Here is a 144,179-nt window from a genome sequence, read left to right as displayed (position 1 = left end):
TTGATGTGATCCTGGATTCATCACTGAGCCTGGAGCCCCAGGTCTTGACAGTGACCAGGGGAGCATTTGCATAGTTAAAACTTGTGTGCCATCTGCGCCCATACCTTGGGAAGCCTGACTTGGCCACAGTAGTCCACACTTTAGCTACATCCCATATAGAGTACTGCAACACACTCTACTTGGGGTTGCCTTCGAAGACTATTCGGAAGCTGCAAATGGTCCAACGAGGAGTAGCCAGGTTGATAACAGGAGCGGCGCTCAGGGAGCAGACAACTCCACTAGCTGCCTGTTTGCTTCCGGGCACAGTTACTGGCTTTAGCCTATAAAGCCCTACACGGTTTCAGTCCGACTTACCTAACTGAACGTATCTCTCTTTATGAACCATCTAGGATGTTAAGATCTTCTGGGGAGGCCCTGCTTTCATTCCTGCCTTCTTCACAGATGAGTCTGACAGGGACGAGAGACAGGGCCTTCTCGGCAGTGGTCCCTTGACTGGGGAATGCCCTGCCTAGAGATATAAGATTGGCTCCCCCCCCCCCCCCGGACTTTTTGAAAAAAGGTGAAAACCTGGCTTTTTGAACAGGCCTTCCCAAATATGGCATAACTAAATGGAATTATGGAACTACTTGATAACACAATGGAATAACGATTTGACATGGAGATGCTCACGATATTGTTTTAAGGGTTGTTGTAGGTTTTTTCGGGCTATATGGCCATGGTCTAGAGGCATTCTCTCCTGACGTTTCGCCTGCATCTATGGCAAGCATCCTCAGAGGTAGTGAGATCTGTTGGAACTAGGAAAAAGGGTTTATATATCTGTGGAATGACCAGGGTGAGACAAAGGAATCTTGTCTGCTGGAGCTAGGTGTGAATGTTTCAACTGACCACCTTGATTAGCGTATAATGGCTTGACAGTGCCTAGAGCAAACTTTTGTTGAGAGATGATTAGATGTCCTTGTTTGTTTCCTCTTTGTTGTTGTGCTGTTGTAATTTTAGAGTTTTTTTTAATACTGGTAGCCAGATTTTGTTCATTTTCATGGTTTCATCCTTTCTGTTGAAATTCTCCACATGCTTGTGTATTTCAATGGCTTCTCTGTGTAGTCTGACATGGTTGTTGTGAGAGTGGTCCAGCATTTCTGTGTTCTCAAATAAAATACTGTGTCCAGGTTGGTTCATCAGTTTGCTCTAGGCACTGTCAAGCCATTATATGCTAATCAAGGTGGTCAGTTGAAACATTCACACCTAGCTCCAGCAGACAAGATTCCTTTGTCTCACCCTGGTCATTCCACAGATATATAAACCCTTTTTCCTAGTTCCAACAGACCTCACTAGCTCTGAGGATGCTTGCCATAGATGCTGGCGAAACGTCAGGAGAGAATGCCTCTAGTCCAGGGGTCCACAAACATTTTAAACAGAGGGCCAGGTCACAGTCCCCCAAATTGTTAGAGGGCCGGATTATAATTTGAAAAAAATGAATGAATTCCTATGCACACTGTACATACTTTATTTGTAGTGCAAAAACACTTTAAAAATACAATAATTAAAATGAAGAACATTTTTAACAAATATAAACTTATTAGTATTTCAATGGGAAGTGTGGGCCTGCTTTTGGCTGATGAGATAGGATTGTTGCTGTGTGCTTTCAAGTTGTTTAAGACTTAGGTTAACCCTGAGCGAGGGCCGGGTAAATGACCTTGGAGGGTCGTATCTGGCCCCCGGGCCTTAGTTTGAGGACCCCTGCTCTAGACCATGGCCATATAGCCCGAAAAAACCTACAACAACCCAGTGATTCTGGCCATGAAAGCCTTCGACAATACAACGTTTTAAGGCTTTGTACGGCTTTTATATTTTTTATATCATATTCTATTGTTTTTAGCAGAATTTCTTGATTGTTTTTACTTGTTATAATTGTTGAGGCATTGAATTGTTGCCAATTTGTGAACTGCTCTGAGTCACCTCTGGGCTGAGAGAGGCGTTATATAAATATAGTAAAATATAGTAAATATAGTAAATATTTATATAACGGGAGCTAGACAGGGGGAGTGTGTCCCTGTTGGTGCTCCTGGACCTCTCAGCGGCCTTCGATACCGTCGACCACGGTATTCTTCTGGGGCGCCTTGCGGAAATGGGTCTTGGGGGCACTGCCTTGCAGTGGCTCCAGTCATTTCTGGAGGGCCGTACCCAGAAGGTGTTATTGGGGGACTCCTGTTCAACACCACAGCCTTTGACCTGTGGGGTTCCTCAGGGCTCTATATTGTCCCCCATGCTGTTTAACATCTACATGAAGCCGCTGGGTGAGATCATCCAGAGTTTCGGGGTGCGGTGTCATCTGTACGCAGATGATGTCCAACTCTGTCACTCCTTCCCACCTGCTACTAAGGAGGCTGTTGAGGTCCTGAACCGGTGCCTGGCCGCTGTAATGGTCTGGATGAGGGCGAACAAACTGAAACTAAATCCAGACAAGACAGAGGTACTCCTGGTCAGTCGCAAGGCCGAGCAGGGTATAGGGTTACAGCCTGTGCTGGATGGGGTCGCACTCCCCTTGAAGGCGCAGGTTCGCAGCTTGGGTGTGATCCTGGATTCATCGTTGAGCCTGGATCCCCAGGTTTCAGCGGTGACCAGGGGAGCATTTGCACAGCTTAGGCTCGTGCGCCAGCTGCGCCCGTACCTTGGGAAGTCTGACTTGGCCACGGTGGTACACGCTCTGGTCACATCCCGCCTCGACTACTGCAACGCTCTCTACGTGGGGCTGCCCTTGAAGACGGCCCGGAAGCTTCAGCTAGTCCAGCGCGCGGCAGCCATGTTACTAACAGGAGCAGGACGCAGGGAACATACAACGCCCTTGTTGTTCCAGCTCCACTGGCTGCCGATTTGCTACCGGGCCCAATTTAAGATGCTGGTGTTATCCTACAAAGCCCTAAACGGTTCCGGCCCAAAATACCTTTCGGACCGCATCTCGGCCTATGAGCCCACGAGGACCTTGAGATCGTCTGGGGAGGCCCTTCTCTCGATCCCGCCTGCCTCACAGGCACGCCTGGCGGGGACGAGGGAGAGGGCCTTCTCAGTGGTGGCCCCCCGGCTGTGGAACACCCTCCCTGTTGACATCAGACAGGCGCCCTCCCTTATGTCCTTCCGGAAGAGCCTAAAAACATGGCTATTCGAGAAGGCATTTAACTAAATGCTACAGTAACTGGAAATGACAACTGGAACGGAATGTAGACTACGAGATTGGTTATGATTCTATGATAAGACGAAGTGGATTAATTTAGTGTAATTAGATGATAATGTATTAGGGATATGTTGTTTTTGTAGTTGTAGTTTATTGTGAAATGTGTTTTTATATGTTGTACACCGCCGCGAGTCGCCCTAGGGCTGAGAGTGGCGGTTAACAAATGCAGCAAATAAATAAATAAATAAATAAATAAAAATAAGAATCCAACTCTTCCCAGATCAAGTCTCATTGCTAATATCTTCCTGTCCTCCACCCTTCCCACCTACCTAAACACATCCACACTCTCCCACACACACTGACCACTTCCTTTGTTACAGATAACAACAAGAAACTGTTTTCCCGTCCTCTTTCATTAATTCCTGCTAAGATCAGCATCATTTCAAAGTCTACCACTTGGTTCTCATCCACTGAGTTCCCAGGGTTTATTATATGCTTCTCCAGCATGAATGAAATCACCATCTCAGTTAAAGCATCCTTCTAAATCTTACTGCTCATCAAGGAAAAATCCAGGCCTATTGAATAGGGTAGCAGTTATATTGTATGTTTGTGTATGTGTGTGTGTATCCTAAAGAATGCAAAGAAAGACAAATAGACTTGATACTTTGCTTCACTGTCAGTAGCACTCTGGGGTTATTAGAAACACTTCTTTATGTGTCGTAAGCAGAACAATAGTGTAGAAGGAATGATTAAATACCAGCTCTCTGAGAAATAGACATCTCATTGTGGCAGACCCAGGCTCACTACTGGGTGGTTTTGATAAAGGCAATATGAGTTGATAACTGATACAGTTTGCCAGGGAAGTCATCTGGGGATGCTGTCAGCCACCATGGTTTAATAAAATCATTAGAATGTAAATGTTTTTATTGCAAAATAAAGAGCCTCCAGCAAAGTTGACACTATCGAAGCTCCCTCCGCTGAATGAAAGCGCAGATTAGCATTCAAATGATATAATGATAGTCTGGTTATCTTTATTAAAATTTTTCAAATCGAGTCTTCATTTTGCATGATTGAGTTTTAAACAAATACAATATCCAGTAGTATGGTAAGCTGGTCGGCACACTCTTGAAATAATTAAAGCATGCCTTTTATTTTATTTTATTTTATTTAAAAAAAAGCATGCATTTCATAAGCCGTGGATTGGATTTGCTATTTTTAATATGACAATATCTTGTTAGCTTTGCATAAAAACAGAGATGTCAGAGTGTAATTATTGAAAGTTTACAACTATTCGACATATGTTTCACAGTGCTGAATTCAATTTTCTGAAATGTGACGATATGAGTCAGTTAGTGAAATATAATCAAAGGATGGCTTGATAGCTGTTCTTAATTTCCCAGTCAACTCTCTCACCCATAATTGATGGTAAAAAATAATGTCTTTGCTTCTAAGACACATGATGCAGCTTTAATGTTTTGCCAGCACTCAGAGGTTCAAAATTCTCCACTAACAATACAAAGGGGAAATGCAGAAAATCCTTTGGTTAAGGTTGTCAGATAATTTGAAACCAAGACTTCAGGTTCAGTAGCTCTACCTGGAAGTGAGCCCAGACCATCATTAAAGTCAGTTATTAAATATCTACATGTCCACCCAGGCCTGTAGCGAGGGGGTGGTTTTAGGGGTTCAACCCCCCCCCCCCGAAATGTTTCAGATTTTTTTTAAAAACCTGGTTTACTCATGAATTTTAACTGGTTAACCAAATTCCTATGCTTAGTCTATGACATGCAAAAAATTAAGTCCTTCCAGAACTGCAAGCACTATCTCAAGCAAATATTGACAATTTATTCACACTGTCATTACTTGCAGCAATAGCCGATGTACTGAAGCAACCAAGTTGGGTGTGTGTGTTGAATGCTCTCATTAAGGAGGCCAGACTTGGTGGAGGTGGTTGACAGGGGCGGAGCTGCAGGCTATTGAAGGCTGCTCTGCCCCCTGCTGTGCTCTTTGCTTCAGCGTGAGCTAGGAGGCAGGTTTCAGACCCCCCCCCCCACAAAATTTGCAACCCCCCCAGCAAAATTTTCAACCCCCCCCCCCCGGCAAAATTTTCAACCCCTCCCGAAATTTTTTTCTGGCTACGGCCCTGTGTCCACCAGTGTGACTTTATATTCAACTTCCTCCAGCCATGCTGAAAAACCTAGAAATTTCTAGAGAGAATCCCTCTGTAAAAATCTCTAGGTCCTCCAATGTAATTTTATAGTCAGTGTCCAGTGGTTGTTGAAATACCTGGAAGACCTAGAAATTCTTCAAGCAGCATTCTCTCCAATAAAAATATAGCCATTTTTAATTCACAATTTTTCATTTTCATAGTGGTCTTGTGTCCTTAAACCCAAGAAATATGAGTGACTTACTATAATGGGAATATGCAGTTTTTGTGATGGACAGTATAAAAGCTCTCAATTGTCATAGATTTTAACTTATTTTCACAAGGCACTGAAGGGGAATCCAGATATTTATTTATTTATTTACTTACTTTATTTATATACCGCTTTTCTCAGCCCTCAGGTGACTCAAAGCGGTGAACAACATCAATACAAAACATCACGAGACAAGTATAGGGCAATTAAAAACAATTGTAACATAAATCATTAAACATCCGTATAACAATCATTAGCGCCTCAACAGTAAAATCAGAATCCAGTCTCATCATCCATTATTCCGTATTCCTATGTTCAATTACACTGTTTAGTCAAATGCTTGTTCAAACAGCAAGATCTTCACTTTCCTCCGAAACGCCAGCGGGGAGGGGGCCGATCTGATATCTGCAGCCAAGGGGCCACCACTGAGAAGGCTCTGTCTCTCGTCCCCGCCAAACATGCCTGTGATGCAGGCGGGACAGAGAGCAGGGCCTCCCCAGATGATCTTAGTGTCCTAGCCAGTTCATAGGATGAGATCCGTTCGGAGAAGTAAGTAGGGCCAGAACCGTTTAGGGCTTTAGAGGCTAATGCCAGCACTTTGAATTGTGCCCGGTAGCAAACTGGTAGTCAGTGGAGCTGGCGCAACAGAGGAGTAGTATGCTCCCTGACTGCCGCTCCTGTTAGCAACCTAATAGCTTTCTGTGAAGGAGTATTCTACAGCCAGAGAGCAGCAACTGAGAAGGCTTTCTTTTGTATCTTCACTATATAAGTCTTGGGCTAAAAGAATGTAACCCCCCACTCTCAAGGTTCGTATAGAAAGATATAGTCACAAATCCTCCAACACTTCATTGATGAGCACTTTGACATATGTTGCTAAACACAACTACACATGATGGTCATGATGGCAATGAGGAAGAATACACAATCTAAGAGAAGTGGCAGCTATTTGCTTTTGCCACAGCCTTCCATAAAGTGGCTGTTGAGGCCACTGCAATGTAGGGAACCAGCTCTTGAAACTTGAAACATGAAACTTGAAACATGAAACTTGAAACATGAAACTAGAAATCCAATTGGAAACAAGACCATCATGACAGGCATGTAGCCGGGGGGGGGGGGGGGGGCTTGAGGGGCTTCAGCCCCCCCCCCCCCCAATTCTCATGGTGGTTTGCGAAAAGGCCTTACTGGTGCATTATTTAAACTGTTATGTTTATTCATATCATGATCTGATCACCATACTTAATATATTCCACATGCATGGGGGTATTGGGGTAATGATACGAAAGGTTTGCTAGGCTAGACCCTCTTTCACTCAGACTCAGCCCCCCCCCGAAACCCCCCCCCCCCCGAAAAAAGATTAACCCCCCCCCCCAAACGAAATCCTGGCTACGGGCCTGCATCATGAAACTCCAACATTGATGAGACTGAGCTAAACTCCTTTCCTCGTATCATATAAAGGTTTTCCTCTCCCATGAACCGAAAGGAAAGCATTTCGCTTGCCCTTACACCAGGTAAGAATTTCTTATCTCTCTTTTCTAGCAGATGGATTGACCTTCACCAGTCTTGAGAACATTGTCTTAGTTTACAAAAGTATTGTTTTCTATCTTCAAACTCATTAAATTCTGCACCTGACAAATCATTCTCAGAAGACAGTTTCTCCGAGAAAGATTGCTGTGGGCCTATCCCAGGAATTTGATCTTGGGAATCTAGAGGAGAAGCACTCCATTCATGAGAGACCTCAGGCCTCTCAGCAAGGCCTGGGCTTGACTCAGGCTCAGAAAATCCCTCATCCCCATCGACATCAGGAACAGGACCAGGAAAACCATCATCCCCGTTGACATCACACACAATCACACGCTAAATTACAACACATGTATCCATACATTTTTGGAAAATTTCCAAAGTTTTTATAAACAATATTTTTTAAAAAAAAAACTATAAGAGTTATCTCCTTAAATTTTGGACACAATAAGACAAGATAACAGGGGATAATTTCCCTAAACTTTCGGAAATATTCATACAACTAGTGATTTTAGGGAATTTTCTAAAATTTTGACAAAAATGTTTTTAAAAGCCACAAGAGCTATCTCATTGCATGTCTGTCTTAAAGCAATAGAACTTCCATTTAGGGATTTCTTCCCAGCCCAGCACAGAGATTTACTTACTACAAGTATCAGTCAGTCCTCCTCTTTGCAGGTTCAACAATGTATTGGAACTCTGGCTGGCTGCTGCTACAGAGGGAAACATCTCTCATCTATCCTGATTGGGGCCAGGGGCGGCTCAACCCATTACGCAAAGTAAGCATTGGCAGTATAGTTGGTTTTGCCCAGGGGCGCTCTTGAGGTGCTCTTGGGAGACAATAGACCTTGACATATGCAAGTTCTAGTTACTGGGATGTATAGTTCACCTACAATCTAAGAGCATTCTGAACTTCACCAATGATGGAATTGAACACACAGAACTCCCACGACGAACAGAAAATATATATCAGTGATTGATTGGGGGGGGGGGGGCAAAATACTGTTTGCTTACCATTGAAAAATACCTAGGGCCGCCTCTGATTGGGGCTTTATGATGCTGAGCAGCATTCTGGGAAATGTAGCTTAGAGAAGAGCCTTTTGAATTCTCTGGCATAGGGCTCTGGGCCTACATTTCCCAGAATTCTGAGCTTTCTCAGTTTATTTCCCAATGAACCCTGCTGCTTCTCTCTCCTAATGGTGAGAGGCCATTAATTTAAAGAGGAAAGGCAGCCTTTTTGGCTTTGCTTTGCTTCCTTGCGCTGAAAATGAAACTGATTTGGGAGGCTTCCAAGATTTACAAATTGCAAATGAAAAAGTATTGGGTAAGTTTTGAAGTTTCATCAGAGTCCAACCACTAGTTTTCACAAGGAACAACAAATGCAAACAGAATTTTGCCCCAGAACGTCCTATTTGGTGCTCAGATTTGGACAACAGTTCGTACGATTGATTTTGAGCAAATTACAGGAAGGCTGCAGGTTCTGTTTGGCAGGACTGTCAGTTGAGAAACCATTTATGATGCAGAACAGGGTCTGCCGGAATCCCCCTCCCCCCTTTAAAAATCCATTGATATGGCACATACTGAAAAATGCTTCTGCAAGTATAAAGCAGATGACTGGTCCTGTCACTGAAGCAAGGGAAACAGAAGATCAGGCTTTGAAGATGGTACATTGCTTTTTAGTTCTTTCATAACTGTCTTTCCCCCCCTGAATCACAACAGTAGAACAATAGAGGCGACACAAAGAGAGTGCATAGAAGTAGGTTCAAGAAAAGCACAAATGCATACAGTTTTTGTTATGTTTTTGGGTTTGGGTATTTTTCAAGTTTTTGTTTTTTTTGCAGAACAAACTGGAATGACTTGGATTGGTCAAATCTACTGAGGAAAATGTATTCTCAGTTATAGTTAACTGAATTAAAGCCTCCATTTTCAGAAGCACTACCTCTCTGGTTATTATATGCTGGGACCAAAGGAGAACATTCCTCATTACCATGTTTAAGCTTCTAGAGGGCATCTGGTTGACAACAAAATGCTTGATTTAAATATACGCCAATCTCATTTTATTTTTTTTATAAGTTTTATGTTCTTATACATAAGATTATGTTCATGGCAATAACATAAATGCTTTCAATGTGCAGAATCTTTCCAGTGACCCAATTGCTCTGTATTACACTTATACTAAATAGAGGAGGGGAAATCCCAATTCACCATTATAACTTTTTTCTACAATCAAACCTTTCAAGATTGAATCATTAGAGCTCAGTCAAAATGTTACCAAATTCTAGCTGTTTATAAAGCAAAGCTTAAAATGGAAAAGTCATTAATGTTTACTCAATGGATAGGGTTGCATTAGTGAATTTGTGGCATTCTACGTTAATTTGTAGCTTGCTTTCGATCGGCCTTGCAGGTCCCTAAATGCGTTTCTAATGCCACCCTGTGACTAGAGACGGGCTTTATGAGAGTGGAGGCCAAGGTGTGGGTGGCCATACTCAACCTCTGGCTCAGACTATCCCATGCACCCTTTGGTCTTGCCCCACTAACCATGAAGGATGACTTCCAATCCGCATGGAAGCAGGCGGTAGCATCAAAAATCTCCTCATTGGGATTTTCTCCAGGTCTACTATTTGCTATGGATTACAATCAAGCCAAAGCACTTATTAAACAACGTATCACAGACACAGAGCGACAACTAGATCTGACCTCGGTTCCAACCTTCCGTATCAATGAAGACAGCAGATATCTTGCCTCCCCTATGGCATATTTAACAAACTTAGAGGTTCCTCTTCATCGAAGGGCTTTCACCCTGGCTCGATGCCACGCTCTCCCATCAGCTGTACTCGAAGGCTGCTACCAGAAGATCCCTTTCCCAGAGAGACTCTGCCCCATGACTAGGGTCATGTAGAAACAATAGAACATGTGCTCCTCCAGTGCCCGTTCTACAGGGATATCTGTGCCAGGCTTATCTTACCTTTGTTATACAAGCACCCAGGCCATTCAGGACAATTTTATACCTCCATGCTACTTGCAGATATTAATTCAGCTACAAACTACAATGTTGCAAAGTTCTGTGCAGCAGCATCCAAAATCCGTCAAGGAATGACTAGTCCCAAAAGTTAACTGTATGTCCAGTAATCTTCTTCTCTGAATCTACAATTTGGTGATGGATCTGGGCATTGTATGTTTTTACCCTGTTTCCCTTTCCCTTCCGCTCCCTCACCCATATTGTGCTTCAGTAGTTATATTTATATTTTTAATGTACCAAACATACCAAGTTTGTATGATAATGTGACTCTATTTCCTGTGCTGGTCAATGACCGAAAAAAATGATTTGATTTGATTTGAAAGGTTACCAAATTCTAGCTGTTTATAAAGCAAAGCTTAAAATGGAAAAGTCATTAATGTTTATTCAATTGGTAGGGTTGCATTAGTGAATTTGTGGCATTCTACGTTAATTTGTAGCTTGCTTTCCACAGGTTAAAGTAAGAAGTCATTTATACTGGATGTCATGAACCAATAAAATGTGTATTATTATTATTATTATTATTATTATTATTATTATTATTATTTTCTTCTATGGACAGGGAAGGTGTGGATTCCTGCATTCCAGTACTTACATTGTAAAATTATTCAAAGGAATGATCTGTGCTTTCATATCTGCATTAGTGGGCCTCAGAAAGTGATATGATGAGGTTATTATTAATATTATTACTAATATTATTAATTATTTATTAAATTTTAATTAAAGATATCCAAATTCCAATCAGTTTCCAAATAAAAAATGAATTCTTAGTAAACGGAAAACTCACACATATAAAGGAAATTATCCTAAAGAGATTTTAAGCTGTGGTTGGCTGGTTGACTGCAAAAAGCTTCAAAAGCATTGAAGAATGGTGAACAGATGAACAGAAATTCAGATATGGCTCTATCTCCTTCCAAGAATGGTGACTCTTTCAAAAGAGAGAAAATATTAGTCCTGGAAAGGTTCGACTTAAGGGTCGGATGGCACGGGTATCTGGTATGAGAAGACAAAAATAGAGAAGCACTTTAAAAATCATTTTGTAAGAGCTGCGTTGATTAGGATATGGGAAAAATACAAGAACTCCTTCTATACAAAAATACCTACTTGGATCTCACCCCTAGAAGTGAACCAAAGGAGACTACTAGGCTGGTCGAAATGGCCAACATACAGCGACTTGTTAACGAAGAAAGAAGGGAAAATACAACTAAAATCCAGGGCATCTTTGACACAATGGTTCATCTGAAGGTTTCTTAAAAGTTGTGCACCTATTTGGCAGTCTGAAACTCCCTACCTATCAGGATGGTCTGAACAGTAACCATCCTCTTTAAAGGCTCTACTGATTATCAGTCAATCCTGTAGATAAAACAGGAAAGAGTGAATGTCTGGCAGAGAGGAACAGACAAGGCAGCATCAGGAAAGAAGTGCAAAGCCAAGAGTAGTGTGGCAGAATTAAGAAAGAAGAATTGTTTGGAAACTAAAATGGCCTAGTAGAATGCAAGAAATGCCAGAGAGAATTGCTGAGAATGGAGTATAAGAGATAATCAGCCAAACTATATCTGACCAAAAAGCTATAGAGGTGATTTGAAATCGCCAGTCAATATTTAGTTTGAGAGTCTTACTTTGAGTCAACCACTACCTTCTAGACCAGTGGTTCTCCTGTGGGTCACCAGATATTTTGGCCTTCAACTCCCAGAAATCCAAATAGCTGATAAACTGACTCAGATTTCTGGAAGTTGTAGGCCAAAACACTTGGGGACTCACAGGCTTATTTATTTTGTTGTGTCAGGAGTGACTCCTGGTATGAAAGAATTGGCCGTCTGCAAGGACGTTGCCCAGGGGACGCCTGGATGATTTTGATGTTTTTATCATCCTTGTGGGAGGCTTCTCTCATGTCCCCGCATGAGGAGCTGGAGCTGATAGAGGGAGCTCATCCGCCTCTCCCCGGATTTGAACCTGCGACCTGTCGGTCTTCAGTCCTGCCGGCACAGGGGTTTAATCCACTGCACCACCGGGGGCTCCGACTCACAGGCTGAGAACCACTGTTCTAGACTGCATAGCTGACATACTTTTACATGTTAGAAAACCAGTTGCATGCCTCCACTTCTTTGTCCCTTTTGAAGTGAAACAATCAGATCTTTCAGACTTTATTTGCACGTCTGCCTTCTAAGTTAAGTGCCCTATAAACCTTGCAAACCAATTCCAGGAAGTCTTTGTTTTTAAAGTGGTAAGTATAACTGCACATATTACAAATAAATCTGACATAAGTCAGAGCTAGGACTGGTCCAAGCCATTTTGTTGCCTCAGATGGAACAAACCATGGCACCCCTTTTTGCCTTAATCTTGAGGGAACACAGATCAAGGTTAATAGTATCCTAAGATAGGTAAACCACAAGGCTAAAACATGATAAAGTTGTAAATCTGGTGATAAAAGAACTCAAGCAAGATATATTAAATGACAAAAATGTCATTACCTTTACAGTTTTAAAAGCATGAAGTCATTTGAAAACATCATATTTAAGCAAAACAATACTTCACATGCACATGCACATGCACATGCACATGCATCATCAAATGCCTGTTAAAACATGAATATATTTTTCTGTTGACAAAAAGAGATCAGGATGGGGGTATGCAATCCAGCCTGCCAACTAAAGAGTTTTCCGCAATCTGGGAGAATTCACTGAAACTGTTGACTATTCCATCTTTACCAGACAGAAATTGACTAATGCTCTAGTATATTTTTTAAAAAACTGTGGTGAGGCAGCTGTGGGGCTTTGGTTTCATATGTTAAAATATCTTCAGTGATTTTAGGTACTTGTGTTCTTAACCTCCAGTTAAGACTATCCCCTGATAAATATTCCCCATCTTCCACATTATCAGGTATAGTGCTAATTTATCAGCACGGTGACTATTTCTATCATATCTTGAAGCATTGCACAACAATGAAACTTTGGTGACCTGTCATCCCATGGGTAGACTTCTCTCTCATATTTTCTTTGTAATTTTCATTAATACAACTTCACATTTTCAGCACTGTTTAGTAAAAATATGAACAAAAAAGTTCTAAATCATCAATTGCTGAAAAGGGAGAGGAGGATAATGTCATTTCTGTGTTGCCATACCAGCACATAAGTGGCTGGAATCATCACACCAGGTAACTTGCAGCATTGTGTTGAGATCAGTAGCTATTGATGAGTTTTTCCCATCAACAGCAGGAGATGGGTATGTCACAGGGAGGTGGAAGACTAGCAATGGGTTGCTCATAGTATCATGCAATGGGAAGCATCCTTAAAGTTGACAATCCTCCTTCTGTGCTGGTTGCCACCTCTGGGTGATAAAGTTCTCAGTGTAGGGTGTGTCATTTTTTTTTGCCCAATTTCCACTGTGTCAGCCATGTATGATTATCATTTGGAGTCAGGAGATAACTCTCAAGGAAGCTTTCTTAAAGGAAGGAAATGTTTTTCTCACCTATCTTTGCGCAGAAGTAAAAGTAAATGCTTCCTTCAAATGGCATCTTGAAAGAATATCATCTATGTCTGGAGGAACCCAGTACTAATGTGCTGGAAGAAATCAAAGACATCTTTCTTTAACCATCTGAAAGGTAGGAGAGGAAAAAACTAGCTCCTAAAGTGACCGTGTTCATAAAACAACGAGAATAGGCATGAATTGGTTGGGTGGGGGGAGGTGGGGAGGATGCTATACAATTGTAATAGACCCATTTATATTACGCTCAAGGGGATTTCAGGGAGCCAGCCAATCCATGCAAAAATTGTGTGAGCTGGAAGGGGCCTGGGAAGATTAATCACCCCTGTGATGCAGATCTGGTGCATTAGGTGAAAAGATAAATGTATAAAATACTGTGTCAAAACCCATGGTGTGGCCCACACGGTAATTCCAGGTCAGTAATTGAACTTCACTCTAATTATTCTGGAGAGATAATATTAACTTACAGTTGAGTGTGAAAGAGAAAGTCCATAATTCATCACTCGATGGGGCTCCTCATCACATTGTGTTATTGAAATATGATGGCTCCCCTTTTATCCTGTCATAATGACAACTGATGTGCTTATTTTCTTTCTCAGTGCCTCCGGGGGATGATGAAATAGTAAGCAAACACTTTTTTTTTTCCTCAGGAAAGGAATAGCAGTTTATCACGCTGGCTTCACCTTTGAAAAAGCACTTGCAAAACCACACTTTCGAGAACCTAAATTTGTCTCTCTGCCCTAGCCTTCTGTGATGGATTATTTATTGACAGGCATATCAAAAATAGCAGAATATCTTCCTTTGAGACTGTCAGATTTCTCTCCATTTTTAAAAGAGCACTGTAAGCTTTACTTAGCTCAATCAATAGGTTACCCAGCTAAAGGTTTAGCCTTATAATCGGTAGGTTGGCGAGTTACATTTTTGAGGCTATTTTGAATCAGCTGAACATGTTCTGTGCCTCTAAGTCCTTTCCAACTTAGGGTAACCCTAAAAAACCAGGATGTTTTCCTTTTTGGAAAGATTCCTTCAGAGAGAGCTTGTTTAGGTCTTCCTATGAGGCTGAGAAACTGTAGCTTGCCCAAGGTCACTTATTACATTTCCATTGCTGAATAAGGATTTGAACTCTGATCTCAAGTCATAGTCCAAAGCTCAATCCACTACACCCCACCACACCAGCTGCACTACTGCAACAGAAAACACTGAAGTCAGCCTTTCCTTTTAAAATGCATGGTAAACTTTGTTTAGTTGGCTATGAACAGGGGCGGCTCAACCCATTACACAAAGTAAGCATTTGCAGTATAGTTGATTTTGCCCAGGGGCACTCTTGAGGCGCTCTTGGGGGAAAATAGACCTTGACATATGCGAGTTGTAGTTACTGGGATGTATAGTTCACCTAAAATCAAAGAGCATTCTGAACTCCACCATTGATGTAATTGAACTAAATATGGCACACAGAACTCCCAGTGATCAGTGTTTGGTTGGGGGGTGGGGAGTGTGTGTGCCAAAATACTGTTTGCTTACCATTGAAAATTACCTAGGGCCGCTTCTAGCTATGAATAATCCAAAACTTCAATATCTCAACAAAAAAAAAAGGTATAGTGATATTTTTACAGTGTGCTGATTTAAATAAATTTAACCACTCAGTGAAAAAGTAAATCAACCCAAAAAAATTGGTCGATAGATTGGCCTGATAGTTTTCTATTTTCCACTCTAAATTTTCTCCTTAAAAATTATTTCTTACATTGCTGGTTTGCCATGTAATTGAATTGCAAGCCAGTTCTCAAACATTTTGAAGATCTCTATCATATATTGCCTCAGCAATATGAAAAATCCTTGTCTACAACATCCCTCACAAATGACCTCCAATCTTTGAGTCACTGTTTCTTATCCACACAAATCATCCTTATCTTTTTTCTCCTTTTACTTTTCTTTCTCATTCTCTCTGATATTATTACCCGTCTTCTTCCTTAAATTAAAATGCATACCCTTGAATTTCGAAAACTGAGAAATGACCAAGAAACTGGCGGTGGGGGTATCCATAGAACCATAGAATTGGTCAACAGGTTAGTCAAAGACTGATGTTGTGGAGCTACAGTCATGACATGGGTACACTATGGCTGGAAATCACCGGCTTTATGAGGATATCTAATATAATTCAAGTAATTTAAGATTTGGAGAAGGAGGTCAATGACAACAGCTATTATTTAATTATGTGAATAGGCCTACCTGCCTGAAGGTTGAGGTCACCATGCCTTTGATTCAAACCTTTGGTATCTACACATCTTGCTTCAAATCCTTCCTGCTTCAGTAATGATTGAAGGAACAAACACAGATAATGAGAAAAAGTGATAAGAAAGGTTCTTGAAAAATGTTATGTTGTGGAAACTCTTTAAAAATATATTTTTAGTAGGTTTCTATATCTTGGCACTTGAATCCAAATTGCTATGCCCATATTCCACTAACTCCAAAATTGCAGGATCTAGTTTGAATTTTTTTTAAGTCTCCTATTGGTGAGATCATCTGCTCATATCCTTTGTGGCTTAGAGTGGCTTTAAGCCACAAAGGATATGAGCAGATGATCTCACCAATATTTAAGTAAGACTTTTTAAAAAGCCACTCTAAACACCTTTGCAGAAGCATACGAGAAGCTCGGCCTGTCATTGAACATTGAAAAAACCAAGGCGTTGTTCCAGCAGACACCAGCCAACCCCTCTCCAATGCCAGCGATACAGTTTAGTGGTGTAACATTAGAAGATGTTGATCATTTCCGCTACCTTGGTAGCCACCTCTCCACCAAAGTCAACATCGACACCGAAATACAACACCGCCTGAGCTCTGCGAGCGCGGCATTTTTCCGAATGAAGCAGAGAGGACTAGGACATCCATAGGGATATCAAGGTGCTTGTTTATAGAACTATTGTCCTCCCAACCCTGCTATATGCCTGTGAGACGTGGACTGTCTACAGATGCCACATGCAACTCCTGGAATGATTCCATCAGCGCTGCCTCTGGAAAATCCTGCAAATCTCTTCGGAAGACAGGCGGACAAATGTCAGCATGCTGGAAGAAGCAAAGACCACCAGCATTGAAGTGATGGTCCTCCGCCATCAACTCTGCTGGACCGACCACATTGTCTGGATGCCCGACCACCATCTCCCAAAGCAGTTGCTCTACTCCGAACTCAAGAACGGAAAACGGAATGTTGGTGGACAGGGAAAGAGATTTAAAGATGGGCTCAAAGCCAACCTTAAAAACTTCGGCATAGACACTGAGAACTGGGAAGCCCTGGCCCTTAACCGCTCCAGCTGGAGGTCAGCTGTGACCAGCAGTGCTGCATAATTTGAAGAGGCACGAATGGAGGGTGAAAGGGAGAAGCGTGCCAAGAGGAAGGCGCGTCAAGCCAACCCTGACCGAGACAGCCTTCCACCTGGAAACCAATGCCCTCACTGCGGAAGAAGAGGCAGAGCAAGAATTGGGCTCCACAGCCACATACGGACACAAGAATACTGGAAGACAATCCTCCTCAGAAAACGAGGGATCGCCTAAGTAAGTAAGTAAGTAAGTAAGTAATCCTTAGTATACAGGACTATGTGTGTAATGCAATTTTGCAAAATGCAAATACACATACAAACACATATTTGGAGGCTCCTCCTTAATTAAACCAAATAAGGAAAGCCACAAAAATTTGGACCCAACTTCTGAAATATGTGTGGTAGGCTCTGCAATAGGGCTGGGCGGTTTCGTTCGTTAATTTCGTAATTCGTTATTAATTCGTATTTAAATTAGCTTATGATCCGATATTGAGCCATGCAGGAGTAATTAAAAATTGAAACATTTTTTTCAATTTATTTCGTAATTGTTTCGTAATTGTTTCGTAATTGTTTCGATATTGCTTCGAAATTGTTTCGAAATTGTTTCGAAATTATTTCCATATGTCTGGTGCAAGTTTTATAGTTGTTGTTCGTTTTATCAGTGATAAAAAATAAATTATCACACCAACAGTCAACAACAGAGGGAGAGAGAAGCTTCAGAAGTTCCCCCTGTCCCATTTGGAGGGTTTTTTTAGCATATTGCGCAATCGCGTCTGCCATTAACGAATCGATTCAAAATTAACGAAATTTTGTAAATAACGAAATTTTGAAATCTCAAAATTTCGGAAGTATTTAGAATTTGGAAACGTTAGCGCCCCCTGGAAACGAATCGAGTTTAGAAACAAATTTTTCCGTGGTTACCCAGCCCTATTCTGCAAGTTTCTAAATAAACGTGCTAAAATTACAGACTTGTTTAAGAAAGGTGAGAGGTGAATAATGACTTGAGTTTCTTCACTGTCCTCCTTAATTATTGCATTTGACCCTGTTGTCTGTAGGAAGCATTATAAATTCTGATAAAGTTCCATGAATGGGACATTTTAATGAACTACTCACAGCAGTCACCTGTCAGCAGCAAATATAGTGGCAAGAGCGAGTGAAAATTTATCTCTCCGGCACAATACGTAACACTGGTTTTTCACAGGGACCTGGACTAATTTAACTCTGCTGTTTTCTGAATTAACAAGGCTTGTCCTCAAACCTTTTGACATAGGAGCATTCTGTTCTGGTATTATTCTCTCGCTCACCTCCCCACCCTCCCTCAGGACGCACTTTATTTAATCCATCTGGAGCCTTGGTAACCAAGTTCTTTTGCTTTCCCTGACCTCTGTGATTTATGTTTCATATTTCATGCTGTGGTTGGTCTTCCCCTTCTTAAATCCCCTTTCTCTCTAGTGTCAGGGGTTCCCTCCTTTCCCTCCTCCTGCTCCCCCCAAGAAGGAAGGATAAATACTTGACAAGTTGTTTGTTGTCATGCAAGCCCTAACACAGTTGGAGGGGAATATAATTCAATCTGCCAGGACCTAAATGCTGATAGATCATTGGCTTCTGGTAGGCCAAGGGTTGTGCCACTCATAATTTTTCCCACTGCTACAACTCTTTTATAGAATTTGATGCATCTGTAGGTGGTAAATCATGCTAGGCACAGGGTGATTTTCAGCAATTGTAGAGTTACTGCATTAAAAAGTCATTTTCTATGTTGTATGCATATGTTCTTTTTCTGACTGTTTGTACATGTCTGTCTGAAGCAAAAATAAGAAATCCAAGGGTAGAAGAAGAAAGAAAATTACGATGGGAGGGGGGGAAAGAGAAGAAGAATCCAAAGGTACTGTATTGGAAATGCAATCTGTCTTCCATGATTCAATACCTTACTTTTTCATGTTTATATCCTTCTTATCAGGTTTCTTGTTTAATGCTCTCCGTCCCATAAATCTGATGGAACACAATAGCACTGATAAAAAGGAAGTAAATTTCTTCTATTAGTGACTGACAGCAATTCGAACAAAATTAAGTTGTACTGTGATATTGTATGTCTGTGTATGCAGGCGCGCACACACACACATACATTCACAAGGTGCAAATAACCTAGTTTGAATAATCGCAGCCTGTGTCCTTTTTAAATGATTTTCCCCACATTTAAAGGGAGGCCTTTGATGTGATAATATTAATTCCCTCTGTGCTAGGAGAAAGGAGGAAAAACCTAGGAGAAACGGAAATTAAATGAGTAATGCAGTGTCAGTCAATCTTTTAAACCAGCTCCTTATTAACAGCTAATCATTTTGTCATTTTGTCGCTCAAAGAAATAAATTTGATAGGAGGAGAAGGGAATGTTTTATGTTTATTTTCATTAAGCAGAAACAGTTGTGGAAATATTATATTATTATCAAGACACAGTGCATTTTAAGTGGTCTCCATTCAGCATATAGCTATTTTTCTTCCTCGGCGGTATCTGATTGCTGTAATTTAGAATAATCCCCATGCATTATATATTTATATAAATTGAAACTGATATGCATCTTGGGTCTAGCACAGGTTTCTAGTACCAGAGAAGCATTAAGGCTTTGTTAGCTTCCTTCCTTATAATCTGTTTATTCAGAAATAATCTATGTAAGTGAAGCTGGCTGTGCAACTTTAAACTATGGGATTTAGTCTCCTGTTTCTACAGGATATAGCAATGTATCTCTAAAAACTAAACCTATTCCTTGGTCACCTCCAGATTGGACTACTGCAATGTGCTCTACGTGGGGCTGCCCTTGAAAACTGCTCAGAAGTTCCAACTGGTCCAACGAGCAGCGGCCAGGATGTTAACTGGCACTCCCTACAGAGAGAGGTCAACCCTCCTGTTCAAGGAGCTCTACTGGCTGCCGTTTATTTTCCGAGCCCAATTTATGGTGCAGGTGCTTACCTACAAATCCCTGAACAGTTTGGGACCATCCTACCTGCGTGACCACATCTCTGTCTACAAACCCACGCGTTCACTTCGGTCATCTGGAGAGGCCCTGCTCGTGATCCCGCCTGCGTCGCAAGCACGTTTGGTGGGGACACGAGACAGGGCCTTTTCTGTGGTGGCCCCCCAACTCTGGAACACCTTCCCCAAAGATCTTAGACAGGCCCCTACACTGGCAGTCTTCAGAAAGAACTTGAAGACCTGGCTGTTCCGATGTGCCTTTCCAAAATAGGAAATCTCCAATACCAAGTCCCATAAGCACTTTATTAAAACTAAGATTGCTGCACACTGCACACTGCACTTGCCCTATAATCCTACATACCTCCTGTCACATCAGCACTTTTAATCCTGTACCCATTACTTTGGCCCGGCCCAGTTTTATTGTGTCTTAGTGTATTGTTTATTGCTTGTTGTTTATATTGCTTTAATTGTTTTTAATTTGCCTTCGGTTTTGTATTGTTGTATTGTGTGTTGAGGCCTTGGCCTTTGTAAGCCGCAACGAGTCCTTCGGGAGATGCTAGCGGGGTACAAATAAAGTTTAATAATAATAATAATAATAATAATAATAATAATAATCCATGTTCTTCCATTTGAACGGGAGAATTGCCCCATGGTGCAATTATTCCCAAATTGTGAATACTCAATTTTTTCAACTAAAATGCCTAGAATCCCTCGGAATTACCCATGCTGATTGAAACTTGTTGTCATTGGAATCCAAGGTCACCTGGGCATCCAAAACTGAGAATCATTGGCATCAGAAGTCCATTGAACTGAGTCTTGCAGGTGGTTTCTGGATCCAACAAGCCAAGAGATGGAACAATCTGCCTTGATGTTCCCAGCATGATCTAACACTGACAGGCAGGATATTGGCAGGATAGGGCAGCCACTGTGCCGTTTCTGGTACACTGCACTAGTGCTGCGATTAGATAATATAAAAGTAACTTTTTGAAAAAGATGTCTTCTAGGATCTCACAGCCAACATGGCCAATGGAATTCTGGGAGTTTTACTCCACCCCAGAACTATTTTTTTCCAAGTTCTGGTAGAAAGAATGAGAGATTTTTTTTCCTCTTCCACAAGTACATGAAAACTGAACTATAATCACAGGAGATTATATGAACTGTGCCTTTGAGCATCTTCAACATTGCTAACATATAATTAAGTCTAACAACACAAACTAATTATATAAACACACTGTATTAAACTGCACAGTGAAATTAATATTCTTTGTCCAGTATTTAAATGTAAAACCCCACAGGGGAATCTGAATGATCTTAATGTTCTCAAAATGCAACTCTTTATTTATTTGGTCAGAACAATAGTAGGGACACAAGGTGTTCACAATACACCAGATTGACAACAAAATAATAAATAATTAAATAAACATTTAATTAAAAATAGACATGATCACAGAATCATAGAATCAAAGAGTTGGAAGAGACCTCATGGGCCACCCAGTCCAACCCCCTGCCAAGAAGCAGGAATACTGCATTCAAATCACCCCTGACAGATGGCCATCCAGCCTCTGTTTAAAAGCTTCCAAAGAAGGAGCCTCCACCACACTTGGGGGCAGAGAGTTCCACTGCTGAATGGCTCTCACAGTCAGGAAGTTCTTCCTTATGTTCAGATGGAATCTCCTCTCTTGTAGTTTGAAGCCATTGTTCCACGTCCTAGTCTGCAAGGAAGCAGAAAACAAGCTCAGATATGCAGATGACACCACTCTGATGGCCGAAAGCGAGGAGGAGCTGAGGAGCCTTCTAATCAAGGTGAAAGAAGAAAGCGCAAAAGCCGGGTTGCAGCTAAACATCAAAAAAACCAAGATTATGGCAACAAGAATGATTGACAACTGGAAAATAGAGGGAGAAACCGTGGAGGCCGTGACAGACTTTGTATTTCTAGGTGCAAAGATTACTGCAGATGCAGACTGTAGCCAGGAAATCAGAAGACGCTTACTTCTTGGGAGGAGAGCAATGTCCAGTCTTGATAAAATAGTGAAGAGTAGAGACATCAGACTGGCAACAAAGATCCGCCTAGTCAAAGCCATGGTATTCCCTGTAGTAACCTACGGATGTGAGAGCTGGACCTTAGGGAAGGCTGAGCGAAGGAAGATAGATGCTTTTGAACTGTGGTGTTGGAGGAAAGTTCTGAGAGTGCCTTGGACTGCGAGAAGATCCAACCAGTCCATCCTCCAGGAAATAAAGCCCGACAGCTCATTGGAGGGAAGGATACTAGAGACAAAGTTGAAGTACTTTGGCCACATCATGAGGAGACAGGAAAGCCTAGAGAAGACAATTATGCTGGGGAAAGTGGAAGGCAAAAGGAAGAGGGGCCGACCAAGGGCAAGATGGATGGATGGCATCCTTGAAGTGACTGGACTGACCTTGAGGGAGCTGGGGGTGGTAGCGGCCGACAGGGAGCTCTGGCGTGGGCTGGTCCATGAGGTCACGGAGAGTCGGAGACGACTGAACGAATGAACAACAATATCCAGGAGAGAGCCTTCTGTGGTAAGCTCAGTTGGCATCTCTTTGGCAAATGTACCTTGTTTATTAAAAGCTGTAGGCTGTACACAAGGTCATGCACAAAGAGAAAAGATACAACAAATAAATCAAATTACCTCTTGGGAGGAGAGCAATGACCAATTACAATAAAATAGTGGAGTAGAGACATCACACCGGCAACAAAGATTTGCACAGTTAAAGCAATGGTATTTCCTGTAGTAACCTATGGATGTGAGAGCTGGACCATGAGGAAGGCTGAGCAAAGGAAGATAGACGCTTTTGAACTGTGGTTTTGGAGGAAAATTCTGAGATTGCCTTGGACTGCAAGAACGTCAAACCGGGAAATAATACCCGTCTGCTTACTGGAGGGAAGGATATTAGTAGTAAAGATGAAATACTTTGGCCACATAATGAGAAGACAGAAAAGCTTGGACAAGATAATGATAATGATACTGAAGGAAAAAGGAAGAGGGGCCGACCAAGGGCAAGATGGGTGGATGGTATCCTTGAAGTAACTGGCTTGCCCATGAAGGAGCTGGGGGTGGTAACAGCCAGCAGGGAGCTCTGGCGTGGACTGATCCATGAGGTCATGAAGAGCCAGAAGCAACTGAATGAATAAACATCAAAAACAAAAAGTTTTGTTTCTTAAGTTGTAGGCATAAGCCATGCCCTCTTTGTCAGACATCACATATTCTTTTTACACTGTTGCAGGTATTAATTAATTTTAATACTATTTACAAAACTTCCAAAAAAATTTTACACAAGCCTATTATTTACACCATTCATGCTATGCGTGGACTTTACTATGCCCTATGCTCCTGGTGAGACAGGGTGAAGAATAGTTCATGCTTAGCTATTCTTGGCTATACCAGCTGGACCAAGAACAGCCACTAGACTTCAAATTCAGCAAATGATCATTTATTAAATTTCCCACCATGACTGGAACCAATGAGCAGAAATGGCAAATGGCTCTCCTGGACCTATCAGGAAGCAGATTCTAGACGGCACCAATTTGGATTAATTAAGGGCAGACGCAGCAATGTCTCTTTGTTTTGAATAGTTGTCAGTGTGTTATAAATAAATCTGTATGTTCGCAATTGTACTTATGTCAGTTTTTGGAGTGCAGATTTTGCTGACATTCTTTTTTGGGCAAAGAAGAGTAAAGTCTGATCCTTGCCTTCATCCCATCTGTGTCTTATTCGATCCTTTGGTAGCTTGACACGCCGGGCTCTGAACCCACAGTTCTTGCGGTAGCTGAAATCACTTAACATACATAAAATGCATATTTCAAAACAGGGTAACCCTAACCCTAACCCCAACATGCACATTTGGGCTATGGAACTCCAAGATGCTGAAATAAACTTTCTATGACAGTGATAGAAAATTCCACTGGATTTTCTGAGACTTTTTCCATTCTAACATGCATATGGTTGAGTCATAGTCATTTGGTCATTCACATATCTACTGACATTTTTACTGAAGACTTCCACATGAAGACTTCCACATTGTTTCTCATACTGCAGATTACAGATTAATCCAGTGAGAAACCGACTGTCTAAGGAACACATGGCATAAAGACGTTTAACCAACGTTCCATCTACTGTGGCATTAAAGCAATTTGATGGCTCAGTGATATGGAATCATGGGAGTTGTAATTTGGTGAGGAAACAGCATTATTTGAAAGAGAAAGCTAATGACTTTGTCATACTATAGCTCCTATGATTCCATACAGGGGCGGCTCAACCCATTACGCAAAGTAAGCATTCGCAGTATAGTTGGTTTTGCCCAGGGGCGCTCTTGAGGTGCTCTTGGGGGGAAATAGACCTTGACATATGCGAGTTGTAGTTACTGGGATGTATAGTTCACCTAATATCAAAGAGCATTCTGAACTCCACCAATGATGGAATTGAACCAAATATGGCACACAGAACTCCCACGACGAACAGAAAATATATATCAATGATTGGTTGGGAGAGAGGGGCGCCAAAATACTGTTTGCTTTCCTTTGAAAATTACCTAGGGCCACCTCTGATTCCATAGCAATGAATCAAGGTAGTAACGTTTCTGCCACACTGCATAAATCCTACAGTGTAAATGAACCCTAAAAAACTTTCTGCTGGATTCTTCTCAGAGCTATCACCCATGTTTTGAACACATTGCAGAGTTAGGAAAGAGATTGTGTCTTGGTCTTAACAAGCTTATTTCCTCATGTCTTGGTTGTCCTTGTTGCTGCAGTTCATCTTAAGAATTCTTCCACGTTTATGAAGAAGAAGCATGTGAAGTCTCCTTTCCTACTACAGGCTCATTTACATTAATCATTGGCCCTGTTGTGTCTGTGTCATCTGTGTGCCACAGTACTTCATTAACTTCTAACTTCATTACAGACTAGGTTAAAAAGGAAAACGTGCCAACCGCAGCAGCATCTTTATTCAAATGTGTGACCTTCATGCTTTATGATTTATTAGAGTAATATAGTCGGGGGCAATATCATCTAAACATAACATATTTATCAAGCAGATCTGCTCAGTAACTAGAGGTGATCATAAAGAAATTGAATCTCCATCGCTCATGTTTGCTTGGAAGGGGACTAGCTCGTATATGTTGCTGATGAAAATTTGGGTGGTGAGTTCATTTATTTATTTTGACAAATGGTTGATTTTGTCTCATATGCCAATTGCTAGTCTGCTGTTTTGCTTTTGATCCCCATAATTGTTGAATGTTCAGATTAGCATCACAAGGCTAGCAAAACAAAGTTAAATTTAAAGAAAGAACTCCTAAGAGGTGATATAAATAAACGGTTGATAAAATGGCAGAGTAGAAATAGTGACTAGGGAGACAATTTTTCTCTCCCCTCTCCCATTTTAATTAAAACCACAGGCTACACAGTGAAACTGACCAGCACTAGAATTGAGAGAGAAGTATTTCTTATATATATATAAGATTAAAATATGAGAAATGATCTCATATTTGAGATAGAGATCTTATTAATATGAATGGTTTTAATCCTTTTGCACAACAACAACAACAACTATAATAATAATAATAATAATAATAATAATAATAATAATAGGTTGCTGTGAGTTTTCCAGGCTGTATGGCCATGTTCCAGAAGCATTCTCTCCTGACATTTTGACAACAGCTATGGCAGGCATCCTCAGAAGTTGTGAGGTTTGTTGGAAAAAAACAAGTGAGGTTTATATATGGAAAGTCCAGGGTGGGAGAAAGAACTCTTGTCTGCTCGAGGCAAGTGCGAATGTTACAATTGGCCACCTTGGTTAGCATTCAATAATAATAATAATAATAATAATAATAATAATAAACTTTATTTCTACCCAGAGGCGGCCCTGGTTATTTTCAATGGTAAGCAAACAGTATTTTGTCTGTATATATTCTTACATATATTCTTACATATATTCTTGTATATATTCTTACAAACTTGATATAACCAATTGTTCAATAGTATGTGTGTATTCATGATATGCGTTGTTTGTAGACCCAACCACCTGACGAAGGCTCTTGTGAGTCAAAACCGGTCGTAGGTTGGAGTCAATTCATGTGACTACTGGAGTCTACTCATATGGAATAAAGAACAGGACATTTACTCACACAAAGACTGTGTTTTATATTTCAAGAGAAGACCAGTTGTTTCTACTTAATGTGAATGTGGCAGTCCTGTTTTTTTGATATGTGTATGTGTAATATATACTAGGGCTGGGTAACCACGGAAAAATTTGGTTCTAAACTCGATTCGTTTCCAGGGGGCACTAGCGTTTCCAAATTCTAAATACTTCCGAAATTTTGAGATTTCAAAATTTCGTTATTTACGAAATTTCGTTAATTTTGAATCGATTCGTTAATGTCGGATGCGATTGCGCAATATGCTAAAAAAAACCTCCAAATGGGACAGGGGGAACTTCTGAAGCTTCCCTCTCCCTCTGTTGTTGACTGTTGGTGTGATAATTTATTTTTTATCACTGATAAAACAAACAACAACTATAAAACTTGCACCAGACATACGGAAATAATTTCAAAACAATTTCGAAAAAATTACAAAATAATTTTGAAATAATAACGAAACAATAACGAAATAAATTGAAAAAATTGTTTCGAATCTAATTTACTCCTCACACTATTCCTGCATGGCTCAATATCGGATCGTAAGCTAATTTAAATACGAATTAATAACGAATTACGAAATTAACGAACGAAACTGCCCAGCCCTAATATATACATTTAGTTAATTTAGTTATTTTCATATTACCACAATCAGTGAATTTTGGTCTCTGATAAGTACCCAGACCAAGCTCCTTGAATTTTGCAAACAGAGCCTTTATCTTCTCGTCATTGAAAATCTGATGAGCTGATGATAGGAGCTGCAATAAGATGGCAGCCATAGTAGCCAAGTAGCCAAGCTGTGTCTCAGAGACCAATTTCTTCTCCAAATTGAGCATATTTTTCTCATTCTCTTAACCTCCTGACCAGGTGTCTGCCCTACAAAATAGTGTAGCAAGTATTAGTGAACATATATGCAGACAGTTTCATATATGTGTAAGGTGTTATAAGAATTGCGTTCAAATCTTCACCACACATTTGAAACAACCTTAGTACCACTTTCACATGTTTTATTGTAAAATTAAACACCAGTAGTTCTCCCTCTGCCCCTTGACTATTTTATCTTAATTTGGTTTGAATTTCTTATTTAGAAATTGCAGGGGCATAAATTCAATCCTGTTGATGTTCCCCAAAGTACTTTGCACCTTGCAGCATATATCACAGTTACTAATTGCTGCTGAGGCCTCTGGCTGAAAAGCTACCCCTGGCTTCAACTTGGGATTTTCCTATTATTTATAAATGCTGTTTGGCATATTTCTGACATCAGTTACTCATTTGCAGTGTAACTAATAACATAAGATGGAATGGGAAAGACACAGAGATAATCCTCAGTGACCTTCCAGGTCATTCTCTGCAGCTCTAAGAAGATGAAAAGGAATGTGTGGCTGCTCAGTCCTTTTTAAATTAACAGCAAAAGATATCAAATCCTTAAACCATTTAACAACTTAATTTAACATCCTTTTGTTTTGTTTTTCTCTCTCTAGTGTGACAAGGAAATAGGGAAGACTTGACTTGAGAGGGGGAGGGATCTGTTCTTTTCCTATCCAATTACTTCTGGCCTTTGAACTAATATTTTAAAATGTGAGCTTTGTGTTTAAACAGATTTACTGTACAATGATTTGACTGGGCATTCAATATCTAAACAGATCACCTAATCCAGGGTGGGCAGAAGGAAGACCACACTGGCCAATTTCCCAGTGGACCACCTAGCACCTGCTGGATAATTCTTGCAAATAATTCTGCACTAAATGGATCTTGGTAGATTCCAGTAAAATCTGTCTTTTATCTTAAGCAAAATTGTGTTCTTGGAGTCACTTAAAATCAATTGGTAACATTTTTAAAATAAACTAGCCATCCCCTACCATGTGTTGCTGTGGCCCAGTCTGGTGATATAGAAAATAAAGTAATTTGAAAGTGTGTCTACACTTTGTGTGTCTACACAGAGATTCACTTTCTACAGAGCTGATTTCATCATCGGAGGTGATTTACAATGAAATACACTGATGTGCATTAAGGGCTTCATTTCAGATTTCCACTCAACTATGTTTGGTCAGATTAATGGGGTTAAAGCATGCTGAAGGGTGCTTTTGTGGTGTTTGAAGTCAAAATACCATGATTTAGAGATAGCTTTCAGTTGTATTAAATGGTCGGTGTAGATGAGGCCTTTGGCTAGCACAATAACTTTGTTGATGGATGAATTGACTAACAGTAGGTTAACAGGTAGGAAATATATTAGGGCTGGGTAACCACGGAAAAATTTGTTTCTAAACTCGATTCGTTTTTAGGGGTTTTTTGTGTTTCGTTTTTTAAAAGAATTCTGAAATTTTCCTTTAAAAAAGTTCGAAATATATGAAATTTTGTAAAATTATGAAACAATTACGAAACGATTTCGAAACAATTACGAATCGATTCGTTAATGGTGGGCGCGATTGCGCAATATGCTAAAAAACCCTCCAAATGGGACAGGGGGGACTTCTGAAGCTTCCCTCTCCCTCTGTTGTTGATTGTTGGTGTGATAATTTATTTTTTATCAGTGATAAAACAAACAACAACCCTAAAACTTGCACCAGACATACGGAAATAATTACGAAACAATTACGAAACGATTTCGAAACAATTACGAAACAATTTCGAAACAATTACGAAATAAATTGAAAAAATTCGTTTTGCTTTTTAATTACTCCTGCATGGCTCAATATCGGATCATAAGCTAATTTAAATAAGAATTAATAACGAATTACGAAATTAACGAACGAAACCGCCCAACCCTAAAATATATAGCACAAGTTACCATTGTCCAAAATCTGAAATTCTTGGCATAAAGACTGTTTTCTTACTCATATCCATGTTTTGACATATGAACAGGAGCCCAAAAGTGGGACCAGAGTTTTGTTAGACTTTTCTTTGTCCACTTGGCTAGGGACCAAGAGCAGGGCCTCACCAGAAGACCTTAGTAACCTTGATGGTTCATAGGGGAGAATCCGTTCGGACAAGTAAACAGGGCCGGAGTCACCATGCAATAATTGTGTTATAAGATTCATCTTTCTTCTCTTCCAATTTCAGCAAGGAGTAAATTGGGGCATAATCTTTCTCACTTTTTAAAATGTGCATAGATTTTTTTTAGTGCAACGTAACATTAAAAATGAATTTCCATCTTCAGGTTGGAGTTGTATTATCCATTCTAAATTGAATGGACTGTTCTGCTTCATATGCTGACCAGGAAAAAGTTGCATACATTCACTGAAATCTACATTTAACATTTTTCTTTCCATTCCTTCTATTTTCATCATTAGTTTGTGATACTTTTCATGATGCGTTTAATATCAATTTGTGTCATTTTAAAGGTAGCTGATGAAATAGTTGCCTTTGGAAAGAAAAGTGATAGTTCCAAATTATCTTCACTTTTACATTGCTTGGCAATATGAGGGATTTTCAAATTAAAATGTAAAAGTGGAAAATAATAAGAGATTTCCAAACTATGATAATAATGTGCATGCTTGTATTTGCAAAAATACACACTCGATATGTTTCTACAGCATCTGATCAAAGGGAATTCAAATGTTAAAATAATTGATCAAGGCTCATCCCTATTCAACCTTTTGCCTTCTGTTTTATCAATACATTGGAAACATAATTTGTATCAGCTGTTGTTCCTTTAATTAAGATCTTGCCCAAATCTTTCTCATTGATTCATGCCATTAACTTATTGACTTGACTCTACTTTTGCTGAGACAGTATTTTTTCATGGAACTGCGTCTTCTACTTCATTTAAATACTGCTTCAAATATATTATTGCTGTCTTGTAGGTGGCTACTGCCATCTCTTCTTCTCTCTTAGAAAAGGCAGAAGTAAACTTATGCAAAAATAATGTTTGGAAATATTTTTCTAAAGCCTTATAGTGCATGCACACACAGCCCTAAGGCCTAGCATCCTATGGCATTATTAAACTGCTAATGGAACAGACCTCTCCATGAATTGTTTCACATTTTCACTACTTCAATTTATACGCAGTCTTGCTACAAAGATGGGAAACTGGTGGCGATGAACATGGTAAACAGCTCCATCTTACCAAAAAGTGTTTGACCTTCAAAGCCCTGTATATCTTAGGTTCAGAATTGCTTATCTCCACATAATTCTGCCATTTCTGGAGAGAACTTGGTACCTAATATCTTCTTTATATGATTGAATTGGTCAGTATATGACATGGCTGTGCCTTCTTCACATCACAGTTTGGGATCTGAAATGCCTTGTCTTGGGAACTGCATAAGGGCTCTTTCCCACTATTTTGACACAGCCTTTTCCCATGTTAAAGAAAAGTCATGAGATTCCACGAAGCTCTGGAATTAGTCTGTATTTTGGGCCAGCGTAAACAGTTGTACCGCTTCCCATCTGTAAATTTATTTATTTATTTATTTATTTGACTTGTATACTGCCACTCCCAATTTGGCTTGGATCAGTTTACAGCAGTAGCTTAAAACAATACATCCAACTTTAAAATACAATAAATCGAGAACAGACATAGTCCTGAGTTATTCACCTATCGAAAGCTTGTTGGAAAAGAAAGGTTTTACAGGCTTTCCGAAAAGCAAGTATGGTTCGGATGGTTCGGGTTTCAACTGGCAAGGCATTCCATAAATAAGGGGCCACAATCGAGAAGGCTCTCTGCCTAGTAGAGGACAGATGATAAGTCCGGATGTTGGGGACTTCAAGCAAATTTTGGTCTTCGGACAGAAGTAATCTCTGGGGTTGGTAGGGGGATAAGTGGGCCCTCAGGTACGCTGGCCCCAGACCATATAAGGCCTTAAAGGTTAATACCAACACCTTGAAAGTAATCCGGTACTCAATCAGAAGCCAGTGCAGCTGTTGTAGAATTGGGGTAATACAACATCTCGCTGGCACCCCAGCGAGAAGACGAGCCGCCGCATTTTGCACCAGCTTCAGTTTCCGGATCACTGACAAAGGAAGGCCAATGTAGAGGGCGTTACAGTAGTCAAGCCTCGAGATGACTGTCGCCTGGATCACCGTAGCCAGGTTGTTCCTAGATAGGAAGGGAGCCAGTCGCCTAGCTTGACGTAGGTGGAAAAATGCAGATCTGCTCACAGTGGGCCTCCATTGAGAGCAGAGGGTCCAATAAGACACCAAGGCTTTTTACAGAAGATGACGGACGTAGTGTCTCACCATCCAGGGTAGGCAGCTGGATCTCCCTCCCACCCGGATGGCCCAGCCAAAGGATCTCTGTCTTCGCTGGATTCACCCTTAACCTGCTGGTACGCAACCATCCAGTAACGGCCTTGTCTTGGGAACTACATCAGCTGTGGCTGTTCACATTGCCATTACATTTTCCCCAGATTCCAGGAGTCCAGGGATAAGGAATGGCATTTACCTTGCCACATTGTTATTTATTTATTTATTTATTTATTTCAAATATTTGTACCCCGCCCTTCTCGATCCCCAGAGGGAGACTCAGGGTGGCTTACAGCCGGCAACGATTTGATGCCCCCACATACAACATAATCAAATACAATAATTACAAAGAGGTAAAAAACATTAAATCAATTTAAATTAAGATCTGATTTAAAATATTACTGGCTGGTTGGCCTTATCTAAACCAAATTCTGTGACCAGTGACTCAAACAGAGGCTAGTCCATAGTCAATTTTCCATAGCGCCACTTTGAGGGGACCATTGGGCAGAAAGATAGTTATAGATACCACTCAGCACCTGTAATGACAATAGTCAGAGTAACGAGACAATCAGAAAAGGAAGAGGAAAGCGGGGAATGGTTCCTCCTTTTCCCCCATCTCCTCTCTTGGATTATTTCATCACTCTAGATATTATCATCACAGGTGCATTTCATGCCAAGTGTACCTCACAAATCTAAGGATGAGGGGGCAAGGTAAGGGTGGCAATCCAGTTGAGGTGAACTGCTTTCAGTGCTGCTGGGCTTTGCCAACACCATCCAGTTGCTGGGCTGACTTGGAGGCATGCAGTATGGAAGCCCACTAACTCAGAGGCTGACTGTGCGGACCATGGCAATGCTGAACTGAAGTACCCCACTCCAGATCACCAACATGGTTTGTGGCTAGTGTAGTTGGCTGAAGTCTTGCTCCTGTGTGCTATTCAAGATGCTTTTTTTGTTGTGTCAGGGGTGACTTGAGAAACTGCGAGTCGCTTCTGGTGTGAGAGAATTGGTCACCTGTAAGGACGTTGCCCAGGGGATGCCCGGATGTTTTGATGTTTTATCATCCTTGTGGGAGGCTTCTCTCATGTCCCTGCATGAGGAGCTGGAGCTGATAGAGGGAACTCATCTGTGCTCTCCTTGGATTCGAAACTGCAACCTATCGGTCTTCAGTCCTGCCGGCACAGGGGTTTAACCCACAGCACCACCGGGGGCTCCTACTCAAGATGCTGATGAGATGGTACATCTAGTAATACATTTTTCTTTTTACTATTCACTTAGCATTTTGTGTATATGAGCCCTGTTTTGAATTTGAAAGTAACTGGTAACATTTAAAGTAATGTTTGAAAATAACAGGTTTACAAATTACAGTGTGTATTTGCTTGTATATGTGCCTTCAAGTCACCTGTCAACTCATGGTGACACCAGGAATTTCATAGTTTTTCTTATGCAAGAAATACTCAAAAGTAGTTGGCCAAAGCAATGTTGACCAAAATTGTTTTTTGATTGTTTCTCAGAAATGTGGCTATTTTTTCATCAATAGCTCCATTATGGCTTCATTATCTTTCTCCCTGATTTAGCATGACTGTCCACTTTGCTCCCATTTACATTGCTTTGGCAAGTTAGGCTGCCGTACCATATAATTTTGGGGAAAGGATGTTTCTGCATGGTTCTGACCTTCCTAGAAATGGCATTAATTTCACAGAAGCCTGGGAGTTTTTTCAGGATTGACAAAGGGGCATGAAAATATGCAAAGAAGGGGTGGAAATGGCTTAACTGTCTGGAAATGGAACTGTGACCAATTGGACAAAATCAAGCATAGAAGTTAAAGCTGACCTTGGGTGGCTTTAAATAACACAATTCTAAGTTCTACAGGATGTGGTTTTTCACTAGTAATGTTAGTTCCCTTGAGAGGTCCCATTGCAGACATATTTAATTTTATGAATATTCATACATATATTCTAATTTCCAGTTATGAGCATCAAATTAAAATAGGCCTTAGAAGAAACTGGAGTTCTGTTCTGCTTTTAAATCATCTTCAGCAGGAAAGCATACAGCCATGCTGCCAGAAATGAAACAAATTTCTGCTTGTATTCCAAGTTCAGCAAAAAAAAAATATTGTCACAAAATCTGTGACTAAGAATTTTTGAATTCTTAGTCACATTGGACTAAAACAAACTAATCCAATGTGGGCTAGGCAAAACTATGGTGAGGTGGATCTGTAATTGGTTAAATGGACGAACCCAGAGGGTGCTCACCAGTTCTTCCTCTTCATCCTGGAAAGAAGTGACGAGTGGAGTGCCATAAGCAGGGTGCCGTCCTGGGCCCGGTCCTGTTCAACATCTTTATTAATGACTTAGATGAAGGGTTAGAAGGCATGATCATCAAGTTTGCAGAGGACACCAAAATTGGGAGGGATAGCCAATACTCCATGCCACTAGTTTTACCTACCCATGCCCCTGCCCAAACCCTACTTTAAAGAATGAATCAATTTTTAATCTTTTAATTTTTTTATCTTGTAGCTGCTCAATCATTTAGGAGTGGGTTGACAGGCCAGTAGGCCGGGATGCCTTGTATTCATATATGGTTTTACTGTATGTATGGGCAAGTGTGTATGTTTTTGTATGTTTTGCATGTTTTGATATGGTCAAAATTGACTAATCAACAAAGAATTGTTGTTGTTGTTGTACTCCATAGGACAGGAGCAGAATTCAAAATGATCTTGACAGATTAGAGAGATGGGCCAAAACTAACAAAATGAAGTTCAATAGGGACGAATGCAAGATACTCCACTTTGGCAGGAAAAATGAAATGCAAAGATACAGAATGGGGGATGCCTGGCTCGAGAGCAGTACGTGGGAAAAAGATCTTGGAGTCCTCGTGGACAACAAGTTAAACATGAGCCAACAATGTGATGTGGCAGCAAAAAAAGCCAATGGGATTGTGGCCTGCATCAATAGGAGCATAGTGTCTAGATCTAGGGAAGTAATGCTACCCCTCTATTCTGACTTTTTTTCCCTTGGGGGCCAAACTTACAGATCTTATGGGAGTTTGTGAGGTAGTTTGTCTCCCCCTCCCATACCCCGTAGCTTGGTGCCTCTTTCACAGAGCTGCATAAAATCCACATTTATTTATTTATCTACAGTTTTTGCATTCCGCCCTTCTCACCCCACAGGGGACTCAGGGCGGATTACAATGCACATATTCATGGCAAATATTCAATGCCATAGACATACAGCATATATAGAAAGACACAGAGGCAATTATTTATTTATTTATATTTCAAACTTATATGCCGCTACTCCCCTAGGACTCGGAGCAGCTTACAAGAACAAACTAAAATCTAACACAAATTAAACAACATATCAGAGATCAAAAGCCTGTCGAAACAAATAGGTCTTATAAGCCCTGTGGGAAGCTGATAAATCCTGCAAGGCACAGACTCCTAGTGGCAAAGTGTTCCATAACGATGGTGCCACTACTGTGAAAGCTCTGCGTCTGGTTGCTCTTAGACGCAAGGTTTTAAATCTGGGGACTTCCAATAAATCTTAGTCCTCAGAGCAGAGGATCTCTGGGTTTGGTAGGGGGTGAGGTGGTCCCTCAGGTACATTGGCCCCAGACCATATAAGGCCTTAAAGGTAAGTACCATCACTTTAAAAGTGATCTGGTGCTCAATTGGTGCTCAATTTAACATTCCAGCTTTCTGTCTCCATGAGGGTCTGCTCGATTCCGGCCACAGGGGGAGCTGCTGCTTCACTGTCCACTTGTGACACCGAGTCCTTGATGGAGTACTTCTTCATTCTTATGCATATTGCTGGAAGACTTTATGGTGTCATAAATTAGTTAAATTAGCCTCCACACATAAAGTGGTACCTAAATTTCTTACTTGACAGATGTAACTGCCTTTTGTGCTGCATAGGTCAACAGCAAGCTAGACTATTAATGATCAAGAGCTCACTCCAACCTGGGCTGGCTTCGAACTCATGACCTCTTGGTCAGTAGTGATTTAATGCAACTGGCTACTAACTAGCTGCACCACAGCCCGGTCATTGAACTAGATTATATGACAGTGTGAACTCAGATTTTTTTTTGTCATGTCAGGAGCGACTTGAGAAACTGCAAGTCACTTCTGGTGTGAGAGAATTGGCTGCCTGCAAGGACGTTGCCCAGGGGACACCCTGATGATTTGATGTTTTTATCATCCTTGTGGGAGGCTTCTCTCATGTCCACGTATGAGGAGCTGGAGCTGATAGAGGGAGCTCATCTGCCTCTCCCCGGATTTGAACCTGCAACCTGTCAGTCTTCAGTCCTGCCGGCACAGGGGTTTAACCTACTGTGCCACCGGGGGCTCCGTGAACTCAGATAATCCAGTTCAAAGCAGATATTGTGGAATATCTGCCTTGATATTCTGGGTTATATGGCTGTGTGGAAGGGTTGTTCACATAGGTTAAACAAAGGATTCTGGAAGTAAGCTTTTTAAACCTGTGTAATCAGTTGACTATTTGCTGGTGAATATATGAATTCAGAAGCCACCTTCCTTGTTTATAATTCTTGTAGGGCAAGGAATCAAAAGGTGCAAATGGCTTCTGTATGTACAGCTCCATAGAGTTTAGGAGTCCTCTTGGACTCATCGCTTACGCTTGAGGCTCAGGCGTCGGCAGTGTCTGGGAGGGCTTTCGCACAACTGAGACTTGTGCGCCAACTGCGACCGTACCTCGCGAAGGCGGATCTGGCCGGAGTGGTCCATGCCTTGGTCACCTCCAGATTGGACTACTGCAATGCGCTCTATGTGGGGCTGCCCTTGAAGACGGCTCGGAAGCTCCAACTGGTCCAACGATCAGCAGCCAAGATGTTAACTGGGGCCCCTTACAGAGAGAGGTCATCCCTCCTGTTCAAGGAGCTCCACTGGCTGCCGTTTATATTCCGAGCCCAATTTAAGGTGCAGGTGCTTACCTACAAAGCCCTGAACGGTTTGGGACCAGCCTACCTGTGTGACCGCATTTCCATCTACGAACCCACACGCTCACTTCGGTCATCTGGAGAGGCCCTGCTCGTGATCCCACCTTCGTCGCAAGCGCGCTTGGTGGGGACGCAGGACAGGGTCTTTTCCGTGGTGGCCCCCTGACTCTGGAACACCCTCCCTAAAGACCTTAGACAGGCCCCTACATTCGCTGTCTTCAGAAAAGAACTTGAAGACCTGGCTTTTCCGATGCGCCTTCCCAGATTAGGAAATCTCCACTACCAAGTCCCATAAGCACCTTACCAGAACCAATGATTGCTGCACATCGCACATCGCACTTGCTCTAGAAGCCTTATTTACACCTCCTGTCACATCAGCACTTTTAATCTTTGTACCCATTACTCTGGCCTGGCCCAGTTTCATTGTGTTTTAGTGTATTGTGCCATTGTTTATTTTGCTTTACTTTGTTTTTAATTGTTTGATTTGCTTAGATTGTATTGTTATGTTTGTGTGTTGAGGCCTCAGCCTGTGTAAGCCGCATCGAATCCTTCGGGAGATGCTAGCGGGGTACAAATAAAGTATAATAATAATTAGGCCTGGGTAACAACGGAAAAATTTGTTTCTAAAATCGATTCGTTTTTTGGGGGTTTTTGCGTTTCGATATTTAAAAGAATTCCGAAATTTTTCTTTTAAAAAGTTCGATATTTACGAAATTTCGTAAATGTTAAAAAAAATTCCGAAACATTAACGAAACAAATACGAAACAATAATGAATCGATTTGTTAATGGCGGACGCGACCACGCAATACGCTAAAAAACCTCCAAATGGGACAGGGGGAACTTCTGAAGCTTCCCTCTCCCTCTGTTTTTGACTGTTGGTGTGATATTATAATTTTTTTTCACTAATTAAACAAAAAACAACTATAAAACTTGCCCCAGGCATGCAGAAATAATAATGAAACGACCTCAAACCGATAACGAAACGAATACATAACGAATCCGAAGCATTTACGAAACGAATTTAAAAATTCGTTTCGTTTTTAAGTTGCTCCAGAATGGTTCGTTATCGCTTCGTTATCAAAAAAATAACGAATTTTTAACGAATTACGAATTAACGAAACGAAACCGCCCAGCCCTAATAATAATAATAATAATAATAATAATAATAATAATAATAATAATAGAGGGATTCAAGATGTAAGGCAGCACACATCACCTTAAAAAAAAAGAAACCAAACAAATGCCAATTACCTGTTCAGGACAAGAAGCAGGGGGCTGGATTCCATCTTCATATGCTCTTCACCTTCTATAAAATAGAAATGCAGTTTTCTTAAAAGAGTCGCACACATATTGCGTAGCACAGCTATTCCATGCCCTGCCCTCTTGGATCAGAGCCGAACTATATCAGACAACGAAATTCTTTCTTATCAAGGAATGACACAATTTGCATTGACTGCCCTACGGAGTTTGTTCCTTGCTCCCCCTCTTACTGAACTTAGTTTGTCATATATTCCTTCCGCTATCCAGCTCGCAGACACCATTCAGATGCCTGGAGATAGCAGGCACGTTTAAAAGAGATTTTCTTTATCTGGTAGTATGGCAGATACTACATGGGGCAAAGACGATGTGACTGAATACCAAGAGAAATGTTACCTTTTGATCCAAGCTCTGATGTTTTTAAAGGCCTCTTGAAATCCTTCTACTGACTGCATACCACCCTTGTGAGGTCTGAATTGCTAACTGCTAACCCCATCTCCTTTAGACGTTAAATGTCTAAAAGAGATCTTGGTAGGTTGAGTGGTAGGAGAGATGGAACAGATATAATAATATCTCTCTATATTTAAAATAAGTAAATGTTGAGAGGGATAAGCATGGGCTAAGGAGGGGAGAGAGCGGCAGAGGATGACTTAAATCTCCATAGGCCCCCGAATACTAGCCTGTTCCACTCAGATTGTGGCCCTGTTTTTTTTCCTTTTTCAAAAAAATCCAATACAAGTTAATCTGATCATCTGCTCTCTAGTTTCCATGCTGTGTTTTCTTCAGAGTTCCTACTCCTGGTTCGAGCCTGTGACAGTGTGATAAGACACAAGAAATTTAGTCATCATTGCTGCTGTAAAGGAGCTCAGAGAAGGGATTATGATATCCCATAACCTTTACATTAGACACGGACAGGGGCAGCTAGTGCTATGATGACAGGCCTGAATGCCACTGTTATGTTCCCCCCACCCACCCACCCAGTCCTCCTTAATATATATATATATATATATATATATATATATATATATATATTCCACTTTTTCTCTTCCCTGCTCTGTTCAAAGCCTTAAAAGATTAGCCTAGAAATAGTTCATTGTCACAATCGCCAGCCTCTATCTCATTGTGAGGGACTCAGAAGCTGTACAGCTCTGAAGGCTGCTCCGTGTCGAACCAACACACACTTCAGATAACTCCCAAGAAACTTATCAAAAACATTCATCCGCTATTCAGTCCTTATTAGGAAATCCAAGCAGTGTAAGCTGAACAAATCAACATGGGAATGAGAGAAGATGTTACAGGGAGACCTGATTTGGGGTAGAGATGCTTTGGGCGGGTGGATGGAGGGGGAAGGCTGAGGCCAGGGCCAGACAAAGATTTAGCTGCCTTTTCTGTTTTCTTTGCGTGGTAAAGGTAGGTTCTGTAGGTGGAATTTTTTGTAACTTGAAACATCTTTATTAATGACTTGGATGAAGGGTTAGAACGGGTCACACTCCCCCTGAAGATGCAGGTTCGCAGCTTGGGTGTGATCTTGGACTTGTTGCTGAGCCTGGAACCCCAGGTTTCAGCGGTGACCAGGGGAGCATTCGCACAGTTAAAACTTGTGTACCAGCTGCGCCCGTACCTTGGGAAGTCTGACTTGGCCACGGTAGTCCACGCTCTGGTTACATCCCGCATACACTACTGCAACGCTCTCTACGTGGGGTTGCCTTTGAAGACTGCTCAGAAGCTTCAAATGGTCCAGCGCTCGGTAGCCAGGTGGTACTCAGGGAGCATACTACTCCTCTGTTGCGCCAGCTCCACTGGCTACCAGTTTGCTACCGGGCACAATTCAAAGTGCTGGCTTTAGCCTATAAAGCTCTAAACGGTTCTGGCCCTACTTACCTCTCCGAACGCATCTCCTCCTATGAACTGACTAGGACATTAAGATCATCTGGGGAGGCCCTGCTCTTGGTCCCGCCTGCATCACAGGCGCGCTTGGTGGGGACGAGAGACAGGGCCTTCTCAGTGGTGGCCCCTCGGCTGTGGAACGCCCTGTCTGCAGATATCAGATTGGCCCCCTCCCTGCTGGCGTTTTGGAGGTAAGTGAAGACCTGGCTGTTTGAACAAGCATTTGATTAAACAGTGTAATTGAACATAGGAATACGGAATAATGGGTGACGAGACTGATTTTACTGTTGAGGCACTAATGATTGTTATACTGATGTTAATGATTTATGTGATAATTGTTTTTAATTGTTTTGTGATATTTTGTACTGATGTTGTTCACCACTTTGAGTCGCCTGAAGGCTGAGAAAAGTGGTATAGAAATAAAGTAAATAAATAAATAAATAGAAAGCATGATCATCAAGTTTGCAGATGACACCAAATTGGGAGGGATAGCCAATACCCCAGAGGACAGGAGCAGGATTCAAAACGATCTTGACAGATTAGAGAGATGGGCCAAAACTAACAAAATGAAGTTCAATAGTGACAAATGCAAGATACTCCACTTAGGCAGAAAAAAACGAAATGCAAAGATACAGAATGGGGGACGCCTGGCTTGAGAGCAGTACGTGTGAAAAAGATCTTGGAGTCATCGTGGACAACAAGTTAAACATGAGCCAACAATGTGATGTTGCGGCAAAAAACGCCAATGGGATTTTGGCCTGCATCAATAGGAGCATAGTGTCTAGATCCAGGGAAGTAATGCTACGCCTCTATTCCGCTTTGGTTAGACCACACCTGGAATATTGTGTCCAATTCTGGGCACCACAATTCAAGAGAGATATTGACAAGCTGGAATGTGTCCAGAGGAGGGCGATGAAAATGATCAAGGGTCTGGAGAACAAGCCGTATGAGGAGTGGCTTAAGGAGCCGGGCATGTTTAGCCTGAAGAAGAGAAGGCTGAGAGGAGATATTATAGCCATGTATAGATATGAGAGGAAGCCACAGGGAGGAGGGAGCAAGCTTGTTTTCTGCTTCCCTGGAGACTAGGATGCAAAACAATGGCTTCAAACTACAAGAAAGGAGATTCCATCTGAACATGAGGAAGAACTTCCTGACTGTGAGAGCTGTTCAGCAGTGGAACTCTCTGCCCCGGAGTGTGGTGGAGGCTCCTTCTTTAGAAGCTTTTAAACAGAGACTGGATGGCCATCTGTCAGGGGTGATTTGAATGCAATATTCCTGCTTCTTGGCAGGGGGTTGGACTGGATGGCCCATGAGGTCTCTTCCAACTCTTTGATTCTATGATTCTATGATTCTAGGTACATTTTAAAACTAACACTCAAGCCAGTTAGCAGAGGAGGAAGGGAAGGGGCTTGCTGACAGGTTCCTTCATTTTCCTCCTCAACCCCAAGGCTTTTGCAAGGAGCAAGGAAGACTGACGGCATCCTCCTTCACCCCTTGTCCCAGTGTTGGTTGAGGAGGGTTTTGCATTGCTGTTCATCCATTCAAGTGTCTTGATCAACAACAACTACAACAACTAAATGGGCATCCTTATATGAACTGATCATTAAAAAATCAATTTCTTTTAAATAGCTGCTAGGCTTGGTTGATCCAAAACAATGGTTCAAAACTCATTTTGTACATAGGGGACGCTGGTGGTTCTATTCAAAATTGAACTCTGATTTTTTTCCCCCCCAAAAAATTCAGAAATTTCTGAACTTCCTGAATCACTTCGTTAATGGCGGACGCAATTGCGCATTATGTGAAAAACAGCAAAAAACAGATTTCAGGGAAGTATAGGCACTAGGCAGGAAACTATGGGATTTCTAGTGTCTTCTTAGGCAACTCACGGCAAAGAAAGAAAGAAAGAAACAGCCCTGAGAGCTTGATGGGCCTTTGGAGCATATTTCAGCTGTAAGGGAAGTATAGGCACTAGGTAGGAAATTATGGGATTTCTAGTGTCTTCATAGGCAACTCACAGCAAACAAACAAAGAAAAAAAGAAACAGCCCTGAGAGCTTTTTGGGCCTTTTGAGCAGATTTCCGGGTTTTTTAAATGCTTCGAAATCGCTTCAAAAAGATAACGTTAACAAAATTATTACGAGTAACGAGTAATCTGACACCTCTCTATCCATGCCTAATAGCTACTTATGCTGCTCCCGTTCTGCACTCTAGTAAAACTTAGTGTGAACTGTAGTGCTTGCCAATAGACTTGTACTCCCTGGAAAAGTTTCTTGTTCTGTTTTAAGCCAGTGGTTCTCAAACTGTGTTCCAAGAAGTCTTTGGGGTTCTATGAGAGGTGGTCAGGGGCTCCACAGGCATCCCGTCTCCTCTGGGATTTTTGCTTATTATTATTATTATTATTATTATTATTATTATTATTATTACAAAGGATGGAGGTCCATCTGTTTGGGGAGTTTGATTGTGTTCATGTCAGAAGGGGTTTTGACTGGATTGTTCTGGGGATTTTCCACTGAAATGCTTCTAAGTTTTATGTTGATTAAAATTGTTACTCATTCTAAATATTGCATTTAAATTTTTGTTTGCACTGTATGAAATAGTTCACATGAACACTCATCTATCTACCACTGGCCCAGACCATGCCTGATATATATTTTAGAGTTTTTTAATACTGGTAGCCAGATTTTGTTCATTTTCATGGTCTCCTCCTTTCTGTTGAAATTGTCCACATGCTTGTGGATTTCAATGGCTTCTCTATGTAGTCTGACATGGTGGTTGTTGGAGAGATCCAGCATTTTTGTGTTCTCGAATAATATGCTGTGTCCAGTAGTTTTTTTTTATCCTGAATAGTTTTTTTAACGTGAAAATTTCGGGGGGGGGGGGGTTGAATCCCTAAACCCTCCCCCCCCCCCCCCCCCCCCCCGGCTACATGCTTGGTGTTCGGCATCTAATTGTTGCAAGTCTGTACACTGCCCTGAGTCTCTTTCAGACTGAAAAAGGGGGATAAAAGTGTGGTAAATAAAATAAAATAATAAATACATAAATAAATAATACATGCACATACCACTTCAAAATAGCATATTGAAGGGACAATAAACTTTGGATGCATGTATCCATAAAATTGCGCATTTTTAAATTTAAAAATTAACTCCCTAAAGATGTCATGCCAAAATATTTGTGGACTGCATTACTCAGTTTAATTTGTGTATATCCTTCCATACTTTTCTGTTTTTATTGCATTCTAAAGTATCCCCTCATGAACAAAATCTGGCTACCAGTATTAAAAAACTCAAAAATTACAACAGCAAAACAACAGAGAGTAAACAATCAGGCACATCAATTCACTCTCAACAAGAGATTCCCCCCAGGCGCTTCCAGGCCATTGAATGCAAATCAAGGTGATCAGCTGAAACATTACCCTGGTCATTCCACAGATATATAAACCCATTTTCCTACTTCCAACAGACCTCACAACCTCTGAGGATGCTTGCCATAGATGCAGGCGAAACGTCAGGAGAAAAATTGCCTCCAGAACATGGCCATATAGCCTGGAAAAAACTACAACAACCCAGTGATCCCGGCCATGAAAGCCTTTGACAATACATTATCCCTTCATGTGTTAAAACAACGTATGGGGGGGGGGGGAGAAGGTTTGTGTTTTTTTAAAAATGGAACAAACCTTACGTTTTTTTTCTGATCTGAATGTTCATTTATTCACTTCACATATTGGTATATCCCATTTGTTTTCTTGCATGACGGAGAAATTTCTTACAACACAAAATATTCTTTAAAAATGATCTTTGATAAGTCTCACCCTAATTTGGTGACTCCTTTAAACTAATCAAATTAGGGACTCATTTTGTCAAAGGTCAAGGTTGAGGTCCATTTTCTGTTTTTCTTAGCAGTGGGGAAAACATAAAAAAGCTCTCAAACTTTTGAGGCATCACCAGAGGGATTTCAAGAGGCGATTGAGGCTGGAACAAAAGCAAACCCTTTTGCTTCTGGGTATCAGGAAGGACTTTAATGGTATCATGACATTGATCTGTAAATTCAAGGTCACAGTCATGTCAATGTTAATGAATTCCAACTAGATATATGATTGCATAGCCTATTAGTACACTGTAGGCAGAGAACAGTACATAAAATAAATGGTTTTTCAAGGCATTATTTATTGCAAGCTGTATGAAAAGCTTGTATTAACCAAGTGTACTAAGTTCAGGCATGTAATTGTTAATTTCATGCAACGTGCATTCACATGAGCAAACAACAGATTTCCATTCCTGATTTAAAATTCGTGACAGTCGGGATAGTCCATACAAACTTCTGTAATTTAGAGTTCAAATTCTTGGAAACCAACATCCTGCATTTTGGAAGATGTTGAATGTTTAGTTGTCCAGGCTTAGTAAAATATTGATAAGGATGCAATCTGAAATGATTTTCTGTCTTTGTTGGTTTTCTCAGTCTGGAGCCAGTTCATATTTTCCTGTGATTTGCACACATTCAAAGTCAAATGAAATTAGGCCAGAGCTGTCTCAGTGAAGCTTGCAGTGGTGGAGATGTCCTCGGTTACAAGAATTTCCTGTTACAAATGCTCTCTTTCTCTGTCCAATATTAATATTGCATTAGGTTAGTACGGGGGATGACAATACTGAAGGTGGTCTTGTTTCCAATCTATTCAAATTAACCATCAGATTTTAATTAACCCTCCCTTTTACCCAATTTCTTAACTTAACAGACTTACATGCTGAATCAGTTGAAGGTTTGGTCAACTGAAAACCAACTTTACCTTAGAGTCAGCCAAAGTTTAAACAAAGTACCTTTGGATTTTGTTAGCATAACATCCCCACCACCACCACCAAAAAACCTTAATTCTTCAGCCTAGGCCTAAAGCTGTTGGAGAGAAGGGGTCCCTATGCCCCCTACAGCTCACTAGAAGTTTTCTTAAATGAAAAAAAAAAAAAGAACGTTTGGGCAGCAGTTTGAATATTCAATAAACCACCTTATCACACTGGGGCTTTTTGTCCCTTTGCAACACTTTGGAGATAGTCCTTGCTGAGTGCCTTCATACGATGCTCAGCAGGCCCTATCCCATTTACCTCTCCACCTCCCAAGTACCAAGGAAACATTGCAAGAAGCTTCTTTAGCAACTACGGAGAGGTAAGTGGGTTTTGGATAGCTTCATTTGGGTACCTGCATTTTTTTTTGCTCTTTCAACCATCTGATGAGGGAAAGGGCAGCATAGCAGGGCGGCCACATGGCAGTGTGGCAGCATAGCAGTGTGACAATGCGGCAACGCATATTGCTGCCCTTTCCCCCTATCTGATGGAGACAGGGTGCCAACACCCTTTGTCCCATCCCCACCATATGATGGGGAGGGAGGGTGCATGAAGTGCCACAAGGTGCCCCACATGTCTGTAGTTTTCCAGCTACTGCCAGTGAAATGGAAAAGGCCAAGAACCATTCAAAGAGATCAATGGAAATCTCAAGTGATCCTGGGCAAGTTACACTCAGTGTCTCAGAAGAAGGCAAGGGCAATACCCCTCTGCACAATTTTTTTTCCATGAAAACAAACAGATAGGCTTGCCTTGGGGTTGCTATTAATCAGAAGTCACTTGAAGGCACACCTAGGCTCTGCTTAATATATGTAACAGATTCTGGGCATTTAGTAGCATGTTTAAACTGACCACTTAGGTTGGTGTGGAACTACTTTGTGAGAAATCAGTCCCTCTGTGTGAATGGTGAGAGTGATTTGTCTGGAACAGGTGAGAATCCAGGAAGGTTATTATATTAATCATAAAAGATGGTTATAAACTGGCTCCATAAACAGTAGCATGGGAATCTGAGGTGGCAGTCTCCACTGCCAAAATGCTTCCTGGGAGATTCGGGTCTTTGCTGGTGTTTTCTGGATCAAGCTGGATTAATCATCATGAGGCTCAGGCCGGGAGGGCTTTTGCACAATTGAGACTCGTGCGTCAACTGCGACCGTACCTCGTAAAGGCGGATCTGGCCGGGGTGGTCCATGCCTTGGTCACCTCTAGATTGGACTACTGTAATGCACTCTATGTGGGGCTGCTCTTGAAAACAGCTCAGAAATTTCTAATTGTTCCTTGTACTTTCCATAGGAACCTCTCCTTCTCGCTGTACTATCTTCACAACATTTTTAGTAGGCAAAGCTGATGAAAAATTTCCAACCCAAGGTCACCCAATTAATTCAATGACTCAGTGGAGCCTGACATTTCCATCTCCATGTAACTTTCTGAGAATTGTAGCATGCTGGGTCTCCAATGTGTCTATTTCAGCAAAATTAGTGAAGAGTTTTACCTGAAACTCCCTCTAACATGCTAACAATTGTACCAAACTGACTCTTTATCATCTTGTCCACTTTCTTCTTTAGCCTATCTATACATTATCCAAGCCATAACCATATCCCGTCACTAAAGAAAAGCCATTTTTGAAACCAAGTGTCCCTCATTCTCCTTTTCAATTCAATACACATACACAAACACAAAACAGAAAACTCTGTTCCAGGTCTGAATGCCTAGCTATTTGCTCCTCTTATCTTTTTCATTCTTTCTTTTCATCTTTAGATCTTTTTTTTTTACAGCTTGTGTTTATTATAACAGACACAGGCAAACTTCAGCCCTCCAGGTGTTTTGGATTTCAACTCCCAGAAATCCCAGCTAACTTACTGGCTGTTAAAAATTGTGGGAGTTAAAGTCCAAAACACCTGGAGGGTCGAAGTTTGCCCATGCCTGTATTATAACAATAGCCCTCTCTATACAAGGAACCTAAAGCAGTGAGGTGGACCTTATGGAAGCAACCAATGGCAGTGTAGGGCTGAAGCTGGAAGGATATAACTGGTTTTCATCCATCCATACATACATACATATTTAATTACTTATTAATCGCCCTCCATCCGAGAATGCTTTAGGCGATTTACAGCTAAATTGTAAAAGATAAAATACATGCATACAGAAATTAAAAATTAACAGAGATCGAATGCTCTAGTAAAAAGCCAGGTCTTAATTGCGAGAGTAAAAGGCCCTAAATCACGCATGGCTCTCATATAGGGTGGCAAGGAATTCCATAAGGCAGGGGCAGAGATAGAAAAAGCCCTGCGTCTGGTACTTTCCAAGTGCACTTTTCTACAACATATAGAGTAAGTCACGTTGGGCTGGTCGTTGCAAACTCTGATGATGGAGGAAGGAGAGGTGGTCCCTAAGGTACGATGGACCCTGGCCATAAAGAATTTTAAAGGTCAGAACTAACATCTTATACAGGCCACGGTACTCAGTTGGAAGCCAATGTAAATGTTGCAGCACTGGTGTTATATGGCATTTCATGGGCGTTCTTGTGAGTTACCTGGCTGCCGCGTTCTGAACAATACGAAGCTTTCGGGTCGTAGACATAGGAAGGCCAATATACAGGGCGTTGCAATAGTCCAGCCTAGACGTGACTGTGGCATGGATGACAGTTGCCAGAGCCTCATCAGATAGATAGGGTGCCAATTGCCTCGCTTGTCGTAGATGGATAAAGGCCTGTTTGCTGGCAGCAGCGACCTGAGCTTCCATTGTCAGCTGCGAATCCAGGATGACACTTAAGCTCTTAACAGTGGTCAATGGAGATAGAGCGGCACCATCGAAGGTGGGTAACGGATGAGTCGGACCTGCCGGGCGGCCATGCCAGAGAATCTCAGTCTTCTCTGGGTTCACCTTCAGTCTGCTAGCACATAGCCAAATCAACAGTGCTTCCAGACATAGAGTAAAATTGTCTGGAATTGACGTTGCTCCAGGTTTCAGGCACAGAAGGGGTTGGGTATCATCCATATATTGGTAGCAATCCATGCCAGGGCTAAACATTGGGAAGGAAAAAGGTAAAAATCTAATAAAATTATTTAACATCAATTATGTCTCTAGCTTAAACAAGAAGGGAAGGGAAGATGAAAGGCAATGAAGAAGAGGAGATGGGAGCAAGTGCAGCCCAGAATTACTGTTGTGCTCTGTGTGCCATTAAATTCAAAAGCAGGATATGCCGGAGAGGGAATGGAGAAAGCAATAAGCTTTTTGTGAGCTGCCCAGACCTTTGGATGAGTTGTGCATGTTACCAGCTTCCAAGTAGATGGCAGGCAGAGTGGCTCCAATGACTACCCACCAGCCAGGCTTTTCAGACACTTGGCTGCAAGCTGCAACACACACAATTTAAAGGAATTATCTGGGTTCACAGTAATGGCATGGAATTCCCCAAGTTTACCAGAATTTGCTGTCACTTTGTCGGTTCTTATGCATTCTGGGAAATCAACTTGATATAGATGACCTATATAAAGGTCATTTCAGACCTAGATAATGGTTGGGACTTTGCATGTGTTGAATGGAGGTGATGCCCAGTATCTAGCATCTGCCTTGTTGTCTTTATCACTTATATAGGTAACTAGGAAGCATCTATACATTTCCATAATAGTGGTTTTATGCCTGATAGTTCCTGGCTTTGTTTTTCATTCCTATTTTATGGTAACATGTCTAAGCCCCATCAGTATTCAAGTTTGCACTCCAAAATGAAACTATAAATTTCAATTTAGAAGAAATAAGCCCTTATTCAGGCTCATAAGTTTTAAATAACACATTACTATGGGCTACATTAAGTTTGCATTTCTAATGTTATTTTATGCATTTGACAATAGATGTTCCACTCTGCACCAGAGTAGAGAGCAAATGCATGTGAAATGTAAGGCTGCTTAAAATGTAGGAATTTATTAGAGCTGTCAGTCAGCAATGACAAGAGAACTAAATTATGTCTGCAGATTTTTGAGTGGATTTTTTTGCAGCTTTCCCTATCTACTAGCTGTAACATTTCAGAAATGTGCATAAATTGCTTGTATCTTAAAATTTATTCTCATTTCTAGGAAATTCTATCTTTTTAAAAAAACAGAGATAATTTAAGAACACAACATTAGGGTGATTATCGCTGATATGCTTCTATGGTTGTATTTTCACTATGTTTTAATATGTGCTTTTATAAATGTATTTGACTATGTTGTGCTTCAACTTGAGCCAAAATAAGAGATGGGTATATAATAGCCTTGGGTGGTTTCGTTCGTTAATTTCGTAATTCGTTATTAATTCGTATTTAAATTAGCTTACGATCCAATATTGAGCCATGCAGGAATAGTGTGAGGAGTAAATTAGATTCGAAACAATTTTTTCAATTTATTTCGTAATTGTTTCGTAATTATTTCGAAATTATTTCGTAATTATTTCGTAATTATTTCGTAATTATTTTCGCATGTCTGGTGCAAGTTTTATAGTTGTTGTTTGTTTTATCACACCAACAGTCAACAACAGAGGGAGAGGGAAGCTTCAGAAGTTCCCCCTGTCCCATTTGGAGGTTTTTTTAGCATATTGCGCAATCGCGTCCGCCATTAACAAATCGATTCGTAATTATACGAAATTTCATAAATTTTGAAATTTTTAAAAAGAAAATTTCAGAATTCTTTTAAAAAACAAAATGCAATGGACCCCTAAAAATGAAACGAGTTTAGAAACAAATTTTTCCGTTGTTACCCAAGCCTAGTATATAATAAAATAATAATAATAATAATAATAATAATAATCATCATCATCATCATCATCATCATCATCATCAATTTCCAGAGATCAGGTCTGCCTTGGCTCTTGAGCATGGAGAAGAGTCTCCACTTGAAATGTTATTCTTCACTATTTTTTTTTCTCAAAGGAACCAATATATATTTTTTTCAATGTTCTTCCCTTGAAAAACTGCACTTCTATTGGAACCTGTGGTTTAAGTTTTATTCTGCACAAAATCCCCACCTCTTTTTTTTTACACAGAAAATAGCATTTTCAGCACAGGACATAAAAGGGCTACATGTGAAAATATTATTTCTGCAGATAAACAGATATTTCCCTGCATATGTTAAATTCACCAAAGAGAAATAAAATAGGGGTAAGAAAATATTCACATTAAGTGAAACTGAAACTTCTTTCATGAAGTCTGGTTGTTGTTGTTCATTCGTTCAGTCGTCTCCGACTCTTCGTGACCTCATGGACCAGCCCACGCCAGAGCTCCCTGTCGGCCGTTACCACCCCCAGCTCCCTCAAGGTCAGTCCAGTCACTTCAAGGATGCCATCCATCCATCTTGCCCTTGGTCGGCCCCTCTTCCTTTTGCCTTCCACTTTCCCCAGCATAATTGTCTTCTCTAGGCTTTCCTGTCTCCTCATGATGTGGCCAAAGTACTTCAACTTTGTCTCTAGTATCTTTCCCTCCAGTGAGCTGTCGGGTTTTATTTCCTGGAGGATGGAAGTCTGGTACAAGTCTCTAAATAACAAAAAATATTCTGAAATGTAGAGTCAAAATTAAATATTTTAAGTGTTTAGAAATGTTCTCAACTATAAATGCACACCTATAGCTCTTAACTGTGGATGCACTGATGATAGATACAGCTGATCCAAAGCAGAGATCTTGTTTAGATAGGTGGTTCTCTATGTTTTCATTGAGAAACTCTTAAGTATTCTTCCTCAGCTACTCTAAAATCTATCTCTGCCTCAGTGAGTCATTTGAAAATAAATGGGTAGCACTATTAGCGATTATGATAAGCTAACTTGCAATATTAAAATTAAAAAGGGAATATGTAAACAAACAGACTTTTGGAAAATATGGGGAAAATTTATCGAGTGTGTGTTTAATGAGGGAAAGGGGTATAAGCCAGCAAGAGAAACAATGATATTTTGGAATGGTGAAACAACATGAGTTGGTTGGTCCTGGTGGAGGGGGCACAAACTAAGGGTAAGGGGAAGAGGGAGGGAAAAAAAGTATCAAAGAGAAACAACAGGAATGGGCCATTATCAGTATTCAAAGAGTGCTCATCATTATGCTTCCAAAACAGAATAAGATTGAAGGATGGGACATGTTTAGAATTTGCATGTTGTATATATGTTATGATTATATTGCATTTGGAGAGTGAAGAATGAGTGACTTGATTATAAGGATTGGTCAGATTCTGATTATTATTTTGTTTTGTAAATTGAGAAAAGTCTGAATTGATTTATAGTTAGTTGGAATTTGTAGTAGTTATAGAGTATAGGAATAATTTGGTGATAAAGGTATGTTTACTTAATGTGTTTATGTTAAATTGAATAAATGCAATAAAAATATTTTAAAAAATTGCATAAGGCAGGAATCTCAATCTGGGGATTAGTGTTATCCTCTTGCAATCTCAATCTAATCCTTTGAGGTTCCCCAGAAAGCAACGCTGCTAAGACTAATGGTAGCTCCTGCCTTTCTACTGGTCCCCCCTATTTTAAGTAGTTCCTGAAGTGTAAAGGTTTCCTCTTCGTTGTCTGATATTCTATTCAATCTAGTATGCTTCCTGCTGAAGTAAATATTCCCAGTGGGATTTCTTCTCCTATTAGCGCACAGCTAAACCACAAACATAAATAAGTCCCCTAGACTTATTTAAATCGCTCAGGCTAAAAGCTGTCCCTTAGTTTGGTCCACCACACATTTGAACCACCTTCCCTTTAGCTCGATGACCAAAGGACTGAAGCCTCAAAAATGTCTGCTTCTGGTAAGTGCAGTTGGCTCCACCCCTTTCTCCATGGCAACCTAACCCAGAGTGCTGAGCTTGGTTTCATCCCCCAAGATCTGTCCTCACCTCAACTCTTTCCATTTCTTGGTTTCTACTCTCACCCATTTCAATTTCTTCTGTTATGAAAAAAATTGTTAATAGAACCAAGTGAATGGTTGAATAGCCATTCCTTCTCAGCCAAAACTATTGAAAATTGTTATTCTCTGTGGGAATTTTAGGAATGTGTAGAAAGAGGCAGGAAATAAGGAGGCAGACAAGAAGACTTGGTTAAACTATCATGTATTAAATCCAGTAAGAACCATCAATATTCAGGAACTGATGTGTAACGGCAACCTATTTCAAACTAAAAACCAAAATTATCTCAGAATAAAGCAAATACTCCCAAGCTAGGGAAATGAGTTAAGCAACACTTCCATTCCTTCTTGCCAAGCCACACTACAAAGTATGGAGGATGGTCTTGCAAGAAGCATCCTTTCTAAGTCCGTCACAACTCTGGGCAGCTACAGGTGGTTGACCATAAACATTCAGCCATGCTTAGCACACAGGCACAATAGTCCTAGATTGTAGGACTCTGGCCTCACTAATCTATAAAAAGGACCCTTCAGGAGCACACAAATATGTCCCAAATCTCCACCACCCACACATCCCTGCCAAATTGTGACCATTTAATCTTTTTACAAACAGCATGATTCTATGGTCTACCTCTGTCAGTGGCCAAGAGAGAACACTTCTCTAAGCATTTCTAGGTTCTTTAGCACAATTCTATGGTATCCATAGCTCTTAACGTAAACCGCATCCAATGAAATTGGAAAATGGGTGCTTCAACTAAAGTTTCAAGATACAAAAATCAAAGTCCTTGGAGGATCCTGCAATAGATCCCTTGTGTAATATGAAGGCCTTCTGTACACATGGGTGCACACTTTCTTTGTACCAGGGATGGAAATCATGTGGACCTTCAGATGATGCTGGAAATTCTGCATCAATGCTGCCTAGAACGTCTGAAAGCTGTAGTTCCCCAACATTTGTAAAGCTACCATATTCTCTGGTTTACACATTTTGTTCTTGATTTAGTAAACTGAACAAAGTTACTCAGCTTGTCAATATCTCTCTTCAATTGTGTTGCCCAGAATTGGACACAATATTCCAGGTGTGGTCTAACCAAAGCGGAATAGAGGGGTAGCATGACTTCCCTACATCTAGACACTATGCTCCTGTTGATGCAGGCCAAAATCCCATTGGTTTTGTTTGCTGCCACATCACATTGTTGGCTCATGATTAACTTGTTGTCTATGAGGACTCCAAGATCTTTTTCACACATACTACTCTCAAGCCAAGCATCCCCATTCTGTATCTTTGCATTTCGTTTTTTCTGCCTAAGTGGAGTATCTTGCATTTGTCCCTGTTGAACTTCATTTTGTTAGTTTTGGCCCATCTCTCTAATCTGTCAAGATCGTTTTGAATCCTGCTCCTGTCCTCTGGAATATTGGCTATCCCTCCCAATTTGGTGTCGTCTGCAAACTTGATGATCCTGCCTTCTAACCCTTCATCCAAGTCATTAATAAAGATGTTGAACAGGACCGGGCCCACGACAGGACCCTGCGGCACTCCGCTCATCACTTCTTTCCAGGATGAAGAAGAAGCATTGGTGAGCACCCTCTGGGTTCGTCCAATTACAGATCCACCTCACCATAGTTTTGCCTAGCCCACATTGGACTAGTTTGTTTACCAGAAGGTCGTGGGGAACCTTGTCGAAGGCCTTACTGAAATCCAGGTACGCTACATCCACGGCATTCCCCGCATCTACCCAGCTTCTAACTCTATCAAAAAAAGAGATTGGATTAGTCTGGCATGACTTGTTTTTGATAAATCCATGTTGACTATTAGTGATGACCGCATTTGTTTCTAAGTGTTTGCAGACCACTTCCTTAATAATCTTTTCCAGAATCTTGCCTGGTATCGATGTGAAGTAGTTGTTTGGGTCATCCTTTTTTCCCTTCTTGAAGATTGGGACCACACTGGCCCTCCTCCAATCTGCTGGAACTTCTCCCGTTCTCCAAGAACTCTCAAAGATGATTGCCAATGGTTCTGAAATGACTTCCGCTAGTTCCTTCAATATATCATTCATATATCCCTAAATAAAACCCAGAAAATTTAATGTCCTTATTTTATTGTATTGTCTACTTTCATTCTCTTATGACTCTTTACTTTATTAACAACAGCAAGATATCAATGGCATATTTGCCTCTTTCAGAACCCTTGCCAGACAACATTTTGTATGAAAAATAATCCCAAAGCATGCACACGAAACTCAATTATAGAACAAAAGGCATCCTATATGAAATTATGGTGACTTATTCAAGATTCTAGTGCTGTCAGTTGTTATAGAGATTTTATTTTTTTGCCAATAAACTTCAAAAAAACGGGTATAGCCAACAGCATCACTAATGGCCTGAATCTAAAACTTCTCACTTTCATAGAGATAGAGAGGAAAGAAAGAAAGAACGAAAGAAAGAAAGGACAGTGAAAACAAAACAAAACAAATCTGCAGCCCTATTTAACATTCATCCATGAGTTTTCCAGAACATTTCTAAAAATGTTGTTAAACAGAAATCTATCAAATAAGAGGATTTGGGGATGGTCTTGTGGAGTGCCTTTAGGAAAGAAGCTGGCGGGAGGTTTTTGTCTTTCCTTGTCTGTATCAGCCACAAGGAAGCTGTTAACAGAAACCTTATGCAGTCAAATGTGTTTGAATTACACAGACGTCAAGTGTTTCCCCCTTTTGTTTGTTTTAATGTTTGACCGTGCACATCCCGAAAGTTCTAACCCGTTGGGCATTGCAAAGAAGGATACTATGTAAATCAGCTACCTCTTGACAAAGGAACACAGTAATTCACTTTTTTGTTAAGCAATGTGTGATTACCATTCCATTCTTTTGAACTCTCACCAGCTTGCTATTCTCTCTCAACTTCAAGCAGGTGTTTTGTTGTTGCTAGGCCAGGAACACAGCCCTGTGCTGAAGTCTTTCAAGTGTGCTAGCTGTGCCGATGAATTTTGCCTCCAAACTCTCCTCAGGCAATGAACTGACTAGTCCAACATGCTCACAGCAATGCTAATCTTGCTCTGGGACATGTGCTGCACATGAAAGACTATTTTTTTCCTCCGTAATTTTTAATTGATATAGTTTGCTCGCTGCAGAGTTCTCTTTGTCTCCGTCTCTCTTTCCTTTCCCCATTCCTTCTGTCTGTCTGTCTCAGTCTCTCTCCTGACAAATACATACAGTATTACTTTGGTGTTTTTTTTTAATTCCAAGGATACACTAAAATTTGAAAGGTCAGAAATATAAGCACAGGGAATATAATTTGCCTTTGATTTGAAAGATTAGATAAGATGGAGACATAATAATCTCTAAATGAAAAAAAAAACAGAGAATTTTTCTGTGTTAGGTTTGTGTTTAGCATAATAAAAGACTGTACATTTATATTACCATCATAATTATGTTCATCATAGTTAGCACAAAGACCTGGACTACTTTTTTTGCATTTTAGAATTAGACAATCCCTTGCAAACCATTTATGATAGATGAATTCTGGCACTACATTTCCAGCAACCTTCATCAGCATTAGATGCCTTACGGTGAGATAAATAAATAAATATCTAGGTAAATGAATAAATAAAATATCAATCCCTGATGGCTTGAAAAAAAAACATTGCAAAGATCAAGTAAGAGACAATCTAGCTGGAAATGTGGCCACATTTTAAACTGCCATTTTGAGAATAGGGAAGCCATATATGCAGGATAGTCAAAAAGTGACCAAAAGGAAAACCCAGAAACGATGTTTGATAGCCAACATCTTTCCTTATCTCATTTTTCTGACTTCTTTTTTACAGTGATGTACAGAATTGACAAACAATCTAAAACAGTCAGTAAAAGCAACAGAGAGTGGACTGCCCTCCACCAATTACCTAACACAGAAGACAAATCCAGGAACAGCCTGAAGATACTGAGAGGAGAAAAATCAGAATTGAGCATCTGTATGAAGAAAGAGTCCAGACAAAACTCCCTTGGCAGGAATATCTGCCAAAAATTTTTCACTGCAACTAAAAAAACCTCTTTATGTGCTATTGCAGATCTCACTTTTGTAAGAAGTGGGATATGCAGGGCTGCCTACCTTGTTGCCCTGCAGGCATGGAGAAGTACACATGTGAGAAGATGTTCTGAAAGGTATGGAGAACCTGGGAATTTAAAGTTGTTAAATCTTTAGTTCTAGTTTCACTTTGCTGGAAGTAAGCATGATTGAACTTTATGGGACTTATTATTCAATACATATGTATAGGATTAGTCTTCACACCAAAAATGCAATCCTGTACATACTTTCTTGGAAGCAAGTCCCATGGAATTCATTGTGGCTAAGTATAGGAATGCTCATTGGGAACCAAATTAATGCCAAGGAAGACAAATGCAAATCTATTATAAGGAATATGGTGCCTGTTCAACATTGTAATCATGTCAAAAAGGAAACACCTGATTATACATAGTGGGAAGCTTGCAATGTCAGTGAACCATTACTGATGTGCCAGTCCTATGGTCAGTGCAGAAGGGCAAACTGTCCAGAGGTTGCAGATGGATTCATGCTAAACCTCAGATTTATCCCACTACTCAACAACATGTTCTCCTGCTATGAAAAACAAAAAATGTTATTTGGGTGTTTGCATGAATGCACAAAGGGCTCCATGGAGGTGCACTTTGTGCATTGAGATTCATATGAGGTGTATTTTGTGACATATTGCAACTTACATACAGTCATTTTGTTACATATCCATAGTTGTTCAAGAATGGAAATAGATTTGACACATAAAACTGTTGAGACTCAGCGTCTGTCTCATGCACCTACTACTAGTAGTAGAAGGAAACGTGGCTTAGAGAATGATGAAGCTCAGCGGCAGCTGAAAAGGATCAGGAACTTGTTTCTAGAGACTACCGATGAGGAGGATTTTGCAGGCTTTACTCGCGAGGAGATGGAGCTGGACGATTACAGAGGTGTAAAGAGAGCAGCCAGCAGCTCAAATAGCGATGTAGGATCTGTTGCTAAGCGCCCGAGAGATGTAGCAGATTGTGGGGACTTTGACAGCGAAGAGGAAGATCTGGACTGGACTAAAGTGCAGGAAGTCATGGATGTCCTTAATGCCCCCTCCTCAAGTGATGAATTCCAGGGTTTTCAGGATGATTGGGCTGTAGATAATTCTTTGCAGGATGGAGCACGGAGTGCTGACTGGCAACAATGGCGCAGCCTGGATTCACCTGAGGAATTGGACTCAGCTGACAGTAACTCCAGCGATTCGGATGAGATTTAAGCAGCAGCTTGGGGACAGACTAATCGCAGAGTTCAAAGTGTCGCATGCCGTGTGCCTTGTGTTAACTCCTGCCCTGAGTTCTTGTTGCAGCTTCGTGTTACCTGATCCTGTGAACTACCCTGCTGGTTCCTGACTCGTGAGTCTTCTGTGCTTTGACCCTCGGACTGTCTGACTACGCCTCTGCTTGCTCCTGATAACTTCATTGGACCGCTCCTCATGAGGATTGCTGTATGCTGTTTCGTTGGTTTTTGGAACGGACTATGTTTTCTTGCTGAATTCAAGCTGTTTGTTTTAGTTTAAAGACTGACTTTCCTTTTCGTCAGCCAAGGCTGACTGAGACCGGTTTGTTTACTTTTCTGCTGACTGCAAGCCTCCTTAGTTTACATCTCTGAAGTGAAGAGTCTCCTTTTGTTCTGCTAATAGACATTAAACACCTTCCTTTAACTCCAACGGTGCCGTTTGTGTTTCTGCCTGGCCTGGGTCTTGACATAAAACAATCGGAAGAAGAACTGAAAGGGGCAATGAATATATTCACCAATTCACATTGGTTTACACAATCATCTTGCCAAAAAAAAATGTCTGGTGATTTTTTAATACAATTGTTATTAAATCTTTAAGATCATTGTAACAGATTGGCCTACCTTAAAGGTAAGTGTAAAAGGCAGTAAACTGGCCTGGCTGGCTAAAGTTAAGGAAAGCTGAGGGGTGGAGCCATCAGCCTCATAGTCAGAGATGCAGTCTGCTTGTTTAATGAAACTGGAAGGAAACGCTTAGCATTGAAGATGGGCAGAGCCAGAGAGAAGGAGAAGAAGCTAAGGCAGTCATTTTAAGTCAGTGGGAATTGGGAGTTGGGAGTCTGAAGAAGGGTTAGGAGTTTTAAAGGGAAGGAAGAGTTTGGGAACTGTTTGTTGTTAAAAGATAACTCTCTGAGGAAAATAGTTAGGCCTCTATAGTGATTAGAGTGCTGGAGCAGAAGGAAGAATCAAAAGGTTCAAAATAACCTGTTTGTATTGCTGTGTGGGAAACTTTGTTAAAGAAACTCAAGTTATATGACCATTTCTCTGTCCAAGTAAAGCCTGTTAATGTATTTAAACCGCTACACTTATTTACTGTTCCAGAACAAAATAAACAACATAATCCTGTTTTATTTCAACTGAAGATTTTGTGTGGCTTTTTAAACATTCTATTGAAGGAGATGACCTATGAAATAATAAATTGATGGCAGCAAAAGAAAACTTAATATTTAAAACATAGTGGTAGCTTTCCTCTGTTTGACCTTGTTTGTGCAAGGGTGTGTGTGCTCTGGTCCCTTCACAGCCTTGCCTTGGTCCAAGCTTTGTTGTTTGTTCTCAATCCCCCATATTTTTTTCTGTGGTTTTTGCAATTGATGGCAGCACTAGCCTGTTGTCTTTATTACAATTATCATACAGGACAGCAATTTTCAACCTTTGGTCCTCCAAACTTTTTGAACTGCAGCTCCCATAATTCTCAGACAGTTAGCCAACATCTGGGTTATGAAACACAAAACACTTGGAAGACCAAATGTTTGGAATCACTAGTATAGGAACTCAATTCCTTCCTTCCTTCCTTCCTTCCTTCCTTCCTTTCTTCCATCCACAGAAATTATTAGAATAATAGAATAATAATAGAATGGTTGGCATCCTGTTCAGTAATTGTGGTGTCAGAAGGCTGACTTATGACATGGCAGTTACACTCATTCATAACATTAATAAGTTGCTGCATTATTGCAAAGACAAAAGTACTTCTCCCAAACCTACCTCTTAAACCATTCAACTCCCCAACACAGGAATTTCTGAAGTGTTTGAGAGTGGGAAAAAAGTGATGGTTTTCCTGTCCTCTCCGAGTAGTGGGGCATACTTCAATGAGCATCTGCTACAGGAAAACGCAGCCGTTGTCTACCATAACACTCACTGTTGTTGTGAGAAAGGTAGACAACATTCCTCACCATCCCACTCTCTAATGCCTTAGAAATTCCTATGTTGAGAGTACCATGTGGCTTAAAATATAGGAAGGGTAGTATGAAGTTACAAAAATGTCGCTATAGCATTGTCATGAAATCTTCCAATGGAGACCTAGACTAAAATGTCAAAATTTTTATTTTTAACTGCCCTCAAGTTGATGTCGACTTATTACTTTTTTTTTTTACAGTATTTTTATTCCACCCTTCTCACTCCGAACGGGACTCAGGGTGGATCACAGAACATACATATGTGGCAAATATACAATGCCGTTTTATACACAAACAAGACATACAACTAGATAGAGATATATATTGACTCTTTTAGCATTTTCAGTATCTTGGAGGTTTTGTACTCGATTCTGTCTGTGTGGGGTGGAGATTATTGTTGCTCCATCTCCCTTATGGCAAGCCTAGGATGTTACAACTTGCCACACCACTCAGGCCTTATTATCAATTTAGTCAAAATCAAGCATAAAAGTAAGCCTTATAACTCCTTTAACCAGGAAATCACAATCCCCATTTCTCTCTATGAAGTCAGCATCAGCTATGATAATATAGTTCTTTATCTGGTTTAGAATCCTAGTGAATCAGGACTTTAATTCAGAAGTGGTTAGTGGTTTGATTCCTTTAGGAAAGGGAATGCACAGTGGGAGTTAAAGGAACTACTCTGGGTTATATAAGAACACTATGAAGGGACTCAAAGGTTCCAAATCACATTCTCAAAATAGTTTCAGCACCTTGGAGAGCTGCTTAAAACACTCCCATTCAATCTGAAATAGTTCCTGCCCAAACAGCTGGATTCACTGCTCCAAAACAATACAGCCAACCACCATCCATGTTCTACATCAAGTCAGAAGCCTCCATGAATAGAATCAACAATATTTCAGTTTCAGAGATGAAATATACATTTGGGATTCTTTTTGGTGGGAGAAAAGTTGAGTTTTGTTTCAGACATTCTTTCCAGTCTGCACTCTAGATATTGATGGATGAAAGTGTTTGCCAAGGTTTGCACGTGTTCAAGTGGTGGACATGGCATAGTGTCAAATAGGGCAAGAGACATGAAAACTCATTCCCCTTGTCACTCTTCCAATAGAACTCTAGGCAAATTTAATGTAACTTATAAAATTATCTCTGGAGTAGGACTAAAAAAAGGGAAGAAAACTTAGCGATATGAATCCAGAGTTTGTTTGGTTTTTTTTTTTTTTGATATGCCACCTTTCTACCAAAGTCGGACTCAGGGCAGTTTCCAGAACCAGTAAATTAAAAATATTTACAATAAAATTTAAAGCTTTCCTCTGTATATCTTAGGGTTCTGGCAGATCTGTATAAGGAGATACAACCAGATTAATATGTTTTTACTTGATATGTTTTATTTTTAAGTTGAATTATATACTCTGAGCATCTGTATCTGGTGCTTAATGTGTCTTGCTTAGTGGTCTCACCACATCTTGACCTCACCAGGGGTCATCCTTAGACCTGGTGATTGTAGAAGACAATACAGAGCTAGAAGGATCAATGGTCTATCTCAGAATAATGAAAGCTTCCTATGCTCTGTTAGTAGTTTTCATAGTGGCTATCTTCAGGGATGCAGACTGTGGCCAGGAAATCAGAAGATGCTTACTTCTTGGGAGGAGAGCAATGTCCAATCTCGATAAAATAGTAAAGAGTAGAGACATCACACTGGCAACAAAGATCCGCATAGTCAAAGCCATGGTATTCCCTGTAGTAACCTACAGATGTGAGAGCTGGACCTTAGGGAAGGCTGAGCGAAGGAAGATAGATACTTTTGAACTGTGGTGTTGGAGGAAAGTTCTGAGAGTGCCTTGGACTCCGAAAAGATCCAACCAGTTCATCCTCCAGGAAATAAAGCCCGACTGCTCATTGGAGGGAAGGATACTAGAGACAAAGTTGAAGTACTTTGGCCACATCATGAGGAGATAGCAAAGCCTAGAGAAGACAATTATGCTGGGGAAAGTGGAAGGTAAAAGGAAGAGGGGCCAACCAAGGACAAGATGGATGGATGGCATCCTTGAAGTGACTGGACTGACTTTGAAGGAGCTGGGGATGGTGACGGCCGACAGGGAGCTCTGGCGTGGGCTGGTCCATGATGTCACGAAGAGTCGGAGACGACTGAACGAATGAACAACAACAAACATATTCAGGGAATCTTTTATTTAGCGATAACCCAATATTTTTTACCACAGATCAAATATGGATGAAAAGCTTGACTTGTTTAATTCTTACTTGCAGAAAGGTTTCAAAATGCCCCCTTTATATCCACACTGCCTGAAATTAGGAGAGGTTTTTATGCACATTTTCAAATATGGAGTGAGGTGGTTGTGTCACAGAACCATTTTTGGCATTTTTTTGTGTGTGCACAAAACCTTTACACCCTTACATCTTGTATTTTTGGAATTTCTTTTAGAGTAACACATTAAAAAGCGTATTCTCCATAGAAAGCAGTGTGGTTTGTTCAAAGTATTTTCTATATATGAAGAAGTGGAGTATGGGGGAAAGGGGGGTTATTTTGCACAAATGAATTTTGCATATATCATGTCTCAAGAAGTAAAGAATTTTGTATAGGTTGCCTATTTCTTGATATGGTGTTATTATGCTGAGACATCATGTCACGATCCATTTCTTATTGGGGTTGGTTCACCACATTTGTGAATATTATTCACATCTCAAAGCCTTATTACATTATAAAGGGCTCTGGGCCACTGTGGTGACACTACCTAGAGATTCTGGGAATCATAGTCTAAAAAGAAAATAGCCTCTTTTTTTACATTGGCAATTTAATTATATAATCAGTGGGACCATGGTATCTGCTGGGGTTTTGTTCCCGAACAAATGTGTATTATCTTGTGGCATCAAACTGTTGCCGGTTAGTAAGCTACCCTGAGTCCCCCCTTGGGAATTGAGAAGGGCGAGATAGAAATGTTGGAAATAAATAAATCAATAAATGTGCACATACCCTAGATATCAAAATTGTCAGGTTTTACAATGTATTGTAATGTAATATAGCTGAGTCATGCACTGCTAATAGGCTTCTATTGGAAATGCTGAGTCATGCATTAACTGTATATAGAACTTCATTTGGGGAATGTGTTCTGGCCTAGTCCAGGTGATTGTGAATGGTGCAATCCTGGGTTTGAGTTGAGTCAATGAGTTGGGAACCAATCAGTGATTGCTATGTGTAAATGAATTGTATATAAGGAAGTCATGTGGAGTGTATACTCTCTCCTTGTGCTCTGATGCTGTTCGTCGAAGGCTCTATGTAATTGATTAAAAGAACCTGTCTACTAAGACAAGATATAACTGTGTGCTGTGGTAAGTTTGTAATGTCATCTAGACTGGGGGAAGGACAATGGTAAAACACACAATGGCCGGGCATGTGCTCAAGTGTCTGTATAAGGTTCCAGAGTGACTGCAGTTTGTGGGAGCAGTTGAATGAAAATACTGTGCAGGAAGAAGCAACTGGAAAGCGCTGAAGTTGTGCAACTGATCTGCTGCTGAATTGTGAAATTAATCTCAACAAAAATCCATTGATGCTAAGGTTCAGTTGTATAGAATGGCATAATAAGATCTTCTGGAGGGGCCCTGCTCTCGGTCCCACCTCTTTTGCAATCGCGCTTGGTGGGAAAGAGGGACAGGGCCTTCTCGGTGGTGGCCCCTTGGCTCTGGAACTCCCTTCCGATGGAGATTAGATCTGCCTCTTCCCTCCTAACTTTTAGAAAGCTGGTAAAATCATGACTTTGGGACACTGTATTTGCAGATTGATGACTGAGTCAATAACTGTTGACCTACTGGCGGATGGCGATGAATTTGTAATTTGTGATTTCACTCTGACGAACTGACTTTTTTGTAAATGGTATGAATTGTATTTTAATGTATTTTATATTGATGAAGTATATTTGCTTTATCTTATTGTACTGAATCCTCTGTTGTTAGCCGGCCTGAGTCCCTCTCTGGAGGTTGAGAAGACCGGGTTATAAAAACTCTAAATAAATAATAAAATGCTGTCCCTTATATAAAATGGCAAAATCAAAGTTTGGTTTGGGATACTTTTTTCAAGCCATGGATGGTTGATTTTGTGGATACAAAATCCATGGATATGGAAGAACAACAGTACTTAATTAAGTAGTATATACTGGCTGCCACCAGCATCTCTTTACTATGCAACAACTGCCATAAGAGAAGGAGCTTTGTTCTTCTGGTGATCAGTGCAATGCTGGACTTACAATAATTTCACTCACTGGCAGGAGTTGTAGGAAAAGTCATCCACGGTGGTCCATGCTCTGGTTACATCCCATATAGATTACTGCAGCGCACTCTATGTGGGGTTGCCTTTGAAGATGGCCCGGAAGCTTCAAATGGTCCAGCGTGCGGCAGCCAGGTTGCTAACAGGAGCGGGGATCAGGGAGCATACAACTCCTCTGTTGAATCAGCTCCACTGGCTACCAGTCTCAATTCAGAGTGCTGGCTTTAGCCGATAAAGCCCTAAACGGTTCTGGCCCAGTCTATCTATCTGAACGCATCTCTCCCTACGAACCCCCCAGGAAGGCCCTGCTCTCGATCCCGCCTGCTTCGCAAGCACATCTGGCGGGGACAAGAGACAGGGCCTTCTCTGTGGTGGCCCCCCCGGCTGTGGAACTCCCTCCCTAGGGATATTAGATCACCCCCTCCCTCCTGACTTTCCGAAAAAGAGTAAAAACTTGGCTCTTCGAGCAAGCATTCAGAACCCCGGAGTAAACAGACAAACCAGAGTTGAAAATTGACCCAGGAAGACAATGTAATGGATGAAGATTTGAATGAGAGGACATAGTCTCTTTTTAAATTGTTTATTATGCACTCTCGTTTATGTTTAATTGCACTTGATGTTTTTGCTTTATCAATGTATGTATTTTGTTTCGGCATCAAATTGTGCCAACTGTGTATACCTCCCTGAGTCGTCTTCAGGCTGAAATGGGCAGGATAGAAATAATGTAAATAAATAAATAAATAAATACTCATGTCCCAATCACTAGTACCAATTTCCACAACTGTGGCAGTTATTACTAAGTAGGGAGCAAAAGGAAAAAAAGGGAAGAAAAACTAGAGCAGACTCAATATTCCCTTATAGGAAACGGAATTATGGATGACGAATTGGATCACGATTTTAGTTACGAGACGTTAATGTGTTGTTATTGAGATGTCATTAGTTTGTATTTTATACTGTTAATGGTTTTAATATTGTATGTTGTTGGACTGACTTTTGCTCTTGTTGTGAACCGCGTTGAGTCGCCTACGGGCTGAGAAACTGCAGTATACAAGCAAAGTAAATAAATAAATAATAATAAATAAATTATGCAGGAAAACATTAGGAGTAGTGGACGATCTCTCTTTTAGTCAAACTTTTCCCTCCCATACTTGATTTTCATTTAATGGGAGAAATTCTACTAAAGTAAGACCAATTCAAAAACGCACTGCATTTCACCAAACTGCTATCCGAAGCTCATATGCTGAAAAACTTACTAAGATGTCTTAATATGTTTTTGTCACTGCTGGATTGTCAGCTAAGCAGATGGTTTTGTGTATGTGTGTGTGCATAAAATATATAAAGTTATTAAAAGCAGCCTTTAAGCTTTTTGAAGCTTGGTTTGTTTGCTGCTGATTTTTTTTAAAATGAAGCTTTCAAGGTTTATGGCATCACTGGTGCAGAAATAATTTCCATTTGGGAAAGAGTTGAACAGGCAGAGCTTCGGCATTTCTGAGATTCCCTTATTGACTGTTTAGTAAATAAATCTTTTGCTTGAATTGCTCCGTGTCAGAGAGATCTTTCTCACTGAGGAAGAGGTGACGGGAGCTGAATGTGGGAACACCACAGGACAGCTGTTTGGTCTGGCAAAGGCCTCCATGTGCTTGTACTATATATCCAGAGCGACCTTTTGGATTCCATGTACATAGTAACAATTAAAAGTACACAATGACTGAACAATGTTCACTGTGACAGACTGCAGGTTGGCCGCTTCCCATAACAGCCTCCCAGGCAGATAGGAACAAAGAGCCGGGGCCCATCTGTACTCTGGCGCTGAATGCCTCATGTTCCAAAGAGTGCTCTTTGTTTCTCCAAGCGCCCCAGGAAGCTCTTCAACAAACAAAACTCAGAGGTCCAGAGGAGCCTAGTCATGACATTAATATGATAATATATGCCAGATTGCTCTGACAGATTTGACAAAGAAATAGATTCTTTTTGATAATAAGTTGTTGGGTTGATTAGGCGGAATTTGTTTCACTCTGGAATTGTTCCTGTGTCTGTTTCAGCAATACTCAACAGTATCGGTTGTCTTATTGCTCCTTTGCCAACCATCCTTCTCAGTATATCAAAGTGCTAATATTCTAAATGCTTTTGTTTATATGAGAGAGCCAGTCTGGTGTGTAGTGCAGGGCTGAGCCCCAGAGAAAGCTGGTTTAAAATACAAGGCTACTGTCCAGTTTCTGATGGACTTTACTTATTTATTCCCTGTCTTTTCCCTGGCCATAGTACTCAAAGTGGCTTATAATAAATACATTGAATGTGCACTTGTCAATTTTTATGCAGATTTGTTTATAATGAATGCATTATCATAGACACTTGGTTTAGGAAACACAAAACTTCCATGTCAGAGGTATAACAACTCCAATTGAGTGACAATTTTCAAGACAGGGTTGTTGTAGGTTTTTTCGGGCTATATGGCCATGTTCTAAAAGCATTTTCTCCTGACGTTTCGCCTGCATCTATGGCAAGCATCCTCAGAGGTAGTGAGGTCACTACCTTGCCATATGGATGCTTGCCATAGATGCAGGCGAAACGTCAGGAGAAAATGCCTTTAGAACATCATCATCATAACTTTATTTCTTAATTAGTCGCTCTCCACCAAGGTGCTCTGAGCGACTTACAATTTAAAACAGTTTATACACAATATAAAACATTAAATATAAAAACATTCAACATAAAAACATTCAGCAGTGACTATGGAAAAATTTGATCCGGTTACTTAAATGCACAACCAAACAGCCAAGTCTTGAGCGCCTTTGCAAAAGGTCGCAACTCCGACATTGCTCTAATATATGGAGGCAATGCGTTCCACAGAATTGGAGCATAGATCGAAAAAGCTCTATGCCTTGTAGCTTCCAAATGTGCCTCCCTAGGACCTGGTATGTATAGGAGATTTTCCTGGGTGGATCGAGGTGACCACTGATGGGGAAAAGGAATGAGGCGGTCCCTAAGATATAAAGGTCCTTGGCCATTTTGAGCTCTAAATGTCAGGATCAGAATCTTGTAAGAGATCCGATGTTCTATTGGTAGCCAATGCAGTTGTTGCAGAATCAGTGTAATATGGGATCTTATAGATGATCCCGCTAGCAGCCTGACCGCTGCATTTTGGACCATCCGAATCTTCTGGGTTGTTGACTTCGGAAGGCCAGGATATAAAGCATTGCAATAGTCCAACCTCGTGGTGACTGTTGCGTGGATTACTGTTGCCAATGCTTCTACCGAAAGGTAGGATGCCAATTTCCTTGCCTGGCGAAGATGAAAAAAGGCCTGCTTACTTATGGCAGTGATCTGGGCCTCCATCGTCAGCGATGAGTCCAACACAACCCCAAGGCTTTTAACAGTGGCAGACGGAACCAGAGCTTCCCCATCGAAATCAGGCAGAGACTGGGTTAATTCTGGCGGTTGGCCAGGCCAGAGTATCTCAGTTTTTGCAGGATTGACTTTTAGTCTGCTTGCTCGTAGCCAACTCATCACTGCTTCCAAACACAGCTTAAAGTTCTCAGGAATCGCAGTTGTCCCATATATACATGGCCATATAGCTCGAAAAAACCTACAACAACCCAGTGATTCCAGCCATGAAAGCCTTCAACAATACATTTTCAAGACACTTTAAAGAAAGAACTATAAGCAACCTTTAAATTTTAGGAGTTGTGGATATTTCCTGTAACTTTTTCATTTCTTGATATATGGACATTTCTGAATTTAGCACTTTCAGTTTATTTATTTATTTGCTATATTTGTATACCGCCGTTTCTCAGCCTAGCCGGCAACTCAACGCGGTTTACAACATAATATAACAATCAGCAATATACGATTTAAAAGCATAAAAACATAATACACAGTTCATACATCAATACCAATCCAGTTCGACTCATAACTAAAAACGTGATCCAGTTCGTCGTCCATATTGTCAGTCCTTAATCAATTACCATTCAATGCACTGAATTAACCAAATGCCTGCTTAAACATCCGGGTCTTCAATCTCCTTCGAAATGCCATCAGTGAGGGGGCTGATCTTACCTCCAAGGGCAGGGCGTTCCATAGCCGCGGGGCCACCACAGAAAAGGCCCTGTCTCTCGTACCCGCCAGCCGCACCTGTGAAGCAGGCGGGATAGAAAGCAGGGCCTCCCCAGAAGATCTAAGGGTCCTGGCGGGCTGATAGGCTGAGATACGTTCGGATAGGTAAGTTGGGCCAGAACCGTTTAGGGCTTTAAAGGCCAACGCCAGCACTTTGAATTGAGCCCGGTAGCAGATCGGCAGCCAGTGGAGCTGGTGCAGCAGAGGAGTTGTATGCTCCCTGCGCTCCGCTCCCGTTAGTATCATGGCTGCCGAACGTTGGACTAATTGAAGCTTCCGGGCCGTCTTCAAAGGCAACCCCACGTTTACACCAATGCACCCTCTGAGGATCTGCCATGTACAGCAGAAACATTAGCAGAGAGGTTTGGTGTCAGAGGAATCCTTAAAAATTTGACTTTTTTTAAAAAAAAGGATTTCCTCACATGCCTATACTTTGGAGGAAAATTATAAATAAAAAACTGTGGGGATTATAATTTATTCGTAGCCCACAAAGATTTTGGGAGGAGAAGTAATCTGAAAAATTCCATAAGGCTGAGAGGGAGAGTTTGTTAGAGGGATTTATTAAATGTATTGTTAAAGGCTTTCATGGCCGGAATCACTGGGTTGTTGTAGGTTTTTTCGGGCTATATGGCCATGTTCTAGAGGCATTTCTCCTGACGTTTCACCTGCATCTATGGCAGTGGTTCTCAATCTGGGGTCCCCAGATGTTTTTGACCTACAACTCCCAGAAATCCCAGCCAGTTTACCAGCTGTTAGGATTTCTGGGAGTTGAAGGCCAAAAACATCTGGGGACCCCATGTTGAGAACCACTGATCTATGGCAAGCATCCTCAGAGGTAGTGAGGTCTGTTGGAATTAGGAAAAGGGGTTTATATATCTGTGGAAATGCTGGATCACTCCAACAACCACCATGTCAGACTACACAGAGAAGCCATTGAAGTCCACGAGCATGTGGACAATTTCAACAGAAAGGAGGAAACCATGAAAATGAACAAAATCTGGCTACCAGTATTGAAAAAAACTCTGAAATTATAACAGCTCAACAACAGAGAGGAAACAAACAAGGACATCTAATCACCTCTCAACAAAAGATTGCTCCAGGCACTGCCAGGCAATCAAATGCTAATCAAGGTGGTCAGTTGAAACATTCACACCTAGCTCCAGCAGACAGGAGTCCTTTGTCTCATCCTGGTCATTCCACAGATATATAAACCCTTTTTCCTAGTTCCAAAAGACCTCACTACCTCTGAGGGTGCTTGCAATAGATGCAGGCGAAAGGTCAGGGGAAATGCCTCTAGAACATGGCTATATAGCCCAGAAAAACCTACAACAACCCAGGATTTGTTAAATTTTGTGGAAATCCCTCTAGAAAGAAAACACATTTCATACTATGGTAGGTAAATAAATGTAATGGGATAGGAGGCGAATGATTTCTTTTTTACTCATTAACAGCTAGGGAAAAAGAATTACAGGGGAGGGGATACAAAATGTTAGTGGCATGAACATATCATTATGCAGTAGGACCATCACCAAGAGGATAGTTCAACTGTCGTGCCAGTTGAATGATGTGATAAAGTCACATAGTATGTGATAAAGTCCTTAAGATCAAGTTCAGTTCTACCAGTACAGCTAACTTTCCATATGTATACTACCATTTTGATAATCCATTCAAGAATATTGTAAGGTAGGACAGTGTTATTATTGTAATAGTTCAAAAACTTGATTTCTACAAGCCCTTGTTCTAGGTTTTTATTGTGTTCTAGTGTTCATTTTTTGGTCTGTCAGGTTATCTCTCAGTTCTTGTGGGTTTTTTCGGGCTATATGGCCATGTTCTAGAGGCATTTCTCCTGACGTTTCGCCTGCATCTATGGCAAGCATCCTCAGAGGTGACCTCACCTCTGAGGATGCTTGCCATAGATGCAGGCGAAACGTCAGGAGAAATGCCTCTAGAACATGGCCATATAGCCCGAAAAAACCCACAAGAACTGAGTGATTCCGGCCATGAAAGCCTTCGACAATACACTGTCAGGTTATCTTTTTCCATATTAACAAAGAATAGTAAGTAACTTGGTACATAGAAATCTTCCCCTTCATTTCTCACACTGTAGTCCACAGTGGCTTGTCGACAGCATTCAGGAGCTATTCCCTCAGCTCTCATTTGGAAATACCATACTGGCACTGGAACAAGCAGATTTTCATTCAAGGGATTATGAGGCTATATATAAAGAAAACATAAAAAGATTTACATATATTTCATGTAATTTTTCTCTTATTGTATTTTTAAGCACAAAAGGACTAATGATTTTCCTGTTCCATCAATTTGATATCAACTATGGTAAGGGGATTACATTGTTTGCTTCACATTTTTCCACTTTCCACTTTGTGCCACTGCTCAATGTGCAAAAAGTAAGCTCCCAAACCTTTTAGCTCACAAATTTCAAATCAAATGGCTTGTTTTTGTTATTCACCAACTCAGAAATTCTCAAAGCATCATATAAATTCATGGAAATATTTGAAGACCTAAATAATGGGTCCACATCATTTTCTAACCCAAAAATGGAAAAGAAGTGGCAAACAGATTTTGTCTAGTTTCTTTAAGGACAGTGCTGGGTGGTATGTGCCATGAGAGGAGCTCGCCTGCTACTCAATATCTTTCATCCCTTTCTTCTATAACATATAGCACAGTGGTAGGAGCCCCCTGTGGTGTAGTGGGTTAAAGCCCTGTGCCGGCAGGACTGAAGACCAACAGATCACAGGTTCAAATCCAGGGAGAGGCGGATGAGCTCCCTCTATCAGCTCCAGCTCCTCATGCGGGGACATGAGAGAAGCCTCCCACGAGGATGATAAAAACATCAAATCATCCGGGCGTCCCCTGGGCAATGTCCTTGCAGACGGCCAATTCTCTCACACCAGAAGTGACTTGCAGTTTCTCAAGTCGCTTCTGACACACACACACACACACACACACACACAAAAGCACAGTGGTTCTCAACCTGTGGGTCTCCAGATGTTTTGGCCTTCAACTCCCAGAAATCCTAACAGCTGGTAACCTGGCTGGGATTTCTGGGAGTTGTAGGCCAAAACACCTGGGGACCCACAGGTTGAGAACCACTGATATAGCATAACACAATATGACACTTTTAATCAGCCCACTTAACCGGTTCCAGCATTCACTACCTATGTGTGATTGGCCTCATAAAAATGTTATGTGGGTCAAAAGATGATTTCCTATATATTAACATGTATGTTGGCATGCTTCCCAACAAATGTACAATCTCTCAATCTGAAAAGGGATTCAACACTTGCATCCATATGATATTGTTCTTCCTTTAGATTATACATGTCGCTTCATTTGCCCTGATCCCACCACCACTGACTTAGAAGTCGGAAATTGTTGGAAGTTAGGGGACACTTTAGCCTCAGAAACTGCACCCCATCACCACAAAAAATCCAAATTGTTTTCTCCCAAATGTCTGCCAATGCCTCCATGTTCCACAAATCCCAGTATCAGGGCTGAGGTTAAATTAAACAAATCAAGGTAAGCCAAGACCATATTTCACTTACAAATAATAATAATAATAATAATAATACCTGGCAAAAGAAGGCTCCCCATGGACAGCTCCTGGGAAAAATTGAACAAGTCATTAGAACAAATGCCATCAAAGCCAGAATTGAAAAGTCGATGACAGATCCCAAGTGTAGACTCTGCAAGGAAGCAGATGAAACAATAGATCACATCCTCGGCTGCTGCAAGAAGATCATGCAGACAGACTACAAGCAGAGGCATAACACCATTGCTCAGATGATTCATTGGAACTTGTGCCACAAATACTATCTGCCTGCGACAAAGAACTGGTGGGATCACAAGCCAGAAAAAGTTACAGAGAATGAACACGTCAAGCTACTCTGGGCCTTCCGAATTCAGACAGACTGAGTTTTGGAGCACAATACTCCTGACCTCACGATCGTGTTAAAAAACAAAGTATGGATTGTCGATGTTGCAATCTCAGGTGGCAGCAGGATTGAAAAGAAACAACTGGAAAAGCTGACATGATATGAGGATTTAAAGATCGAACTGCAAAGACTCTGGCACAAGCCAGTAAAGGTGGTCCCAGTGGTGATCGGCACACTGTGTACAGTGCCTAAAGACTTTGGCCTGAACTTAAACACAACCAGTGCTGACAATATTACCATCTGCCAACTACAGAAGGCCACCTTACTGGGATCTGCACACATTATTCGCCAATACATAACACTGTCCTAGACACTTGGGAAGTGTCCGACGTGTGATCCACTACAACAGCCAGCAGTGTGTCTACTGTGGACTCATCTTGTTGTGTTTCAAATAATAATAATAAATTTATTAACTGCCTTTCCCTGAAGCTTGAGTCATGATACAACATCATTAAAGCAAGAGACATACAACAAAATACACAGAGTTAAATTACAAGTTAAAATCCACGGATAAAGTGCATATTAACATTCACAACTTAACATTGATCAGGTAGGCCTGCTGGAAGAAATGGGTCTTCAACTGTGTCTTAAATTCTGACATCTAATCTAATCCCCAACAGCTAATCTAACTGTTAGAGCTCTTCCAGCAGGTCATTCCACAGTCTTGGGGCAGCTGATGAAAAGGTCATCAGGGTAACAATTACCAATTGGGTTATGATAGGCTAGAGTACTTGTCTCCCAGAGGGCCAAAGTGTGTGGGACAGATTGTATGGGAGAAGGTAATCCTGTAGGTAACCTGCACTCAAACTATGTAGGGCTTTATAGGTCAAAAACAACCATTTGTTCTTTGCCTGGAAACTAATTGGCAACTATTGGAGTGACTTTAGGATAGGTGTAATATGTTCACCCCTGGATGTTCCTGTGACCAATCTGGCTGCTGCGTTTTGAACTAGTTGGAGCTTCCAAACTTGGTACAGAGGTAGACCAATGTAAAACACATTACAGAATCCAACCTTGAGGTTACCAGCATGTGCACTACCATCTTCAGCTCCTCGGATGCTAGGAAGGGGATCAGCTGGCGTATCAGCCAAAACTGTTAGTAAACACTCCTGACCGTCACATCCACCTAGGTTGACATTTGAAGGGATGGATTCAGGTGAACCCCCAAGTTGCGAACAGAGTCTTTCAGGGGGAGTGTAGCCCCATCCAGAACTAGATGACACACCCCCATCCTAGGTTAGGACCCTTAGTGGCAAGCACCTCTGTTTTATCTGGATTCAATTTCAGTTTGTTTTTCCTCATCTAGCCCATTACCTCCTTTGTCCTTTCATAGGAGACATACTATCCTTAGCTAGAACTGTTTTGGAAGGCATGGGGAAATATATTTGCATGCCATCAGCAGCATACTGATAGCACCCCGCCTCATGCCTATGGATGATCTCTCCCAGGGGTTTCATGTAAATGTTAAAAAGCATTGGAGGTAGACTGGCACATTGTGGGATGCCATATAACAGCTCCTGTTTGGAGGAGCTGGTATCCCCAAGCACCACAATCTGGAACCTCTCTGAGAGCAGCACACTGCCTCCAATTCCCAACTCCTCCAGGTGTTCCAGAAGGATACCCTGGTCAATGGTATCAAATGCCACTGAGAGATATAAAATCACCAACAGAGACATCACCTCTTGTTTGTGTTAAGAAGTAGATCCTGCACTAAGGCAACCACAGCAGTCTCAACTCCATACTCTACTCTTAAGCTATTTTGAAATGGGTCAAGGAAGTGTGTGCTATCCACTCTGATGACCACTTTGTCAGACTATACAGAGAAGCCCTTGAAATCCACAAGCATGTGGACAATTTCAACAAAAAGGAAGCAACCATGAAAATGAACAAAATCTGGCTACCAGTACTGAGAAATACCAGAATCAAGACAGTAACTAATGAACGCCATCCAGACACAGGAAGCCCCCAGGCAGCAAGCAATCAAGGGCCAGAGAAAGGATGCCTCCAGGCAATAGACACTCCAAGGGAACAAAGGCCTGGCTACTTCCAGGCAGATGCCTTCACAGTTGACTATGCAGTCTTCTAGGTTACTCACCTACTACTGGATGGATCACACTCAAACACTTGCAAAACAGGCTTGCTAACTGCACCCTTCACACTTTGTTGATAGGCATTGGTTCTTTCTCCCACCATGGCATTCCACAGGTATATATACTCCATATGTCCTCAAATGCACTTTAATATTGACTTAGGATTGTCTGCACGCCCTCATCTTCTTTGAAAACCCTATCCTAGCTTACCTTACCTTGTTCATGCCCAGCATTTTAAATTTTAATTATTACATTTGGCCCGGCCATTGGTTTTTAAATGCTGTATGTTATTGTTATTGATATTGCTTATTGTGTATTTTTTTGTTTTTGAGTTTTATTTTATTTTATTTATTTTAACTGTTTTGTATTGATTATTTGTTATCGCCTTTGTTTATTGATGTGTTGTGGGCTTGGCCTCATGTAAGCCGCACCAAGTCCCTTGGGAGATGATAGCGGGGTACAAATAAATTATTATTATTATTATTATTATTATTATTATTATTATTTGCTTTACCACCATCAAATCCTCTGAAGATGCCAGCCACAGATGCAAGCAAAATGTCAGGAGAAAATGCTGCTAGAACATGGCCATACAGCCCGGAAACCACACAACATTCCAGTGATTCTGGTCGTGAAAGCCTTTGACAATACATTGCAAAATTGTTAGGTAATTATCTCTAAAGTCCAACAGCTAATTGCTCCCAATGTTCTTTTTACCAAGTGCTGATTGGAAGGGGGAGTACTGTACAGTTCAAAGTTCCAGATGTTTTTGTTAATTTTTGTGCACTAAGAAAATTAATTTGAATTTTTATGCTCCAAGAAAATTATTTTGTGGAATATCAAGTGGTTATAATGCCAATTCAATATGTTTAAATTTCAGGTTGTAATGCAATAACTCTAAGCCTCAGAGGAAGGCAATTATAATCTCCACTCCAACAAATCTTTCCCCTTTCTCCAAAAAACCCATGCTTTACCTTAGCATTACCATAAATTGGAAATGTGTTGAAGGCACACAACAACAATATAGGAAACTGAAAGGGAGGTGAATACTTTGTCACCTCTCTTTCTCTATGCATGTCCCATTCCCATTCCTTCCCCCACTACCACATAGGGGTCATAAGTGAGTGGGTTCATTCTTAGTGAAAGTTAGATGAGAAAGAATAGTGTCCTGCTGTTGCTTTGTTCTTTGATTTTTAACATTGCACAATGTCCATATGTGATTGCGGATGCCGCTCTCTGACTTTTTCTTATCTCATTTCGCCCTGTAATGTGAATTTCAAATTACATGGTCTCGTTTCTAAGACTATTGCTTGGGAACACACAATTAGTTTATTTCTTGAACTTTGTAACAGAGGATTGGAAAAGTGCAGTGGGAAAAATGTGCATGCACATTGATGAAAACATGGCTTAATTGTTTTGCCCACCTCTATTTTTTCTACAGCTCATTTCAGTTGACTTATTACTTTGTAGTATGCCTTCTTTCATTTTCCTTTATCCAGTCATGTTCAAGCATTTCCAACTTTTAATACTTTAATACTTTTAATACTCCATCATAGTACTCATTCTTCTTTTACTTTACTACTTTAATACTTCGTTCTCATTGTTGACCTCTCATTACCTTTTTTCTCTCCAAAAGGCCCCAACTCCTAACTTTGGTTCTTTCTTTTGCACATTTCCCTTTATCCACCCTATTGTTGTAATATCCACTTGATCCATTATCATTTTTGCAAGTAGTAAGTGGTATAATTTCCCTCCAAATTCACATATTGACTATATCTGTTTAGGTGTTCCTACTTTTTTTTGTCGTGCCAGGAGCGACTTGAGAAACTGCAAGTTGCTTCTGGTGTGAGAGAATTGGCAGTCTGCAAGGACGTTGCCCAGGGGATGCCTGGATGAGTTGATGTTTTTATCATCCTTGTGGGAAGCTTCTCTCATGTCCCCACATGAGGAGCTGGAGCTGATAGAGGAAGCTCATCTGCCTCTCCCTAGATTCGAACCTGCGACCTGTCGGTCTTCAGTCCTGCCAGCACAGGGGTTTAACCCACTGCACCACTGGGGGCTCCTACTGCAAATTTAAAAATACTTTTACTTTCCTCACTGTAGTCTATAGGTGCTTTGACAATTATTGTCCTATTTTATTTCTCACCAACTAAATACAGAAAGTATCATCCTGGAGATAGACTAGCCATAACATTACATTGCCAATCAAATTTAGCTCTGTGCTGACATTATTAGAGGGGGGGGGGCAGTTAGTTTGAGACAATGTTTGCTATACCACTAAGAAACAACCAATTTCAAGTCCTTTCCGGATGATCCTTAGAAATTCTGAAAGAATATGTCCTCTCTACATACTTTACACTTCATCACACTAGAGAAAAAAATCCACTTGAAATCTGATTTCTGCACCCTGCAGAATTCTGGGGTTTATAGTTTAGTGAGGCTGTTAAAGGCTCCTCCCTAAACTACAAACCCCAGAATACTGCAGGAGGCAGAAACCAAATTTAAAATTGATTTTTTTCTCTAGTGTGATGAAGTAGTAATAAATATTCTATCTTTGCTCCTTATTTTTTAAATTTTTGCTCAGCAATGGACCCCAACTTCCATGGATACCAAAATCCATGATGTACATGTCCATTATATACAATGGAATATTAAAGTATTATTGTAGTTTGTGAAGAATCTGATGCTTCAGGGGATGAGGAAGGGGATTTTGTGTGGTCTCAGGATGGGGTTTTGGGGGATGGAAGTGGCATGGAGAGATTGTGGGTGATCCTGGGAGTTCTCAAGATGTTAGAGAACGTGAAATCTGTTCCCATGAGAATCTGCCAGAGTTTGCTCTTGAGAGGAATGTGAGGGAGGTTGAGTCAGTTATTAGGTTGGAATGGCTACAGCTGTGCCTCGAAAATGTGAAAGAAAGACAGACTTGCTTTTTTCAGTGGCTTCAAGATAAGCAGAGGAAAAGCAGGTATACAAGAAATGATGTCATGGGAGGGAATTGAGTCTTTTAAATGGGTTTCAAGCATACAGCTCTTTGTGAGAACAATCAGGGGATGTCTCAACCCATTACGCAAAGTAAGCATTTGCAGTATAGTTGATTTTGCCCAGGGGCGCTCTTAAGGCGCTCTTGGGGGGAAATAGACCTTGACATATGCGAGTTGTAGTTACTGGGATGTATAGTTCACCTAATATCAAAGAGCATTCTGAACTCCACCAATGATGGAATTGAACCAAATATGGCACACAGAACTCCCACGACGAAAAGAAAATATATATCAGTGATTGGTTGGGGGGGGGGGGGCACGCCAAAATACTGTTTGCTTACCATTGAAAATTACCTAGGGCTGCCTCTGAGAACAATGTTACCTTCAAGTGAATACAACTCTTAAATTCTATGGCCTTACTCAAAGTGTTCAAGTTTCTGGATTATGTGATTATGTTCATGTTTTATTGATTAAATTTCAACTTTCTAGATTGTAATTCCTGTTCAGGTCTTCATAGTTTTTGGTCTAGATTATGTTCTGTTTTTCTTCTCAAGTTATATATATAATTTTGATCAAGTGTATGGATTTTGCCTTGTTTCCTTGTATCACCTCATAGTGCAGTTCCAAGTTTTTGCAGTCCTGTGATTTGATTCATGAAACTGAACTGAACCTATACTCAGTTCTGAGGACAGTACAGAACCTATACTCAGCAACTGTGGAGTTTCTGGATGTGTCTTTTGGATTTTGGATTGTACCTTTTTATTGAGCTTTTTCTTATCTTTTATGTTTTTCTTAATAAACCTTATTTAGTGAATTCACTTGTCCCTGTGTGGTATCTGGGTGAAAAGGTGTCTCACAGCTGAGACAGAACAGTAATATCCCTTATATCAGTGTTTCTCAACCTTCCTAATGTTGCGACCCCTTAATACAGTTGCTCCTGCTGTGGTGACCCCAACCACAACATTATTTTGTTGCTACTTTCTAACTGTAATTTTGCTACTGTTATGAATCGTAATGTAAATATCTGATATGCAGGATGTATTTTCATTCACTGGACCAAATTTGGCACAAATATCCAATGTGCCCAAATTTAAATACTGGTGGGGTTGGGGGGGGGATTGATTTTGTCATTTGGGAGTTGTAGTTGCTGGGATGTATAGTTCACCTACACTCAAAGGACATTCTGAGTTCCACCAACAATAGAATTGAACCAAACTTGGCACACAGAACTCCCATGACACACTGAAAATACTGGGTTTGGTGGACATTGACCTTGAGTTTTGGAGTTGTAGTTCACCTACATCTAGAGAGCATGGTGCACTCAAACAATGATGGATCTGGACCAAACTTGGCACAAATACTCAATATTTCCAAATGTGAACACTGGTGAAGCTTGGGGGAAATAGACCATGACATTTGGGAGTTGTAGTTGCTGGGATTTAAAGTTCCCCTACTATCAAAAAGCATTTTGAATCCCACCAATGATAGAATTGGGTCAAACATACCACGCAGAACCCCCATAACCACCAGAAAATATTGTGTTTTCTGATGGTCTTTGGAGACCCCTCTGACACCCCCTTGTGACCCACCCAGGGGGCCCGACCCCCAGGTTGAGAAACACTGCCTTATATAAAAGATATGTGTTTTTTGGGTTTGTTTTTAATATTATTTACAAGTTGTGCATGAATGAATCTGTGGGCACAGAATCTGTGGATTGGGAGAGCTGACTGTATCAGTCTTAGATTCTTCCCCTTTCTATTTAGACATTAATACATATTTTCTTCCCATAAAGAAACAAACAAAGAAAATATAAATGGAAACACAAAATCATATAGCATTTAGCACCTGAAACATTATTGAACCATATAATGCTATTATATGAGAAAGGAAGCCCAGCTCTGACAGTTATAATTGTTTGTGAACTATTTCTTTGGATCTTCCATGGCTGAATAGAAAAGTAGAAGGAGATGAAAAAAACTCTGATTGCCACTATTGCATCCCAGTCTCTGGGAAAGTTGTTGCTGATGCTCCCTGCAGTGTCACAATATTGCTCAGTGCCTCCTCATGACTCCAGCACAATGCGTTATGCATCAGCCTTTAAGAGGATATTGCTCCCCATTATTGCCCTCTCTCCAGAGGACGACAAACTGCATTAGTCTGAATTACTAAATTCAAACTTTATGGGTAGCCATTCTCCCCACAAAGGCTTTAGCATTTTTATGTCATAATCCATCCATTATCCCCTTCCTCACATGCTTTATAACCATTAAGTTATTGAAAAAATTCTCAACAGATGTCATCTTAAGATGAATGTTACTGGGCCAATTGGTATCAAGTCGAGTATCAGGATATTGCTCAACTTCACTAAAAATGTCAGGAAGAAAACCACGGAGCTCATTTCAGCAATGGCCATTTTCATGACAGCTCCAGCCACCATTTCTGAGAGAATTCACAATTCTAGGTCTTTGGAGAAGATATTGCAGTTTTGTTGCATCGCTTTCTGTCTAAAATGAACTGGAATTATATCAAACAATTTACTTATCAAGGGACACATTTCAGCAACATGTGCAACATGTGTACAACCACTGGTTTGGTGCCAGTCTGTTAAAAAGTAAGCAGATTTGGGACTTTATCACACCAATTCACTATTCCACTATAGTCACAGATAATAGATACATACTGGTCTGAGCACCTTCAATACCACACCTCTCTTCAATACCTCAATGACTCCTATTCACTATTCCATAGTCATTCTAACATATGTCTGCACACAATCATAAGCCCACCTTCCTGCAATATAGTGATTGGTTGTTGTAGGTTTTTTTGGGCTATATGGCCATGTTTATTTATTTATTTATTATTTATTTTGAGGTTTTATATACCGACTCTCTCACCTTCAAAGAGGGATTCGGACCGGTTCTAGAGGCATTCTCTCCTGACGTTTCGCCTGCATCTATGGCAAGCATCCTCAGAGGTAGTGAGGTCTGTTGGAACTAGGAAAATGGGTTTATATATCTGTGGAATGACCAGGGTGAGACAAAGAACTCTTGTCTGCTGGAGCTAGGTGTGAATGTTTCAACTGACCACCATGATTAGCATTTGATGGCCTGGAAGTGCCTAGAGCAAACTTTTGTTGAGAGGTGATTAGATGTCCCTGATTGTTTTCCCTCTGTTGTTTTGCTGTTGTAATTTTAGAGTTTTTCCAATACTGGCAGCCAGATTTTATTCATTTTCATTGTTTCCTCCTTTCTGTTGAAACTGTCCACATGCTTGTCGATTTCAATGGCTTCTCTGTGCAGTCTGACATGGTGGTTGTTTGAGTGGTCCAGCATTTCTGTGTTCTCAAATAATATGCTGTGTCCAGGTTGGTTCATCAGATGCTCTGCTATGGCTGACTTCTCTGGCTGAAGTACTCTGCAGTGCCTTTCATGTTCCTTGATTCGTGTTTGGGCTGTGTTTGTCCACAGCTGCATGGTATATGGTAGACTCCTGCAGAAGTGAGAGGATCCCTCTTGTCCTTTGCTGAACATAGCATTTGTTGGATTTTCTTGGTGGGTCTGTAGATAATTTGTATGTTGTGTTTCCCCATCAGATTCCCTATGTGGTCAGTGGTTCCCTTGATGTATGGCAAGAATACTTTTCCTCTGGGTGGATCTTTGTCTTGACTCTCGTGGCTTGTTCTCGGTCTTGCAGCTCTTCTGATGTTTGAGGTGGAGTATCCATTGGCCTGTAGAGCCCCGTTTAGGTGGTTCAGTTCATCTTGGAGAAGGTGGGGTTCGCACCTCCTCAATATAGTGATTGCTTTATTATTATTTTTAGTGCAATTACGTGATTTAAAAATTAAAACAAAAAGACAAAAATATGTTAAAGGAAAACAGCCAGCTTTGGAACAGCAAGTGAGAGAGGGAAGAGAAAGAGAGCCCTCCCCGCCTGACATTATGTAACTGTCAGCATGCCGGCACAGAAGCAGAAGGAACCTATTGTGCTATGGTAGGTGATGAGAAATTTAGCATGATTGAGAGCTATTGACAGGTTTTACCTATCAAGAGCTAGGAACCAGAGTATCATGGGGTGGTCAGACATACTGGGCATCATTGTGCATTATGTGAATTGTGGAAGTGGCTGATAAAACTCTTCATACTTCCTACAGAAATACTTTGGATGGAGAAGTAAGTACTGCATGGTAAAACTACTTTTGTCGGAAGAGATCATCTCATTCAGAAATCCCTTATAAACGGTTCCGGCCCAACTTACCTGTCTGAACGCATCTCTCCCTATGAACCATCTAGGTCTCTAAGATTGTCTGGGGAAGCCCTGCTCTCGGTCCCACCTCCCTTGCAGATGAGACTGGCAGGAACGAGAGACAGGGCTTTCTCAGCAGTGGCCCCTCGGCTATAGAACGCCCTTCCTAGGGATATCAGATTGGCCTCCTCCCTCCTAACATTTTGAAAAATAATTAAAATCTGGCTTCTTGAGCAAGCATTTGTAGATGCAGTGTAACAGGCTAATTTAGATCCATGGAACGATTGGACGATGTGACTGGAAAATGATTTTAGTAATTGAGGACTTTTGTTTTGTTGTTTTTATTGTTTCTATTGTTTTTATATGGTTTATATTATATGTTAATGTTTTAATTATATTTTATGTTGTTTGGGGCATTGAATTTTGCCAATTGGAAACCTCCCCGAGTCGCCTCCAGGATGAGAAAGGCAATATATAAATATGGTAAATAAATAAATATAGGTTTGCAAGGAATGCAGATTTAAAGCTACTGGTTTGGATGATTGGGGGAAAAAATAAGACTCCTCTTTTTCAATATTGTCACTCAGTTTCTTTGTTGCTGAGTTACAGAAAAGAGGAGAAAGGACATTTTCTATGATTCCAAGTTATAGAAAACTCTTTCCAAGAGGTCTAGCTGGCCATTTTACTGCCTGCCTTTTAGTGGGTGCTTTTTAAATGTTTATCTATTCTGACTGAATTTTGTTTAATCTTCAATTTCTCCTTATTTGAGTCTGCCTTATTTTATTACTGTGTTTTACTTGGAGTTGACCTTTTGCCTAGAAATTCAAGATATAAATCTTAAAGGTGAGAAACAAATTATACGATCAAGTCTCAAACAGATTTTCACTAAAGTATTCATTCTATTAATATCCAAATCTGAGTGATGGTTTGGGTTTCCCTGATGTAACACTCATTCACTTTCAAGGTCCTGGTGCATCCGACTTCCACCAGTTTCTTTCCCTTGAATCCTATAGGGCTATAGATTAGTCATAAATTTTACCCCGAGATCCAAAGAGTTATATTAGAATTGTTTAGTCTTATATTGTTTTGCTCAGTCTGAAAAGTTTCAGACTGACACAGTGGTGTACTGATTCTGCCCTCCTTCACCCACGGAGCTGGCACAACATCGTCTGATGGGAGCCAGCTGACTCCATGGGTGACTGAGGCTAAATTGACATATGCTGCTGATTTTAGCTCCAATTGATGAGGTCGATGATTTAAAAAACTCTAAGAGGTGTGTCCTTATGGAAGAAGTCTGAATTCTGTGACTTGAGACAGGAGAGGAAGACAAAAATGTGCTGTAAAAGTTAAAAGTGTTTGCTTGAATGTTAAAAGAAGAGATTGGAGGTGACGACTCAAAAGGGAGGCTAGAAGAAAGTGCAGCTTAAGGCTTTCGGGGACACATTATGAGGGAAAGATCTGGGTGAGAAGAAAGACAATAGTAAGATATGGGAACCAGAAGGTGAATGCAAGAAGGCAATAAAATAAAAATAGGATTTTCTCTCGAAGATGCTGGGCTTGAATGTACAGGACCAAGGTCAACCCTACTATAAGAGATGTGGCCCTTGTCATCAGGGAGTCTTGTAATACATATCCATGAAAGGTATATAACTTTTTGTTTATTTATTTATTCATTTACCCTATTTATTAGGCTTGGGCGGTTTCATTCGTTAATTTCGTAATTCGTTATTAATTTGTATTTAAATTAGCTTACGATCCAATATTGAGCCATGCAGGAATTGTGTGAGGAGTAATAAAGATTCGAAACAATTTTTTCAATTTATTTCGTAATTATTTCGTAATTATTTCGTAATTATTTTCACATGTCTGGTGCAAGTTTTATAGTTGTTGTTTGTTTTATCACACCAACAGTCGACAACAGAGGGAGAGGGAAGCTTCAGAAGTTCCTCCTGTCCCATTTGGAGGTTTTATTACCATATTGCGCAATCTCGTCCGCCATTAACGAATCGATTCGTAATTTTACGAAATTTCATAAATTTTGAATTTTTTAAAGGAAAATTTCGGAATTATTTAAAAAAATGACACGCAAGGGCCCCCTGAAAACAAAACGTGTTTAGAACCAAATTTTTCCGTGGTTACCCAAGCCTACTATTTATACCTCACCTTTCTCAACACACAGGGGACTCAAGGCAACTTACATATATAGGCAATTATTTGATGCCATGTAAACATACATATATAGTAAAATAAACAGATATATTAAAACTATAATTAAAAACCAACATTTCTACAGAGGTCAAGAGAAAGATGGAAGGAGTTAGCTTATTAACATGGGTGGGAGGTCATACTGCACTATTAGCCTTGGAACAGCAATTCAGCAGAAAAAATGTCAGATCGTGGTTTCCCTGTGGGAAATTGGGAAGGGAGCACTGTATCTTTTCCAGGTTTTTATAAAAGGAGAGGGATAAATTTGCTTCTCTTCTGTCAAGACTTAAACTTTCACCCACACCACCCCCAGTTATTACTTCTATTAAAAAATGAAATGGTGTATACCACATAGCTATTTCTATTTCCCCAAATAGTCCAACTGCTATCCAGGACAGTAAAGAATATTATTCCTTTGCCAGTATTAAGTTTCTGAATTTGAAATGGGAGTGGGGGGCTGTAGTGAACTCATACATTTGCTTCGTAGGCCACAGCCTGGGAGTCAGTGAGCAGGCTTCCATGTTGGGAGGGTGCTCAGGATAGCTGACATTTTGGTTTTTTTTTTCAAAATAGTTTTTATTGATTTTGCATTATAAAATATACATTTAATCATTGCACACAAATAACATCAGGCAAAAGGGTATAGCTGACATTTTGGTAAGGCAGAGAGGCAAGGGGAGGAGTCAGCTAACTCCTGATTGGCTCAGACTGGCTAGGGGAGGAGTTGAAGGAGTGTGTAAAAAGGCTGTACTTTCTGTCAGAGAGGGAGAAGAATGATTTGATCTTAGAGAGAGATGGTTTTGATCTGAAAGAGAGAAGAGGGATTTGATCTGAAAGAGAGAAGAGGGATTTGATCTGAAAGAGATAGGATTGAGATTTTCAGGCAGGGAGAAGAGAGTTTCTGTGTGAGTTAGAATTAGACTGGGAGGGAATAATAGAGGACAAGTGCTTCAGGGTACTTTGGCTTTGACAGTCAAAGAGAAGGCTTGTTGACTTGTATTTGGAGAGAATACAAGTGGGTTTATTCCCCTATAGTGCAGAGTAGTCTAGAAGGAACCTAGTTACTCTCGCAGGCAGCCAGGGCGGCTGGTCTGAGAAACACACTATTACTTGTTATAGAATAGTGTGAGGAAAATAACTCATGTCAAAGAAAAGTTACTCTTTCTTAAGCAACCATTTATTTTATAAGTCTGTGCCTCAGAAACCAACTACGCATATGTACCACTCAGTAATAAGTTGTCTGTTTCAAACATTTCAATAAACCTGTTCTCTAGTTTACTTTTAATCTGCCTCAGCCTTGTTTTGTCATATAAAGCCAGATACAGTAAGCCTCTACATCTCTGCAGTCCAGTCACAAGAGAAAGGGAGCCAAAAAAAAGAGAGAGAGAGAGAGAGGAACCGGTGTATAAGGACTTTTTACCTCAGCTACAACTACTAGACAATTCCTCAAACAGTGATTTGGGATGGTGGCAGCAAACCTACCATATACACACACCTTTCTCTCTCATCATTGGTAACACCCTCACATATTCCTGCACACAGGAGCAATAAGAGACCCTGATCTCTTAACTCCACTGCAGGCAGCATCTTGTTGTGGGCTTTATGCAAGGACTATTTTGTATTTAAGTATTTAGCCCAGTGGTGAAATGTGGCACAGCCCCAGGAATGTAACTATGGGTGGTTGGGAATGAGGGCATTGAGCCCCAATGAGAATTATTATACAATGTTCATTTCAGATAACAAATGTTCACTTCCCTTGGTATCATTGCATCATAATTCACCCACTGGAATCTAAAAAACCGCACACAGAGAAGTCAGAGTAACCGGATTTTCTATAACGACTTCTAGACTGGCTGACGACCTTGCTTGTGTTCTTCCTTTGACCTTGGTAGATTACCTATAACTAACATGGCTTGGATTGACTACTCTACAGCTCTTTGCTTTACAACCGTATGACTCTCAGATCACTTCTTAAATTGTAACACAGGTCAGACTGCTCCTTCTCTTTGGATGCTTAAAATGTATTTCAGCTAACGTTTAAAATTATTATAATAATTTGGGAAGTGAATGAAAATTTCACTTTGGGAACGAATTTTTATATTAGGGGGCAACACTCTCATTTTGCCTCATCTTCCCCAATCCCCAGTAGCTACACCATGATATAGTCTGCATATGATAGATTATATTGTGCTCATTTGCTTTAGTAATTTTATGAAAAAGAGCATCCAACTTGCTGGTAAAGTTCTCCAGTCAAGAACTCTAATCAGCACATAAATTTCGTCTTCCCATAAGAACATCTCCATTAGCTTCAAAGAAGGGAGGGGAGCTGTATATGCACAATTCATTATAGAAAAAACCCAATTCCACAAATCTTCTGTTTCTTTAGACCTTGTCTCCAATCTTGATAACAATTTTTAATGGGGCAATTTAACCTTTGGACCCCATCTCTATTGGAAACATTTTTGAAGAGCCCTTAATTGGAATATCCCAAGTAACATGACATATAATATTATTCTTCAGCTACTTTAGTTATCCTTTTAGCTTTTATCTGCTTATTTATATAGACTTGGCTCAATCTTCTTCTTCCAGACTGTGTGTGTGTGTGTGTAGTCTTATTTGCTCATTTGATTCTTTGCAGACTACGTAATCAATTGACCTCTTTAGCTGTTCCTTTTGTTTAAAATAGCTGAGATTAAATTCAGGGGCAGACTTTATGTCCCACATTGGCACAAATATGTTCTTCAAAAGTAGGAAATAGTGAAAATGCCTGTAAAATCATATTTTGTGTAATCTTTGTGAAATTGCTGTATTGTTTTATAGATGTGTAGCATTTGTACTTCATTGTTTTATAGCTTGTGATGTGCGATATGGAGACACTGCTAATAACCATCTCATTCATGCCAAAAGAACTTAAGCTTTTTGACACGATCAACTCAGATCCTTTCTATGGCCTCTGTTGCCCCTTCTGGCACTTTCCCCCATTAAGGACAAATTGTCTTGGGGCAGAATGTCACTGTCTGGCCACAGTGGTCCACGCTCTTGTTACATCCCGAATAGACTACTGCAACGCACTCTACGTGGGGTTGCCCTTGAAGATGGTTCGGAAACTTCAACTGGTCCAGCGAGCGGCAGCCAGACTGCTCACCGGGGCGACATACAGAGAGCACACCACCCCTCTGCTGTGTCAGCTCCACCGGCTGCCGGTTCAGTTCCGAGCCCAATTCAAGGTGCTGGTTTTAACCTACAAAACCCTGTACGGTTCCGGTCGAGCGTATCTGTCCCAACGTATCTACGTCCCACCACGGAATTTAAGATCATCTGAGGGGGCCCTGCTCTCGACTCCACCACTTTCCCAAGTGAAGCTGGTGGGGACGAGGAGCAGGGCCTTTTCAGTGGTGGCCCCTCACCTGTGGAACTCGCTCCCAGTGGAGATCAGGGTGTCAACATCACTCCTGTCCTTCAGGAGGAAGGTAAAGACATGGTTGTGGGACCAGGCCTTCGGGCAATCTGCTAACTAGGTAAGGACAACCAGACAAATAAGACCGGCAGGACTGATAAATGTGGAAGGAAACTCTGAACTAAGAGATAGCGAACATTGACCGGCAATAAGGAGTAATTGGTTTATATCGGTTTGTATGAAATTTTTATTGGTTTTATTGTTTTTAGTGAGTATAGATGTAATGTATTGCTGCTGATTGTTAATTTGCGTTATTTTGTTTTATTGCTGCTGTATGTTACGGATATCGAATTGTGCCTTGGTTGTGTAAGCCGCCCTGAGTCCCTCTCGGGGTGAGAAGGGTGGGGTAAAAGTAAACCAAATAAATAAATAAACTGTACCAAATACTCCTACACTATCTTTCCTCCCATCCTCATCACAGAATTAAATCAGTTTGATGCCACTTTAACAAGATAGCTCCAACCTATGGAATCTTATGATTTGTAATTTGTTGTTCTCCGACAGAGAAGGATGAATCATGGAAAAGAGAGTGACACTGTATTATATTTCTAATTAAATGATTATAACCATTTCTTATTATTATATATCAACATTTAGAATAGTGGAATTTTAGAGTTGGAAGAGACCACAAAGGCCATCCAGTCCGATCCCCTGTCATGCAGGAACACACAATCAAAGCACTCCAGATAGATTACCATCTAGCCCAGTGGTTCTCAACCTGTGGGTCCCCTGGTGTTTTGGCCTACAACTCCCAGAAATCCCAGCCAGTTTACCAGCTGTTAGGATTTCTGGGAGTTGAAGGCCAAAACATCTGGGGACCCACAGGTTGAGAACCACTGATCTAGCCTCTGTTTAAAGCCAACAGAGAAGGAGACTCCACCACACTCTGAGGCAGTATATCCCACTGTCAAATGACTCTATTTGTTGGAATGCTCTTCTTAGCTGGAATCTCTTTTCCTGCAGTGTGAATCCATTGTGCCATATCCTAAACTCTAAAGCAGCAGAAAACAGGCTCCTCAAAGTAGCAACTTTTCAAATATTTAAACATGGCTATCATGTCCCCTCTCAACTTTTTCTTCAAACATAACTAGCTCTGTAAGCCATTCCTCACTGGGCTTGGCTTCCCGATCATTGATCATTTTGGTTGTCCTTCTCTGGACATGTTCCAGCTTGTCAATATCCTTCTTCAATTGTGCTCAGAATTAGACACAGTATCCCAGGTGAGGTCTGACCAAATCAGAATAGAGTGGGACTATGATTTTCCTCAATCTTGATACTATACACCTATTGATATAGCCTAGAATCCCATTGGTTTTTTTTTTTACTTGCCACATTACAGGGTTGACATATGATCAGCTTGTGACCTACCAAGACCTTTTACATGTTGATTTTATTAATGGTCCCATTAGAAAATACATAACCATATAACGGGGCCATTTATAAAATCGTGTAGCGGATGGTATGCAACTTCCATCAGCTCAAGACCTGGACAGGCTGCAACTCTCATCAGGTTAAAGTCTCATCAGCTGTAATTCCATTACCACCAGATCTGTCTGGTGTTGAATTCTCATTAGCCTAAGATCTGGTTTGAGAGGAGTTGAGAGTCTACTCTTATTTGGTCAGTCTTTTCATTGGGATGCGACTTCCATTATCTCCAGACTGTCTAAAGATGGGGCAAGATGGTTGAGAAATGGAGTTGGTAAGTAGGATGAGCCATCTGACCAGCAAAGAGGAGAGGAAGACTTTTGGTCATGGGTTGGACTCTTGTGGTTCTCTGGAAGTGGCTGGATTTGAACTCCCATTATCTTCTTTCATGCCCCCTTAATCTCATCAGTATTTTAAATCATGATGAGTTTGTGTGCCAGATTTGGTCCAAATCCATCTTTGGTGGAATACACACAGTTCTCCGGATGTGGATGGACTCCCATCATCCATTATCAATCCCCCCCCCCCAATAAAAAAAACCCTAGCAGTATCTTAAGTTGTTCATGATGGATATTTTTGCCAGGTATGATACAGATCTATCATCAGTAGGATTTCAACAGCTCTCCAGATTTGGGTGGACTACATCTATCACCCTACCTCCTTTCCTATTCTCAATTGTTTTGAGTTGGATCAGAATGGATCACAAATGATCAGCCACTGCCAGAAGGGACAGAGAGCTTCATATATGCTGATGATCATGCCATTACTGCTCAAACAGGAGCTTTGAGATGGTTGAACAGAAGCTCTCTGAAGCTCTAGGAGCTCTTACTGCCTATTACAGAGAAAATCGGCTGATCCCTAATCCATCTAAAACAGAGGCATGTGCTTTTCATCTTAAGAACAGACAAGCATCCCGAGTTCTGAGGATTACTTGGGAAGGAATCCCACTGGAGCATTGCAGCACACCCAAATACCTGGGAGTCACTCTGGACCGTGCTCTGACCTACAAGAAGCACTGCCTGAATATCAAGCAAAAAGTGGGTGCTAGAAATAATATCATACGAAAGCTGACTGGCACAACCTGGGGATCACAACCAGATACAGTGAAGACATCTGCCCTTGCACTATGCTACTCTACTGCTGAGTATGTATGTCCAGTGTGGAACACATCTCACCATGCTAAAACAGTGGATGTGGCTCTTAATGAGACATGCCACATTATCACGGGATGTCTGCGCCCTACACCACTGGAGAAATTACACTGTTTAGCTGGTATTGCACCATTTTATTATTTATTTATTTATTTATTTATTTATTTATTTAAATTACTTATACCCTGCCCTTCTCACCCCCGAGGGGGGACTCAGGGCGGCTTACAAACAAAGGCACAATTCGATGCCTGAATTAATGAACAAACAATACCTAAAAACAATTTAAACAATTAACAAGTTAAAAACATTAATACATAATAAAATAGCAAAACAATCTCATGCTCAGTGTTCAGAGTTCTCTATATCCATTCCATTCCATTCGCCCATGTTTATCATCAGATCTTTCCTTCTGACATCCGCCGGGAAGAAGCAACCAATAGTGAAAGGACCAAGGCAGTGACATCTCTGGCGCATCCTCTGTTTGGTTATCAGCCAGGACGCCAACGACTTAAATCAAGAAATAGTTTTCTAAGATCTACAGAGACACTCAATGGAACACCTCAGCAAGCAAGAGTGCAAAAGTGGCAGGCACATCCTCTGTTTGGGTATCAGCCAGGATGCCAACGACTTAAATCAAGAAATAGTTTTCTAAGATCTACAGAGACACTCAGTGGAACACCTCAGCAAGCACTCAGAACCTCAATCAATGGCTGATACCAAATGAGATACTCCCCCCTGGGCACACAGAAAACTGGGCAACTTGAAAGGCGCTGAACAGACTGCGCTCTGGCACCACGAGATGCAGAGCCAATCTTAAGAAATGGGGCTACAAAGTGGAATCCACGACATGCGAGTGTGGAGAAGAGCATACCACAGACCACCTACTGCAATGCAACCTGAGCTCTGCCACATGCACAATGGAGGACCCTCTTGCAGCAACACCAGAGGCACTCCAAGTGGCCAGCTACTGGTCAAAGGACATTTAATAGAATATCAAGTCTGCAAATTTTGTGTTTTATTTGTTTGTCTATTTTTTAATGCAATACAACTGTTTTGGTTCGCTCCTAACATGATAGATAAATAAATAGAATGGGTATTTATGACAAGTTTGGTCCAGATCCATCAAACCATGTAGATCAAAAATACATACAAATTTTGACTTTTATAAAGAGATTGTTGTTCTGCCGTGTATTTACCATGCTTTGGGACCTATGATAAACCAACCAAGATTTTGAAAATTAACTGAGAACATGTGAATATTTTAATGAATTGGATAGCCATCTGTAATAGATCTACCTTTCAGTCGGCTAGGCCGAAGCCTGCATGGCAGTGGCTGGCATCTCGGTAGTCAAGCAGAGCAGGAGGAGGAGTCAAGCTGACTCCTGATTGGGTATGGCCAGTAGGGGAGGAGTCAGTTTAGAGAGAGGGAAATAAGCTGCCTGTTTTGACAGAAAGGGGAGAAGGGTTTAGACTAGAGACAGAGAAGGTTGTGAATTTTGAGATAGGAAGTTACAGCAGGGAACTGACAGGAGAAGAAGAGCTTTTTGTGAGCCTTTAGGTTAGCGAAATAGGCTGAGACAAAGGCTAGGAGTTTTACTGTGCTGGGAGAGCCAGTAAAAGAAAGCTTTGCCTCTAGAGCTTACTACCCTGTGGGGGAAACAGAGAGGGATCTGTTTCTCCAGTGAAACTGTGTCTAAAAGTAGAACAGTTTGTTAAAGGGACTCACAGCTCTAAAAGCTATTCTGTCAAGGGAACTGTTTGTTTTAAGTAACTAAGTTTATGCAACTGAGTCAAGCTTCTGTACCACTCATTTCCAACGAGTTGTTGTTAATATCAAGTTAAATAAATTCTTTCTTAGTTAACTTTTAACTGGTGTATGCCTCAATTCATTCGTTTCCCTCAGAACTCATTCTCTCAACTCATTTTTAAAGTCCAGTCAGCTAGGGAGGAAGCCATAGAAGACCAAGAGCTCAAACACCCTTTACCTAAATACATTCACACCCTTTTGGTTCCTCAGGCCAGTAATTCTGAGGTGGTGGCGGTGAATACTACCGAGATCATTCGGTCACTTGCATATACAACATAGGGTCAGCCTTGTAATTACGCTATATCGAAGGGCAGAGGTGTGATCGTTGTGTCCACCCTGTCCGGATATCCCATCAACATCGTTATATTGGTGGCAGCAGTGGGATTTGTCTGACCACCCTGCCTAGATATACCTTAACTTTACTATACCATCCTATACACACTTAGTTTAGTGTAAATTAACAGGAGTTGCCATTTCTGAGTAGAGTATAGGGCTTTACTAAATAGATCTATGTTCTTCAAAAGATGCCAATCCTTTTTGACACTGGAGTCACCTCTACAGTTGGTGAAGGGTGTATTTAATGTGCATTTGGTTCATTGTATTATTTTGATTTCTGAATTTCTTTTGTTCCTTTATAAGCATCCCTCAAACACAAAATAAAAGAATACATACATTTGTTTAGATATTTAAAAGTACATAATAGAAATAAAGAATTCAGTGCCTGTATCCAAAGCTTTGTTCATGGAAACAATCAATGCGACGTGCATTGTCTCTCTTTTTTTTTAAAAAAAAAGAGAAGCACTTAAGTTATTACTTTTTCCTGATTAGGATCATGCTAGAATGCCAGGAACTGATGCTGTTTTTTAATCATCAGAAAAGTATAAAAATAAAGCAATTGATATTAATGAAACAACGGCAAAATAAAGAATTGGCAAAATTACCTCTCTAAACAGTATTCAATAATGAAGGCAAACAATTTCCAGTCTCCTTCTCGATAACCTGTTAGATCTTTCCTTTCTATATAGCGAAATTTTCCGGGCAGACCTAAATTACAATAAACTCAAAATCATTTCCTTGACCCTCAAATCTAATTTTCAATCTATATCTGCCATTTAAATAGGAAATCTGAAGGTTGGTCTAACGTAAGATAAAGTGTGCTTCTCTGCTGATTCCTGAAATAGAAAGAAGGCAACTCTGATTTTAGCCAAAGGCATATGAAATAGATAAAAGAAAGATAAAAGCTTTCAAAAAGGTGGACAATAATGAATATAAGAGAGAGTGAAAAGAAAGAAGAAAGGGTTTGTCAAAGTAAGAATAAGTTTTCAGAAAGGCAGCAGAAATGAAAAGCTCCATTTTTCCCCAAGAAACAAAAAATCTCTTATGCTTCTTCAATCTTAATCAAGCATTTAGAAAGAGAAGCTCGCTGACACTTAAAGGGAGTGCGGACTGGAATGCTTTACCTTTGACATCAAGTCCTACAGTAGCGAGTTTTTGTGCTTAATGGGATGCAGGGTCATTTCCCGTGGGCTATTTAGTGGACCTTTGTAGCTTCAAAATGTGATTCTTCCCTCAGAAGTGCCTAAAGCTGATTATTAACCACGATTCATAAATTCTTCAGAAGACGATCAAGTTAGGTTTATAAATTCTGTCTGTGATAGAATACAGCCTCCCCTTGAATCTGTAAATTCCAAGAAGGGCTGGAAGCTTTCAGAAAAAAAAATAACCTTTTAAACTTGGTTTTGTTTTCCTGATGTCCTTTTCCCCGTCAACAAAATCAGTGTTCAGTAATAAAATTGTTTGAGGAATAAAGGTAACAGGGAGTGGGTGGGGGCGGGTGGATGACAGATACTATGAGCGTCTATGATTCTGATTTCCATTATTTGGGTACAGAGACTTCTTTTAAAAATGGATAGACAGTTTGGGGAAAATACATCAAAAACGGATATAGCGGGCATATTTCACATGGATTTATAAGAGGTATGTGATTAGTGTGAGCACTTTATGATACTGTTTGAGCTCTGTTCCTAGACTCAAATCACCAGTTGACATTAGAAAAAACTAGCCCATGGTGCATCAGAGATCACTCTACTTATTTTTTTTTATCCATTCAACAGTTAGTTGACTGAATCTACTCCAGTTTACTCTAGTCAGGTCTACTTGAACTTGAACTTAGGCGATCCCTCGCTTTCCGAGGATGATTGTCTTCCAGTGTTCTTGTGGATCCGTATGTGGCTATGGAGCCCTATTCTTGCTCTGCATCTTCTTCCGCAGTGAGGGCATTGGTTTCCAGGTGGAAGGCGGTCTCGGCCGGGGTTGGCTTGACGCGCCTTCCTCTTGGCACGCTTCTCCCTTTCGCCCTCCGTTCGTGCCTCTTCAAATTCTGCAGCACTGCTGGTCACACCTAACCTCCAGCAGGAGCGGTCAAGGGCCAGGGCTTCCCAGTTCTCAATGTCTATGCCAGAGTTTTTAAGGTTGGCTTTGAGCCCATCTTTAAATCTCTTTTCCTGTCCACCAACATTCCGTTTTCCGTTCTTGAGTTCGGAGTAGAGCAACTGCTTTGGGAGACGGTGGTCAGGCATCCAGACAACGTGGCCGGTCCAGCGGAGTTGATGGCGGAGGACCATCGCTTCAATGCTGGTGGTCTTTGCTTCTTCCAGCACGCTGACGTTTGTCCGCCTGTCTTCCCAAGAGATTTGCCTAAACAACATGATGATAGTCTTTTTGTACTAGATTAAAATCTGAAGAACAAAACCCCCAATAAAGCATTGTGAGGTTTTTTATTTTTGTTTTTTTTCCACATCAGGAGCGACTTGAGAAGCTGCAAGTTGCTTCTGGTGTGAGAGAATTGGCTGTCTTCAATGATGCCCAGACATTCTACCATTCTATGTGGGGTTGCCTCTAAAGACTGCCCGGAAGCTTCAACTAGTCCAACGAGCGGCAGCCAGATTGCTAACAGTAGCGGGGTACAGAGATCATACGACCCCTCTGTTACGCCAGCTCCACTGGCTGCCGATCAGCTTCCGTGCACAATTCAAATTGCTGGTTTTGACCTATAAAGCCCTAAACGACTCTGGCCCAGTTTACCTGTCCGAACGGATTCTCCCCTATGAACCATCAAGGTTATTAAGATCTTCCGGAGGGGCCCTGCTCTCGGTCCCACCACCTTCACAATTGCGTTTGGTGGGGACGAGGGACAGGGCCTTCTCGGTGGTGGCTCCTCGGCTTTGGAACTCCCTCCTACTAGAGATTAGATCTGCTCCCTCTCCCCTGACCTTCAGGAAACCTGGCTTTGGAATGTGGCATTTGAGGACTGATTCTATAACCTTCGTCCACATGGAAGGAGGATGATGAACTGTGACTGTGACTGTGACTGTATTGACGATTTGGCTTGGGAATGTGATGGTGATGTTTTTACTGTACTTAAATTTTAATCTGTATTGATGATGCAGTGTGTTGTTTTTGTATATTATTGTATTTGAACACATGTTGTGAACCGGCCTGAGTCCCTTGTTCGAGGTGAGAAGACCGGTATATTAAACTTCTAAATAAATAAATAAATAAATAAATCCTATGGGATGCTTCTCATGTTACTGCATGAGAAGCTGGAGCTGACAGATGGGAGCTCACCTCACCCCCTGGATTCTAACCACTGGCCTTTCGGTCAACAATCATGCTGGCACAAGGGTTTAACTCATCGACGGAGTTAACAGCATCCACAATATATGGTTTTTCTTTTTTTTGGTACTCTGCATATGCTTTGGAGATACTTTCTCTATATACTTTAGAGCCTTGGAGCACTGATGGCTAGGATCTAAATTGTAGAGTTGGAGACACCTCCAAAAGACATGTAGTTCCCCTTCTTCCATGGAATGATAGAATGCAAAGCTTCTCTGAGAGTACTACTGTACTTTCCAATGAAAAAGAGGCCACCACTCTCCAAGCTGGTCCTCCAATAACATAGGCAGGAGAAAGTATGTTTTTGTTGTGGTGCACCTTCAAGTCATTTCTGACATGGTGACTCTAAGCTGACCTCATTGTGTGGTTTTCTTGAAAATATTTGTTCAAATGAGGTCTGCCTTTGCCTCCGACTGAGGTTGTAAAAATATGACTTGTTCAAGATAACCCACTGGCTTTCCATGGCTGTGCAGGGATTCAAGTCTGGTCCAGTGCTCAAATCACATTAGCTCTTTCAGAAAACATTACTGTAACTTATCATGTTAAACATAACCCTTAAGTTTCTGTAAAATGTAAAATTCATTATTGGCTAGTTTCTAGTCATAGTGATACATATATTAAAAGCAAAGTACAAAGATTAAATCACCAATACTAATAAAATGTTAATTTTTCAAATTCATAGTTTAAAAATATTTATACCCCACCCTTTTCATCCTGAGTGGCTTACAAATTGGCGATAATTCAATAATAAGTAGGCCTCCTGGAAGAGATCTTCAGTTGTGTCTTGAATTCTGACAGCTGTATTAGCTGTTTAGTCTCTCTGGCAGGTCATTCCACAATCTAGGGGCGGCTAATGAAAAAGCCTACTGGGTGCTGGGTGCCAATTGGGTTCTGGTTGGCTGGAGTAGATGCCCACAGAGCACCTAATAATAATAATAATAATAATAATAATAATAATAATAATAATAATAATAAAACAACAACAACAACAACAACAACAACAATACTTTATTTGCATACTGCCTTATCTCACCTTGAGGACTCAGAGCGGTTTCCACATATGTAAAATAATACAAAAACATAAAATATAAAACAAAACATAGGCATAAAACTGTTAACACAACATATACATTAAAATCAATTTAAAACCAGTTCCGCTCTCTTCTTCATGCAAGTTAAGCTGCCGGGGCAAAGATTTCAGTAAGGGGCCTGGAATATTTGGAATGGGCTGGACCAAGGAGAAGGGGAAAATGGGGCTGGCGGAATCATATAGTACAAGAATTGGTCTTTGCAATGGCCCTACTAGGGGACCGGGGCCACCTAAGTGTCTTAAGTAGCAATTTAAGGACCGAAACCATGTAGGACTTTGAAGGTCATACCAACACTTTGTACTTTGCCTGGAAACTAATTGGCTAACAGTGGAGTGATTTTATTTAAGGTGTATTTTGCTCATTCCTAGACTTACTCTTAACAATCAAGCTGCCATATTTTGAACTAAATAAAGTTTACTAACTTGGTGCAAAGGTATCCCAATGTACAGCACATTGCAGAGGTCCGACCACGGTGATACTAGTGTATGCAGTGCACTGCCATCTTTAGATCTTCCAATTCTAGAAAGGGATACAATTGAATATAATCTTCAGTAACAGTGAACAACCAACAGTTTTAAAATTATGAAATACATACTTTTACATTTTTCAACTCTAGAACATCCTTTTTAAACATGGTGATCAGAACTGTAAATAGTACTCAATGGAAAGTTGTGATGCAGTATGAATTTACATAAAGGCAGTCTCAATTCTGGTTATTTTTCTAATTAAATCAGTCTTGTAATGTGCATTTTGTTTGAGGTTGTATTTTTTTTTTCATTTGGGAGTGTGTGTAGCCACACATTGGATGATATTTTCAACCTTTAGATCAGTAGTTCCCAACCTTTGGTCTTCCAGTTGTTTTGGACTTCAACTCCCAGAAGTCCCAGCTAACTTAGCAGCTGTTAGGAATTGTTGGAGCTGAAGTCCCAAACACCTAGAGGACAAAAGTTTGGAAACCACTACTCTAACTGCTCAGATTCCTTTATAGCAGTGGTTCTCAACCTGGGATCCCCAGATGTTTTTGGCCTACAACTCCCAGAAATCCCAGCCAGTTTACCAGCTGTTAGGATTTCTGGGACTTGAAGGCCAAAAACATCTGGGGACCCCAGGTTGAGAACCACTGCTTTATAGAATCATAGAGTTGGAAGAGACCTCATGGGCCATCCAGTCCAACCCCCTGGTAAGAAGCAGGAAAATTGCATTCAGAACATTCAGCTTAGATCCCACCTGTACTGTTCTTGCTGTTTCAGTATCCATCACTTTACTGTGCTAGGAATTTTCATTTACCATTTTAAGATCCATTCTCCCAGTTTAGAGATATTCTTCATGAGCTCTTTGTTCTGTTCTAACTACTCTAAAATGTATTGTCATCAGCAAAGGTGCTCAACTCATCATCCACCCTTGGCTCCAGGTTTTGCAACAGGAAAATCTATACACCTCATGCTTGGTAGAAAGGTATGTTTTCTATTTTGTTTTGGGAGTATTATGGGTGCCATCTTGTATTTTCTAACCTACATTTACAATGTTTGCTTTTAACATTGTTAAAGGTGCAGAGTGATTAATGTATCAGGAGATATCACCTATATTTAGCCGGTCTGAGTCCCTCTACGGAGGTTGAGAAGATCAGGATATAAAAGTTTTGAATAAATAAAAACATATTTATATGAATAGAGCCTTACATATAGAGCCTTGTTATTTATTTATTTATTTAAAACGTTTATACCCCGTCCTTCTCAACCTCCGAGGAGGGACTCAGAATGGCTTCCAAACAGGCAACAATTCAATGCCAGACATAATATAAAACACATAATAAGTACAACCATACAATTGAAATAATTATATACATTTATACATTTAAAATATACATTTAAAATTGCTAGAATTAAAATCGTCATCCAAAGCAGTCCAATAAAATCTTGTCTTTCCCAGTAAAACAACTATTCTGTGAACTATTGATCCCATAACCAGGATTTAAGTTTCTTCCGGAAGGTCAGGAGGGAGGGGGCAGATCTAACCTCATTGGGGAGGGAGTTCCACAGCTGAGGGGCCACCACGGAGAAGGCTCTGTCTCTCGTCCCCACCAAACATGACTGCTGTTGCAACCCAGAGCAGGAAACTGGACCCTCAGACACAATCCACAACACTTGACTTCAGGAAAAACAATCCTTTTGTATTGAAGAAAGATGAGTACAAAAATAGAGGAGATATGCAAGGTAAAAAGCCACAGTAAAAATCAGCAACAAGAAATGTCCATGAACAAGATCAAAAACCCACAGTAACACTGCTAAATCCTGGAACCTGTTAGCAATCCACTAAACGTACTTGAAGCAACTAGGAAGCCTCTTAGGAATAAGGCCACTGGAATCAGGAGACCTGCGAAGGATGATGCTTGAATCTGGAATGATGCCTGGTCTGAATTGGCTTCCAGGTGTGAGATACTTAAGGCCGAGAAATCTATTACGTGACACGCCAGAAGGCATTGTTTGCATTTCTTTCAATCTAGCTGACCTTCATACTCTTTGAGATTCCCCCCTGCTCTGCCAAATCTGCCCTCTCCTATCCTCATTAGAGAGACAGGCGTCAGATTCTCCGCAGAACTGAGATTGGAAGGAAAAGGGAGTGAAAGTTCACCGCTTGGCTCTAAAACATTCTCATGGGAACTTTCACTTTCCAAGCCTGCAGGAATTTCACTACACAAACCGTCATCTTCTACATTGCCCTCAGAATTGACATCTTCATTGGCATCAGGAAATACAATCAGAGAATCAGGTTCAGGTTCACGCACAGGCTGAACTCCAACAACTGCAATGGCAGTGGGACCGAGAGCAGGGCCTCCCCGGATGATCTTAAAGTCCTAGATGGTTCGTGGGGGGGGGGGGGATACATTCAGACAGGTAAACTGGGCTGGAACTGTTTAGGGCTTGATAGGTTAACACCAGCACTTGATATATTAGTTCTGTTAATTCTTTTTTATTTTCTCAGGTTTCTATATTTTATTTACTGAATATTTTTGACACTGTTTTCATTGTAGTCTAATTGTTACTCACTTCTATTTTTGCTGTCATTGTAATGCAATACATCTTGTTTGTAAAACCACCTAAAAGTAGATAAAATTAATGATGCCAATGTGGATCCACCCCATATCTTTAAAATAATTCTGGAAGTCTTTGCCAGTCCCTGTTACTGGTAAGGCTGAAATCCAATTATGATGGACATAATAATTTAAGATTTTTTTTTGCTGCTCCGGCTTTTTTTTTTAACTATTCCATATCGAAAATCGGATCAGGGTATAGGGTGGCAACCTGTGCTGGACGGGGTTACACTCCTCCTGGAGTCACAGGTCCGCAGTTTGGGTGACCTCTTGGATTCATCACTTACGCTTGAGTCTCAGGCGTTGGCAGTGTCCGGGAGGGCTTTTGCATAATTGAGACTCGTGCGCCAACTGTGACCGTACCTCGTAAAGGCTGATCTGGCCGGGGTGGTCCATGCCTTGGTCACCTCTAGATTGGACTACTGTAATGCGCTCTACGTGGGGCTGCCCTTGAAAATGGCTCGGAAATTTCAACTAGTCCAGCGGGTGGTGGCCAGGATGTTAAATGGTGCTCCCTACAGAGAGAGGTCAACCCTTCTGTTCAAGCAGCTCCATTGGCTGCCGTTCATTTTCCAGTCCCAATTCAAGGTGTAGGTGCTCACCTACAAAGCCCTAAACGGTTTGGGACCTGCCTACCTGTGTGACCGCATCTTCATTTACGAACCCGCACGCTCCCTCTGATCATCTGGAGAGGCCCTGCTCACGATCCGACCTGCATCGTAGGAGCGTTTGGTGGGGACGAGGGACAGGGCCTTCTCTGTGGTAGCCCCCTGACTCTGGAACTCTCTCCCCAAGGATATCAGACAAGCCCCAACGTTGGCTGTCTTTAGGAAGAGCCTAAAGACTTGGCTGTTCCAGTGTGCCTTTCCAGAATAGGAAACTCCTGGCTTCAAGTCCCAAATGCACCTTGCTAGAGATTCAGGATTATCTGCACATTGCACCTACCTCCAAATACCTCTACATATTACCTGTCAAGTTCAGCACTTTTTAAATTTTGTCCTTTATATTTGGCCCGGCCTTTGGTTTTACTTGCGTCACGGTGTCATTGTTTTACTGTTTTTATTGTTTTGCTTGATGTTTTATTCTTTGCTTATGAGTTTATTGTGTATTGTATGTTGTTGTTTGTCGGTGGCCTTGGCCTTTGAGTCCTTCAGTATAAGTAAAGATAATAATAATAATAATAATAATAATAATAATAATAATAATAATATCTACAGGTAGAATTTACCATCTTATTTCATCCTCCCCACTGCCATTTGAATATGTTTCTATTCTCTTTTTGGTTTTTTTTAATATAATAGAAACAATTCCTAGAGAGACTTTTCAGTGTTTTTTTTTTTATATCTTGGATGAAAACTCTATATAAGGTTAAACTGGGATCGTGGAGCCAGGGTGCAAGGCAGAAACAGAAGTCGTGTGAATGAAGGAGCTAAGGCAGAAGATTTCCGATACTAATAATGCTGCAAATTGGCTTTTACTAGAAATAATTGCTCAGAATGGCAAATAAATGAAACATCTGATGAGACACAGTAGAATCTTTAAAACAGAACAAAATGAGGATCACCCTCTTATCGTGTCAGCTGTTATCATCTGGAGCTAAAGAAATTATGAACAGTAGCCCAATTCCAATTCTGCAAATCAGAGTAATACTCTTTGACCACACTAAATATAAATGGAAATTCATCAGTCTCTTGAGTGGAGTCAAATCTGGAGTTTCTGGCCCCTTGAGAAATCTATGAAGAAGAAAAAATAGTATATTGAAAACTCAATGAATTGTTATCCATGGTACAACATAAACTGCATACCTTCATCTAAGAAGGGTTTCTTTGCTTTTGCTGTTTCTGTTCTGTCAAAATATGAATGATTTAGCTAATATAAACATTTTAAATAGGCAGGCAATCCCTTTTAAAGCCAAAATTATGAGATCTATTAGAAATGTATTTAATCTAAACATTAGCTAAACCACTTAGCTAATTCCTCTTTACTGTCATATTTCCCCAAAACGTACAAATATAATATAAAACCTTTTACTATAAGCCTGATCTGTGATAGCATCTCTTCATCTTCATGCTTTGCACAATTGATGTGCAGTCCACAAGTCATCTGAATGATGAAGTGAGAATATATTCAGATATTAAAATAAATGCCAAGCCTCAGTGGATTTTTCCACATCTCCAAAAAAATCATGGCGAGCTGTAGACTCTGGGGGTGTAAACTGGAAATGTGATTACCTACTGCAGATAGTTTGATCAATAAGCACTGGGGTTGAGTTTTTGTTTTTTTTGTATTTTTAAAGAGGAATATGTGACAAATAAAATAATATTTAGAAATGTTATTTAATATCCACTAGCCTTGTGCAATTCAATCAAAAGGCATGCCGTTTCAGGGTCCATTTCCAGCGAGCCCCTCATTCTATTTACCAGGAAGTTACTTGAATTAGGGCAGTGGTTCTCAACCTTCCTAATGCCGTGACCCCTATATACCGTTCCTCATATTGTGGTGACCCCCAACCATAACATTATTTTCATTACTACTTTCATAACTGTAAATTTTCTACTGTTATAAATCGTAATGTAAATATCTAATATGCAGGATGTATTTTAATTCACTGGACCAAATTTGGCACAAATACCCAATATGCCCACATGTGAGGGGTTTTTTTGGGGGGTAGGGGTTGAGTTTATCATTTGGGAGTTGTAGCTGCTTGGATTTATAGTTCAGCTACATTCAAAGAGCATTCCGAACTCCACCAACGATGGAATTAAATCAAACTTGGCACACAGTACTCCCATGACCAACAGAAAATACTGGAAGAGTTTGGTGGGCACTGGCCTTGAGTTTGGGAGTTGTAGTTCACCTACATCCAGAGAGTCAAGCTAGGATGGATCTGGACCAAACTTGACACGAATACACAATATGCCCAAATGTGGACACTGGTGGAGTTTGGGGAAAATAGACCTTGACATTTGGGAGTTGTATTTGTTGGGATTTAAAGTTCACCTACAATCAAAGAGCATTCTGAACCACATCAAAGATAGAATTAGGCCACACAGAACCCCATAATTAACAGAAAATACTGTGTTGTTGTAGGTTTTTCCGGGCTATATGGCCATGTTCTGGAGGCAATTTTTCTCCCGACGTTTCGCCTGCATCTATGGCAAGCATCCTCAGAGGTAGTGAGGTCTGTTGGAAGTAGGAAAATGGGTTTATATATCTGTGGAATGACCAGGGTGAGACAAAGGACTTTTGTCTGCAGGGGCTAGGTGTGAATGTTTCAGCTGATCACCTTGATTAGCATTCAATGGCTTGGAAGTGCCTGGGCGGGAATGTTTTGTTGAGAGTGATTTTATGTGCCTGTTTGTTTCCCCTCTGTTGTTTTGCTGTTGTAATTTTTGAGTTTTTTAATACTGGTATCCAGATTTTGTTCATTTTCATGGTTTCTTCCTTTCTGTTGAAATTGTCCACATGCTTGTGGATTTCAATGGCTTCTCTGTGTAGTCTGACATGGTGGTTGTGAGAGTGGTCCAACACTTCTGTGTTCTCAAATAATTTTGCAGAAAAATACTGTGTTTTTCTGATGGTCATTGACGACCCCTTTGACACCCCCTCACGACCTCCCCAGGGGTCCCGACCCCCAGGTTGAGAAACGCTGAATTAGGGGGAGTGTTGCCATTTTCATACATCAAAGATTTAGCCCATTGACTACAATGGGAAACTTTAAAGGCTAAATCATCAATCATTTTAAGACCTATCTGCATCAAACCTACCTTGGTTTTAGACCCCATTTACAACTGCAGGCCTGCCAAGTTTCAGAACAATTCACCAATCTACTGATTTTTAGAATTATTTTAAGTTTTTACCATAACATTTTTTTTAAAAAAAATAGCAAGAGAGGGTTCTGGGAATTGTAGTCACTGGTTTTATCCATTCTCAGCCAATCAGGGCATGGACACAACCAGGAATTTTATTGGTTGAGAAACACAGAGAGAGAGAATCCTAAATTTCCATCATGCTTTGAGAGGAACTCAAAAACTTTTCAATGCCCATCCCATGCAAGTGCTGCTGGGAAAGCGAGTTCCCAACAGGGCCTTCTCTGGAGGAGGAGCCAAGGGAACTTTTCCAAAGGAAATGAACACTTCACTGCCAGGGAGGGTGAAAAGACACTACAGGTAATCCCATTTTTTACAGGAGCCCCACGACAGACGCCTGCCTCAGGTATGTTGCACACTTAACTCCATCCTCAGTAGCCAATAAATCGGGCTCCCTTGATCCATTTTGCTCAGCTTTTTGGTCCCTACTTCCTGTTCTGTTTTCGGTGGATTACTCGAAATGGACCACTGAATATTTCAAATCACTTTTTGTCAAAATGATCTGGGCCCAAGCCTAATATGCACTTGTTCATTCGTTCAGTCGTCTCCGACTCTTCGTGACCTCATGGACCAGTCCACGCCAAAGCTCCCTGTTGGCCATCACCACCCCCAGCTCCTTCAAGGTCAGTCCAGTCACTTCAAGGATGCCATCCATCCATCTTGCCCTTGGTTGGCCCCTCTTCCTCTTGCCTTCCACTTTCCCCAGCATAATTGTCTTCTCCAGGCTTTGCTGTCTCCTCATGATGTGGCCAAAGTACTTCAACTTTGTCTCTAGTATCCTTCTCTCCAGTGAGCAGCCGGGCTTTATTTCCTGGAGGATGGACTGGTTGGATCTTCTCGCAGTCCAAGGCACTCTCAGAACTTTCCTCCAACACCACAGCTCAAAAGCATCGATCTTCCTTCGCTCAGCCTTCCCGAAGGTCCAGCTCTCACATCCGTAGGTTACTACAGGTTATACCATGGCTTTGACTAGGCGGATCTTTGTTGCCAGTCTGATGTCTCTACTCTTTACTATTTTATCGAGACTGGACATTGCTCTCCTCCCAAGAAGTAAGCGTCTTCTGATTTCCTGGCCACAGTCTGCATCTGCAGTAATCTTCGCGCCTAGAAATACAAAGTCTGTCACGGCCTCCACATTTTCTCCCTCTATTTCCCAGTTGTCAATCATTCTTGTTGCCATAATCTTGTTGTTGTTTTTTTTTTTTTTTTACGTTTAGCTGCAGCCCGGCTTTTGAGCTGTCTTCTTTCACCTTGATTAGAAGGCTTCTCAACTCCTCCTCGCTTTCGGCCAACAGAGTGGTGTCATCTGCATATCTGAGGTTGTTAATGTTTCTTCCAGCAATTTTCACCCCAGCCTTGCATTCATCAAGCCCCGCACATCACATGATGTGTTCTGCATACAAGTTAAAAAGGTTGGGTGAGAGTATGCAGCCTTGCCGTACGCCTTTCCCAATCTTGAACCAGTCTGTTGTTCTGTGGTCAGTTCTTACTGTTGCTACTTGGTCCTTGTACAGATTCCTCAGGAGAGAGACAAGGTGGCTTGGTATGCCCATCCCACCAAGAACTTGCCACAATTTATTATGATCTACACAATCAAAGGCTTTAGAATAGTCAATGAAGCAAAGATAGATGTTTTTCTGAAACTCCCTGCCTTTCTCCATTATCCAGCGGATATTGGCAATCTGGTCTCTCGTTCCTCTGCCTTTTCTAAACCCCGCTTGAACATCTGGCAACTCTCGCTCCATGTATTGCTGGAGTCTTCCTTGCAGGATCTTGAGCATTACCTTACTGGCATGAGAAATAAGGGCCACTGTACGGAAGTTTGAGCAGTCTTTTGCATTTCCCTTTTTTTGGTATGGGGATATAAATTGATTTTTTCCAGTCTGATGGCCATTCTTGTGTTTTCCATATTTGCTGGCATATGGCATGCATCACCTTGACAGCAACATCTTTTAAGATTTTAAACAGTTCAGCTGGGATCCTGTCGTCTCCTGCTGCCTTGTTGTTAGCAATATGCACTAGTATGCATCAATATGAAATTAATGGAACACAAATTTAAATTCCTGCTCCTAGATTACCTTCTGTCTACCCTCAATCCAAATGGCATTGAGGGAAAAGATTATGAAATAAACATAAAGGAAGACTTAAGATCATAGAGGATTAGACTTCAGATTCAATCATCCCAAGATATTTTGTTGTCTAAAGCAAAGCCCAAATGTTGCTGGGAACCCAGTGAGACAAAAAGTGGAATGGACAGACATCCAAATTGCCTACTATTGGTGATTAAATTCAGTTTAAATCCTGGTGAATTCCATGAGCAAAGCTTTCCATGAGTGGTCTTTTAAATGCCATTTCTGCATTTTAACTTGATAAGTGTATGCTCTCATATGGCTTTGGGGCTATACAACAAATGCCAGAGAGTCAAGACTCACCTCTCCTTTTATGTATTTTTCATTACTTCAACTAAAAGTAAAACTGTACAGATTGATAATGGCTAATGAGCAGATACACTTTTAGAGACTGCTCTCCACAGGTTATAGTCTCATGTCAAAGGCAGATGCACTGCATTATGCATAAAGATTGCATTAGTACATTAAAGAACAATTTGACCAATGCTCAGTCTGTGAAGCGTTCTGAAGAATTAAAAAAATGAGTTGAATATGCCAAATGCTTTTGTTGGGTATGGCCAGAAATGTTCCTCTTGATTTCAGATCTTTTCCTAGTTACATTCTGGGGAAAAAATTATTTTGATTGCTCCTTCTGTTATTGATTTGCCCTACATGCAGCATCATTGTTTATAATTTGTCTTTTCCCCAAAGATGGGACTCCAGGTGGATTATAAATCAAAAGTATTACAAATATATCTGAAACATTAAATAGAATTATACTACAAACCACATTAAAATGTTGTTGTTACTGTCTGCCTTGAAGTCATTTCTGGCTCATGGCAACACTAACCACCTTATCACATTGAAAAAATTCCTAGTCGTAGGACACTTCAGCCTCTTTTCAAGCATGGAGAGGCACAGAGCTCATCACATGAGTTAAACTACTTCTGGTAGTCATGCATAGCCCTTCATGGTTGAAAAGAGGCAGAAGTGTCCTGAAAGGAGGGGACTCTGGCAATCGATCTCATCACATCGAGAAATTTGCCCCTAGTAGGACACTTCAGCCTCTTTTCAAGCATGGAGAGGCACAGAGCTCATCACATGAGTTAAACTACTTCTGGTTGTCATGCATAGCCCTTCATGGCTGAAAAGAGGCAGAAATGTCTTGAAAGGAGGGGACTCTGGCAATCAATATCACATTGAGAAATTTCCCTCTAGTAGGACACTTCAACCTCTTTTCAAGAATGGAGAGGCAGTGAGCTCATCACATGTTTCAGGGTTGAAAAGAGTTTGTAGCTGTAAATATTTAACACAATGGTCCAGCAATATGTGCAGGGAGGTAAAATGGGATGCATAAGTTAAAGAAAAATATAAAGTGGTTTATCTAGACTGCAAAGGTACACAGCTGTGAACTTTTTTTCTTTCAAGAATAGTAAGAGCTTATTTTATTAGTCTGGACATAGTTGTTTCGTTGTTATTGATGCCACTGGCCTAGAATAAGAGACAATACAGGCATCCGTATCATCTGCTGGTATGTGACTGAGTACACCCCCAGTCTCAAAAGCAAAGCATTATGTGTAATGAATAGAAGGTCCCATCCATCACAATGAATAAGTATAAAGTTAGACATGTGTAGCTATTTGACATTGTGAAATGCTTCACTGTGAAGAGAAGCCTGCTCCAGCCTGGCTATTTATGATTGGAATTCTGATAAAACTTAGGCAGAAGGAAACTGAGATTGGGAAAGAACTGAAAATTATATCAGTTTCCTGGTCCATTTAGAACCATGTTTATTTTAACATCTGAAGAAATTATAATATATGAGGCAGCTGATAAGTCTTTGGCTTTGAGTTCTTTTTTTGTTTCAGTGGTAACGAATGTTACATCACATAAAATTCTCATGTGTCTAATATATGTTTTCAAACTTTTGTGTTTGTAGCTTATGACAACAGTGATCTAAGCAGCAGGAAAACAAAATAGCCAAGTCTAAGGTAATATTCACAGCAAATGAGAGCAGAGGAGTGATAAAATTCTTGTCGAAGGCTTTCATGGCCAGAATCACTGGGTTGTTGTAGATTTTTTCGGGCTATATGGCCTCTAGAACAAACCTACAACAACCCGATAAAATTCTTGTTTCTGCAAGGAAAGTCTGCAAAGAATATTCATGGTGATATGTCACAGACATTGGGGGATCAATGCCCTTCATATTCTACAGTTAAGAACTGGGTTGCCAAATTTAAAATGGGCCACTTCAGCACCAATGATGAGAAATGTTCTGGATGACCGAGAGGGGTTGTTTTTCCGGATATTGTTGATGCTGTGCACAACCTCATACTGGAGAATCTGCGAATTTCAGCTAAAGGAATAGCAGACATCATGGGGATTTTTAATGAACATGTTTGTGTCATTATCCATGAACATTTGAACATGAAGCTCTCTGCAAAGTGGGTCCCCAAATGTTTGACAACAGAACAGGAAAGCATGGGAGTGAAAACTTCCTGGTCCATTTGTCAGCGTTTCTGGACTGATAAGAACTTCCTGGATTGACTGGTCATTATAGATGAAACCTGGATTTATTTGTATGATTCTGAAACCAAGGAGCAGTCAAAAGAGTAGTGGCACAGTCGTTCCCCTTGTCCAAAGAAGTTCAGGGTGCAAAAATCAGCCACTAAGGTGATGGTGTCTGTGTTCTGGGATAAGGAGGGTGTGCTGCTAGTCTACTACCTTCAAAATGGTTCCACCATCAATCTAAAGTATTACATTGAACATTTGGACCAATTGAAGGCAGCTCTGAAAGCCAAAAGGCACGGCAAGCTGTCCAAAGGAATCTTGTTCCTGCAAGACAACACTTCCGCTCACACTGCACAAGCGACCGCAACAAAACTGTTGGAGCCAGACTTCCAGCTGGTTGACCACCCACCTTATTCACCAGCATAACTTCCTTTTTTAAAATGTGCACCATTCAGTTGGTTGAAGACATAGTGGAGTGCTAGTGGTCTCATTTGAGAGGCGGAAGTATAAAGTTTTGTCCTGACACAGTTCAGTCAGCATCATGCGTTGGAACAGTGAGGAGCATGCTTTTGCCATTGAGGCCGACTGTTCAAGCGGATTTGGAGTGGTCGTCCCGCTCTCCAGATTTGGCCCCTTGTGATTTTTTTCTATGGGGTTTTTTGAAATCCTGTGTTTATGTGAACTGTCCAAGGACCCTACAAGATTTGAAGACCAACATCCAAGAAGAAATTATTACAGAATGTGCATATGTATGCTAAGTTTTTACAAGGATCATTGCCTGTATGGGTGCGTGTTGAGGAAGAACACCTGGACAATTAAGCTTGAGCCACTCCCTGCATGGAGTATATCATGAGGAGTGTTTCCTAGTGTATTCAGAGAAATGGTGATCAGATGATCAGGAAGAGACCAGATGGGACTTCTATACTGCAGGACTTGCTGAAGATCCTGAACAATTTACTATAAGACTCCTTGCACCAATGAAGAAGCAGAGAATGCATTGAATGATTTTAATGCATTGGACTTTTGTGTGAGTTATTTTGCTGCAATGGACTAAGTTTATTTTCAAGGCTGGTTATTTTGTAAAGCTGCATATTTATCTCTGACTACTCAAGAGTAAATTTTGTTTTTCCTTTTACTCTGACTCTGTGTGATTCAGCTAGAGGGCTGGGGCTGGGAAGACTACTGGATAGCTTCCGCACAGACTAATAAACCGCAACAGAAATTGCCAACATAACGCCTGCTATGCTGGCAGGAGTCATTAGGCTTGGGCGGTTTCGTTCATTAATTTCGTAATTTGTTATTAATTCGTATTTAAATTAGCTTACGATCCAATATTGAGCCATGCAGGAATAGTGTGAGGAGTAAATTAGATTCGAAACAATTTTTTCAATTTATTTCGTTATTATTTCGTTATTATTTCATTATTATTTTGTAATTATTTAGAAATTATTTCGTAATTATTTTGTAATTATTTTTCGCATGTGTGGTGCAAGTTTTATAGTTGTTGTTTGTTTTATCACACCAACAGTCAACAACAGAGGGAGAGGGAAGCTTCAGAAGTTCCCCCTGTCCCATTTGGAGGTTTTTTTTAGCATATTGTGCAATCGCGTCCGCCATTAATGAATCGATTCGTAATTATACAAAGTTTCATAAATTTCGAAATTTTTCAGAATTTCAGAATTCTTTAAAAAAACGAAACGCGATGGACCCCTAAAAACGAAACGAGTTTAGAAACAAATTTTTCTGTTCTTACCCAAGCCTAGGAGTCATGACAAATGCCAGAAATTTACTTAGTGTATGGAGAATGGGGGATGTCACCTACCTAGTTTGATCTTCAAAACTACGTAAAACAAAACTTTAGGTATGTGCCTACATTACAAAAAAATAAAAAATTCTGATTCATACAATAGGTTTTATTAAGTTTTGAAAAAAGGAAGTTAAGCTGCCTCGCCCTGTATAAATTGGGTGCACTGGAAAGAAGAACTGAGAGTAGAAAAGAATTGCCATGAAGCCATAATAATTTTATAAATAAACAACTAAATTCTTACACCGATGAAGCTATGTGCCCCAACCATGGGTCATGCTCATGCAAATAACCTTGGTAAACCTCAGCGGGATTGTGTGAACGAGTTGTTGCAGCTTGGTATATTCCCCATCTTCTCAACTGCCCATTGGCTGTTATTTTTTTCTGTTTCTTGTTAGCTCTCCTTGCTGTTCTGTTTTGATGTGAACTGACTTTGGAGGGTCAGGAGGGTTAAATGCTGTTTGATTAAAATCAGAACACTCAGCAACTACTGTTTCTTAGTTTGACTTGGCTGGCCTCTTCATCTGGGAATTTCGGAAGATACCTTTAACTTGAAAAAAAGGAAAGAAAGAAGCGTTTACTTCGCTAAGGCTTAAAAAAAGAAACAAAGCAAGGGCTGGGGAGGAGAGCTGTATTGTCTCTGGTTTTCTGGCAATAGGTCTGCCACTGTTTATCAAGCCAAGGCAAATCCAATTAGCCTGTGGCCTGCCTCCCAACCTTATTAACCTGCTCAGCTGTGAGAAACTCAACAGCCCCTGCCAATATCTCATTTCTCCTGCGGCTGATAAGATCAGCTCAAGATATTCAATGGGGTTTTCCTTTTCACTTCAGCTTCATCATAGTCACACTGGCATCTTAACCACAGCGGCTGGGGCTTCTTATTTTCCTCTCATTTACGACATGAAATAGGACAGCAACTCTAAGGCCGATGTTAGCGTTGTGGGAACAAACGCCGATCGGGTCTTCACGCCATTTGACAGGACGGGCTGATTTTCCTTATCATGGCCGGCCCACAAAGGCCCAGGCCAGGCCTGGATTATTAGCATTCCTTGGTGAAACGCGTCAAGGCCTGTTTCTGTCAGACAGACAGATTGAGCCTTTCACTCAGGCTCGCGAATGAGTGACACATGGCCTGGCTGGGAGGACAACATTGTTATTTGAGTTAAGAAATCAATTTGTATCAAATGTACACTGTAATTTATTTGTTGGCTTTGAAGGGAACCTGGCTGAGATAAATGGGAATGGGCTTCTTTCTTTCCCCCGCGCCCCCCCTCTGCCGAGCTGATAAAGTTCTTGTGAAGCTCTAGATAGTTCCAGTCAGAGTCAAAGTGACAAACACGTTTAAAGTTGCACAGTGATCTTTAAATCTCAAAAAGAACACCTTGTTGGACATGATAGAACATTTTTCTACCTTTCCCCTCTATCTGTCAGAAAACTGCTGTGACACATTGCTTTGGTATTTTTGCTGACATTTTCTTTATCAAGCCCATCTGTTTGTGGTCAAAAGATGCTTATTCCTATATTCTTCAATCTGCAGCAGCTTCGAACTGCCAAAGAAGGAAGCAAGAAAGTAAGTTGTTCGTCCTAGGAATACGACTAGCATGTTTGCCTCTATCTATACGGTTGTCATAAGGTTCTTGATGATGCTCCATGTACACACACAAAAATGTTTATAATAAAGAATTTATTTATTTAGAGTTTTTATAACCCGGTCTTCTCGACCTGGTGTCATCTGCATATCTGAGGTTGTTAATGTTTCTTCCAGCATTTTTTACCCCAGCTTTGCACTCATCAAGCCCCGCATATCGCATGATGTGTTCTGCATACAAGTTAAAAAGGTTGGGTGAGAGTATGCAGCCTTGCTGTACGCCTTTCCCAATCTTGAACCAGTCTGTTGTTCCGTGGTCAGTACATATGACACCACTCTGATGGCCAAAAGCGAGGAGGAGCTGAGGAGCCTTCTAATCAAGGTGAAAGAAGAAAGCGCAAAAGCTGGGTTGCAGCTAAACATAAAAAAAAACCAAATCAAAAAGATTATGGCAACAAGAATGATTGACAACTGGAAAATAGATGGAGAAAATGTGGAGGCCGTGACACACTTTGTATTTCTAGGCACAAAGATTACTGCAGATGCACACTGTGGCCAGGAAATCAGAAGACACTTACTTCTTGGGAGGAGAGCAATGTCCAGTCTCGATAAAATAGTAAAGAGTAGAGACATCAGACTGGCAACAAAGATCCGCCTAGTCAAAGCCATGGTATTCCCTGTAGTAACCTACGGATGTGGGAGCTGGACCTTAGGGAAGGCTGAGTGAAGGAAGATAGATGCTTTTGAACTGTGGTGTTTGAGGAAAGTTCTGAGAGTGTCTTGGACTGCGAGAAGATCCAACCAGTCCATCCTCCAGGAAATAAAGCCCGGCTGCTCACTGGAGGGAAGGATACCAGAGACAAAGTTGAAGTACTTTGGCCACATCATGAGGAGACAGCAAAGCCTAGAGAAGACAAATATGCTGGGGAAAGTGGAAGGCAAAAGGAAGAGGGGCCGACCAAGGGCAAGATGGATGAATGGCATCCTTGAAGTGACTGGACTGACCTTGAAGGAGCTGGGGGTGGTGACGGCCGACAGGGAGCTCTGGCGTGGGCTGGTCCATGAGGTCACGAGGAGTCGGAGACAACTGAACGAATGAACAACAACTTCTCGACATCCGGAGAGGAACTCAGGCCGGGTAACAACAGAAGATTCAATACAATAAGATAAAGCAAATATACATCAATATAATTACATTAAAATACAATTCATACTATTTACAAAAAAAAGTCAGTTCGTCAGAGTGAAATCACAAATTCATCGCCATCCGCCAGTAGGTCAGCAGTTATTGACTCAGTCATCATCCTGCAAATGCAGTATCCCAAAGCCATGATTTTACCAGCTTTCTAAAAGTTAGGAGGGAAGACGCAGATCTAATCTCCATCAAAGGGAGTTCCAGAGCCGAGGGGCCACCACTGAGAAGGCCCTGTCCCTTGTTCCAACCAAACGCAATTGCAAAAGAGGTGGGACCGAGAGCAGGGCCCCTCCAGAAGATCTTAACAACCTTGATGGTTCATAGGGGAGAATCCGTTCGGACAGGTAAATTGGGCCGGAACCATTTAGGGATTTAAGAAGTCTATGTGTGTATATGTGTATGATACAGATATGAGGGCCATACTGAAAGTAATGCCTACCTGGACACAGCTCCTTTTATTATCAAAATGAGATATATGCAACTACATATGTGTGTAAAGTAAAGTCTCTAACAAGGTACTATTCAAAATATTCTCAGCCAATAGTGATGCATTTACACTGTATTTGAACCTAATCACTGCAACCCAATGTAATGTTGCATGAGTTGTGAGGCCTGGGCATACCTGTATGACCCATAGACCAAAAACCAGCTCATGGAAGGTCAGCATCCACCTCCTAACATAGGCATTCAAAAGCCAGTGCTCAACACAAAAGATTATATCGAATGTTTTCTGGGGTATTTTTTTTCTTGATTTATTTGACCATGGGACAACAACTAAAAACCAGTTGCAACACTTGATCACAGCAAAAACTTCAAGAAGTCATCAGTAAAAAAAGGTCACAGAAACATTTTGATTATGCCATGATAATGTATGACACCACTTCTTTGACACACTTCTTTGGTAACATCACAGATTCTTGCAAAAATAGGCTAACCCAATGGTTCTCAACCTGTGGGTCCCCAGATGTTTTGTCCTTCAAATCCCAGAAATCCTAACAGCTGGTAAACTGGCTGGGATTTCTGGGAGTTGTAGGGCAAAACACCTGGAGAACCACAGGTGGAGAACCACTGGGCTAGGCAGTGTTGCCACATCCACCTTTTAGTCATGATCTACACCTACAGACTTTCATTTGTTCAGTTGAATGATGGAAATCTTTCAGGGATGATGTTTCAATTATGTAAGCGGAGTGAAAGAAGCTGTCTGCTGCTAGACCAGGGAGTATCCCCATTTTTCTCAATGTAGATTTGAAAAGTGGGTTGAAAGGCGGCACAAATGCATTGCCGCTATTGGAAACTATTGTGAATAGCATCATAATGTAGATGGAGAGTACACATTTATGTCTTTGCATATGCCTCATGTTGTTAGTAGCTATGACATGGAAGGTATTACCTTTGAATTAACATTATATATTCAGTTTGGAAAACTGCATCAGTACATGAATTTATACTGGATTTAAGATTTAATCTGAATGCAATCCACTAGTTATGAGTGGTGCTCTACTAGAAGATCACAAAATGTGTTAGTTTTGTTGTTGGGCAAAATAATGGAGGATAAAAGATGATGTAGGCCACAATAAATGGCTTTGAGGATGTATTTGGTTTGGTGGATTAAACTCTGATTTAGAATATATATTATTCCTATGATTACTTATTTTTTTATTTGACAATGTTTTTTTAAAAAAAGAAATCTGGTGTATTCCTGGCCAAACATCAGTTTCACATGGCAATATCAAAAATTCTACAAAAAACAAAGGTTTCATTTATAGCTTCAGGATCATATATGTAGTTATGACTCTCTAATAAGGACATACCAGCAAAACTGTAGCCAAGGGCAAAGTAGTTTGTTGACATTTATGTGCAATATTCCTGTTTTCCCTCATTTTTTCACATTTTTCCACAAACAATGTAGATGTAATGTGTCATGTAAATGACTAAATAACATTTACAGCAAATGCTCTACTGTTGTTACTCTTGTTTAACATTTACGGCACACTGAAATGCACTCTGATTTATGCAGAACACAGGAATAACATGTTTCTCCACCCAGAAGTCAACAGTGTGGATTGATATTCCTCAATATCTCTAACTAATATAGCATATTTTCTTACCATTTGAATTCAAATCTACAAGAAATTGTATTTTTAATTTTGGAATGCCACTGGTTTTCATTACTGAAAGCTTATTTTGTTTTGTGTTTGTCTCTGATTTCAGACCATCTTCAGATGCTTCCAAAATAGCTGTAAAATAATTTAACCCATTTGAACATGATGGAAATATCAATGTAGGTATTAGTGACTACTTCCTTTGAGTGCTGTTTTATTTCTCCTTAGAATAATCCAATGCAGAGCCACTTTGGTCTTCAGATGTCCTGGAATACTACTGTGTTGAGGTAATATGGGACACTTAAATAAAGGGAACTCTAAGTACCAACCAGTGTCTGTCCCTCAGATCTGTGACTTAGGCTATACACTTTTTCTAGATTAGGTCCACAAAAATGTCAAAAGAATGGCAATGAATATGACTCCTGAATGTGACTTTATCCTTCCCATTCACTCCTTACTGCTGGACATATGAAAATGGATAATAATGCATCAATTCAGATTGGTATTTAATATAATCCACCATCGCCATCCCACACATACTAAAAACAACTGTTTCTTGCAGCTAATCTACTCTGGGGTAATTAAACTCATGCCATGAATATTTTTTTAATAGTACTCTAGAGAGTCATTGTTTATTTCTGCCATTGCTATTATTATATACAGTTAGTATTTTTTTAAAAAAGAATTTTATTAGATTTTATATAATACAACGAAAGAGTGGGAACAATAGCAATATAGGTATAGAAAAGAGGTAGAAAAATAGAAGCATATAAAAAAAGAAAAAGGACAACAACGCCAAATTACACAAAAAAACCCAAAAAATACAAAAAATATATAAAAAGGGGAAAAAGTTGACTTCCATTCCATCATCTTGGCTATTGTCTTTCTATTAAAAACATATATTACTTGAAAAAAAAAGTTTCTCGTGTCCTTTATTTTTGCAAATTTTCTAGATAGTCATGGAGATAATCCCAATTCGTTCTTCTTATAATGTTACCAGTGTTCCTTTTCAGCAAAAAAGTCAATTCGTCCATGTCCTTTATTTCTCTATTTTTTTCTACCCACTCTTCTATGGGTGGGTTTAATTCTTGTTTCCATTCTCTTGCGAAAACAATCCTAGCGGCAGTCGTAAAATATGTAAAAAGTTTATCTTCTTGTTCATTTAATTGTAAATCTAAATCCGTAATGGATAATACTCAGGATTTTTTATTAAATTTATTTTAAAAATATTGTGTGTTTCTTCATGTATCTTTGTCCAAAATTTGGTTGCTACTTTACACGTCCACCACATATGGTAAAAGGAGCCAGATTGCTCGTTGCACTTACAACACTTGTCAGAAACCGATTTTTATGTCATAAATATTTGATGATTTCCATATTAGGCTGGAACAAAATTCTGGATTAAAACCAGAACTCAGATCTGATTTGTTAAATTTGTGCATACAAAGGGATTTCCGAGGCATGCAGGAATTGGGGGGGGGGGGGGAGTTGGGGTTAGAATTTGAATAACTTACACATTGGTTTCGTAAAATTTCTGTAACTTTTGGATGTCTACCATGGTCAGTTTAATTTTCACTAACCATTAAGCTACTTTGGTAAAGCCTAACCTAAGATTTGTAAGTTTCATTAGAGTTATGAAATTTTTACCCACAAAATTTGGAAGGAATTTTAGAAATGAAGCATCAACACCCCCTATTTCTGAACATAGTTTAGAATCATTTTTTATGGATTGCACATGCCTCCTTCATATCACTGCTTTTGTGAAAAGAACACCTTTTACTTGTGTTCATGCCCTCTTTTTTTCTCTTCTAGGTGAACATTCTCCAAGTTGCTATATGTTTTCCCTCTGTGTGCTACACAGAATAGGTGAGAGATACCCTACTTCCTAGAGCTGTGAGCAGTAATCACCCTTTTGCTCATCACCCTGGAAATGCAAAAATCAGGAAGAACTTCCTTGCTTTTTCCCAGTAGTAAAGTATTATAATGGCAAGGAAAGGGTGAAAGACAAGTGAAGAATTGGACCTGAGAACTATACAATGGTCTAGGAGTCAGGTAAGCATGAAGGAACTGGCAAGGTTAGGTAAGGATAATTCAAAATAGAGTTTATTAAAGTAGGTATTGATTAAGGATGTGAAACAGAGGAGGGGACTGACACTGATAACTTTTGGCTGTGCTTTACTGATGTTATAGGTCATAGTTATGGAGATAGTGAAGTGTGTGAGTACAAACAAGAACAAGCTTGTCTTTTGCCTTCCCCACAGATGAATACTGAAAGAAAATCCATAATTTCAGCCACAGGCATATGCTTGTAGTATTTACTAGCAAAGGATGTACTGTTCTCAACACTGGATTAAATTTAGTTGAAACTACAGGATAATGGCAGGCCATCCAATCTTTCTCTGATTAACCGTGCATTACATTGTGAGGCTGTAAAACCTAGCATTTCCAATCTGTATTCTGTTAGAAAAGCAGTAAAGGTTCAGCTGCACTAACATAAACGGAGGACAATGACTGAGTCACAGCATTGGAGGGTTGTGAAGAAGGAAAAATTAAAAAGTTGTATCTTTCCAGGTGGACCGTTAGCTTTGTGTCACTGAACTAAGAATGACTCCATTTGAGCTTTGAACTACATATTAAGGTTAAAATGACTGAGTACAAACAATAATTATAAAAACCCATTCCTTTACAATATTTTCTGTCTACAGTGATCTCTTAGATGCAAAATCTGAAGAACTGGGTAATTATGATACTTATAAGAGTCCTTAGTATATCAGAGAGAGCTATAAAGAATAGATTAAAGTTGAGATATCTGCTATCAGCTCTTATAATAAATCAAGTGACTAACTAATCTTTAATTCCTGCCCTTGAGTGTTTTAAATACTTGAAGATTGTGAATAAAAATGTTCCTTAAAATATGGACAAAACAAGACTCTCCTAGAAGCTTAGTAAGCAGAAGCACATGCAGGTGAACTCCTGCTTACAAAGCAAAGTCCGAACATGAATTGATTAAAAAAAAGTGCCTGCTATTTCTATCCAGCTACTTGGATTTGTGACAGATATACTCCTATTCCATTGAGACTGGGCTCAGGATTCCTTATGGAGATCCACTCTTTTCTTTCTAAAAGGTATCATGCTTTCACCTTTTCACAGATTTGCTCATATGTGCAGACACTTTCAATTATAGAAATCACAAAAGGGTAGAGCTGGTTTGCTTAGTGAGCTTTGTTGACTATTGCAGAAGGAACATGGTACCCAAGCCAATTAAGATTATGGACTTCTTTGAAAAGTATAATCATTTCTAGGAGAAAGTTGACTTTTAATTTGAAGACATTACCTGTTCGGCCTCTGACGCTAGTGCTTTTAATGGTGAAAATGTGACCCAAGACATTAAAGTTATGTTGCTGAACCTTCCTGACCCAATCATCAACTATTTCTTGGGCGTGGAGCTTCATATGGAAGTTGGAGACCCAACTTATTTTAGTTTCTGGTCTTCAACTTGAGTCTCCCAACCCTTCCCAAGAACATCTTCAACACGCTTCATGTAGGCTGTAAGTGCAAGTCAATCTGTTTAGCCCAAATTATAGATACTGACACAAGACACAAATCTCGCATATGACTTATTTTGCAAGTCTGGCTTTGTGGATTTGTTGTTCATTTGTTCAGTCGTTTCTAACGCTTAGTGACTTCATGGACCAGTCCATGTCAGAGCTCCCTGTCAGTCGTCACCACCCCCAGCTCCTTCAAGGTCAATCTAGTCACTTCAAGGATACCATCCATCCATCTTGCCCTTGGTCAGCCCCTCTTCCTTTTTCCTTCCATTTTCCCCAGCATAATTGTCTTCTCTAAGCTTTCCTTTCTTCTCATGATGTGGCCAGAATAATTCATCTTGGCCTCTACTATTCTTTCCTTGATACTGCACTTTAAATTTGTCATAGAACGACTCTGTCATCTTCCACATGGATTAACTGTGTTTGGTATTCACGGACGGTGCTTCTGATACTGCCTGACATATATGCCTTCACTGCCTGACATACATGCTATGGAAACAATATAGTAATAATTAACTTTAATTATTTTTTTAAAAAACCAAATAATACATGAACAATATGCTATGAGGTAAATTTACTGTTAAGCGGGAAGTGATTGCAGCATGGCCATTTATGTGTTGGTTTACACTTTCTTCCATTGTGGGCCTCCCCTGTCATGCTGGACTGCGTTCCTCATCATTGATTTTGGTAGATAAGGATGACTGAAGTTGGAGTTAAAAAATGTTTTGAAGGTTGCACTTTGCCCACAAATGGAAAACAGTAAGCCTTGTAAGGAGAGGTGGAGAAACCACTGTTGGAAGTTGTCCAAAACTACAGGGGGAACATCTTTGTCCTGGAAGGGGACCAGAAGCAATAAATGTTCCTAATTTATCTTTGGTTTACTTCTGACCAACTACATATCCTGAACTCCATCATCCTCACTAAGATAAGGTTTCCTTCTCCTCTTACTCGCATACAGGAAGCACACAGTGGTATCTGTAATGGGGTGGATTCTATGGTAGATACTTAGACAATTTATTTATTAGAAATTGATCATTTTATATTTTTCTAGAGTGAACCATGAAAAATGTTGGAAGCCAAACATCTGTAGGTATATTAAAAAGTTGTGGCCATTGAAGTTCTAACCATGCCGAGATTTATTTTTCTTTAACTTCGTTTAGATTTTTTAATGACTTCATTACTACTAATTGTTAACTTTCTGATACATCAAAACTAGATGCTATACATAGTAACTGAAACATGTATTGTGATGTTCTTTTCAAAAATATATTCCCTGTATAATGACCTCTCTTTTGCATGCTTTTAATCTTCGTGTGTGCTTTAGCCTATATGTTGCTTAATGTGAACTGAGGGTGACTTTGTTGCTAGGTAACCTATTGAGTTATTAGTATATAATGCCCAGAAGTTGCTCACCAAGAGGTAATCTTAGAATATTATACATAGGCAAACTGGATTTTAATGTTCTAGGTTTTAAATACGCCACATTATTCCTCTACTCACGGTATCGCACGTGAATCTTCATTTTGGTGATCCTGCTGTACAAATTCTTCCCATTTAGCCCATATCTTATAATTGTTTCTTTCAAAATGGAATATGTCAGAGTGAGTGGATCAGTGATAGCTACTTGGTATTTTCTAACTGTTTCAGAAGGGAAGAAAACAGAGCAGCAGTCATTATTAATGGGCTTTTCTGTAAGATAGGCTTCAGCATGGTAATGGAGCTGAAGGGGAGGAGGAAGCTGCAAACACAAATAAAAGAGCCAAATAACTTTGAAATTGTGTACTGATTAATATGCTCAAGTAGTTTCCAGAGCTTGTTACAAAAAAGTTAATTAAAGAGTTTACATTTTATCATGCACAGTAAAGAACTCCTGACAGGCATTGTTATAATATGAAATGCTTCAGTTTCCAGTAGAGTTTAATTTAGAGCAACAACAAAGGAAAAGATGGGAAATAAAACAATTGAAATGTTGCAAGCAGACTTGCTTAAACTCAAGGGAAGCCTTTCAGAGAACTGTTCAGTGGAAGCAACGCAACCTGCCATGATACCCAGGGAATATTTTTCTTCCTGAATCATTTTTTTCCAGGTTGAAGTGTTTATAGGACAGAGTTTATATCCGATGTAACTAATTGACTAGCATATTGGAGTGCTGATTATGTAAATGGAAGAATTTCTAGATATGCTTGTACAATTTGGTGACCTGCATGTAATAAGTTGAAAAGTTTACACATTACCAAGATGTTACCAGTCACTTTTCTTTGAAAAATATCATTTGGTTAAATGGACGAACCCAGAGGGTGCTCACTAATGCTTCCTCTTCATCCTGGAAAAAAGTGACAAGTGGAGTGCCGCAGGGTTCCGTCCTGGGTCCTGTCCTGTTCAACATCTTTATTAATGACTTAGATAAAGGGCTAGAAGGCAGGATCATCAAGTTTGCAGACGACACCAAATTGGGAGGGATAGCCAGTACTCCAGAGGACAGGAGCAGGATTCAAAACGATCTTGACAGATTAGAGAGATGGGCCAAAACTAACAAAATGAAGTTCAACAGCAAAAGCAAGATACTCCACTTTGGCAGGAAAAATGAAATGCAAAGATACAGAATGGGGCACAATGCCTGGCTCAAGAGTAGTACGTATGAAAAAGATCTTGGAGTCCTCATGGACAACAAGTTAAACATGAGCCAACAATGTGATGTGGCGGCAAAAAAAGCCAATGGGATTTTGGCCTGCATTAATAGGAACATTGTGTCTAGATCTTGGGAAGTCATGCTACCCCTCTATTCTGCTTTGGTTAGACCACACCTGGAATATTGTGTCCAGTTCTGGGCACCACAATTCAAGAGAGATATTGACAAGCTGGAATGTGTCCAGAGGAGGGCGACTAAAATGATCAAGGGTCTGGAGAACAAGCCCTATGAGGAGCGGCTTAAGGAGCTGGGCATGTTTAGCCTGAAGAAGAGAAGGCTGAGAGGAGATATGATAGCCATGTATAAATATGTGAGAGGAAGCCAAAGGGAGGAGGGAGCAAGCTTGTTTTCTGCTTCCCTGGAGACTAGGATGCGAAACAATGGCTTCAAACTACAAGAAGGGAGATTCCATCTGAACATGAGGAAGAACTTCCTGACTGTGAGAGCCGTTCAGCAGTGGAACTCTCTGCCCCAGAGTGTGGTGGAGGCTCCTTTTTTGGAAGCTTTTAAACAGAGGCTGGATGGCTATCTGTCAGGGGTGATGTGAATGCAATATTCCTGTTTCTTGGCAGGGGGTTGGACTGGATGGCCCATGAGGTCTCTTCCAACTCTGATTCTATGATTTCTCCTGATCCAACTGCGGACTCAGGGAGCAAATAGTATTTAGCCCTCAGGTACACTCACTTCACACCAATTAGTTGGTGGGGAAAAGGGGTGGAAAGTGAAAAATGAGGTCCAGCCCTTTGGCCTTCTTTCTGAGCAACTTGGGGCTCAACTACATGTCTTGTCACATGGTCGCCGTAATCGGGCCCACGTCTTTGGGGGGGGGCATGGGGACACAGCACCCCATACCCCAGATCACCCAACTGCAGTTTTCAACAACCCCATGAGGGGACTGTGGACCATGTGACTTCTCCCCATCGCTTCTTATGGCAACACAGGAAGTGTCCTGTGTTGCCTCTGTGGCAACATGTGCTAGCTCTGCCCTACATCACCCACTGTGTGATTGAACTGTATAAGTCCAAGTTTCTATTGTTAGGCCACCTCACCCACAGTTTAAGAATAGTCCTTTTTTCTGTTAGTTTTATGAGGGTGAAGCTTAAGAAAAGAAATGTTATGTTAAAAATTTAAAATAATTATAAAAAAACAGTAGATTGGTGAATTGTTCTATAACTTTGCAGACCTGCGGTTTTAAAAGGACTCTAAAACTGAGGTGAGTTTTGTGCTGATAGGCCTTACAGTGGCTGAGGATTGAGTCTTTGAATTATCCCATTGTAACCAATGGGCTGAATCTTTACTGAATGATAATGGCAACACTCCTCTCGATTGAGTAACTTCCTGGTAAACAGAACGAGGGGTTAGCTGAAAATGGACTGCAAAATGGCATGCCTTTTGGTCAAATTGCACAAGCCTAATAAAGAAGTCATCCAGTATTCTGTTGCTAAGCTAAATGATAGTTTGTAATTGAATAACCTAGTTGCTAATGCTAGCTGGAATAAATCCATTGACTATTGGATTGAAACTAGAAAACAGATTTAGACCACTATTTTTGGCAGCTATTTATTTTTCATTTCTTGACACTTTTGTCAAGACTTCCTTCTGGATTATCTGATGGGATATATTATTTGCTTTAAGTTTTACACCTAGGCTTCTTTTTAATGTGTGTGTCTTTTATGAAAGAGTGCTTTGCAACAACATTTATTTCAGATTCTGGTCTCTGCTTGAAAGCCCTTCCAACCAATAGTCAGACTGTCTTGTTTCTGGGGGCCTTCCCCCCTAAATTGACCTATCCAAGTGTATATGAGGTATATATATATAGATATAGATGTATAGCTATGACTTAAAATACACATTTTGAAGTTACTATAAAGTATCAGTGTTTGTCACTGGCTCAGGAGATAGACATCTAATGATTTACTGGGGGCTTTGTTTACAAACAGTCACCTAGACCACTGTCAGGGCTTTTAAAGAAAACTTCCTTATTCTTAAAATCAAAGCAGACAATCCTTTAAGAAGTTTCACTCTCAGAGCAGAGGGTTTGCTTTCCCCACCTTGGGCAATGCACTGACAACTTTCATATGGACACACATGACTGAACTGCCTATGGGCACACCGGCCTTCATTGCTTCCATAGTTTAATATGTTTTAAAAGTTGGGGTGGGGTGGGGTAGCAGAACAGAGGCAAGGAAGGAACTCAGTTTGGACATATACCATGACAACAGTGAGAAACATGTAGAAAAGACCAGGATAGATTTGTATAGTCACCTCAAAAATACCTTTGAGAAGGGACATTTGTTACAAATAGCTTTATTTATTTATTTATTTATTTATTTACTTTATTTATATACCGCTTTTCTCAGCCCTCAGGCGACTCAAAGCAGTGAACAACATCGATACAAAACATCACAAGACTAGTATAGGGCAATTAAAAACAATTGTAACATAAATCATTAAACATCAGTATAACAATCATTAGCGCCTCAACAGTAAAATCAGAATCCAGTCTCATCATCCATTATTCCATATTCCTATGTTCAATTACACTGTTTAATCAAATGCTTGTTCAAACAGCAAGGTCTTCACTTTCCTCCGAAACGCCAGCAGGGAGGGGGCCGATCTGATATCTGCAGGCAGGGTGTTCCACAGCCGAGGGGCCACCACTGAAAAGGCCCTGTCTCTCGTCCTCGCCAAGCACGCCTGTGATGCAGGCGGGACAGAGAGCAGGGCCTCCCCAGATGATCTTAGTGTCCTAGTCGTTCGTAGGAGGAGATGTGTTCAGAGAGGTAATTAGGGCCAGAACCGTTTAGACCTTTATAGGCTAATGCCAGCATTTTGAATTGTCCCCGGTAGCAAACTGGCAGCCAGTGGAGCTGGCGCAACAGAGGAGTAGTATGCTCCCTGAGTGCCGCTCCTGTTAGCAACCAGGCTGCCGAACGCTGGACCATTTGAAGCTTCTGAGCAGTCTTCAAAGGCAACCCCATGTAGAGAGCATTGCAGTAGTCTATATGGGATGTAACCAGAGTGTGGACTACCGTGGCCAAGTCAGACTTCCCAACCATACTTTAGGTACGTATCTGAGATTATCTGAGATTGCTACAAACACTAAACAGAAGTACTTTGGAATAATAAAAACATTAAAAATATGTCACCTAATCTAACAAAAAACACATTGCAAACATTGGTTTCAAATCATGTGGATCACTTAAAAACAAAGCTTTTGTTTATACTGACAATTTGATTCCACCCCTCTCCCCAATGCAAATGGTTCTGTTCCTATTATAGAAGATATTCAACAATGTGTGTCTATTAATCACTCATTATCTTCTTCTGTGGGTGGAATTTCCTCCAACATCTCACAAATAAAAATGGGCACATATGACTAAGCAGTATCAGAGAAAAGCCAAAGGGCTGTGATCAAACGAGAAGGAGGGTTTCAATTATTCATTGAGAAAAATATACAAAACTATCATTTCATGGATAGACACTGTCATATATGCACTGAGTTTAGGGAAATCCAAAAATAGGAAAAGGTCCAAATTAATAAATGTAATACTCTACCTACATGTGCAGAAATGGATTAACCATTAAGCAAAACAAGCACATTTTTAGGACATCAAGGAAAGGGGCGACCACAGAAATTTTCCATTGCTGGATTTGCTATGGATCATAGGGTGAAAAACTGCAAATGGTGTAACTGAACCAGATTTCCACAAAAAAGACTTTGCATTTAGAATAAGTAGAAGCAAACTTTTCAAATGTAAATAAAGTGGAATTATACTAAAAAAGATAGTTTTCCATTTTACTTTAAATTTTGTTTTATTTGGAAAAAATTATTTTATGGTTTATTATTATTTATATTTTGAATTAAATATATATGGGGGCCCAGAATATTTTAAGTTCTTAGGGCCTCTAAAGGTCTTAATCCGTCTCCATAGATGTGAATGATTAATAATAAATACGAGGGGTATTTTTTAAGTAAGGTCCGTTGGAACATAAGTACACAACGAAAGTTTATTTCAAAAAAGTAAATTTATTTTCAGAAAGTACACACTTCACTCTATTTTTCGACATAGTTGCCAAGTTTGTTCAAACACTTACCATACCTCTGAACCAATTTTAAAATACCCTCTTCATAAAAACTTGCCACCTGCTCCAATAACCAAATCGTCTGTAATCAAAGAAGGGCGACCGGAGTGGTCCTCATCATGGACGTTGTCACGGCCATCTTTGAATTGTCGTACCCACTTACGCACTTTGCTTTCACTCATAACAGTATCACCGTACACTTCACAAATCTGTCGATGAATTTCTGCAGCAGGCAGGTTCCTTGCTGACAAAAACCGTATCACTGAGCGAACCTCAGTGTGAGTTGATAGTCTTAAACATTTTTAAAGCAAAGAACAGAACCGTAGAGGTTAGCTACAGAGCGGAAACTGAGCACAGTTGTTCCCGAGGCATGCCGGTACACGACGCACACACTCGTTGCGGTATGCGCACGAACTACTAGTGTCTACAACAAAACGGACCTTACTTAAAAAATACCCCTCATATTATATAATAAATTATTGACTCTAAAAATTATTATTTTTAATATAAATCTGAGTACACACCAACTCTTTCTGGCTTAGGGTAGCAATGGAGAAAACTAGTAAATCTTTATGGAAAACTTGAAAACAAACAGATTAACAGAAACAAAGTAGAGAGAAAAATATATTCATATCGGGCATGCTTCTCTGAAATATTGACCTTATTTTAGGGAAACAGGGAGAGACTATAAAATCCATTGAGGGAAGGGGAAACTATTATGTCTGTGAGAGAAACAGAAATACACATAAAACCTGGAATAGAGTGGTGCTATGATTCAAAGGAAGATCTTTTTTTTAAAGCCCTTCCTTGCTTGCAAAAAAGTGACTCCATTCACCCAGCTCACTGAAGTAAAACTTCCACATGTAGCAAGAATACTTATTCTTTTGCTGAGAATAGCAATAATGTACCATTGCTTCCAACCAAAGTGAAAAGATGGGCTGCTTCCTGTCGACTTAACTGGAAAATTCAAAATTTGAAGTGTTTGTAATCAGTTTTTAGGGAAAAGAAAAATACAGGATTGAGGATGAAGGGTGTTTCAAAGCGAGCAGGATAAAAAACTAGCTATGGCTGTCCTATGACTTTTTGAGTGTTGTGACATGATTAGTACATCAGTTGGGGTGTTGAATCTGTCTCTGGTTTTAATCTGAACTCTAAATAATTATTCAATGTACATACTTTATCATTCAAATAGATTCAGCACCCTGGTTAGCTCTCTTTCACAGTACAACCCATCTACAGACAGAAATGGAACAACAGAAGTCTCACTTCTTTCCTCCAAGAAGTAAGAAAGTATTTAATCTCACTTACTTCTGTCACTAAACCATATTCCTGATGCTTTCCGACTAAAGGCCAAATGTAGCTCAGAAAGGACAGTCGTGGGATGAGTAGCAGAAAAGAAACAGACAGTATGGGAAGAGTGAGTATCCTCCCTCCGAACTGTTACTTTCCCCATATCAATGCATTTCTGCATTCCATTGTTTCACTTCATTGGAAAACACACTGTGCTGACAATACTATTACTCTGGCACTGTTGATGGATTTTCAGACAACTTTCCACCCTAAGAACTAGTTCATAACAGCACAATCCTAAAATAGCTGAACTCTTTGTGCCACATGGCTTAATACATCTCATTCCCAGCTCTTTAAAAAATAGTTACAGCTGAGTTTTAAAGCAACGAGTAATTATTTTTGGTTATACTGTATTATATATCATTATAATTATAAATAGTTTATATTATGAATTACCATATTTACTCGATTCTAATGCTCACCTTTTTTTTTTTTACTAAATCCCCTTCCCAAAATTAGGGTGAACAATAGATTTACATAGTATCATAAATTCTCATAATATGATAAATACTTTTTTGAGTTTCAGGGTTTTGAAAACTGAGGTGCACATTAGATTCGATGGCACATTAGACTCGAGTAAATATGATAGACAGTTAATGATATAAAACAGCATTACCTGAATTCTATAGTAGATATGATGTAAAAGAGTGTCTCATTACTTCTTCAACGCTCACAGCAGAGCTCAAGGCAGCAGAATCAGCCCTTGAATCAATTTCCGAGCACAATTCAAAGTGTTGGTGTTGACCTATAAAGCCCTAAATGACTCCGGCCCAATTTACCTGTCCGAACGGATTCTCCCCTATGAACCATCAAGGTTATTAAGATCTTCTGGAGGGGCCCTGCTCTCAGTCCCACCACCCTCGCAATCATGTCTGGTGGGGACGAGGGACAGAGCCTTCTCGGTGGTAGCCCCTTGGCTCTGGAACTCTCTCCCACTTGGCTCTGGAATTTAGCATTCGATGAGTGAGTCAATAACTCTTGACCACACGGACAGATGGTGACGAATTGTGATTTCATTCTGATGACTTGGCCTTATGTAATTATATGATTGTATTTTAATGTATTTTATGTATTAGTGCATTATGTGATGGGATATTTTAAAACTATTGTTTATGAATCTTTTGTTGTGAACCGGCCTGAGTCCCTCTGCAGAGGCTGAGAAGACCAGTATATAAAAGTTCTAAATAAATAAATAAATAATTGAACCAACATTTTATGAAGTCATAAAATGCTGAAATAACTAAAATGTTACATTGAAAAAGAAGTGAACCCTTGTTAAAATATAATTATAGCATAATGTAGTAGTTGTTGTTGTTTTTGTCATGTCAGGGGCAACTTGAGAAACTGCAAGTCACTTGTGGTGTGAGCGAATTGGCTGTCTGCAAGGACGTTGCCCAAGGGACGCCCGGATGATTTGATGTTTTATCATCCTTGTGGGAGGCTTCTCTCATGTCCCCGCATGAGGAGCTGGAACTGATAGAAGGAGCTCATCCGCCTGTCCCCGGATTCGAACCTTTGACCTGTCGGTCTTCAGTCCTGCTGGCACAGGGGTTTAACCCACTGCACCACCGGGGGCTCCTATAATGTAGTTATAATATAGTTCTTGTATAAATGAATTAATTGCCAGAAACTAGCTTCTGATCATTTCATACAAATGTGTCTGTAATCATGCAGCACAATCCTGTACTTATTTACTAGAAAATCCTGGGGCAGCAGTAGGTGAAATGGAACCTGAAGCATAGAATATCTTCAATTTGTTCAGCTTTTTAATATGAATATCTCATTTTATAGTCCATTTCCCATCTTTGATATTCACGTTGTGTACATGATTTATCCTGGTCATATAAGAAAATAAATTTGCACACTAGGAGCTGTAAATTCATGTTTTTTCCTGCCATATGGAGTGTTCATAATATTTATTTCAGCAGATAAATTACAAGTTATGTAGACAGATAAAGAAAGGCACTCCTGAAGTCCAGCATCCAATGAATTTGCCTGCATCTATCACTGAGAAAACACTGCTATGTTTAGTGGTGCATATTCCAAGGTAGGGTTACAGTACAAATCTAGACTCTATCTACTTGAATGAGATTGACTTCCAAATTACATGCAGTCTTAAAGTCTTATTGGGAAACATGGCAAAAGACTTGCTGAGATGAAAATAGGATTGTTGAAACTATGCTGATTGTAACCACTCTCAGTCTAAACCTTTTGGAAATTTGCATTCTCATGCCCCCTCTTTGTAGAAAATAAATATTATGCTCTAAATCCAATTAGTCCAGATTCATTGAATAAATAAAACTAACTTTGACTTACCAATGCTGATGATCGTGCCATTACTGTTCAAGCAGGGAGCTTTGAGATGGTAGAACAGAAGCTCTCCGAAGCTCTAGGCGCTCTTACTGCCTATTACAGGGAAAACCAATTGATCCCTAATCCATCTAAAACACAGGCATGCGCCTTTCACCTTAAGAACAGACAAGCATCCCAAGCTCTGAGGATTACCTGGGAAGGAATCCCACTGGAGCATTGCAACACACCCAAATACCTGGGAGTCACTCTGGACCGTGCTCTGACCTACAAGAAGCACTGCCTGAACATCAAGCAAAAAGTGGGCGCTAGAAACAATATCATACGAAAGCTGACTGGCACAACCTGGGGATCACAACCAGACACAGTGAAGACATCTGCCCTTGCGCTATGCTACTCTGCTGCTGAGTATGCATGCCCGGTGTGGAACACATCTCACCACACTAAAACAGTAGATGTGGCTCTTAATGAGATATGCCGCATTATCACAGGGTGTCTGCACCCCACACCACTGGAGAAATTACACTGCTTAGCCGGTATTGCACCACCTGACATCCGCCGGGAAGTAGCAGCCAATAGTGAAAGGACCAAGGCAGAGACATCTTCAGCTCATCCCCTGTTTGGGTATCAGCCAGCACGTCAACGACTTAAATCAAGACAGTTTTCTTAGATCTACAGAGACACTCGCTGGAACACCCCAGCAAGCGAGAGTCCAAAAGTGGCAGGCCCAAACCCAGCACCTCAATCCATGGGTGATACCGGATGAGAGACTCCCCCCTGGGCACACAGAAAACTGGGCGACTTGGAAGGCGCTGAACAGACTGCGCTCTGGCACCACAAGATGCAGAGCCAATCTTAAGAAATGGGGCTACAGGGTGGAATCCTCGGCATGCGAGTGTGGAGAAGAACAAACCACTGACCACCTGCTGCAATGCACCCTGAGCCCTGCCACATAGACAATGGAGGACCTTCTTACGGCAACACAAGAGGCACTCCAAGTGGCCAGATACTGGTCAAAGGACATTTAACCAACTACCAAGTTTGCAAAATCTGTGGGGTTTTTTTCTTTTTCTTTTTAATCTGTGTGTTTGTTTTGCTCTGTTAGAATTGTAATACAATGGTATGGTTGCTGATGACACGATAAATATAAATATAAATACTTACCAAGTCTGTTCTAGTTGAAATTAATAACTGGATTTAACTTATAAGCACTACAATCATTCTGAAAATAAAGCTGTAAAATGAGAAATTGGAGTAGAGCTCCAAATATGCTCCTCACCCAGAGCTCTAGTTAGCATACAACCAACATGTGAGAAGTGTGAAGGCCACTGTTTGCAAAAAGGGCTGCAGTGTTTCTTTTAAAATGTTCTTCCAATTCATATTCAACCACAAAGCCTCAACAAAATCCCCACCTCTCCAATGAGTGCTTCATAACTTCTCCCTGCTTAGTGCCACTGCTGGTGACATTTACATTATTATGAGGAACAAATCCCTCTTTCCCCAGTGAATGACGTACTTGTGAAAAGAATGTAGTGGATGTTTGTCCAGCAAAGATAGTCAGAATAGATGTGTCCTTCTTCATCTGTGCCAGAATAAATTGGTCCCAGAAAGCTACTGTTTATGAATCTGGGATCAAGAGACTAAAATCTCAGATGGTTTAAACAAACCTTTCTTCTCGTTCACTGTGAAATGAATCTAGCCTTGGCAAGATGTTCAGAAGTAGGTCTGGGGAAAGAGGGCACAGGAAAGAATAGGTGTGAAAGGAACAGAGTAAGTACTTCTCTCACTGTGGCTTCTTCTGTCACATTAGTTTTCATTTATTAAGCAGTGAGTAAGGGTTGATGTCATATTCTTATTTATCCCTAAGTCAATTTATAATCTATTAGCCACCCTCTGCCACGCATTGCTGTGGCCCAGTCTGGTGATCTAATATATGTCATTTCTTTATGCTTGTTTGGATGTAGAGATTGTCTGGTTGGCCTTCTCTGGAACATGCAACACAGAATTTTTATGTAAGAAACATGGAGACAAATCATACTTATTTTCATTCTTTGATACAAGGATCAAAGGATTTCTCCCCAAATCACTATATCTTTTCACATTTAGAGATAATAATAATAATAATAATAATAATAATAATAATCCTTTATTTGTACCCCACTACCATCTCCCGAAGGACTCGGTGTGGCTTACAAGAGGCTGAGCCCAAATACAACAATAGAACAGCAGCAACAACAACACAATAACTCAAGAAAAAAAACCAAAGCAATAACAATTAACAACACCCAATGACGCAATTAAAAACAATGGCCGGGCCAAATGTAATAATTAAAATTAAAAGTGCTGGGCATGACAAGGTGGGGTGTTTGGAGGGGGATGGGCATGCAGATATCCTGGATCTCTGATAAAGTGCGTTGGGACGTAATGCTAGGAGTTTCCTTATTCTGGAAAGGCACACTGGAGCAACCACGTTTTCAAGTTCCTCCTAAAGATTGCTTGTGTATTCATCAGTCAAAATTCTATTGGTGCCCTATGTTACAGTAAGTTGTAGCAGGATCAAGGGTGTGTTAAAGAAAAACCTTATGATGTTAATTACAATGTGCAGCTGGTAATGTAGGTCAACCAGCATGTTTGGGATACACCCGGTGGGGTGTAACTGTATGGATTTTAGAATACAGTTTAGAGAAGCAATACACAACTCTGAGGAGAAGCAATATGCTGTAATGGTGATATTATCTAACAGCGATGCTCATTGCTATGGTGGAATAGCTATTTACAGTAGTAGTAGTAATTTTATTGATTAGCCCTCAGGCCATATCACAATAAGAAACAGAACAACAAGGCCCGACAAGACCTGATCACACTCCACGTAGTAAGTTAAAATAAGACACTTATAACAATACAGTAAATAAATATGATAAGACATGATAAAACTGATAAACTGATCAAGCTGAGTATATACATCATATTTCATTATCACCCCTACAATTTACTCCAATCAGCCCTACATATGTGGTTCTCAGACATATTGTTTTGCTTAAGTACAGGGCTGTTTTATATGTTATTTTTTGGGTCTTGGCCACACATAAAATATGTTGTTCTGATGTGAGATTCCCAATACATTGTCCATTTGATATATGGACCAAGGTGGAAGTCTCTCACCTTTTGAAGCTATTTACAAAAGTTTTATGTTTTGCTCTCTCATTTGAATGAAGATGAAGAAGCCTTATTCTGTTTTACTTACAAGGACTATATAAGTTTGTTGCACTGTTTGCTTTTGTATGTAACATTGCAACTTTATACCTCTGCTGATAAGAGTAAAGTTTTTCCATTCCTTTTTCGTCTTGTTTGTGTGTCTTTTGCATGGAACTTGGCTAAAACATGCTTTGCGCAACACCCTACATTGACAAAACTACCGCCAGTACACCACAATTAAATTGGGGTAATACTGAGTGTGCAACTGAAGTAAGTCAAGCATTGGACTTGACTTACTTTTACAGAGAGACAGGAGATAGTTTTTAGACTTTGGTTAGTCTTAGTCTTTAAAAATAAAGTTCTATTTTTTTTAAAAAAAAGGATTATAATGAGTGTAATAAAGGATAGAGAAGGATAGAAAAGATAAAGAATACAAACATAAAAACTAAGAAAAGGAAGGAAGGAAGGAAGGAAGGAAGGAAGGAAGGAAGGAAGGAAGGAAGGAAGGAAGGAAGAAAAGGATAATTTCCATTTGTCCATAGTTACACAATTTACTTTCAAAAATTAACAGTTTCATTTCTCCTTTGTGTACAATTCCTGAATTGTATAATATTCCCCTAATAAACCCCTAATAATTGCTTAATAAATACATGGTAAATGAGTAGTGGAGATAGGGAGGCTGTGTACCCCCAGCATCCAGATCTCATGTGATATTTTCAGTGGGTTCCTCCTAGCAGAAGGATGGGCTTACTGGCAAACGATACATGGAGTCCTAGTTCCTTCCATTTTGCCTTCTCCCTTATAACGAGGGGCTAATACAGTCTGGTATTGCTATGCTTTAGTAATGATACAGTTCTGATATTGCTCTGCTTACAGAAGGGGTACAGGTGAGAGCCTTTATAGCAAAATAATTTTTCTGGAACAAACTAGCGGTTAAATCAAAGGCATATCTGTGATGTCTGAGGCCAGTGTATTTGAACTGTATGTACTCTGTCAGATGAAATAAATCCTTCTTGAATCTAAGCAGCAGTGGGACTTCCTTTAAACTTCTGAGGAGGTGGAAAGAAAATCCATGAGAAGCTCAAGGCTTCAACAGGAAAATCTACCAAGTGAATCCATTGCGCTTTTTGTAGCCTGTAGCTTAGCATTCCATTCAAGTATCAAAGTGCCCTATTTTGATAACAAGTTCTTGACACTATTGCTTTTATTGTTACAAGTGTGTTATTTTGCCATAATTCACACTAAATTATAACAAGCCAATAATCTAGATATCTGTATCAAAGAATATTATTTGCCTGCCAACCCCCAAAATGACAAGACAAGACAACAGCAATTTGGGTTTAAATGTTGGGCAACTTTATTAATTGTTACCTATTTAACTTCTTGCAGACTGTGGCCAGGAAATCAGAAGACGCTTACTTCTTGGGAGGAGAGCAATATCCAATCTCGATAAAATAGTAAAGAGTAGAGATATCACACTGGCAACAAAGATCCGCATAGTCAAAGCCATGGTATTCCCTGTAGTAACCTACGGATGTGAGAGCTGGACCCTAGGGAAGGCTGAGCGAAGGAAGATAGATGCTTTTGAGCTGTGGTGTTGGATGAAAGTTCTGAGAGTGCCTTGGACTGCGAGAAGATCCAACCAGTCCATCCTCCAGGAAATAAAGCCCGACTGCTCACTAGAGGGAAGGATACTAGAGACAAAGTTGAAGTACTTTGGCCACATCATGAGGAGACAGCAAAGCCTTGAGAAGACAATATGCTGGGGAAAGTAGAAGGTAAAAGGAAGAGGGGCCGACCAAGAGCAAGATGGATGGATGGCATCCTTGAAGTGACTGGACTGACCTTGAAGGAGCTGGGGGTGGTGACGGCGGACAGGGAGCTTTGGTGTGGGCTGGTCCATGAGGTCACGAAGAGTCGGAGATGACTGAACGAATGAACAACAACAACAACCATTTAACTTCTTAACTAAACTAAACTTAGGTGTCAATTTGAACTTGGTGTGGCAAAGCCGAGGTAGCATCTTTATACAGCCTACCCCTCGGCTATTCAGGGTGTAACACCTGGGTCCCCTGGTAAGTTAAACCCGGGCAACCTCTAAGGGAAACGTTGGAAGAAGTCTCTCAGATTATTGAGACTAGACTGTCCCCATTCCTAGACATACAATATCACCTCTTCCTTCAAGTTAACCTCCGGGTGAGTGTTTTGGGCAATGGCTCACATCCCTTAAGGGGTGCCTTGGGTGTACCCCAACCTTTGTATTTCTAATCTATTTATGCTAAGCCTATTTAAACACCGATCATCCCAGCTAGCCCGTAATAACAGTATAGGGTGCATGAGAAACCCTCCTAGAACATAAATTCCTGCCCGGTTCCGATGGGCAACCAATAGTTATAGTGTCAATGGGAGGGTTTGTTGGGTGACGCTCCAAGGCAGAATGGGGAAACAGGGCTTGCCTCAAGACAGCCAGCCCCACCCCCTTTTCCTGATAGTTCCAAAGGAACCATCCATTCTTTTTTGAGGGGAGGAAGCAAATTGCTCTCCCTCCCCCCAGCTATGCCGAGGTTGGAAAGTCCCTAGCCATCCGGAAAAAATGGCTCTCGGGGTACAATATCACACTCAAATGTCACCTAGAATAGAATCCCAGATGAAGATTTGCAGGTGTGTCTAAGCAAACAGGGAATGTCTCATTTCTTCATAACCCTCTTTGAATTTGAAGAGAAACCATTTAGACAGGGAGAAGAAAACTTGTGCCTTATCTCATACACTGGAAACACATATCTCATGCCATGTGAATGATGGATATACCCCTTAACTTTAGAACGAGAAAACACAGGACTTGAGAGAACATGGTAGCCAAGTCAAGGTCTGTTTACCTTTTTTTAAAAAACCTTCTTAGCTTTCACCTCTCTGGGATACAATATCTGTTGACAGATAAATTAAGATGCATCTGATCATATTTAAATCTTTGACCCATTGAAATCTGTTTGCATGTAAGATTGTTGTTCATATGGGAAGCTTAATATTTTTTTTTTACTAAATAATCTTTATTAGATGTTTCATGACATAACATACACTTTACAATTTTGACATACAATTAATACAGATATTACAGTCGGGGATGTGGGGGAAGGGGGATGTGAGGGTAGGGGGGTAGAGTGAGGTTAAGGGCTGGAAGAGGGGAATAACATCAGGTTACAATGGGGGGAGACAGTGAAATACATACATCTGTTGGACTTCCTCAATATTCCACAGGGTCAGAAAAACTTAGATGCTAGCCTTTTATTACTCCTTATTGAATTACAGTTGCCACCTTCCCTTTTATCCTAGCATAATATTTTTACTCTCTTTTAAATATAGCCTTAATGGATGCCAGTCTATCCTTCTTTTCTTGCTCGTATCGTAAATCAGATTAGCCAATGAGTCCATTTCCATGAAGTCCCTGATTTTGAGCAGCCAAGCATCAATTGTAGGGAGTTCGCTTAATTTCCGTTTGCTTGCCAGAACTGTTCTGGCAGCTGCGGACATATGATATGATAACATTTCATTGTTGTGTTCCAGCTTAAAGTCTAATAGATGCAATAAATAATATTCAGCTTTACATTCAAACTTAATCTTGATAATTTTCTGCACATGCGAGTGTACCTCCCGCCAAAAACTTCTCACTTTTTTGCATTGCCACCATGCATGGAAATAAGAACCTAATTGTACTCCGTATTTCCAGCAGTCACTATTTACTCCTTTGCGGAATTTCGACAGTTTCTGGGGTCATATGGGAAGCTTAATAATGATGCAATAAGAAATAAAAAATTGGTGGAATCTAGGTTGCTATCATGGAAGTGGAAGTAAAAAAACCTTATTTTTGGTTTCTGGCTGCAGAGAAGTGATACTTCTTCTGCTTTGCCTGGTGCACAGAAATTCCATTCCTGAGTTATGCCTTTCTGGTTCATAGTCCTATTTGCTTTTCAGCAATTTCAGCAGGGGATGAAAATGGACGTGGATGGCCAAGAAACCAAGACAAAAATAGTGCGAAAGCCATATATATATATGTGAACAAATACAAATTAAACTTAAGAAGAAACCTACAGAACCCATTTTGTAAATATCTTTGGCACTGCCTGTAAGCATTTTCCCTTCAGCTTCCTCCTGTGTAGCTAAAAGCAGCGAGACTTGGGCTTTCAAGTATAAAGACATGCTACAGTCTCCAGTTACACAAACCATAGCAGTGTTGGAGCATCATACTTTACTCAATGAATATTTAAGCCCCTTTGGTCTATCTTCATCTCCACCATTAGTTATCAACTTCTGTACAATAGTTTGCAAAACTTGTCAAATCATTCACCAACACTATATCATACCATTTTTACAGCACAGAAAGACAAGCCAGACTATCACTGATTATTTATACATGACTGATAAATAGCTACTTTTGTCCAAGAAATAAAGCATAGCTATGCATATTACATTATGCTTTCTTACATAATTAAATTACCAAAGAATTATATCCATAGACATGGATGGTGAGTAAAGTAATGTTTATATGAGTGAGATGAATGGAAAACTAGTGGGTTCTACCATTTGGGTGGCTTTTAAACACCTTATTTAAAAAACCTATCAGGATGATTAATTACTTTGGAGGCTTGGGATAAGATGAGAAACAGTAGTGAGTTTGGATAATAGTTTTCTATCGTGTGTCTCTGTGGGAGTGTTATAGACAGCCAAGAATTCTGAGAAGATCCAAAATGTCAAGATGGAAGTTTCCACTTTTAATATAGAAAAAATAAGATTATTGTTATTGTTATTGTTGTTGATTATTTTGTGGCACAGTGGGTTAAACCTCTGAGCTGCTAAACTTGTTCACTGAAAGGTCACAGGTTCGAATCCGGGAAGTTTTGTGAGCTTCTGCTGTCAGCCCCAGCTTCTGCCAACCTAGCATTTCGAAAACATGCAAATGTGAGTATATGTGAGTAGATCAATAGGTACCGCTCTTGCAGGAAGGTAACAGTGCTCCAAGCAGTCATGCTGGCCATATGACCTTGGACGTGTCTACAGACAATGCTGGCTCTTTGGCTTAGAAATGGGCACCAACCCCCAGAGTCGGACACAACTGGACTTAATGTCAGGGGGAAACCTTTAACTTTACCTTACTTATGTTGTTGTTGTTATTGTTGTTGTTACTAGATGCTGGACCTCTGGATCCTATCTGAAAGCTGAACTAACAGCTCTGGAAAGTTTCCAAGAGAGACAATTAACTTGTAGGAAGGGTCCATAAAAAGGATGGTTTGGTGGAGTCAGGGGCTGGAAATAATAACATAATAACAGCTTTATTTTTGTACCCCCTCCTCCATCTTCTTGAAGGGACTCGGGATGGCTCACATGGGGCCAAATCTAATCAGAAATGCATCCTTAAGGTTTCATGCTTCTCCATACCTACCATATTTTCTGGTGTATTAGATTTTAATCCAGGAAAATCCTCCCTGACCTTAGGGATCATCTAGTACGCCGGGTACAAGATATCGCTTCCTGTTTTGGGTCAAGACGAGAGAGGCGGGCAGCTGCCCTGCACTGGAGCAGGGTGCCCAAAGCCGCAGCAGCTGCTGTGCTCCTCCAGCACCACTTGGCTCCCACTAGCGGCCTTCAGCCTGACTGAAGGGCTCTTCCACTCCAGGCCTGCCTCAGTGGTCAATGTGGAGGAGGAGGAGGCAATGCATTCACCGGATGGCCATGTCGCCTCCTCCTCCGCCACCTGAGGAAGACGTTATTCGAAACCGGTCTGGAACTCCTCTACATGGATATCCTCTTACAAGGGACTGGAAACTCCACTCAAGAGTATCTTTCTCTAAAGTAAGGGATCTTATGCCCTTAAGAGAAGTCTGCTTTACAGCAAGAAAGACTCTACTCTTGTTACTGACGTAAAATCAATGTATAAACAACAGTTTTTTGTTCATTATATATTGCTCAATGCTGCATCATATAAGTTGGTTATACGTTTAATATTGTATTATATAAGCTGAAAAAAATCATTTACCTTTGTGATTTAGGTACTACGATTTGTAGTGGATTTGTGTTAGCGGTGATATACTCGCCAGACGGCCATGTCGCCTCCTCCTCCTCCTCTTGCAAAAATAGCCGAGGCAGGCCTGGAGTGGAAGAGCCCCTCAGTCAGGCTGAAGCCTGGCAGCAGGCGCCAAGCAGCACCTGATGGCTGCCCTCCGGAGCTGCTTGGCTCCCACTGCTGAGCTTCAGCCTGACTGAGGGGCTCTTACACTCCAGGCCTGCCTTGGCTGTCAATGCAGAGGAGGAAGAGGAGGAAGCAATATACTTGTCAGATGACCGCATCGCCTCTTCCTCCTCGTGGATTTGTGTTAGCGGAGATATACTCGCCAGACGGCCATGTCGCCTCCTCCTCCGCATTAAAGTCAAGGAAGGCCTGGAATGGAAGAGCCCCTTAGTAGGTTGAAGACCAGCAGCAGGAGCCAAGTGGCACCTGAGGGCTGCCCTCTGGAGCTGCTTGGCTCCCACTGCCAAGCTTCAGCCTGACCAAGGGGTTCTTCCACTCCAGGCCCACCTCGGCTGTCAATGTGGAGGAGGAGGAGGCAATATAATAACCAGATGGTCACAAGGGGTAGTCTAATACAGCGAGTATATCAAGAAATTGAAATTTTCAATTGAAAATTTGGGGGGGGGGGGTCATCTTATGCGCCCAGTCATCTAGTACGTCAGAAAATACGGTACTTTGCCTGTCTTTTGGCTAGGGCTATAAATTAAACTAATTACTTGCCTAAAGTACATCACAATAGCCTAGTTTACTTCCTTTTGCATCAAGGGCTGGGCCTTTGCAGTAAGTTGCTTGGAACAAATAGAAAGAGCTTTGTTTTTTTTCAAAGATGAGGATATTTTAGGAACCCTCGAGATTTTAAAAGACCTATTTGAAAATGCCCTACATTGCAGTTAAATAGGATTAAGCAAAATGTGTCCAGTATGAAGCACAGACGGAATATAAAACACCCCCATGCCAACCTGTTGGTCTTAATCCACTTCCAGTTAGGCACTATAGCTAGCTTGTAAGCAAAATAATCAGAATTTAGTAAACAAGTGAAGTATTTTATCATTGTGTCTGACATTACGTCTTATTGGCATAAATGTATGAAAACCTCCTAGGTTTTCAAAGATACTAGCTTAAACCACCAAGCAGAACCCGAAACACTACAGTGTCTATCAAATGGTTATTTATAAGGACAGGCCAGAGAAAACCAAGAAATAGTCTCTTGAAAGATGGCTTTTGTCAACACATTTAGAGGGAAATTCAATGTATCTACAAGGAAGAACATGAAAGGCCTGTGTGTTTTCCAGGCCAGCATACAGTTAAATAGGATCTCACCAGATGATGTAGCCACTAGGTCTTTGTGAGCTCAGGGAACCTGGCCAATCCCCCTTGTCCTGTCTTTGAATCAGCGGAATTAGCTAAACGCCAATTCTCCCAGTTGCAAGCCACAGGCCAAGCTAAAGGCTCCTGTTCACATCCTTCAAGTACATCATTTACATGTACCACCCAGCTCATTCTTTCCCCCCTCTGTATTCTTGTTTTAATTCAGTGTTTCCTTGAATTCCAAATGCCAGTTCCCCTTGCTGCGCAATTTGAAAGAAAGTGTTTGGTTGGTACTAGGAGAAAAAGGAAGATTCACTATTATGAAAACAGAATTAGCCTAAGCCATTGAAGGGGAGGAGGGGTGGGGAGGAGAAATCAAAACACATAAGAAGGCACTGAACCTTCTTCAATGCAATTTATACATTTCAGTACAAGCTGAAGTAACAATGTCTTGCTTTTACCGCTTACTTGATTATAATTCAAACATGTTCCTACTCTGCAGAAACCAATGGATAATAGGGAGTCACATTAAAAGTACTTTAAAAAGCATCACACCAATGTTGGCCATGAATCCGTTCTCAAAAAAAGGATGGAATTAAGACTTTTGAAAATACTCCAAGTTTCTTTCTCTTCTTTTCCTGTGAATTTTATTAACATAAAACCAGAAATGAGGAAAAATACTTTGTTATATTTAACTAGCTGCCCTCCTGCCACATGTTGCTGTGGCCCAATCTAGTGATCAGGAAAATAAAGTAATGAGAAAATGTTGGTTTCTAATATATGTAATGTCTTGATGCTTGCAGGTAAATAGTATTTCTTGCTGTTTCTTTGTCAGTGTTTTTTTTATAATAGTTTTTATTAAGATTTTAAGAATAACATCGAAAGAGGGAGAATATTAAAAAAGATGATAGGAAGGTAGGAAAAAAAATAAGAAGTACATCCCCCTACCCCCAAGTCCACCAGAAAATACAAAAATATAAAACACACACACACACACACACAAGAGAAAAAAAATATAAGATAAAAATTGACTTCCATCTCTCCATCAGGTGTTGTGTCCTCAATGATATTTCCATTATATCCACTTCATAACGTTCCTCTTATTTATTTATTTATTTATTTCCTTTTCGTAGTTTTCATATAGAGTCCAATCTGTCCTCTTTATCGGGTTCCCGGTATTCTTTTTCAAGAAAAAAGTTAATTCGTCCATTCCTCTTATTTCTCTTAATTTCCCTAACCACTCTTCAGTGGTAGTGTTGATGTGGAGATTGTCTGGTTTGCCTACTCTGGAATATGCAACATATAATTGTCCTTCTTCAGGGGTCCCTTTCAAATCTCTGATACTATATCTGTGTGTGTGAATCATATATCTATGACTTTATCTATATCTATGACTGGATGGCTCTTTGTCAGGAGGGCTTTGATTACGTTTTCTTGCCCTGGTGAAGGGAGTTGGACTCGATGGCCTTAAGTAATTTCTGTTAGTCATGGGAGTTCTGTGTAGGAAGTTTGTCCCAATTCTCTCGTTCATGGGGTTCAAAATGCTCTTTGATTATAGGTGAACTGTGAATCCCAGTGTCTACAACTCCCAAATGTCAAGGTCTATTTCTCCCAAACTCCAGTTGTGTGCATATTTGGGTATACGGAATATTTGTGCCAAGTTTGGTCCAGATCCATCTTTTTTTGAGTCCAAAGTGCTCTCTGGATGTTGGTGAACTACAACTCCCAAACTCAAGGTCAATGCCCATGAAACCCTTCTAGTGTTTTCTGCTGATTGTGGGAGTTCTGTGTCCCAAGATTGGTTCAATTCCATCATTGGTGGAGTTAAGAATGCTTTTTGATTGTAGGTGAACTATAAATCCCAGCAACTACAACTCCCAAATGAGAAAATCATATTTTTTTGAGCGATGGTCACTCCTTGTGTTGTGATACATTTTGTTGCCAAATTTGGTGTGATTTCGTTGATTGGTTCTTTTGTTTTTAAGGTACTCATTACGCAAAGAGCATTTTTATACATATAGATAGATTGGACTTTTCAGAATGCTACCATCATTTTCATCCCATTTGCTCAATATGAGGTCATGATGCTATCTTTCCTTCATGTTGTATATCATCTTTAACATTGCTGTTAACAGATCATCAACTAAATGATAATGCCCTAGTGTGTGTTGCAACACTGGTTGTAGACTTGAATGGGCTCATATGAGTGTTATATTAAGACCATGGGGGGGAAATGAAGGATAGAGAAGTACTAAGATTATCCATTAATGTGCACAATTAATTTCAAATTCTCAAAATGAATAATTATCATCTAATTTAAACCCTCAGAGATCCTTCCGAATATCCCTGCCACAACTGCCTCCATGGTGAAATGCCTACCACAGAGGTGTTGCCATTTTAGTTTTAGTTTATTGCTTTGTTTATGAGTTTATTTATTGTCTGTATTGCTGTGTTGTTTTTATTGATGTATTTGGGCTCGGCCTCTTGTAAGCTGCACTGAGTCCTCCGGGAGGGTATAAATAAAGGTTTATTATTATTATTAAAGTTGGGGCAATAACACATCCCTGTTTGACACCCGATTCCACCTTAAATGGGTCACTTTGGGAGCCATTGCTTTCCAAGACTGTTGCCATCATGTCATCATGGAGGAGCCGCAGGATGTTCACAAATTTGCTTGGGCACCCGATTTTTTGGGGGATGGTCCAGATGGTCTCCATCTTCATTGCTATGATACTTCACCTTGTTGATGGGAAGCTTCCCACCGGAGTGGAAATCATCTATCGGACAGATGGTAAGCTGTTTAACCTCAGCAGACTGAAAGCCAAAACCAAAGTTACAACAACATCTGTTATAGAACTCCAGTATGCTGATGACAATGTCGTCTGTGCGCATACAGAAGAAGATCTACAAGCCACTCTCAACACCTTTGCAGAAGCATACACGAAGCTTGGCCTGTCACTGAACATTGAGAAAACCAAAGTGCTGTTCCAGCTGACACCAGCCAACCCCTCTTCAATGCCAGAGATACAGCTTAATGGTGTAACATTAGAAAATGTTGACCATTTCCGCTACCTTGGCAGCCACCTCTCCACCAAAGTCAACATCGATGCCGAAATACAACATTGCCTGAGCTCTGCAAGTGCAGCATTTTCCCGAATGAAGCAGAGAGTGTTTGAGGACCGGGACATCCGTAGGGATACCAAGGTGCTTGTCTATAAAGCTATTGTCCTCCCAACCCTGCTATATGCCTGTGAAATGTGGACTGTCTACAGACGTCACATGCAGCTCCTGGAACGATTCCATCAGCGCTGCCTCCGGAAAATCCTGCAAATCTCCTGGGAAGACAAGCGGACAAACGTCAGTGTACTGGAAGAAGCAAAGACCACCAGCATTGAAGCGATGGTCCTCCAACATCAACTCCGCTGGGCCGGCCACGTTGTCCGGATGCCTGATCACCGTCTCCCAAAGCAGTTGCTCTACTCTGAACTTAAGAACGGAAAACGGAACGTTGGTGGACAGGAAAAGAGATTTAAAAATAGGCTCAAAGCCAACCTTAAAAACTCTGGCATAGACACTGAGAACTGGGAAGCCCTGGCCCTTGAGTGCTCCAGCTGGAGGTCAGCTGTGACCAGCAGTGCTGCAGAATTCAAGGAGGCACGAGTGAAGGGTGAAAGAGAGAAACGTGCCAGGAGGAAGGCGTGTCAAGCCAACCCCAACCGGGACCGCCTTCCACCTGGAAACCAATGCCCTCACTGCGGAAGAAGATGCAGAGCAAGAATAGGGCTCCACAGCCACATACGAACCCACAGGGAAACCCATGATGGAAGACCATCTTACTCATCCAACGAGGGATCGCCTAAGTAAGTAAGTATTATTATTATTATTATTATTATTATTATTATTTCCCAAGTGTCTCCAACATTTGTCTGGGACATCGTGGAATATTAATATGATGGCTGCCTGACATTTATCCCTGTGGCAGGGCAAGAGGGATAAAATGAAATGCCTAAAGTAAGTAACAATGGACCGTGCTCAGCCCTCAAGTGTGGTAGGATGCTGTAGAACAAGACTGAATCTAAAGTATTGTTTTTGTAGTAGCTATTACTAGGAGAGGAAAGCGAGGTGTGAAGTGGAGCAGGACTGTCTGTTTGGAGATATATACTAGGCTTGGGCGATCAAGAAAAAAAATTGGTTCTAAACTCATTTTGTTTCCAGGGGGCGCTAGCATTTCGATTTTGATAGGACTTACAAAATTTCCATTTTCAAAATTTCGAAATTTACGAAATTTCGTTAATAACGAATCGATTCGTTAATGGCGGAGGCAAATGCGCAATACGCTAAAAAAAACCTCCAAACGGGACAGGGGGAACTTCTGAAGCTTCCCTCTCCCTCTGTTGTTGACTGTTGGTGTGATAAAACAAACAACAACCACATTATATTATATTATATATAATTATGTAATATTATTATAATACTATTATATTAAATTATTGTATATTATATTATAATATAATATTATTATTATATTATAGTATTATTATATTATATATTATATTATATATTATATTATTATTATAACAACAAAAATAGCTAGAAGCACTTAATTCAGTGTATCTACTTCTAGTATCAAGAACTAAAGTCTGTATCAAATTGCTGTGCCAAAAACGTAATTTAGCAAATAATCAAGATTATCCTGGTATATAATCTGGGATAAGAGAACGGTTTCAAGCAAACTGTTTCAGAATCACAGGGTTAGAAAACACAAGAAACATTGGGTGGAAGCAAAGAAAAGTGTTCTTGAAAAACTGTCCCAAGCCCAAAAGCAGAAGATTAAGTCAGAATGAAATGTCCATCCAAAGACAATCCGATGTAAGAATCCAGTCTTTAAACCGCTTTGAAACGGCTTGTCTTCACCCAGCTAAACCCAGTCTTCCTTGGCCAGCAGCTTAAAACTATTCTTATATAATATAATATTATATAATATATTATTATTATTAAGAGTGGATGGACATCTGTCAGGGGTGCTTTAATATGCAATTATATTAATATAATATAATAATATACAATTATAACATATAATATAATATAATAATATAATATATAATAATAATATACAATAATAATATTTTCAGCAGAGCAAAGGTGGCTGGCAGGAGGGGAGAGACCGGAAGTGGGGTAAATGTGCCGCTTGCTAGCTTGCTACCGGGAGGGAAGAAAAATGGCGAGATTGTAAAACTTGCACCAGACATACGAAAATAATTACAAAACTTGGAAAAATTGTTTCAATTCTTAATTACTCCTCACACTATTCCTGCATGGCTCGTTATTGGATCGTAAGCTAATTTAAATACGAATCCATAACGAATAACAAAAATAACGAACACGATCGCCCAAGCCTAATATATACCATAGTTTTGTCCCAATAATAGAGTCATTAATCATACTTGGTCTATTTAGAGCTTCTCTGTGTTCAAAGTATTGTGCATATTATCTCAGGTGTCCTTAAAACAACTGTGTAAAATAGATTCTGTATTATCAATAATGTACGGAAAATGTGCTGATCTCCCCATATCTCTGACATATCCCCAAGTATTTCTGAAACAAGGCAACCTAGTGAGCTCATGAGAGAGATGAGCTCTGGCTGAAGCCTTTCTGGTTAAAAGAGCTTCTATCCTATCACCACTCTCATTTGTAAACAGATCACAGATTTGTTTCTTCCTTAAATGACATTGGATTTGCACATACAGTAGAACACTTGTTTCCCCAAAACATAACTGTGATTTCATTTTACCAGCTCTTTATTATTTAAAGTGGGGCTTACCCCCCTGAATGTTTACTAGGAAGAGCTTCTTGTCTCTATTAGCAAGCCGCAGGCTGGTTCCTTTTGTGAGAAACGGCAGGAGACAGAAATTTTTGGCATCCTATTGCACTTTGCTGAGGAAAATGTTCAACATCTTAGTACAAAAGACAAAGCAAAAGCTTTTCACCATTGCGCCCATCACAATATCTGTTTGCAGCCCACAAAGAATTGAGAGCATTACAACTCAGATAACAAAACACTGCTGAATATTTTGATTTAGGGGATTTCTGTGGGAATTAGCGATTTCTGTTTAAGAGTATAATGCTGTCTCTTTAGCATAATTAATGCCCCTTGGATATTCTTCTGTTTGCTACACAGAATTGCATGTGTACAGAACGTCTTAGATTTCAACATTGAAAAATAATCATTTGTATGCTGTAGGGGAAATTCGGTACAGGCTACAAACTGTAAATCCCAGGCAGCTATTTAAGCTGTACTTTCACCAAATATCGTACAATTTGTTAGAGCATTGCTGCTGCTGCAAGGAGAAAAATTGTATTACATTTGGAAATGTCAGAAATGTTGTATTTTGGAGAAAAGGCAAGAAGATGTTTTTGGTTTCATGGAAATAATCCAGAGGGAATTTCTTTTCTAACTTCAGAAAACTCAGGAGTCTTGCCATCACCTTTCACTTAAACTGAAATTATGATGGCATGCAGAGATTTTTGCTTGGGTAAAAAATCTCAAGAATGTTGAAGCAAGAAAAGGTTTAAAGAGCCAGCGCTGTCTAATAGTCAACATGGATTTATAAAAAAACAAGTCATGCCAGACTAATCTGATCTCTTTTTTCGATAGAGTTACAAGCTGGGTAGATGTGGGAAAT

This window comes from Anolis sagrei, chromosome 4 (genome assembly GCF_037176765.1).
Source record: "Anolis sagrei isolate rAnoSag1 chromosome 4, rAnoSag1.mat, whole genome shotgun sequence".
Classification (NCBI taxonomy): domain Eukaryota; kingdom Metazoa; phylum Chordata; class Lepidosauria; order Squamata; family Dactyloidae; genus Anolis; species Anolis sagrei.
Note: the sequence above shows the minus strand (reverse complement) of the source record.